The 128,509-nt window shown below is 39.8% G+C and overlaps 2 protein-coding genes and 1 long non-coding RNA gene across 5 annotated transcripts; 1 reads left to right on the top strand and 2 right to left on the bottom strand.

Moving 5' to 3' along the window:
• Positions 1 to 9,960: 9,960 nt before the first annotated feature.
• Positions 9,961 to 23,967, bottom strand: LOC124141066 (RING finger protein 141-like). 3 transcript variants are annotated; one of them, XM_046508961.2, is made up of 7 exons: positions 23,855 to 23,946; positions 23,437 to 23,523; positions 22,946 to 23,097; positions 19,097 to 19,205; positions 17,222 to 17,385; positions 14,667 to 14,786; positions 9,961 to 12,698 (listed from the first exon to the last, which is right to left on the bottom strand). In XM_046508961.2, exons 3-7 carry the CDS (start codon positions 23,080 to 23,082, stop codon positions 12,539 to 12,541), a joined length of 690 nt encoding a protein of 229 aa, XP_046364917.1. In that variant the 5' UTR covers positions 23,083 to 23,097; positions 23,437 to 23,523; positions 23,855 to 23,946; the 3' UTR covers positions 9,961 to 12,538. The 3 variants fall into 3 exon arrangements, with proteins under 3 accessions (XP_046364917.1, XP_046364915.1, XP_046364916.1); XM_046508959.2 differs by having other exon boundaries at positions 22,946 to 23,094; XM_046508960.2 differs by lacking the exon at positions 23,437 to 23,523 and having other exon boundaries at positions 23,855 to 23,967.
• Positions 23,968 to 27,974: 4,007 nt separating this feature from the next.
• Positions 27,975 to 107,475, top strand: LOC124141067 (cingulin-like protein 1). Its single transcript, XM_046508962.2, has 5 exons — positions 27,975 to 28,077; positions 67,472 to 67,558; positions 88,152 to 89,674; positions 99,069 to 99,650; positions 100,235 to 107,475. The coding sequence occupies exons 3-5, from the start codon at positions 88,585 to 88,587 to the stop codon at positions 100,354 to 100,356; spliced, it is 1,794 nt and encodes a 597-aa protein (XP_046364918.2). The 5' UTR covers positions 27,975 to 28,077; positions 67,472 to 67,558; positions 88,152 to 88,584; the 3' UTR covers positions 100,357 to 107,475.
• A 1,698-nt stretch (positions 107,476 to 109,173) lies between these two features.
• On the bottom strand, positions 109,174 to 124,963 carry LOC124141113. The gene is made up of 2 exons (XR_006862008.2): positions 124,757 to 124,963; positions 109,174 to 110,087 (listed from the first exon to the last, which is right to left on the bottom strand). It is a non-coding gene; the product is annotated as an uncharacterized LOC124141113 (long non-coding RNA).
• Positions 124,964 to 128,509: the final 3,546 nt, after the last annotated feature.

The following is a 128,509-nucleotide window of genomic DNA, read 5'->3' as shown; positions in this document are numbered from 1 at the left end:
CAACATTTGACAGGGCTCGTCAGATGGGGGTATCCCTATCAAAAGTGGAGTAGCATAGAAGGTATCAATATCATTAGGGTTTCATGGATGATGATGATTTCACAGAATTGAGACCATGAGTTTGTCCATATAATTTCAATAACAGTGCACCAAGTGTTCTGTTCTGGAATCGAATCTATTCAGGTGCCTGATACAATATCTAGTTTGAATATTTGTCATCATAGTTGATATTACTCTAGCTTATGTCATGTCATACCTTTGCTTTATGATATTGTATATTTGTCCTTGTTACTGTTGTTGACTGTGATACTATAATTCCATCCTGCGCTGCTGTGATAGGCCAAGACCAATAAATGTACATACCAGCTTATAGCAAACAGACCAAATACACTTCAAATATACACTGAATCATGCCTAATGCACTGTAGTGACCTTGTTGCAATGAGTGACCTTGAAGCCAAATTGCTTTTTTCTGCTAGAAAATGTTCTTCAAACAATTTGTAGTTATTTTAATATTATTCTACACAGAAACAAATCAGCTCAAATGCAGATGAAGGATGTGGTTAATGGGGAGACACACTACCCTTGCCTCAAAGTGTACACAACCACACAATTGATTGATGTGGGTCTGAATAAAGGGGTGCACAGTTCAGTGGCAGAAAAAAGGGAGAATGCACACTATACCCAAGAAAGTGAATAAAACCACAGGATTGTGCACCCCTGTCACCCCCCGCTCCTTCATTGCATCTGCCAGTGCAGCTTTAAGTAGGGTAGAAATCTGTGACAAATAAACAAGAGAAACTTGCCGAGGCTGTTTAGATACTGAAACACAGTGAAAACGTATAATCATATTGAACTCGAAGGACGAGAAAACAATATCAGCAGTAAATACGTACTCTCATGATAAGGAATGTCTGTGTGACAAAAAGTCATTGTTGTGTCTGATTATCTCATGCCTAAATTCACAGAACAAATTAATTTTATTTTTGTGGCCATTTTGTCAAATATTACAAACAAATTGAATATGTATTTTCATATATATTATCCTTCTGGAACAATAATGTGAAAAAATGATTTTATATTAAACAAGTGATCAATATTTTGTGGGAGAGTACAAAATTATCTTTAGTGTTTGTATGTTAAGGGTGTTAATTATTAGTCCAATTGAGTTATGTATCGATAGATTGCCAATGCTTTTGTTATGTGATATTTCTTGTATTTAAACATTAGATGTTAACATAGAAGCATTCTGACATTCCGTCCATTACTAGAAATAAATATTTCTTATACTACACCTGGTGGTTGTTCATTATTTGTTTGGGTATTTGTTACTACACATATTGCATCCTGCCACATTTTCTTGAGTACAGTGCACACTTTTTCCCCCCAACACACAGCTCTGTAGAAGGGAGTGCACATAATACACGCCACAGAGAGTTTTGAGTGTGAGTGAGTATGGTTTCATGCCACTTTTAGCAATATTCCAGCAATATCACGACAGGGGACACCAGAAATGGGCTTCACACATTGTACCCATGTTGGGCATCGAACCCATGTCTTTGGCGTGACGAGCGAACTCTTTAACCACTAGGCTACCCGACCACCCCTCAGAGAGTTTTGATGTTTCCTACCGGAAATATTCACACTGAAGTATGCAATATAATCATGTTACTACACTACCTGGGTACTTTTCATACTTTCAACCAAAAATTAGGGATCTAATGACTTGAAAGTACTATCGTTAAGGTGTACATTTACAACACCATGGTGTTTCAACGGAACATCTAATTGCAATGAAATGTCACATCAAGCATGAACGGTCTGTGATGCACATGCACACAGAAGCCAAAGTGTGTGCGCCTATAGGGGAACTCACAATCACTAATACAACTGAGCTGAGCACACGCTTAAAGAATGCCATCGAGACAGTATCTCAATGAACAGACACAATGGTGAATTGTGGGAACGTTAGAGGGGGGAATGTCTAATCCCAACTTCCAATGTTTGGCAAACAAAAAGTGTAATTTCTCAACTGTGGGACGAGTACTGTCAAATGGGTGGGGTTGCAATGAGACCTGGGCGTGGCAGGCCTAAAAAATTGACATAGTCAAGATCGTCTCATTACATTAATTTGAACAACGCAATAGATTCAAATCTGTTCCTGTTAGCAATAGAGAAAACAATGACAATAATGTACAATAACAGGAAGGTGAATTTCAGCATCTCCCATTAAAAACCAGCTCTATGCAGACTGCCTGAAAGCAAGGCATCCTGAGAAGGGTGTGACCTAACAGCTTACCAAAGGAGGCAAAGATTGGGGTGGGCTAGGCAACATCAGGGATGGGCTGTGTGCCAATTGCGCCAATGTTTACAGACGATTCAAGGTTTTTCCTCCAATTCACAGATGGCAGAAAACGGTGATGTAGCAGCGAGCAATATGGCAGGGGAAACAATTCTTGACCATGATCGGAAAAGGATCCGTATCACACATGACAAACTGATTTGGTTATTGTGAATGGACATTTGACTGGCAAGAGATATGTTGACTAAATTTTTCATCCTGTTGTTGATCCATTTTAGAATTATCAGCAGAAATTTTTAACAGCAAGATGACAATACCAGACCACATCATGCCCAGGTCAATGTCGATTATCTCCCTGACGAGAAGGCATACAGACTTTGGACTGGCCCGCTCGTACCCTGACATGTCGCCAATAGAGCATCTGTGGGAGTGTACACCAGCATCCGCCAACGTGGCCCAGCATGGCCTTTGACCCAAGCTGATTTCATAGGAGATATACCAAAAAACATTACAAGAAAAAACAAAAACATTTGTCTTGAGACACGGACTTGCTAAAACATTCAGACTTTCATGTGAATTTCTACACATGCCTTTTTCACTCAATTTACCCATATTTGTGTATTTGATCTTGTCAGAAGTCCAAACCTTGCAAGTGTAAGAAAGAAAACAGCTATGTGAACATGTTATAATATTTTCATACCAATATTTCTGTTTCTTCAAAATTTGACATTTCCAGTGGGACAAAAAGTGCCTATATCCCTCCATGTCCTCATGGCACTTCCTACACGAAAGAAAAAGGATTTTATAGCGTTATCAAAACCATTCAGCTTGTAAACCTGGTATATTCTGCAAACAATCCAATAAAACGTGGAACTCTGAAAGCAAAAGAATATATCTAAAAATGTTTCTGTCGTATCTCAAAGATAAATTCCATAATCATGAATCAGTGTTTAGTTTCTTTATTACTATGAATACAGTTTGTAATGCATAATGATCAACAAAACAACAGTTTAGGATAACAATCATATATCAACAATGGTGACATCACTGATAAGTGATGTCTGTGGGGCCGGGACGGTACTCTGGTACTCTGGTACTCTGGTACTCTGGTACTCTGGTCGGGTGGGTCCTCAGTAGGACCCGGGTACCCACATCACTACCTGGACCCGTGGTTAGTCACGTGACATACTGTTTAATGACATTAACAATCAAACTCAATGGTTACACTGCAAGTTTAGCTAATGTTCACATTTCGTTCTCACTATGCATGCATTCGTTCTGACTTTTATATGTTCGAGTAAGGATAAAGCATCTATCAACTGCAGTGTATGCATGATCAAATGGTTTTATACGTGTATCTAAATAGTTTTTGCCAGGGCTGCGGTAAAACAATTTCCATTCGGACATTTTGTACCCAATTCTTGAGACCTATAGTGGGTATCCGGGTACGGCCGGGTGATAGGGTGTCGGGTACCCGGGTAGTAAATTTGGACTCGTCCCAGCCCCTGATGTCTGGTATAACACAAGCAGTCTTCTACAGCACTGTCTCAACACAACTGATAGTGCAATACAGACTATATTCATGTTACTATCTACCTTATCATTTGACTGATATTGGTACTCAACCAGTTTCAATCCAAACAAACAAAATACAATAAGAAACATAACCAAACAAATTTGGGGCCTGTGATTTTCATCTGGCAGTTTTCTCAGAGAATATTCTTTCCAGAACAGAAAACCAATATATATACGTTTTCGGATGAAACTTCCAGTATCTCAAAAGCTATGCTTAGTCCAGACCAAGTTTGTTTCCAATCTCATTAAAATGAGATCATTTACTCCGATATGATACTTTGATGTGCTAAGATTTTAGAACCCCTCCATAGGCTGCGTCAGATGAACCAGCCCAATCTTAATGAAGACTTCGTGGGTTTGCAATACTTTTTGGGTTTCTTTTTCAAGATGCACAAATGGGATATGCTGGTTTGAATGTTTTGCTCACTCATACCGAGAAATGAGATACCGAGATCTCATCACAGAGGTATAGTATGGGAGTAAAAGATCGGATTTTAATCAGACTGACTTTTTCTTGCTTCAGGAACGAGCTTGCACTAAATTTTGAAAGCGCCAAAATTGTAAAAACAATTTTACAAAAAGAAAATATGCTTACTTTGAACAATTGTCATATTTATGTCAAAGCTTTTATGTCAAGAAATATTTATTTGTTTTGAGGTCGGGTAAAGAGGAGTCCTGTATCGGCAACAAATATATTGCTGCATGTTTGAAACCAAGCTGACAAGATACACTTTCTACCATCTGGGACTTTACGCATTGTCATACTGAGTCAATGCCTGATTCTATCATCACAGCTAGACACATGATTGCAAAGCAGTCTATACAAAGATATGATTGTTCATTTCACAACACCTACATCACAAATACCTCATCTAAACATCTAAGTGTTCTTTAAATGCAAAAAAGTGTCAACATCATATAAATAAGTTTAAAAAGCACTCAGACATAAAAATGTGAACAAATTCCATGAAATGATTTACAAGTTTCATGATACAACGTACAAAGAAAATGGAACCTAGACATTCGTGACAATAATCACAGGAATGTAGCAAAATTCATAACAAAAGTCATTATATGTGAGGGACATTTCGATATTACTGGGACTGAGATTTTTTTGTCTAACAAACTTTGTTCCCAAATTAACTGATAAAAAATACTTGTGCCTCAGGGGTTACACACAAAAGATATTTTTTACTGGATGTGTTGAATTATCCAGAAAATAAATCTTGGGATTTTCATATGTTTGTTTGGCCCCTCTGTTCAAAGAACTTGAAGCAGTGAAAATATTCTATTTCTAATAGAGATCTCCCACTCTCTTCTCCATCTCAACCCAGAGTTCCATGCAACCAGCATTGTACCTCTGCCACAGACATGTGATGATTCGTCACATCTTACACAGTCCATTCAAGATACTGCATATGTTTTTTATCCGTTTCATTTTTGACAACTTTACTCATCTAGATAAACAGATGTCAAAGAAGGGATAACTTTCATTGGCGTTAATATCCTAAAACGTGAAAAACTATTTCCATTTGCGTAGTTATTCTTTGTTTACTTTGGTTGTATGGCTCCATGTGCTGTCATTGAAGCCCTACGGAGAGCTAGAGATACGGTCACTTTGAAGTATAAATATATATTGTCAAGCACCTCTCTGTCACAGTTGTAGTAGCATATCTATATAATTATGCAAAACAACATAAAGTGCCCCAAAGATCTTGCAATAGACTAGTCTGTTCTGATTTCATAATAAGCATGTTTGTTTACAAAAAAAAGAGAAAAGTCTGGTCACATGATACTGTAAATCTTGAAATTAATGCGAGCGTGAATTTTTTAAATGCGAAAAATGAGAGTGGTCTTTGTTCGCATTTATGTCTCCAAAATGACTATCAACAATAAGAAATACCAACTTGAATATAAACACAAACACAGTTTATTGAGCAACAGTTGTAACAAGTATATAACAATGTCATTTAAAGAATAGGAATTACACAAGAGGCATCCGGTGAGTTATCACTGCTTGGGTCAAGAGTTCTACACACTCGTGTCAAACTAGGCATCATTGACCACTCCAATCAGTGAACTGCTGTTCAATTACTTATTGCCTTTGAACTTCCTTAATGGCAGTCAACAGAATAAACATATAAACTGTGAGTTGTTTTTAGGAAAACACTGTTTATAGTTATTTCGGAAGTGCTTTACTCAGTGCTAATAGGCTATGCTATTTGCTGTTTGATTGGATTAAGGTAAGGATATGCATCATTCCACTGGGGATGGGGTTCGGGGAGTCGCATTGATATTGAGTCACATTTTTGGCTAGGGGTCAGCAGTCGTATTAATTTGGAGACGCATTAGTTTCAGGATTTACAGTAGGCAAATCTGCCTGTGGCAGTGGTGTTATGCTAAGACTGTTCAGCCTTTAGTCGGATATTCGTCTATGTATAATGAATTCCAATTTTCACAACAGATTCCTGTGCAATAACTGCATGAGCAACATCAGGTGTTATTAGATGAGTAGGAATGATTAGAATCACATTACGCAGTAGGCCTACATATTCATACACAATAATTAAATAATAATAATGTGCACTTATAATGCGCTAGCCTCCATGTAGCAGTTCATGCTCAAAGCGCTAAACCATTATTACCCTGATCAATGGATCAGCGAGCGCTCGATTTTCATTCTCAGCTCCCTGGGGAGTATACAACCCAAAGCTGCCTGTAAGGTGCTAGAAGATTAACAGCCACATTACCATCTCATCCTACCGGGTACCCATTCACTGCTGAGTGAACAGAGGCACATTTCGAACAAAGTCACAAAGACACCACATGTGGTACATGTGCTTCAGTGTGGGGCAGGACTGAAGCCCTAGAAACTCTCAGGAGTCAAGCTTCCAACTACTCTCTGAGACTGACGTTGCTTAGCTTCACCTGATTTGTGACCTGTGCGCTGTGCGCTGTGCACAGGATCATGTGCCACCAAATACTCCAAACAAAGCCAACTAAGTAAGACTGTGTGGAGCTTCTTCCAAGTGTCAGCACAAGGCCTGTTACATCACTGCAGCTGGTACATTATCAATCTGGACTAGGCAAACCAGTGGTCGACTGCATGAGCAACTATCCACACATGCAGCCATTGTACCCACCCGATCCCCAGTTGTCAGCTCTTACTTTGCTTGTTTGTTTGTTGTTTAACACACTCAGCAACATTCCAGTTATATGACAGTGGTCCTTAGAATCTTCCCCAACACTGCTCAGCCTGAAGCCTTAAATATATCTCAAAATGATTTTTTCCAAAAGAATGTTTGTTAATCAAGGCAGCAACAATTCTTCAACCATCAGCCTGTTAAACATAACACTGGAAGACACACCATGTTATCTTAGCATGCTCATTTATAATTTATGATTCTCTTAAGCTGGTAGGCTAATGGAGAGTACAAACATGGTCTAAACATATAGATATAGTTTGAAACTCCATCTGAAACTTTTAATATTAATAGGATACATATTTCTTGATTATGATGACAAAAACACTCAAATAAATAGGCTTGGCCAAAAAAGGGAAATCTGTTGTTCCAGAATTCCACACCCCTACATTACTTCCAGAATTTAGCTCTTGGTAAGGGCAGGGAACTCTAAACATGGGCAGGTCACTCTTATCACACTTGAAAGTCAGTGAGAGACACTGTTTGGATCATTCCTGCATTCTGTATACAAAAACATCATTTTCTTTTTTTGGCCAACAATCAACAATTACTGTATGCAAGGCATACAGTCACATCAACAACAACACTGTAATACAATACTGTCTAACACTGAAATATCACAGCTCTGTAAGAAAGTATAATATAGTTTGTTTAAACTGTTTAAACATCATCCATGTCAGCTCAGGATTTATAAAACAATCAACAGACATTCAGTACCACCATATCTTCGAAACAAGATGGCTTCTTCAGTAGGATGAACAAAGCCAAAGAAGGCATAATCATAAATGTCAATCTCATTAAAATCAGACCTTAGTACTCACTACCGCTAAACAAAGATCTGAAGACATCACATTAGGGGTCACGTCAGACAACCTTTCATCCGACCAATCAGTGCGTCGCTTACCAGATTATGAAAGTGACAGTCGGAATGTGATTTCTAATCATGCAATCTCGAAAACTTTAACATGGGGTATTCCGAACGATAGTTAGGGGTTTAACGACTGAATCCATACAACCTAGACCATCTATTAGCTATTCCAGAATGTATTTTTGTTCAGGTTTCAAATTTGTAATCGAGAATTTGTCAAAATATGTTTCAAGTGTAGTCGCCACTTTGAAATTTGTGCTGTAAAGCCCGAGAAAGCTTCCTTCTCATTGGTCATTCAATTGGTCAGGCAAAGTTCGCGCAATGTCGGTCTGACGTGACCCGTAATGGGATGTCCTCAGATCTTTGTTTAGCGGTAGCGAGAACTAAGATCTGATTTTAATGAGATTGGGCTACATGTATAATGCTTGGAGTGAACATGTCATTCAGGTCATGGAGCATGTAACACTAAACGGGGCAAGACAGGGAAAACAGTTTGGGATATATTGTTTTGAAGAGACTCATTATCAGGCTGGGGATTGTGGGTGGAAATATTTTAAAAGTAATGAACTAGAATTTATTATTGTTTATTTACATTCCTACATTTTAGGGTTGGGTGATCAGTAACCCGAGCTAAAAACAAATGAAAAGCCTGACAAACCAGGCTAATAGCATGGTGGAATAGATGGGATACCATATCCCCAAATACCACTGCATATCGCACTATACCACTGACAAACCAGACTAATAGCATGGTGGAATAGATGGGATACCATATACCCAAATACCACTGCATATCGCACTATACCACTGACAAACCAGCCTAATAGCATGGTGGAATAGATGGGATACCATATCCCCAAATACCACTGTATATCTCACTATACCACTGACAAACCAGGCTAATAGCATGGTTAAATAGATGGGATACCATATCCCCAAATACCACTGTTTATCGCACTATACCACTGACAAACCAGGCTTATAGCATGGTGGAATAGATGAGATCCCATATCCCCAAATACCATTGTATATTGCACTATACCACTGACAAACCAGGCTAATAGCATGGTGGAATAGATGGGATACCATATCCCCAAATACCACTGTATATCGCACTATACCACTGAATATAGCAAAATATCCAAAAATACCACTGAATATCAATGAATTGAATACCAGTTATTTTTATGGAATATCACAGAATACCATGCAAACCATATCACGATTGGTTTGTTGGACAATTTTACTTTCTAACATACAAAATTCAATCCATTAACTGATTCTGGGAGGGTTGGAGCACCAAGAGTTATGTCCCTTGGAATCCAACCAGGGTCGTACCAGGTTCAACCTACACCCATCCTATAGTCAAGTACAAATCTCATTCATTTTTCAAACAACATAATAACAAAGTACTGATCAATCTATACATACTAAAGAATTTTTCACATTTTTCTATTAATTCTATATAACTCAACGATTTTTATTTCAAGGAATAATAATTGACCTCATTTATAAAATGAAATAAACCAGTTGTGCATCGCAGCATCATTAAATACCAAAACAACATGAACAGTTTGATTTATGCAACTTTAGGACAGCCATAACATAAAAACATTTGATTAATAATGACAGAAACAGGAAGAAAGAAATACTCATATTCTGGCCCGACAGCATATTAATGTTTGAACACATTCGGCACCACTCCCCCCTTTCCATAACCTGCAAGAAGACTCGTCCCCCTATCGATGAACGTTATGTGTGAAAATACGACAAACCAATCAGAATGCGCGTACAATTTCAAGTTCTTCGTCAAAGAATCCCTCAGAAATAATTTCTGTTTTTACATATGTCTTGCATCTAAAACTATACCCAAGACACAGTTAAATGTGTTCAATCATACTGGATAATTTCGCATGTCCTGATGTGCTTTAAATTGCATCTGAAATATATATAATATATGGGGAAATATATGTGAACCATGAGCGCAACGAGTTGACAATTGTTTTAGGTATGCCCGTTTGCGCTAGGACGGAACCCGGTTGCAAAAATGGCCACGAGTCGCTATTCGGCTTGTCCTGGAATAACACGAGTTGGTCACAAATGGTTTGAACACTGCTCAAGGTCAAGGTCACACATGTTGATGCCCAGTACTTGTATTTACTTTTGGTCACTGTCTCTAACTTGGCAATTTTGTAGTGGAGCAAACACTTCAACTGTGCAAAATTCTTTGCGAGATTTTCCATGCACAGAATCAAGCTACCATGACCCTAGCCCAAACACTGCACCCGAAGATTCATGCTGTAAATACGCTCAAAACGAACTACGGTTATAACAAACTAAAATAAGTGGTCCCTTTGAGTTCGTTAAAACTGTAGTTTACTGAATTTCATGTGACATATCTGTCTTTCTATTTCTTATCACCATATATGCCTACTTACAAATACCATGGAAAGTTAACAAACCACTTACACAATATATTTGATGCTTTTCAATATGCAGCATTAAATATTTAAACTACTGTTTTATTTAAAATATATAATGATGTGACCTTGGTACAAGTTCAGAGAATGGAAGTGTGTGAGGGTAGGGCATATGAGCTCTCCAACTGAGTTCTGTATATTACCGGGTATAGAAAGAGTCATTAAGAACAAAATCTAAGGCGGTTGTCCAACACCCTAAACCAAAGTTCTTTGAAAGTATATTGCAGGGACACCGGTCTACTTGTAACAAATGAAAACTGCCATTAAATAATTTCATGTCCGTTGCCTGTATATACAATGTTACACATAAATTGAAATAAATATTATGACAAAACGTTTAATAAAACATTCCAAACCCATACACGTATAGGCCAGGCCAGGCAATGACTCTGACAATCTTCATCCAACCTTGAAATCTGGGCCCCATCCCATAGAAGGTACAGACCAAGTTGAATGATAAATGTATTTACTCTTTTACTAAAGGCCAACCACAACAATTTATATATTTTTTCTCTCTCTTGACCTTTGACCTTTTAATGATGTGTCATAAAAAAGAATTCCCTGGGGCAATTTGGAAGAAGTTCATGGAAGAATACTCTCTAATGCCAATCATATTTTTTTTAGAAGTAGATACTTGAAACATCACTGGCGGCGGTCCAATTCCGACAAAACCGTCAAGCAGTCCAATTTCACAGGGCTGCCAATCAGTCACAACAATGGCACATCTAACACCAACTCTCTCACAGTAACTTCAACAACATGGAAACACTGTCACCGAACTGCTTCTCGCCATTTATCTTCTCCACACATCCAGGCTGTGTTTCCCATTCCGGGGGGTGAAATAACTGTTGGTCCCTTAACCCTTACTCAGCACATTTTGCAGTTGTATGCAGGCTCAGCCGTAATGGCAAACTGATTATCACTATCACATGAACAAAAAGTCAGGTAGAGTATGTACATAATGTCATGACTTTTACATCATCAATTCATGAAACATGATGTTATATTTTCAAACATTCCTAAAGTCTTGATGTGATATCTTAAGATCCCATCTAAGTTAATCGATATGGCAATTAATAATCTTTTTTGGCATTCAAAAGGCAAGAAACACTGAAAGAGGAATACCGGTATCTTATTTGTTCCTACGGCCCTGTGGACTATAGTCCGTCATCCATCATTTTGGCACCCGGTTTTTAACAAATATTTTCCCTTAAACACAAAATCAAGCGATGAAATTTGGTTATTATTGTATAGCCTAACTGAAAATACCAGTTTTGTAAAAATGTCATGCCCAAATAAAAATATTTTCTCAATTATTATCTTGTAATTTTGTGGCCGTTGACAGGGCCTGGTAGTTTGGGGTTAGAAAAGACAATTAAACGTCTCCCAACAATGACATACTGTGTGTCAAACATGCTTGCTGCATGAATATACTTCAACAGACCTTGGAGTGTCAACAGTTGATTGAAATGTTCTTTATCAGAAATATCAAGAAACATATTCCATAGAAAGATAAACCAAGCTGGTGCAAATATTGCATGATTGCTTCAATACCTGCTGGTGTTAGGATCAATCAAATACACAGGGGGAAATGATGACCAATATAATACTGAACCAGGAACTTAAAGATTCCTTTGTGATACTGAAAGATTAAACCAAATCTGGCTTAGGGACTCTAAAATCAGCTTCTCAACAGTCTCCCTGGGATTTATCTAGACCTGCTCAGAGGCTGATATTCCATCCCAAGTATGCAGCAAAATTCCTTAATTGGAATAACAAAAATTCCAATTCATGTCATAGTATATGTTAGTATAATAATGAAATAGCTTTGTATACAACAGAAATATATATACAACCCGGTGCAAATCTTGCATGTGCACTTCAATATCTACAGGTGCTAGGATCAATGAGAGAGCTCTAGAACATGACCAATATGCAATTTGAAAGCGCCAGGAAATACAATATTTCATTGCCAAGTTGAAATGTACATGTAGAACATGGGGCTGCAGGAGTCTAAACAGGAGCTTCCCAAGTTGCACCATCCCAACAGTCTCCACACGTGTCCGGATGCATGATGGTGGGAAGTGATGAGTCAAGGAGTTTTATTGCATCAGTGACGAGGCTCGTGCATCCGATCTGCCAAACCAACCAGGTAGCCCTTGACTTCTGACTCGTAGTCGGAGCTCTGGGGCTTCTCGGCCAGGACCCAGGTGTCATCGGTACTCTCCACTTTACTCCGACATAGTGGACAGGTGTTATGTGCCACGTTCCTGTTGAACAGAAAACATGGGATGTTACGATTCTATGTGAGGAAGGTGTCCGACGTGGCCTTTACTCAACCAATAGTGTGTGTGTGTGAGTGTCTGTGTCTCTGTGTGTGTCTGGCTGTGTGTGTATGTGTGTCTGTCTGTCTCTCAGTCTGTTTGTGTCAGTGTCTGTGTCTGTGTATATGTGTGTGTCTGTGTTTGTGTGTCTGTCTGTCTCTCAGTCTGTTTGTGTCAGTGTCTGTGTATATGTGTGTGTCTGTGTTTGTGTGTCTGTCTGTCTCTCAGTCTGTTTGTGTCAGTGTCTGTGTATATGTGTGTGTCTGTGTTTGTGTGTCTGTCTGTCTCTCAGTCTGTTTGTGTCAGTGTCTGTGTATATGTGTGTGTCTGTGTTTGTGTGTCTGTCTGTCTCTCAGTCTATGTTTGTCTGTGTCAGTGTCTGTGCCATGAATTCCAATCTTACCATGCTGTGTCCCTTAAATTTGGGAGTAAAACGCAAATTATAAACATTTACCACTAACTTCATCCTACAAGCAGTGGTATGGTACTGACAGGGCAAGGATCAGTGGCTCCTGATGTTACCACTGGTAGGGCAGACTGGAGTGTGTGAGGCCACTGTGTCAACTTCCCCCATCAGTTAAATCTGATGAGTCCTGCCATCATGTTGCTGGAATATTGCTAATGTAAAACCATACTCACGCACTCACTCACTCAAATGAAGAATTCACAAACATGTTCTAGTCTTAACCAGAGATGAGTTCTGACCTTGGCCTAAGTTTGTGGCTTGCGTTCTGCTACCTTGTAATACAATGTATATGTTGTCTGCGTCGGGTGGTGTATTCTTTTTCATATTATGGTAAGGATTAATGCAGGATAAGTAAATATCCACATTCCACATATCCACAGCAGATGATCCCCTCACCACAACTATCACACAGACACACCAAAAATATGTGAAAATAAATACTGTATTCAACGTAATATGCGCCCCGCTCTAATAAGCGCCCAGGGCGATATTTGCTGATATATTGGCTAGTGAACAATCCCAATTATCACCCCTTCCGATTGATCAATGTACACAAGACTTATTTATTTGTATATAATGTGCATTCATGTGTTATATGCACCCTTAATTATGGGCAATTAAATTCTTGAAGATATATCTGTCGTGTATAGTACGCACAGACTTTTCTTTTGTATCATTTCAGGCTGTCAGCATAAACCACGAAATTTACGATCTCCCACCTGTTTTTTTCTCTCACCAAATTTATATTCTAATAAGAGCCCCCTATTTCTAATTTTGAGAGCGCCCTGGGCGCTTATTACATCGCATACGGTAAATGAATTTACACTCATGTTCATGCTCATGTCTAAAATGATAAACAGCAAGGAATGATACATGCCAAATGGTGGCTGACTGGCAAATTTTAGTAACTGTACCCTGTCAAAAAAAATTTGTATTTCCCGGTGAGTTAATGATGTGTAAACTTCCAGTATTTCACTTCAGTGTGATTGCATCAGAAAGACCAAATCAAGACTTTTCTGTAACAACAGTGAATGAAACAGGCTGGACCATCAGACTTTTTTATGAATAAATTTCTTTGTCCCATTAATACATGCACTGGTCCAGGTCCTCAGATCTGTGGACTTTTCATCCCCTTCACATAAAACATAAACATTTCAGTATTGCTGAGTAGCAGCAGAAGATCCTGGGTAGAATAGGTCTTCAGCAACCCATGCTTGCCGTAAAAGGTGACTAAGCTTGTCGTAAGAAGTGACTAACGGGATTGGGCGGTCAGGCTCGCTGACTTGGTTGATACATGTCATTGTATCCAAATTGCGTAGATCAGTAGTATGACATCAATCAATGGTCTCTCTGGTCCAGACTTGATTATTTACAGACCGACGTATTCTAGCTGGAATATTGATCAGTGCAACGATAAACAACAAACAAACAAAAGCAGCAGAACTCACCAGGAGTCGATGCAGGTCTCACAGAACTCGTGGTTGCAGGAGAGGATGATCTCGGACTTCCGGTCCATACAAATACAACACTCGTTCTCATCTGCCACGCCCAGGTGAGATGCAGCCACCCTGAAATTAACATTTTTATCAGTAGCCAGCACAGCAGGATCCAGGCTTCCAATGTCAGGTGTTCAGGTTAGCTGTGGTTACCATAGCGCCAGCTGTTCTCTAGGTCACTACTTGGTATAGACTTACACTTAGTCTCTGAAAATATACTGAACAAAAAAAGTTAGGGATCAAGAATGTTTTTATATGTTCCCATAAAATATTCCTGATTCCTAATCTTTTGTTCAGTTTTTACAATTTTGATAGAAACAAGCAACTACATTTAATATTGAAAAGGAGCTTCAGTCAGATCAGAGATTCCTGAACTTGTGGAAAATCTAGACTTGCTTCACTTAGGGCCAAAGCATTACAGTAAGGGCTGAACGGAAGGGAAAATAGTGCTCTATTTTTAATGGACTTGACTAATAAAAAGATTTAACTACAAAAACAGGAAGTAACTGTTCACTTTCTAAAAAGAATTCAATTGTATAGATAATCTCTGGCCACAGTAAACACCTCAGATTGAAACTAAAGCATTCTCTGAGAGAAGTAAATACATAATACTTGTTACCATGGTTACTGTAAAACATAAAACATCCTTACTTTAAATAGAATTAGCACTTATTTATTCCCACTAAGCAGAATAAAAAAAAGATAAATACTAGCTGAAAACCTGTATTTTTATTTTCAATAAGATCTACCTAAATTAAAAATATGGCCCACACTGGTCTTCACACCTTTGACTTCACACATTGTAAATACTTCACGGGTTTGTGAATATATAAAGCAACTAGGTGGTGTATTTTTTTAATTGTTTTTAAAAAGAAGTACTTGTTACATAAAATGTGCTTCGACCCAGGGTAGCAGAAAGCCCATGACATACAGCACTTGTCAGTACATCTTAGGTTTTTTTTACAGAATATAACATACTTCTCACTCACACATTCACTCTAGTAATACAAACATACTGCATATATCAAGTATGCATAAACTATTAAAGTTTATATATCATATTGCAGTGTAGAAAAGTACATGGCCTCAAACATTAAAGTCTTAAGTACAAAACTAAAATTAAATTGAAAACTGCTCTTCATTTTCGAAAAGTTGATGATACAGCATCCAAGCTCCATAGAATTTCTGCTGATTTTTCTGTCTTGAAAGCAATATTTTTTTCAATGTTGTATCATGAAAAAGCTTCCTTTTTATAAACATGAAAATAAGGTTTTGTATTTTGGAATTTGCATCCATGAATATAGAATTTTGCAATTAGTAAAAGTAAATCAAACACTTTATCTGTTTTTATGTTCTCTTTCACTCCAAAAAGTATCAGCTCTGCACAAAATGTCATATCATAAACATGAAAGCACTGGTCTATCCATACTGACACTTCATCCCAAAATATGTGTGACTATATTTAGTCACCAATGAACTGAGGTGGTACATACTGGGAGATGTCCAATGAACTGTACTTTGTGCATGAACGTTGTGCGAAACCCTACCATAGCCCAATATCAAAGTAATGTGTAGTGTTAGTCAAATCGAAATATTTTTTACATTTGTATACTTATCCGGCATTACTCCTTAATGCATCTACTGCTTACCTTACCAAAGAAAGAAAGCGCTTCACGATGGTCCTGGGTGAAGGATTTGGTTTGGTTTCTTGTTTTACGCCGCACTCAGCAATATTCCAGCTATATGACGGCGGTCTGTAAATAATTGAGTCAGGACCAGACAATCCAGTGATTTACATCATGAACATCGATCCATGCAATTGGAATCGATGACATGCATCAACCAAGTCAGCGAGCCTGACCACCCGATCCTGTTAGTCGCCTTTTACGACAAGCATAGTCGCCTATTAAGGCAAGCATGGGTTGCTGAAGACCTATTCTACCCCGGAATCTTCGTGGGTCCCTGGGTGAAGGCGAATGTTTCCATCTTCAGGATACTTTTTGCAGGACAGATCACTGCTGTCATGTGACCGATTGTGATGTCACAACCAATTCACAAGCCTGCCTGTCGTTCTATTGGGAACTTGTGCTTTGTTTTGCTCCTCAAACTTTGGCTTATTTATGTGATTAGCGTTGTGCTACCACGTAACATTTGGTCCGCGACGGATGATGTATTCCTTTTCATATTATGATAAGGAAAAATGCAGGATAAGTAAAACATTACACACTACCTGTTACATGGGAAATATTACCGATGTAATCGGAGCACTGACTGAGCTGAGCTCTCATTGGCCTCCCTCTCACTGCAATCACGCCATTGCTTCAATCGCTCATCCAAGTGTGATGGAGAAATGTCGTGAACACAAACTCGTGAAGTATTGAGAACGCAATGTGGGAATCAAACACAGATGTTGTGCATGACAAGCGGACACATCAACCACAGGACTACATTGTGTCAAGTCACACTTTACGTAAACAAGACTGCTAAACAAACATGTCTCAACTTACTCATCAAATATCTTTGAAGCTGTGAGGTCGAGAGGGGTCGAGCCAAGGGGTGGCTTTATGGCGGACAGGTTGTCCACTTGCTCCGCGATCTCACGATACATGACGATAAACTGACGTAATGACAACAGCCGTGAGGACTCAAACTTATTGGTATGTGTGTTTACCTGAAAATAAATGTGACATTTTGAAGGCCAATATGTGTTTAAAAGATCACAAATTGATTGATACGAGAGCTGGTCAAAAAGTTCTAACAAGCCTAACAAACAAGACCAACAATTGTGAAAGTGTTCTTAATTCTGTTTTTCAACATAATCTCCCTGCTTTCCAATACACTTCTCATATCAGTCGTGAAGCTTTTCAATTCCAATCAGGAAGATGTTTTGTGAAGCCACCCTGAAAAACCCGTTCACGGCAGCTACGAGGTCATCGTTGCCGTCAAATACCTCCATTATCGCACAGCAGCCTTTGCAAGTTGAGAGGTGTTCAAAGAGGCATTGTCATGATGCGGTAGAACTCCTGCAGTTAGCATTCCTCAACTTTTTCTTTGAAAGAATCCCTCAGGCGATGAAGCAAATCAGCAAAGTAGGCACCGGTAATCGTCTTTTGACTTTCTAAGTAATCAACAAGGATCACACCCTTTGCATCCCAGAATACCATTGCCATAACTTTCTTCTCTGATCTTTAGGTCTTGAATATCTTTGGTGACATTTTGATTAGGGATCAAAGTGGTAGACCAATGCTTCATACCCATTACTAATCTCTTTAATTTCAATTAGCTCTAAATTTTCTCTTGCTGTGTCAGTTCTTTTTTCCTTAAGATCAGAATTTGGAAACTATGGCACCCAACGAGCTGATATCTTATTCATCTATAAATGTTCATGAATAATAGTTTAAATGGATCCATGGCTTAGACCTGTGTCTTCCTCAAGTTCTGCAATAGCAAATATATCTATCTGACAGTATGAGTTTTTCTATCTCTTTGATTGAATCATTGATGGAAGTTGAGGGGCATCCAGACCTAGGGTCATCATCAATGCTTGTTCTCCCAGTCTTTAACATAGCTGCCGAACGTTTAACAGTTGAATAGCTAGGGTACTTATCCCCTTTCACTTGTGACAAGCGGTCATGAATTTCTTGGGGAGTACTTTTCTCTTAAGCTTGATGACTGCTCAGTACTCGTTCTTTTCCATTTCTGTGTCCATTTGGACCCCTATTACGTTCAACTTGCTGGCATATACAAATGACCTCAACAGTCCAAATACACTTGCAATAAACTACTCAAACATATAAACTACCCCTCGTATAAAAGAACCCCAATTATATTTTAGAATAGGTCCCCAGTACCCAATGCTAATCTCCCCGTGGCAATTTCAGGCCTAAGTCCCCAGTTTCAAGGATGAACTGGCATCAATGATCAAAGATCTTAAATTCAAACTTGTTTCAGGATTTGTTTAGTCATTGTGATTTGACATTAGACATCCATAAATAACCTTCTTCTATGTACCAGTGAAAAACATCAGTATCTCTATGAATATAAAACCAAGTAGCACAATGTCCACTACTTGTCCTTGAAATCTTTCACACAGTTATCACACACTGCAGTCTGAAATAATATCACATTTGTTTGTTGTTTAACGCCACACTCAGCAATATTCCAGCCCAAATGACAGTGGTTTGTAAATAATCAAGTCTGGACCAAACAATTAAGTGATTGACATCATGAGCATCAATCTACGAAATTTTTCTAAGACTTTGATTTATATGACAGAGATTTGTACAGGAGGGCAAATGGCAGATCAGAAAACAGGATTCTTTAACAAGTAATGACAAATATTTCTATCAGTTATTTTATATGACCTTCAGGCTTTAACTGACCTTCATGCACCTGACCCTGACCGTGGCCTTCCACAGGACAGTCGTGTCCGAGCCCTTCTTCACATGGAACTGTAGCTGTTTCCCGCGGTGGTCAGTGAATGTCTTGGTGCTGTTGATAACAAGTGCTGTTACAGAACAACTTGAATATACAGACTTAAGACTCTTAGCAGCCCCTATTTTCAAAACAGATTTCTTAAATCTAAACAATTTGAGATTTCCTTTTTTCCCCTATTGCAGATTCTGAATGTATAAAAAACTTGGAAACAGAATCTCTATTGTATAACTTTGACAGTCTCAATAACAGGATCTAGGCTCTTAGCTACGACCTTATGTTTCTTGTAAGACAGTTAAAAACGCCTATACATGGGTTGAAACTTTAGATGCAAAAATACAGTACATGGTAATCCCTGAAATGTTTAAGGCCTCACATATTTTTGGTTTGTTTTAGGAGACTGACCGACTAAAGAAACATACTTAAGAAAAAAGGACAAAAAATTCACAAAAACAATTTGGCCTGTTTCTGTTTTAGGATAAGGTGAAATTTAAAAAAAACCACAAGATTTTATCACTGCCGTTTGTAAGAAATGGGGTATAATATGTATAAAAATCTTTATTCTTACAAAAAATACGAACTAATTATCTTTCAGTATCGTTTTGCATTTGTGCTTCCGTGATGGTGTGACCTACAAGTTTGCTTTTCATTCATTAGTAGCTGTACTAATCTGGAAGTTGATTTTTTCAAAATAAACATTTGACCACCTACACTGAATTTTAGGCCAACATTTTGTAAACCAAGTCATCAAAATATAACACCTAACTATCCCCGATTACTTTCTAAACAAGAAATATGCACCAGTCACTTCTGGATGGCCATATTTAATGCCAAGTTTAAAGACATGTAGTGCATTTACATCTTTTATTCAAACAAGTATCTGTCTCTTAAATGATGGTTTAACATCAAATCAAATACTGGACATATACCATTCATATACTGTAAAACAAGATCATGTTTCTACAATATATTTATTTTCTATATGTATTTATTGAAATTGTTCATTGGTCCTTGATTTGTTTGGAGTGCAATGTTGATGGGAAGTCAGAGACTACCGGTATATAAACTGTCTGTGAGTCACATGACCAAACATGACTACACAATGAGGATACAATGACATGCATCAACCAAATCAGTGAAGCTGCTGGCTGCCTCTTACGACAAGCATGGTTGCTGATGGCTAATTTAACCCAGATCTTCACAGGTTGAAGATCTTAAACAAATTTGAAAAATATAACATTAAGAAGCTTAAATTTTTATTTATTTTGACCTACTCATATTATGAGAGCTTAAAAATAAATAAATATTCATTCATTTTATGAGTAGGTCAAAACAGAGACCATACAGACCATATATCGGTATATGGTCTCTGGTCAAAATAAATAAAAATTCATTCATAATTATGACTAGGTCAAAACAAATAAAAATTCATTCATTTTATTAGTAGGTCAAAACAGAGCGAATAAAGACCATATATACCATATATTGGTATACGGTCTCTGGTCAAAATAATAAAAAATTCAAGTTGCACAATATGTTCTATTTTGTTAACCATTGAGATTTTTGGGTCGATCAGTGAAGTGGGGTTACATACTACTCCACTTTTCATAGGAATATTTTTCTTATCTTTCCTTGACACACAACAATTAGTCTCATAATGTCAGGTGAATATTTAAATAGAACGAAATATCTGATTCTCCCTATCAAGTGTGTAATAGTGTGTATATAAATGATGATCATATTCTACTACTTGTACAGTGACATGAACCTGTACTTACTTCTGTCATAGAAAGTTTACTTCTCTTTGTTAGGTGTTGCAGAGACCAGTGTCTAGAATCATTATATATACTACTCAAAAGAAGATAAAGACCACTTTCTTTTAGATTACTTAGGTAATCTGTCACACCAGGTGTTATTTAACGTCTTTTGAGTAGTTTATATATACCGTATATGGATCTGATTAATTATCCTGAAGAATTAATTACACTTTTATAACCAGTCACCGAAATACCAGGACTAACTGGGGTATTCGGTACGGATTTGCTGACATGCTGTTTCTGCTTGCTTTAATGTTTTTCTTTGGATAAAAAGAGCAAAACTCATTGTCTGCATGTATAATATGCATTATCTTCAACACAGTTGTATTTTCAAGCGAAAGAGTGCTTTATACATAAAAAATTATGGTATACTGCTCACACAAAGTAGGGGATATTGAAAAGTTACGACGAAAAGCTTCAGAATTATGTTTAATTTTCATTGGGAAACAATAATAATGTGGAAACAAGGATGTTAAGAAACAGTTTTGAAAGTAATGACCATTAGCAGCCAACCAAGCATTACACCAACGTCTCATACTCCTACTGATGCGACCAATGTGAACTTGGGGAATCCTCTGCCATTCCTCTTGGAGTGCCACGCCCAGTTGTTGCAAGTCTTGACATGGGGGATGCCGCCTCTGCACTCATCTTCCCAGCATATCCCACACATGCTCTATGGGGGAGAGGTCGGGGGACATCGCTGGCCATGGAAGAGTTTCAATTTGGTGCCGCCGCAAATGGCTAAGGACGACGTGCGCACGGTGAGCCCTGACATTATCATCCTGGAAGATGAAACCCTGTCCGTGACGGTGTGCAAATGGCAGGATAGTAAACACCCATAACTCTTCTTTGGCAGATGTGGAGATCTGTTCCGCCTGTCACCGTGATTCCACCCCACACCATAACAGAACCCCTCCCATACCGATCATGTGGAATCATGGCAGCTGGCTGATGGCGCTCACCAGGACGACACCAGACACGATGACGGCCATCATTGAAGTCTAAAGAGAACCTCGACTCATCACTGAACATCACATGGGACCACCGGGCATTGCTCCACCTCTGGTGACGACGACCCCACTCTCGCCGGGCTTGTCTGTGACGGTTTGTTTGGGGTAATGTGATGTAAGGTCGCCTTGCTCGAAGTTCTGCAGCATGGAGCCAGTTTCGTAGCGTCTGTGTGGAGATGAGATTGCCAGTGGCATGTCTGTGAACCTGCTGCAGCTGTGTTGCATTTAAACGTCGATCACGGAGGGTTCCAGTAATTCCGCTGGTCATCACGTCTGGTTGTGCATTTTGGACGACCACTTCGGGGTCTGTCTTGAACCCTTCCATTGGCAATGTAACGTGCCCACAACCGGCTGACTACTGACTGTGAGACATGCAGTTGTGCTGCTGTGTAGGTCTGCGTTTTTCCGGCCTGGATCATCCCAATTGCTCTCAATCTTTCGTCTTCTCGTAACCTTTGCATTGTGGAAAGTGGTGAAGTGATGGATGAACTTGGTCCAAGACCCATTTTAACACCCATTTTCCTGATTGCAAGGGCATCTGGTGGTCATTGTGAGGCATGCTCAGACGGACCTATACTTTTCCTCAATCATACATAAATTATTTGTAGGCCTCTATATTACTGTCTTTGTGCCACTGATTTTAATTTCAATATCCCCTACTTTTTGTGAGCAGTATATTATTGAACAAATTAGATCTTTTTTTTTAATTGAATTTATTCATGTTACAAGAGACAAATGACATTAGTACATTTTCATGATTTTCATCATCTTTTGATCATGTTGATAGGACATTTTTCCATATCTTAAACAAATTTGAAAAAGAAACAGTTTTGGGACAGCCTGGATGTCAATCATTGAATGTGCTAGAAATTGAACAGACCTCAAACCTTGACAGTTGTATTTCAAGTAACTATCTGATTTATGTTGAATTCAGAATTTGAAAGCAGAAATTACAAAGGTATTGCCTTACATTTGATTAAGCTCCATCACGGACTGACAGAACTCCTCATAGGTCAGGTGAGCCACTCGCTTCAACACGTCCAGGTGAGCCTGCAGTGCCCCCACAGGCACCACGGGGGAGTCGGCTTGACTTGAGTTTTGACCCATCACATGGCCCAGCTACTGAAATACACCAGGAGGCACAGCTACTGTATACATGCAAGCTTAACCCATTTAGAATCATTCAAACTTTTAGCATTTTGCAGGAACAAGCAAAGAAATTTAATTGTACTATGCACTTTTATTAACAAATGCAGACCTCGATCAGTACAGTATCACTTATCCAGCGTACTAAAATGAAAACCTTACTTAAAAGTTCATTTCTGTGATCTACAGCTGACACTGTTATCTCACAACACGCTTGTTGCATTGTCGATGTAATGTCATCCCTATTGGGGAGGTTTTATTTAGTTTAATACCATAACTCTTTTGTTAAGAATAGAATATCGGAATGGCAATGACCTTATGAACATGTGTGTGGTCCCAGACTCCTTTCATGAACCATGTACTCCCATATAAGCTTTCATCAGTGTCTTACGTGGAAAACATCTAGACAAGAAAACAAATTAACATGCTATTGTCTGTTTTCACATTTTCTGTTGCCTGGAATGCTTTTACTCGTCGAAACGTACTTTCACATATTTGCAGAAAACAGAATCCGAGAGTTTCTGATAAGTAACAAAAATCATGTCCATATTTGTATTAAAAAAAACATTCATCTGGCTACGAGCTACCTGAGTCAGAATCCGTCACTTTCTTTAGCGATGACTCCGTGAGATATGATATGTGATTTATCAGCTGTTTATAATTATTTACGTCGATCGAATTACTCAATGAATATATGTAACCATGTGGTTGATTTTAATCACAAACTACATACCTTCTGAATATCACCAAAATCCTTTTCGATATTAAAATATCATCAATTGAATCGTATGATGGAATCTACCATCACAAAAACATTTCCTGAAAAACAACAACAAACATTGGGAGTTATCTTCCCTTGAAATAGTATTTTCCTACTGACTAACTTTGACAAAGACAAAACTCCGGCGCCCCTAACGAACGGCGTTTGTCAATTTCTGTAATGTAATGCTGGCCACAGAAAAACCGAGTGTTGAGTTTCAAAGGCGTTTTTTTTAAATCTCGCACCGGGTCCATTAATAATAAATATCAGCCCCGTTACATAATTCTTCTCTGATAACCCGACATCATCCGGTGTGTAAACTATTAATTGATGCCAAATAAACATATACAAAACGAACTCCGTTACATAATCCATGTCTGATAGGAAGATATATCAATTAACATCGCATGAATAAGCAAACTACAGTGGTATGTCATGTGTTGTAATAAAATCCCAATAAACAATCAACAACAATCAACACGTCAACTAGCATCAATCTCCATCACTATCGCCAACAGCAGCCAGTAACCACTACATGCCAGAGAGGCAGACCGACTGATTGTTTAGTATAGTCTCACCTCAATAAAAATACATTGAGTTTACAGTAAAAAAGCCAATCAAATTTGAGTCACTCTTATATGAAGTTATGAAAGACTATTATATAAATGTATAATAAACTAAGATGTTCGTGATATATACATTCAGTTTAATATAAATGTACAGGAAGGCATGTTTAAAGTGATAATAGTTATATAAATAAGATTTTCGCTTTAGAAATATAAAATGGTAGGTTTTGGCAGTAAGAAGGCATTTATCGAGGTGGATAATATATGACTTATTTTGCAGGTAATTATCTTTTTTTAAATGATCACATTCAGTTGTGTTGAGTAAGAGAGATCTTTCTTTGCCAAATAACGGACAGTTTTAAAAATATGACGTTCATCCTCGACAACATTTTTTTACAAAACAGACTCTCTCATTTAAAACAGTCCCATCATTACGCCCCGTTTCAACACGAATAAGGTCTACACCACATCTAACACTGCTAATGCTGTCCTGTGTGATGTGGGTGAGGACGACATCTAAGGGATACGGGTCACTGCACCTTGATACTACCTTCCCACTGTTTGTTTGTTTGTTTGTTTGTTTGTTGTTTAACGCCGCAGTCAGCAATATTCCAGCTACCGCGGCCTATAAACAATCGAGTCTGGACCCGACAATCCAGAAATCGATATTGTGAGCAACGATCCACGCCATCGGGTTACATTGACATTCAATCACGCAGGTCACCGAGCCTAACCACCCGATCCGTTAACTCGCCTCTTACAACCAGCATGGTTTGCTGGGGGCAAATTCTAATGAGGAATCTGCACGAAGACCTTCCGATTGAGTGGGCGGTGCTGTAATAAAATACTATGTTATATATTCTGTAAATGTTAAACAAAACAAAACATAATTATTACATATATAAAAGGACAAATATGTACAATTTTAATATTCAGGTTGTTGTAGACTTATCCTGTTATTATTATGTACAACATTTAACAGTGGAGAAAATACATATTTGATATGTATTTAGTGACGAAACAATACATTTGCTAACAATATAAAATAGATATTTCTTTGTCCTCACATACTCTGCTTCGTACACACATTCGAGCAAAAAATTCATTTGAGTAAAAAATTCTAAAATAAAAGTTGAGTTCGTTGTTATTAGATATCCCTTATCAGCTGTTTGAACTTTTCGGATGTCAAATAATTACCCAGAGGATATTATCATAAACGTTATTTTTAAGAGTAGGGTAATTATATAATCAGGGTGATTTTATATTCATCTATGATGTAGCAAATAAGTTATCAACAATTTTGTCTTGTTATTTTTTTCGTGAAAAAAGAGTTAAAAATGCTTGTAAAAACTTTTGTTTCATGGGTGTACAGGCCAACACCCCTAGCTGGTGGAGGTCGGCCATCTTGTCAGAGCCCACTGATAAACAGTGACGTCATTGCAAAATCGTGAAGGAAACTATATTATGGTTTTATTCACGTTCAAATGCTTTAGAAGACAATGCGTCTCTTGACGCAGAAATGTAACCAAAATATCATTACAGGGAAAGTACTTTTGGAAAGATGACATACTAAGGAAAGGATATCCTGACCACCCGAACCCGTTAGTCGCCTCTTACAAATATTAGACTAACGCTTAGTCTCTGAAAATACATAATTTTGATATTAAAAACATATAACTCCAATTCAATTGAAAAGGAGCCCTAGCGAGATGGGAGATTCCGAGCTTGAACCTGAGGAAATTCTATACTTGCTACATTATTGCATTACTGAAAGGAAAATAATATGGTTCAGGGACTGTAAGACAGACTAGACAAACATTGGTTGCTGAAGACCAGTAATTGTTTCGATAATTGTTTGTTTGTTAGTTTGTTTGCCGCACTCAGCAATATTCCAAACTATATGACGGCGGTCTGTAAATAATCGAGTCTGGAACAGACATCCAGGAATTGACATCATGAGCATCGATCTACTCCAATGGGATACGATGACATGCATCAACCATGACAGCGAGCATTGACCACCCGATCCAGTCAGTCCCCTCTTACGACAAGGACCGCCTCCGTGCATGGGCTAGTGGTAGAGCGTCCGCCCGGAGAACACAAGGTCCGGGGTTCGATACCCGACCGCATAATACCTAAAGACGTTAAAAGATGGTACTTGTTGTACCCTCTCACGCGCTCGGCATTAAGGGACTAAAACAAAGACTGGTTGGCTCGGAGTCAGTATACTGTGAGTGGGGTATTCATGTTAAACTGCCGCATGGTATCTCAGTAGGCTAGTACTGTAAATCTGCATCAGCTCAGACTAGTACAAACACACACACAAACAAACACACGTGTGCATGCACGTCGCTATATAAGTGCAATAATCTTGGACCCCATTTCACCTCATCTAACGACAAGCATGGGTTGCTGAAGACCAACTGTTTGTCTGTTCTGTCTGTTTCTTGTTAAACGCCGCACTCAGCCATATTCCAGCTATATGACGAGGGTCTGCAAATAATCGAGTCTGGACCAGACAATCCAGTGATTGACATCATGAACATCGATCTACACAATTGGGATACAATGACATGAATCAACCAAGTCAGCGAGCCTGACCACCCGATCCCGTTGGTCGCCTCTTACGACAAGCACAGTCGCCTTTTACGGCAAGCATGGGTAGCTGAAGACCTACCCCGGATTTTCACGACACCAGTAGTGGTAGTGGTTATTGTTTTATATATATATATTGGTCCGGTGTTTACAGTAATACACTATCCTCCTTCAGGGGCCCGTGAAGCTCTTAAGGAGCAGGTACAGCGAGTATGTGTGGAGGAAAACACAAAATTGTACAATTCACGTGTCAATATTATTTTGATCTCCACAATGGGTTACCACATTTTGTTTGCGTTTGTCTCAATGGTCTTCATAGGTTTGGTACACATATTTGGTGACCAGTCTCGTCGTTTTCTTGATGCTGAATATCTGGTTAAAATGTCAGCTGTGCACGACTGAGCCGTACTTTGGTGTGCACACAGGTCAGCTTAATGTTATGCGTACGAACCTATTAATGTACTATAACCTACTTAAACCATTTCGGCGCTGACATATTTGAGAAATATAAGTTGTCCTCGTTTTAGAAGACACTGCCATAATGATCTTGGGCTTTTGTAACTAATAAATGTTTTGAAATACCATGAAAAGTCACTTTTCAGGGCTTGTCTTTGAACTCCCACCAGGCTACCGAACTTCGTTTTGGACAGATGGTTTCCTTTTGTTTCTTACAAATTTGATGTTTTTACCTTAGCTCTGCCTCATGCGAGATAAAATTAAATGCGCTTTTAATGACACAGTGATAAAATCTACGACAATCGCACCCAGCTTTCAGCTAGAAATTACAGTAGAAATACGCATCTCACGTCGATATGTCAATATTTTACGTTCGCTTCACGTTGCAAGGCGTACGCGTTTCAGAAATGATAAGTTGTAGACAATCAGTATGAACAGGTGCCCTGCCCTCTTCATCACGGTTATTGAGGCTTACGTCACTGGTATGAGTGTACACATCTCAGCAAGGAACTAAACCAAGTGGGGCAAGGTGGAATACACACTGCTGTCTACAAGTTGCTCTAGGACATATATTTGAAGGTAAGAGAACTGATTTTTGTATCATGTCATCCTGTGGGAGTTACCCGCGATTTGCTTTTATTGGCGATTTAAGACCTGAAAGAAAGTTGACACACCTGTAAATGAACCAGTGACTCGACTGTCGGCTCAAGGCTGGTAGGCGAGGGATGTTGTCATAAATTTCAGGTATTCTACTTTGTGACAAGTCTCACTCGCGTGTGTCTGGATATGTCAAGACACAACCCGGCGTCGCGAGACACAGATGGATACGATTGAATATTAGGTTGATTCACTGTTATTGGGAAATTTGTTCTTATATATGTCGTGTCATCATTTAAATGTTTATGCCTAGCTGTTAATCATTGTGATACATCATACAGTACTTGTAATGTCACTCACGACAACGCCTTGTTGCTGTTTTATGGGAAATTTAATCTGTCAGTCTTTGAAATGTCTTGACAATATGACGAAACATGTTGTTATCCATCAAGAATTGTGCCGCTGTTTGATGTGCAATCCTTCTTACATACACTTCAAAAGCAGTTTTGTCAATCCTTTATAATTTGTAAGCATGACATAAATTCCTGAAGCATCTCTGTTCCAAATTTCCTCACAGAAACGCAAATAATGACTCGATCATGATTTGCCACTTGACAACATAGAGACTGTGCTCAGCAGTTGTGGTCTAGACATTGTTATTAGTGGTATATGTGAAACAATACATTAGGTCTGTGCAATTACTAATTAGGGGAATCATTAGTGCCAGATTGAAAACATTTGAAAAATCAGACACAGTTATTTGAGAAAGTTGAATAATAGCTAGCCTGCCATTTGCACTAAATAAAGCCCCCTTTTAAAACAGAATAACTATTGTGTTGTCAGGAATATATCTTGAATGTTGAACGATCAACTGAAGTTAAATATGTTATTTGAATTATCTAATAAGATGCTGAGTTAAACAAAATTAATTGTCGTGATTAATACAGTGGATGAAAGTGATCAATTAACTTTCTTGTTCTTTTATTTCGTTATTATCATTATACCATTGCATACCTTTCCATGAGGTGGTGGGGTAGCCTAGTTAAACCGTTAACTCATGCCAAATGCCCAGGTTCGATTCCCCACTTGGGTACAGGGCGGTCGGGTAGCCTAGTGGTTAAAGCATTCGCTCGTCACGCTGAAGACCCGGGTTCGATTCCCGACATGGGTACAATGTGTGAAGCCCATTTCTGGTGTCCCCCGCCGTGATATTGCTGGAATATTGCTAAAAGCGGCGTAAAACCATTATCACTCACTTGGGTACAATGTGTGAAGCCCATTTCTGTTTTCCCCCACTTGATGTTCAGGGAATATTGCTATAATTCAGCCTAAAACCTAACTGACACACTCCAACAATAACACTTGTACTCATATTTTCCATTTAAGTCTTGCATGTTGTATAGTTTATGACTGGAATTAACCTTACATTTGGCTTACTGAATAATATTTTTGACACGTTAGTGGACACAAACCATTGCTTTCATGTATCCTGCTCAAAATATCAAATAAGTGTGTTTTTCTTATACTTCATAATACAAAATACAAGGACTTAACAGTACACCTGAGTTTTGAAGGTTTGCAATATGATCTATCACAATGTCTATCGCGGTATGTTTTTACCAGTATTGCTATTTGGTAGTCCATACACAGCTACATAGGTTTGCAGTAGGGCTGTTACGATTCACTCGCATATTCAGTGAATCAAAACGTATCCATTCATGAATTGATTTCGTTATTTGTTGCCACTAGAATCGAAAATATTTATAATTATGCAATCATGTGCATTTACATACCCTGTACCTAAAAATATCCATAAGAACATTATGTGCATAGATTTCTTCAAAGACAACACTCTTATAATATTAATTTGACAGTATTGTGGTCACTGGTTATTGTCGCATTTGAGCAGATACTTGTACCTGGATAAGTGCGTTATATAAATGTATAACAATTAATAATTAACAAACCATTTCAATAATTTATGTTGTTATTTTTTCAATGAATATAACAAATAATAAATCAACTGCAGACTTGTTATTGTATTCGTAATTTAATATTCTTATTCGTTACCGTATATTCATGATACAAATTGTAATCGCCTCATAGTGTATTCGTTGCAGCCCTAGTTTCCAGTGTCTTCTTGTTATACCCTCTGGCTTTTAGGTTGAGGGTATGTAGTTATACAAAGGTTCCGTCCGTCCGTCAGTCCGAAAACCTTGTCCGCGCGATTTCTCTTAAACTATTCAGTGGATTCATCTCAAACTTAGTACATATAATCTGTGTCATATGGAGGGGTGCAGTCAAAAGAAAAAAAATTGTTTTTATTAATTTTCCATTTTTTTATGAATTTTTCAAACCCTAACCCTATCCATTATTTAATTTGAAACAACTGACACACTAGGCGGGTCAAGGGTATTAGTGAGCCACGCTCACTTTTGCCCTTGTTAAGACCATTTGTTTCCTCATTAAGTGAACCATTTGATAAAACTTTTTCACATGTCACCTAATATTGTTGAATGCATGGCTGTGTGAGTGAATGCTCTTTGGCAGTACATGTGGTGGTGTTATATCTGTATTTACGTCTTTTTATGTTTGGCAATGAATTCCAAACATATGACTGCCTCCGTGGCCTAGTGGATAGTGTGTCTGCCTGGAGAGTGTAAGGTCAGTGGTTTGATCCCTGGCCAAGCCATACCAAAAGACCAGTGAAGATCCGGGGTAGAATAGATCTTCAGTAACCCATACTTGCCGTAAACGGCGACTATGCTTGTCGTAAGAGGCGACTAACGAGATCGAGTGGTCAGGCTCGCTGACTTGGTTGAAGCATGTCGTCGATCCCAATTGGGTGGATCGATGCTCATGATGTCAATCACTGAATTGTCTAGTCCAGACTCGATTATTACAGACCGCCGTCATATAGCTGGTATATTGCTGAGTACGGCATTAAACAACAAATAAACAAACAAACAAACCATACCAAAAGATGTTATAAGATCGTACTTGTTGTTAACCTGTGTGGTGCTCGAGATTTCGGGAATAAAACAAGGACTGGTAGGCTTAGAGTCAGTATACTGTGTCTGAGTTGGGTATCCATACTAAACTGTGGCATTGCATCTCGGTGTGCTCGCACTGGAAAACTAGTCTGGGTTAGTACAAGCCTAAGTCTCTAGTAAATGTCATTAAGAAAATCCCAATTCATGTTTCAAAGTTAAAACTAATCGTAAGGCTTTACAGCCGTGACTTTTATATAACAGACACGAGTAAATGAGTAGGGTTTTATGCCGCTTTTAGCAATATGCCATATATATCATGGTGGGGGACACTAGAAATGGGCTTCACACATTGTACCAATGTAGAGAATTGAACCTGGGTCTTTGACATGACAAGTGAATGCTTGAAACACTATGCCACCCTACCACCCTCAGCTGATATTAAAGGATAATGAATATGATGAAGAGGCTGAAATGATTTGTTTTACATTATTACATTGAATTCAATTCGAAGATTTAGTATTTTAGAAAATATTAACTCCATTTATGGAAAACATTTTTTGGCACAAAATACAATTGTAACAAATGAATGTTTTTTTTCCCAAGTTGCCTGCCAAAGGCACTTAGTTTGGAATCCAAGATAACTCCCTGCAGGGCTGTCCATGTTAAACTGTTGTGTTGGTTTACAACTGATCATGCTGATGACCACCAGTGTCCCCTCAGAACTCAATGTTGAGTTTGTAGTTGTTCACACCTCTCTAAGCGCTGGTTCCCCCAAATCAGCGCAGTTTGACACTGTGAGGATAACTGCTTCTCTTTGTCCACTGTCAAAGCAAGAGTTGACTCAGCCTTGTGTAAGGTCAGAGGTCAGAGGTTTTGGAACCCTCATAACAGGGAGTCCTGGCTCTCTGCAGCAATGCTGAAGGTCGGCTCTGAGCATCACTTGTACACGGTGAGAGACCTACCTCCCTGTGTAAATCAAAGGATGCTAAGTCGAACATGCTGATCATGCAAAGACAAGAAAATAGAGAAAAACTGAAGACGATGTTTGTTGCTGTTAGTTGCTGTTGGTCTCAAAGGAAGAGTTTCTGTCAATGTATAGAATTAGATGATGTAGGAAGTCATTCATCCTTCTACAGATGTAAATATATTATCTTTGTTTTATAAGTCTTGTAGCTTAGACATTTGTAGACATACACATTTGTAGACTTACATTAAGTCTCTGAAATGAAAATAGTTATGGTTTTGAAGTGTTAAATTATGTTTTAGTATGTAATAGAAATGAGCCAAGAGAATTTCTTTATGTTCAGATAGTGATGAAACTATTATTGTGACAAACTTGAAACTAGACCTGCTTGAGAATCTTTGAATAACTTTTTTACAGGGTTTAGTTTTAACATGTTTGTTGTCTGAATGAACAATGGGATTGAGCAAAACACATTTATGTGGCTCTCATTTACATTTTTGTATAATATTTGAGTATTTTTAACATAAACAACCTATAATAAGCTTATATAAATACAACATATGAACATAATTTGCAAAGAAAAATGGGATTGTACAAGAATCTAGTTGGTGAAATACTGACAAGAAGAAGGGATAAATTTAACAGGGAGTTAAGTAAAGATGGCAGATGATATGTATTTTATGCAACACGTTTTTAAAGGTAAGGTGAGGCTTAACGTCCCATTCAAGATATTTTTACACTTACATAGCTGCTAAGCAGCGTGCGAGCATGCATGCATACAAGTCAGGACAAATAGTGGCTTTATAGTGCTAACCCACTGAAATACCATGCTGCAGTTTAACATGGATATCCCACTCAGATATCCTTTTCCGAGCCAAAAAGTCAATCCATTTTTCCACTAATGTTGAGCACCAGGCAGGGTAACAAGAAGTATCATCTTTTAACGTCTTTTGGTAGGATGCGTATGTACATGCATGTATACACTGGGGTTATGTACACTGCATTTGGGAGTGAGTTACATTGAAACTTAAACATGTAATACACATTTCTAATACACGAAAACATGTCAATGAACAACTGTATATGGTATAATAATCAGTAATATATATATATTTAAACTAGTTGAAGACAGGTATGGAAAAGGACATGAAGGTGTAACCTGGTAACAGTTGATGAAACTTTTGATGCATTATGATTGTCAACTATATTAATGACAAGTTAAGACATTATATTTGACACTGATGCCAACCTATTCTATCTGTAGTATTGATAAGACTTGAAAAATTTGATAAATTTTGATAATTAATAACTGCTGTTGGAACTAGTTATTCTTTATGTTTCTTAAATACATAAAATGAAAAAGACAAATTTGTGTCCTTTCAGAGCACCTTAATAATAATTTTTGATAGATAATAATAATCAGAGCTTGTTAAGCCATGAAGAATAAATGAAAGGCCATGAAATCACCATTGTTGCAGTGTAAAGATTTGCCAAATTTTATTGGGCCACAAAAGTCGCCCTCACTGATTAATGCATGAATTTAACAGTTCCAAGAAGAGGTTTAAGACTAGCCATTGCATCCCACACCATATCAGGAAAGAGAGTGAGAGAGTTTGGTTTTACGCCGCTTTTAGCAATATTCCAGCAATATCACGGCAGGGGACACCAGAAAATATATATATTGCATCCCACACCATATCAGGAAAGAGAGTGAGAGAGTTTGGTTTTACGCCGCTTTTAGCAATATTCCAGCAATATCACGGCAGGGGACACCAGAAAATATATATAAGGAAAGATGGTGTTAAGATGGAGCCCCCTTGATAACAATATTTAGGCTCAATATTAGGGTAGTTGTACCATCCAGATACACTTCCTTCATTAATAGTGTTCAAAATTGAAGTCAAGGTTTTCCGTCCTAACATTGGTAAATAGCTGAAGGTATTGGGGTCCCTAGATTAAAAAACTATATAATCAAGGATCCGTCTCTGTTCCATGTGCTGTTGATATTTGATATGTTATCACATGTAAATACTTCGTAAGTCAATTCTATCCTTGTACATATTTATTTGGGTCTAAAAGTCCATACATTTGATGAGGATCTTCACTATGTAATATTCAGAACTTGAAGTGCTGTGTAGACGTACGTTAGGCGGGAAGTACACGGAGATGCTGTTGGCATGTTGGGTCACGTCTCCAGCACATCGCTGTTGAACCCTCCCACTGATGAACGCTGCTAATTGCATGCCAATCTATTACTGTATTCACGTGGAACAGCCACGCCTCGCTGATCCGCTGGGGAGTGGGTTGGGATCAGTCGGGATAATCGCCTGATCAGCACTCTGTCTGACTAGCCTTAACATGTTGTAATTGTATTGATGTAGGTAGGGATATATTTGAAGTAATCCTTCCCAATAACATTACATGGTATGTTATATTAAGAACTCATTAGCTTATGTCTGACAGACTCATCTCATAGAACCCATAGAATAGGACAACTTTGTGCATTTGATGGGAAGATGACAGATTAATTCTTTTTGCTTTTGTTTAGCAGTCTGTTATCAGATGTTTCTTTTCAGAATAGATATTGTTTATTTTTAAGAGACGTTTACATACAAAGTGTCCTATTATCCAGCCTTAATAGACTTAAACACTGAGAACAAAATACACGATGTAGATAGCCATTTGTAGACATGCTGAAAGGAAAAATAAAATAAATCTTTGATAAATGATACAGCTAATACAAAGTCGGCGCCTGCTACACATTTCGCTTACGGTAAATTAACAATGTTAGTGTCTGATGATAACGTGACTTTAGTATATATCATGATATATTATGAGGCCATACTGTAATCTATATTAGATGAAAGAGCAATTAAGTCTCCATGTATAGTGTGCATGATATTGTCAGGTCAGATCGGGATGATTTTATTATCTTCCAGTTACCTGTAATATGAAATATAATTATGAATAGTTCCAGAAAGTTATGTGCTAGAAGTGGAACTGGCATGGGTAACTCAGGTACTTGTGTCTGGTGGGTCCTTGTGTCTTGTGTCTGGTAGCCCATAGGGCTACCTGGACCCATGGTTAGCTATGTGATGTTTTGTTTAATGACAATACCGTATTCGACGTAACAAGAGCCCTGCTCTAATAAGCGATATTTGTTAATATATTGGCTAGTGAACAAACCTAATTAGCACCCCTTCCGATTGATCAATGTACACAAGACTTATTTATTCGCATATAATACGCACCCTTAATTATGGGCAAAGAAATTCTGGAAAAATATATCTGTCGTATATAAACATTTCAGGCTATCAGCATAAACCACGAAATTTATCTTTTTATCTTTTTTTTCACCAAAATAATATTCTAATAAGAGCCCCCTATTTCTAATTTTGAGAGCACCCTGGGCGCTTATTACGTCGAATATGGTAACAATAAAATTCCATGGTTACACTGCAAGTCACTAATGTTTGCATTTTTTTCTGACTAATGCATATATTCCTTCTTTTTTTTATATGTTTGAGTAAAGATAAAGCTTCAGTCAAATTCAGTGTATTCATGACCAGATCGGTTATCTGTATCAGAATGGTTTTTGCCAGGGCACTGGTAAGACAGTTCCCAATCGGACATTTTCTACCCAACTTTTGAGAATTACAGCAGGTACCCAGGGTGGGTCTGGTGATAGGGGTTTGGGTACCAACACTTGCTGGATAGTTATCATTGGCTGCAGATCAAACATTTTGGACAAAGAGCATATTCCAACTGTACTTTTAATCTTGTCTCTGAATGTGATTCAACTTTGGCACAGTTCCGTGAATGATATCCGAACAGTTAACTTGTCTGTAGAAGACATCAGGTCTTTTCGTTCAATGGTTCGAGTCCATTGTCACTTCTGTATGTTAGGCAAATTTGTCGTAACGAGATATTTGCATACATCCCCTGTGATTGAAGGAGAATTACTTGTGTCAATATGTTTAGCCTCTGCAGCCATCTTCTTATAATACCTCCATTTAACGAGAGCTCCAGTCATGCCCTGGACATGATGACATTTGTTACACATGGGTAGAGAGCTGTTCTCTGCAACAAATTACACTCTGCAGGCTCCCTGTACTACAGTGATGTACTGCTGACCAGTTTAGCCAATGATTGACAGGCCACACTGTACATATACAATAATTGTACATGCCCATGTTTAACTGTGTAGAAAAAGTGCTTTTCATACAAAGTTTTAATTTAGAATGTTCAGCCTTTCCTTGGATCTGTAAATAATTCGACATTTTAGTTTCATTGACCTTTGGACTAAGTTTGTTCACTACCATTTGATCTCTGAAAACAAATTGTCTTGTTGTTATGGTTTTAATAAGCGTCCCCTTTGTGAAATTTCTAAGCACCCATGCTGCTTGTCTGTGAATACAGTAACGTTGCTCCTAATTGTTATAAAGAAGTTGTTCATCCATATACATGATATATCTTATCCTTACTTAATTTAACCAGTTTTTTTTCTATGAAAATATTTTCATTTTTTAAAACTATATATGTTTGTCTAATGATGTGTCAGCGTTAGATTTTGCCTGAAACATTTGTACCTGTCACTAATTCAACTTATTACCAGATACTCTGCGTTACGTTTGTGCCATAGCTATACACATTATACAGATCTTCCACTCTAAACTTGCTCAACTTGTTGTGACAAACAAACTAATTTATTAGTATAACTTACCATGAGTCATGGACTTACAGAGCGTCAGTTATTTTTTAACAGTCTCACAAATACCTAGTCACAAATAGATCTTGTTTCCTTTGAGAAATCTCAGCATCTCCTTGAAGGCGGATCACGCTGCGTCTGTTTGGAATGTAGGGGCTCTGAAAATATTCCTGTATTTTCTTACATGTTTTTGATGTTTTTAAAAGGGAACTAAAAATTTATATGAACTTCTATTCATTTAGTTTATGTTTAATCTTTATATCTGTATGGCTTAAACAAGTAAAACATGTTTGGAGAATATTGTTTTTCATGTGAAGATATCTGGCTATGTTAAAGGTATTCTGCTATAATGGTAACTGCTATGTGTATTAGAGGAGAAACATTTGGCACAAATACTGAACAAATGCTTGGAGAATTTACATAATCATTAGCATTGGCCTTCTATGTTTATGAGATGTTTCAAAACCTTTGCACATTTTTTCTTATTTTCTTGACATTTGAAGTGCATCCAATATGTTTGAAGTGTTTTTCAGTGTCTTGAAGACACAATTATTGAAATGCATCTACAACTTAGGCTGTGTACGCAAGATAATGTGATCTGTCACCAAACAGTTGTTAGGAGAGTATGGTTTTTACATAACCATATTTTTAATAATTACATTTTCGTTGTGTTCATTGTAATTCCTACATTCTGATTAGCTGAATGTGTTTTTGCATTCATTTCCCAATGAATAAAAAAATTAAGCCGCACCAACTGAAGCGCTACTTTTACTACGCTACACAGATTCATACAGTTTGCACATCGGTTTTTCGATTCATACCTCAATGAACCGAAAAAATACACACAGTCAATCCTTGAGTTTCTTGTTTTCTGTGAATGGCCAAATTATGAAACTGGATACTGCTGTTTCATTTGTCAAAGGAAGCAAGTACTCCCACTGCTGTTTCATATGTGAAAGGATCGAAGTACTCCTTCCACTGTGTATCATATGTCAAAGGATCCAAGTACTCCTTCTACTGCTGTTTCATATGTCAAAGGATCCAACTACTCCCTTTACTGCTGTTTCATATGTCAAATGATCCAAGTACTCCTTCCACTGTGTATCATATGTCAAAGGATCCAAGTACTCCCTTTACTGCTGTTTCATATGTCAAATGATCCAAGTACTCCTTCTACTGCTGTTTCATATGTCAAAGGATCCAAGTACTCCTTCTACTGCTGTTTCATATGTCAAAGGATCCAAGTACTCCTTCTACTGCTGTTTCATATGTCAAAGGATCCAAGTACTCCTTCTACTGCTGTTTCATATGTCAAAGGATCCAAGTATTCCTTCTACTGCTGTTTCAACAATGTTCAGTTGCTTAACTTACATAGGAATTACTAAAATGTTGAAGGTTTTCCAAAAGATAAATGAAACAGCAACCTTCGAAATTCATGCTAGTCCACTAGCCCTAGACTACTAAATTGTGCTGAGGACAAGTAAGAATGCAATAATGGTAGACCTCATTGACTAGTAGCATCAGAGGGCTCTAACTCAGAACCTGTTCTTAATGCTACTAATTGGAACTGAATATAACTGAAATAAATATAAACATAGTAGACAATTTTGTCTTGTTCCAGATTGAGATGGTGACATCACTACCTAAATTAAGCTATGATGGAGAAAAGGTCAAGGTAGAATGGAGATATGATACACTTGATACTCTCCCGATATATGTTCAACGATTGATTGATTGATTGATTGATTGATTGATTGATCAATGTGCTGAGGACAAGTAAGAATCCAATGATGGTATACCTCATGGACTAGTAGCAGCAGAGTGCTCTAACTCAGAACCTGTTCTCAAAGCTCCAATTTTGATACAAACTGGAACTGAATAAAACTGACAGAAAATGTAAACATTTGTATCTTGTTGAAGCAGGACTTGCTACAAACTCTGAGAACTAGTGAAATAGTTATTCCACTAGTCGTCTGTGCTAGTCGAAGAACCCTCTGAATTTCTTTCTTTCTTTGTTGTTTAACGCCGCACTCAGCAATATTCCAGCTGTATGAAGGCAGTCTGTAAATAATGACATTTAGCAATATTACAGCAATATCATGAATGGGGACACCAGAAATGGGTTTCACACATTGTACCCATGTCGGGAATTGAACTTGGGTCTTCGGCGTGACAAGTGAACGCTTTAACCACTAGGCTACCCGACCGCCCCCAGAAGAACGTATCACAAAAAGGAAATGGTTATATGAAGTTTTTGTGTATTGGCCTGTTTATATTATTTTTTTTACAGTTTCAATTGGTTTGCCAAGCTAGCCTCTTTCTCTCTGACTTCACAATCTGTGACTCTTCATAAGGAACTTGACTTTTATCAAATGTGATTTCTAGGTGTTTACTTAAAGTACAGGGTGCTTATTTAGCAGTGACATTATGATTTTAGCCATGCGATAGGCAAGGAATTTTGTGCCCTGCTGGTGCAGTGTGGAAGGTGTGTGTGTGTGTAAAGTATTGAAATGTTCAACAGTTCATTCACGTGACCCGTGGAGATTCTGGGTTAGAATAGGTCCCCAGCAACCTTTGCTGGCTGTAAACGGTGACCAAATTGTGGTGACTTAGTTGGTAGCAAGTCATCATGACCCCATGGCTTGGATTGTTGCTTGCAATATCAATCACTGGTTTATCTGACCTAGACTTGGTTATTTGCAGTCTTCCGTCATATAGGTGGAATATTGCTGAGTGCAGCATTAAACAACAAACACATAAACAAAAATCAGTCACATTAAAAACCAATTGGGAGTCTGTTATGCTCTTTTTTTGTATCATTAATTGATACAGCAATATTCCGTGATATCTTTCCATCAATATTCACCTGATAAAAGTGTTGATATTTCAAATCAAAGACAGCTGGTTTGTATTGGTGTTTATATTAACAAATAGTTCTTAATTTTTACATTTTATTTGATGCTGTTTTAATTGCAGTTGAGTTGCCTAACTGTTATGATTAACTTGGTACTGACATGATGTAGTTGTCATGTGTTCACTATTGACATGACGTGACGATCACAGCATGACATACCCCAGTGTAGGGGCATCTCTGTTGACATGACAGCTTCCAGGAATTTATTGTCGATGTTGCATAGTTTGGTTATGTGGCATTTTTGTCAATCTCAACAAACATTATAAAATGTCTAGTGTTTGCGTTACAGTGGAAACTCTCAACACGCCAACTCGGTGAAGAAGATATCGCCAGGGGCGCTTGATTCTATGCACTTAATTTGAACTGGCGTATTTTGAGTTTGGAGATTAACTTTCAATATTTATTGTTTATCCCATTATAATGTTTTAACAGCATGATCATGACAGTAACTACTGTTTCATTGCGACAGATTTGTGCATCATTGTGCATGAATGGGAATGTTGTTATTATGTCATGGGTAGCAATACTTTAGTTGTTTCGCACAGCTTGTCAATATAAAATCTGGATGGGGTTAACTAGTGATTGATAAGATGAGCAACAATGACACAAAATCACCCAAATCACTTATTTATGACCTGCCAATCGTCAAGAAATAGCCTTTATGGGGTACTAGGGACCCATAGAACAGATCCCCAGCACCCTATGCTTGTAGTAACAGCCTAAATAGTGTATAATAGATCCCCAGCACCCTATGCTTGTAGTAACTGCCTTAATAGTGTATAATAGATCCCCAGCACCCTATGCTTGTAGAAACAGCCTAAATAGTGTATAATAGATACCCAGCACCCTATGCTTGTAGTAACAGCCTAAATAGTGTATAATAGATCCCCAGCACCCTATGCTTGTAGTAACAGCCTAAATAGTGTATAATAGATCCCCAGCACCCTATGCTTGTAGTAACAGCCTAAATAGTGTATAATAGATCCCCAGCACCCTATGCTTGTAGTAACAGCCTAAATAGTGTATAATAGATCCCCAGCACCCTATGCTTGTAGTAACAGCCTAAATAGTGTATAATAGATCCCCAGCTCCCTATGCTTGTAGTAACAGCCTAAATAGGGTAGAATAGGTCCCCAGAAGCCTATGCTTGTAGTAACAGCCTAAATAGTGTATGATAGATCCCCAGCTCCCTATGCTTGTAGTAACAGCCTAAATAGTGTATAATAGGTCCCCAGAAGGCTATGCTTGTCGTAACAGCCTAAATAGTGTATAATAGATCCCCAGCACCCTATGCTTGTAGTAACAGCCTAAATAGTGTATAATAGGTCCCCAGAAGCCTATGCTTGTAGTAACAGCCTAAATAGTGTATAATAGATCCCCAGCACCCTATGCTTGTAGTAACAGCCTAAATAGTGTATAATAGATCCCCAGCTCCCTATGCTTGTAGTAACAGCCTAAATAGGGTAGAAAAGGTCCCCAGAAGCCTATGCTTGTAGTAACAGCCTAAATAGTGTATAATAGATCCCCAGCTCCCTATGCTTGTAGTAACAGCCTAAATAGTGTATAATAGATCCCCAGCTCCCTATGCTTGTAGTAACAGCCTAAATAGGGTAGAATAGGTCCCCAGAAGCCTATGCTTGTAGTAACAGCCTAAATAGTGTATAATAGATCCCCAGCTCCCTATGCTTGTAGTAACAGCCTAAATAGTGTATAATAGATCCCCAGCTCCCTATGCTTGTAGTAACAGCCTAAATAGTGTATAATAGGTCCCCAGAAGGCTATGCTTGTCGTAACAGCCTAAATAGTGTATAATAGATCCCCAGCTCCCTATGCTTGTAGTAACAGCCTAAATAGTGTATAATAGATCCCCAGCTCCCTATGCTTGTAGTAACAGCCTAAATAGTGTATAATAGATCCCCAGCTCCCTATGCTTGTAGTAACAGCCTAAATAGTGTATAATAGGTCCCCAGAAGGCTATGCTTGTCGTAACAGCCTAAATAGTGTATAATAGATCCCCAGCTCCCTATGCTTGTAGTAACAGCCTAAATAGTGTATAATAGATCCCCAGCTCCCTATGCTTGTAGTAACAGCCTAAATAGTGTATAATAGGTCCCCAGAAGGCTATGCTTGTCGTAACAGCCTAAATAGTGTATAATAGATCCCCAGCTCCCTATGCTTGTAGTAACAGCCTAAATAGTGTATAATAGGTCCCCAGAAGGCTATGCTTGTAGTAACAGCCTAAATAGTGTATAATAGATCCCCAGCTCCCTATGCTTGTAGTAACAGCCTAAATAGTGTATAATAGGTCCCCAGAAGGCTATGCTTGTCGTAACAGCCTAAATAGTGTATAATAGATCCCCAGCTCCCTATGCTTGTCGTAACAGCCTAAATAGTGTATAATAGATCCCCAGCACCCTATGCTTGTAGTAACAGCCTAAATAGTGTATAATAGATCCCCAGCTCCCTATGCTTGTAGTAACAGCCTAAATAGTGTATAATAGGTCCCCAGCACCCTATGCTTGTAGTAACAACCTAAATAGTGTATAATAGATCCCCAGCTCCCTATGCTTGTAGTAACAGCCTAAATAGTGTATAATAGATCCCCAGCTCCCTATGCTTGTAGTAACAGCCTAAATAGTGTATAATAGATCCCCAGCTCCCTATGCTTGTAGTAACAGCCTAAATAGTGTATAATAGATCCCCAGCTCCCTATGCTTGTAGTAACAACCTAAATAGTGTATAATAGATCCCCAGCTCCCTATGCTTGTCGTAACAGCCTAAATAGTGTATAATAGATCCCCAGCTCCCTATGCTTGTCGTAACAACCTAAATAGTGTATAATAGATCCCCAGCTCCCTATGCTTGTCGTAACAGCCTAAATAGTGTATAATAGATCCCCAGCACCCTATGCTTGTAGTAACAGCCTAAATAGTGTATAATAGATCCCCAGCTCCCTATGCTTGTCGTAACAGCCTAAATAGTGTATAATAGGTCCCCAGAAGGCTATGCTTGTCGTAAGAGCCAAAATAGGGTGCTGGGGACCTATTCTACCCTATTTTGGCTGTTCCTGTAAGCATTATGAGGGTGTTGGGGGGACCTATTCTACCCTAGAAACCCCTTGTAGCATCATTATGATGTGTAGTCTTGTACATCCTCAAATGTAAACTCTATGAGCAGAAGGTGGCAGACATTAATGATCTTGAATAAGTTACTCAGTTTGTGAGTGTGCTTCCTGGAAATCAATCCTCGTCCATTGTTGCTTCCCTCGGTGATGTCAATGCAGCTCGAACATGAACAGACACGATAATTGTTGTATTAGAAGTATATGTAGAATTCATTTTTAAGGAGGTGCGGCAATGTACGTAGAATGGTTATTGAATTTACCGTATTCGCCATGTAAACAACAGTGCACACAAACACATCTCAACATTTGATTCTGCCGCATTAAATTTGTATGAGAATGCTGACAGTAAAGCATTTTTCCCTATATGTTTTTCATTGTTCCCGTATTCGTTTCCATCAGTATATATGAACATGCTTAATGAACTGATTTGATAAGTTTTCATTTCTCCTTGAGTGAGTGAGTATGGTTTTACTGCACGAATTGCAATATTTCAGCAATGACATGGAGGGGTACTCCAGAAATGGCCTTCACACATTGTACACATGTGGGGAATCAAACCCGACCTTCAGTGTGACGAGACTGAACGCTTTAACCACTAGGCTCCCCCACCACCCCTTATTTCTTCTGTTTGGCACACTAAAGTTCCAAATGACACACCTTCCACCTGCCAAAGGAAACATCTTTATCTGTGCCCTGTGCACACTTAAAAGACACAACTTTACTATTCCTTGATCAATAGAATATTAAGGATAAAGTTATGGGGGTTTAAAAATAGATGACCATTTTTGCATATTCATAATAGTTGAAAATTAAAAGTTAGCATAAATTTGTTATTTTCTTGAAACTCTTTTTTAATGAAAATATACTCAAATGTAAGTTGTTGATGATTGTATGAGGTAATTGTAAGGTTAAAAATGAAAAAAAAGGGTAGGTAATAGGAGTTAGACAATATTGTATTGGCCAATGCAAATCATCATCAGTATTCACTTCTGACAATGTCAGTGTGATGCTACACGGCCGTCTTCTCCGGGATATTTGAGGAAGTCAAACATACTCATTGTCCTGATTGCACAATCTGCCATTGAAACGACATGCTCGGAATTCATTCAACAGGAATGTGTGTTTGACAGCGCTAGCCTATTTCTAGCCGGCCACAAATACCATAGGTAAATCTTGGCAGCATGCCTGGCTAGTGGGACACCTACTGTCTTCCACTGCAGCTAAACAAGGCTGTGTCTGTATATAGCACGTAGTTGTTATTACTGTCAGCCATCAACTTAGAGACAGTGTTTACTTAAGTTTTTTTATTGGTGTAAGTATTTGACACATTAAACTTTAATGTATAAGATTATTCATAAAGCTGAACTGAATGATGTGGTATTTATGAAGTATAAGAGTTTTGACGTGGTGTGATTGGGGTGTATTCTTGTATGGTGTGGAGGAGCGATACAGGGAGTGTTTTGTGGGAGTGAGTTTTTCCGGTGTTTTTTCTTTGTTAATCTTTGTTAATGACAGATATGTATGCACACGAGAATGTCATACGTTTTGAATACATGTTTGTCACGGTGCAGTCCCATTAAGGTAGGTTCAGGCATGTCTGTAATCGGAACAGAAATGTCACTGATGTGTGTCTGTGAATTACTACAAATGTGGGATTTCATTTTAAGTAAGCATGACAAAGGTTAATTGATGCAGAAATGCTAGTTTGTCCTTTGCACAAGCAGATCTATTTGAACCCATGACAGAAGCATGCTGCTTGCAGGTTTTGAGATTTCATTTGTACACACAGATAAGACTGCAGAATTACTGCAGTCCCACACACTGACCAGTGAATATCTGCCTGTCCCAGACCCTACAGACACCTGCCTGGCTCAGACCCTACAGACACCTGCCTGTCCCAGACCCTACAGACACCTGCCTGTCCCAGACCCTACAGACACCTGCCTGTCCCAGACCCTACAGACACCTGCTTGTATCAGACCCTGTTGACACCTGCCTGTCCCAGACCCTACAGAAATCTGCTGTCTCAGACCCTACAGACACCTGCCTGCCCCAGACCCTGCAGACACCTGCCTGTCTCAGACCCTGTAGACACCTGCCTGTCCCAGACCCTACAGAAATCTGCTTGTCTCAGACCCTACAGACACCTACCTGTCTCAGACCCAACAGACACCTGCCTGTCCCAGACCCTACAGACGCCTGCCTGTCTCAGACCCTGTGGACACCTGCCTGTCCCAGACCCTACAGAAATCTGCTTGTCTCTGACCCTACAGACACCTTCCTGTCTCAGACCCTACAGACACCTGCCTGTCTCAGACCCTACAGACACCTTCCTGTCTCAGACCCTACAGACACCTACCTGTCTCAGACCCTACAGACACCTGCCTGTCCCAGACCCTACAGACGCCTGCCTGTCTCAGACCCTGTAGACACCTGCCTGTCCCAGACCCTACAGAAATCTGCTTGTCTCAGACCCTACAGACACCTACCTGTCTCAGACCCTACAGACACCTGCCTGTCTCAGACCCTACAGACACCTGCCTGTCTCAGACCCTGTAGACACCTGCCTGTCCCAGACCCTACAGAAATCTGCTTGTCTCTGACCCTACAGACACCTTCCTGTCTCAGACCCTACAGACACCTGCCTGTCTCAGACCCTACAGACACCTGCCTGTCTCAGACCCTACAGACACCTGCCTGTCTCAGACCCTACAGACACCTACCTGTCTCAGACCCTACAGACACCTGCCTGTCCCAGACACTACAGACGCCTGCCTGTCTCAGACCCTGTAGACACCTGCCTGTCCCAGACCCTACAGAAATCTGCTTGTCTCAGACCCTACAAACACCTACCTGTCTCAGACCCTACAGACACCTGCCTGTCTCAGACCCTACAGACACCTGCCTGTCTCAGACCCTGCAGACACCTGCCTGTCCCAGACCCTACAGACACCTGCCTGTCTCAGACCCTGTAGACACCTGCCTGTCCCAGACCCTACAGAAATCTGCTTGTCTCTGACCCTACAGACACCTACCTGTCTCAGACCCTGCAGACACCTGCCTGTCCCAGACCCTACAGACACCTGCCTGTCTCAGACCCTGTAGACACCTGCCTGTCCCAGACCCTACAGAAATCTGCTTGTCTCAGACCCTACAGACGCCTGCCTGTCTCAGACCCTACAGACACCTGCCTGTCTCAGACCCGACAGACGCCTGCCTGTCTCAGACCCTACAGACACCTGCCTGTCCCAGACCCTACAGACACCTGCCTGTTCCAGACCCTACAGACGCCTGCCTGTCTCAGACCCTGCAGACACCTGCCTGTCTCAGACCCTACAGACGCCTGCCTGTCTCAGACCCTACAGACACCTCCCTGTCTCAGACCCTACAGACGCCTGCCTGTCTCAGACCCTACAGACACCTGCCTGTCTCAGACCCTACAGACACCTGCCTGTCCCAGACCCTACAGAAACCTGCCTGCCCCAGACCCTGCAGACACCTGCCTGTCTCAGACCCTGTAGACACCTGCCTGTCCCAGACCCTACAGAAATCTGCTTGTCTCTGACCCTACAGACACCTACCTGTCTCAGACCCTGCAGACACCTACCTGTCCCAGACCCTACAGACACCTGCCTGTCTCAGACCCTACAGACGCCTGCCTGTCTCAGACCCTGCAGACATCTGCCTGTCCCAGACCCTACAGACGCCTGCCTGTCTCAGACCCTACAGACACCTGCCTGTCTCAGACCCTACAGACGCCTGCCTGTCCCAGACCCTACAGACGCCTGCCTTTCCCAGACCCTACAGACGCCTGCCTTTCCCAGACCCTACAGACACCTGCCTGTCCCAGACCCTCCAGACACCTGCCTGTCCTAGACCCTACAGACACCTGCCTGTCCTAGACCCTATACAGACACCTGCCTGTTGGTCTACTTTCATTATTTTCTATTGCTGAATTTTGATTTTGATACATTCCACATTTGTTAAATTTGAGGCAGCAGTGAACTAAGTAATCTATAAACGAACGCTGCACATTGCAGTGTAGAGTGGTGCCCTGCTTCACAGTGCAGTGCTGCTGACCCAGCTGTGTAAAGTCTAGGTATAGCAGGCTTGGAAGACTGTAGCCTGATGCCCTGTTTAAGCGATGTGATGCTGGTGTCTATCATACTCTATGTGCATATGTAGGAGGTGTGACAACTGCGATGTGAACATTGCTTTGTGGAATACATCTGTTGCTCTAAATCTGTATTTACCACAGTGGCCGGGTAATACAGGGCTGAGATCTCACAACTGTGTTTCACAAAGTGATGAAATCCTCATCCACAAGTGATCTTGGTGCAGTAACAGTTGTAACTTCCTATCTTTAACATAGACTTAACACTGGCAGACCAGAGGAGGTGTGTAGCTCCCAACGCTTCCCCCTATTTTTACTAACACCTTACCTGTTAACTGTGCTCATGGCCAAGTCACCTTTACAAGATCCTGGATCCACCACTGCTTATGATGGGTGGAAGGTTAGCCAAGTGGTTACGGCATTCAACATGAATGTTTGGGTTTGATTCCCATATGGATACACTGCTAATGGATAGTATGTATTGCTGTGACGGTATGGGAACATGGCTAAAAGCAGCGTAAGACCCTCTAACTAGATATTTAGGTGGCCATGTTGTGTATCTTTGTGTCAGTGTCATCTATATTCATCCTGGCATCAGGATTTGGGAGGAGATGCAGATCCGCAGGAATATTGCATAAGTGGCTTTAAACTCAATTTACTCTCTCTACAAAGCAGTCTCCATGCTTCCATTCTGTCGTAACTCCATGTTGAAGTAAGGAAGTTGGATACAATGTAATTTTTTTCAGGCGGAAGACAAACACAGTTTTATTACAAATGTAGGGATTATGCATGTGCTGGTGACATGCTTCATTCCGATTCGCTTTATAGACGGGGTATACAATTTAGCATCGATTTTGAAGGCTTGTACGGGGGGGTCGCCTTATACGTGGGGTCGCTTTATAGACGGCGATATGCAGTATCATACGCTTTTCATTGAGTGTTGGTATAAGATAAAAAGTTTTGAATATCTTTAAGGAAACTTGTACCAGGAACAGTGTCTTTGTTTCAGGGAAGCTACAACAGAAACGTAAAATACTTCCTTTTATTGTACGTACAGATTGAAAAGGTCATCAAGTTGCTTGGAATATTTTGTAATTTGTTGTTAATGATTTTTGGCTCCAAAGTGAAAAATGTTCGGTTCAGTATGCCCCAAATGACCTAAGGAGTCGACCAGCCAAGTCTGAGACTCCTACCATGATATGACCTTTTTGGTCAAAAATGCTGTAAAAAGGCTATAAGTCTAACACCTAGCACTCCAATGACACCAAAAATTCAAAATTCTCGCAGCGCATTGAAACTTTGCATGCGGGTAGACCTTGATCTGGAGGTCACGTTTTCACCGTCCTTGACCCCCGCTCACCCCTGGGAGTGGAGCTATGGGCGATCAAAGACGATCTCAACATTGGCTCCAAAGTGAAAAATGTTCGGTTCAGTATGCCCCAAATGACCTAAGGAGTCGACCAGCCAAGTCTGAGACTCCTACCATGATATGACCTTTTTGGTCAAAAATGCTGTAAAAAGGCTATAAGTCTAACACCTAGCACTCCAATGACACCAAAAATTCAAAATTCTCGCAGCGCATTGAAACTTTGCATGCGGGTAGACCTTGATCTGGAGGTCACGTTTTCACCGTCCTTGACCCCCGCTCACCCCTGGGAGTGGAGCTATGGGCGATCAAAGACGATCTCAACATTGGCTCCAAAGTGAAAAATGTTCGGTTCAGTATGCCCCAAATGACCTAAGGAGTCGACCAGCCAAGTCTGAGACTCCTACCATGATATGACCTTTTTGGTCAAAAATGCTGTAAAAAGGCTATAAGTCTAACACCTAGCACTCCAATGACACCAAAAATGTAAAAAAACATATGTTAATCCCATTCAAAGAGCTTCTAACTTCATCTTTGTTTTTACTTTGCAAGTAGCGGACAGGTAGCCTCATGTTTAAAAAACTTGCTTATCAAGACTTACCAAGGCTGGGTTTGATTCCTTACATAGGTGTGTGAAGCCCATTTCTGGTGTCCCCCGCCCCAATATTGCTGGAATATTGCTAAAAGCGGCGTAAAACCATACTCACTCACTCATGGGTACAATGTGTAAAGCCGACTGTTGATGTCCATGCCTTGATTTGGCTGGAGTAATGCTACAAGTGGCCACTCATTTTCACCTTCTCTCAGTAAATATGTATGAACATTTAGGATTTGGGACTAATACAACTATTTATTTTGTCTAGCAGCAATGACACGTTAACTTCACCTAGTTTTCAACACCACAGTACTTTAACTTATATCAACACTTCACTTTCACATGGCAGCGTGCATTACGATATTTATAGCCCAGTCAGCCATGCTGGTGCAGGCTCCCAGGTAAACACTAACACAATATCAACTAGGTTATAAAGATACTTATCACTCAATGCATGTAACACCCCACTATTTGGCATACACCAAGCCCTGTGCCATTGTGCCCCTGTACCTATACTTAAACAGTCAGGTGTATTTATATTAGTCATACTTTCCCACGATTGAGCTTCTGTGGGTATACCGTAAGTAGTGTAATAGTGTTGGGTTTGGTGTTTTGGTTTGTCTTTTAAATCAACACTGCACCTGTATCAACCTGTAGATAAGTGGAGTCTGGACTAGACGAACTAGTGATTGATGTAAGGCACGTTCCACGCAGTTACAGAAGGATGACATACAATCAGTCAAGTCACCATGCCTGACCATGCACTCAATCCAATAAGTCGCCCTGAATGACAAACATCGTCAACTGGGGATGAAATCCCCTGGCAGATATAGAGGAGCATGCAGGGGTGCTTACCCTTCTTTTTTCATACATCTTACTTGTTATTTGCGCACTTGGCCCAGTCATTTCGTGACTTGGGTATTGTGTGCACCCCACCATTTTCAAAATCCTTGATCTGACTCTGAACTCAATGTTAGAATCCCCATGGAGGCATGGCTTTGATATAAAGTGGTAATGATGTGAATACATAACACACAGGTAAGGCCTTTGGTTTCATCTTGATTCGAGGTGCCTTGGTTCCAGATAACTAGCGTAACTTGTGACTCAAACTTTGATATTGTTAAAGTCTTCATTTTATGGAATGATAAAGCCAGATGCTTTTCTAAGACTCTCCAAAAGTAAGACTCTGCAACTCATTGTGCAGAGTTATGTCCCTTAGATCTCAAATTCACACTGATCATGATCCTTGTCCTGTCAAAACGAAATGTGCGATCGTTGATTCCACCAAGAAGTAAATGTTTATAACTTGTGTAACTTTGTGCCTTCTCACACATTAATCTGTTGCCATGTCATAAATCCAATAATTGTCGCAGTGAAAACCACCCAGCTCATTTTGAAATCATATTAAATTTTTTGTGTATTTTTATGCTCTATGGAAATTAGATATCCTTTCCCTGATGAATTTCTTCGTAAAAGTAGTTTCTATTTTCATGTAATTTTGTGGGGTACCAACATTTTCACAGCCGAAACCTATTATTCACCTGTTTGTATTATAGGATAATTACAGTATAGCGAGCCTTTCATCTCACCTGATCTGAACAACCTAACTCAGGTTCTCATGACAAGTGGCCAGTTGTTTCACCTGACATGACCCGACCTCATCCGACTCTGACATGTAATCTGGGTCAACACACAGTTGGCAAAAAGCAGGTGCTCTGACTTAAAACCAGGGTGAAGACGGGAGATTGTCTGTCTTGCTGTGCTCGTCAGATTGAGGCAATTCCTCACTGGAGATTGACCACTTTCACTTCTAATATTGTTATAGCAATGTATTTCCAACTGGGCAGAATTCATGAGGATTTGTAAGGGTTATTTCTTTGGCACTGTCGGGGTTCTTTAAGCGTCATTGATCCTCTCCTGAAAAAGATATCGCTTTTTTATTGCCAATTGAGAGGCCTTACAGGTTTTTATTATAAGCAAGTGTCGGCCACCTTATGTGATAGTGACTAGGTGATTAACAAGATCTTCATGCACCAGTATTTTTAACCAAAACAATAAATTTTGATACAATCTTGCATACATTTCCTCATTGACTTTTTAATTTAAACATTCCTCTGATGTCGTTTTACGTGTTATTCTTACTGGCTTGTGCCTTGCACTGAATATGAACTCAGTAGATCAAATTATGAGATAGTGCTAACATGTTGTATTTACTGTATTAAGTGTTCTGGGTCCTTAACAAATTGACATAATAAAAACCATACACAACAGAGAGTAGGTGCTTATTATGGTGACTATGGTATTTGAAAGTTTGTTTTATGCCATAGAGAGTATATATCAGGTATTTTCCTAGCCTGAAGTGACGTCATCTGGTTACCCACACATGGAAACTTAAATCCTTTGGTGCCCGGACTTTTCAAGTAACTGCTGCAAAAAATGGAAAGCTCTTCCACTTGTCCTCAGAAGAACCCCATCACTTGATAAAAAACGTTTTCTTTGATAACTCAAGTAACTCTTGTTTACACATTTATATGTGTTGTCAGCACTTTCAGCATATTTTGTTGTGTGGAAGTTAGCGCATTATAAAGAATTCTTCTTATTATTATTAATTGATCTACAGTCCTCTAAATAGAATGTTGAATTTGTTTTGCTCTCTAACAATTCATTGGTGTGAATAATTATACTATTCCCTCTGTGGACCTATTGTTCCAAATTCATTCTAGCAAAGAAGTGTATCTATATACGTCTTTGATTCTAGACATAAATGTGATGTTGGTCATTCTTTCAACACATATTTTAAGGTCAATCAAGACAGAAATTTAATTCTTTTCATCCAAGACACGCACAGATTTTCTGAAAATGTATTTCGTCTTAATCTAAAATGCTTCCTTCTCTACAAGATTAATGGCTGACCCACACTGTGGCCTTACAAGTAACATTGTCCAGTGGCTAGAGTCAGCCATTCTCACCCTGTGTAGATCTCGGTGATTGATAAGTGTGTAATCACCAGTTATATATGGATGTGATAAAATGTTGATACTCTCACGTTCCCAGGTGTGACCCTGACCTTTGACCTGCTTTTAGAGTTATGCTGCTTGATATTGTCATTCAAAATCTCTTGGCCACTGCTAGCCAAGTCACACGATATGTCATGTTTAAATTTCAGGGGAGTACATTGATCCGGCACTGACTCAATGGGCTCTGAATCAGACGTTTCAAATTTGTATGTTATTATGTATTGTAAATGTGATTTTTATGGAAGATACAGACTTTTTCCCTCACGAAAGAGGAAGCCAGTTACCTGTAGTTGAACAAGTGATATATACACTATATACACCAGATATATATGATATGTACTAATAGGGAGTTTAACATGTTTAATGTCCTCTTGCTGGTGGGAATGTTGGCTACATTTTCAGAAACTATTTGGATAACCTTATCAATTATTGTTGTTGGAGAATATGAATTTGTTGCACAATGTAATTGGTTGAAAAACTTTGTAAAACACTGTTAAATAGGATTTGATTGAAGATCGGAACTTTTCATTGCATTGAATAATTTTCTTTATTTATATATGTGTCATTTTTTTCTTTGTCCCAAATTTGAAAAATAGGGCATTCTGCATGACAATGTTAATATTATAGTCAGTAAATATTGAGTTTAATAGTATATAACAGAACAACAGTCAGTGTGTTTGGGTTGCTATTAGGAATGTACTGTGGATGTACCAGCTGGTGGCTGTTTCCTGGGACATGGACACTATGTGTGCTTGGATAGCGCAGTGGTCCACATTGAGGAGAGTATTCTCAGGCCACAACAAGCTGATTATTTGTTTGTCTGATGATTTGTCGAAGTTTAGGAGCTGTTAGCAATTATTTGTCTTGTCTGGAATCGAATAACCACTATTTGTTGTATGAGGGGATTTCTATGATGATGTTTGGAATCGAGTAACCACTGTTTGTTGTAAGAGGGGATTTCTATGATGATGTCTGGAATCGAATAACCACTATTTGTTGTAAGAGGGGATTTCTATGATGATGATGATGATGATGATGATGATGATGGTCTTGTCTGGAATCACAGTACCTACTACTTGCATAAGAGGGGATGACGATTATGTTATGCTGGTGTTGCTGCTGCTGCTGCTGCTGCTGCTGCTGCTGATGATGATGATGATGATGATGATGATGATGATTTGTCTTGTCTGGAGTCAAAGTACCTGCTACTTATGCAATTGGGGTACAATGACATGCATCAGCGAGAGTCTGACCACCCATCCCATTAGTTGCCTCTTGCTACAAGCATAGTCACCTTTTACGGCAAGTATGGGTTGCTGAAGATGTATTCTTTGTTGTGTCTGCAGTGCATCCTAAAGTTGAGGTGATGAATCCTACTTTGACTGGTCATGCACCTTGTGTGGTGATCTTGTTAGTTACAGGATGCCATTTTCTTATTTTGTTTGGGACACAGGTAGCCTCCCACTATACACCGACTTGCTGTGATAGAAGGGAAATACTTTTTAAGATCCTTGGTAGAATAGGTCTTCAGCAACCCATGCTTGTCGTAATAGGCGACAAACGGGATCGGGTTGTTGATGCATGTCATGGTATCCCAATTGCTTGTATCGCTATTCATGGTGTCAATCACTGGATTGTCTGGTCCAGATTCAGCTATTTAAAGACCACCATCATATAGCTGGAATATTGCCGAGTGCAGTGTTAAACTACAAACAAACAAACAAAATACCGTTTAAAGCGGCGTTATACCAAACTCATTCACTCATTGTTGTAGACAACAGAGAGCTGTACACTCACTCTTGTTTTCTCTTGCCCAGGTCTGACATGTCTAAGCAGTGTAGATTAAAATTTGCTATAGAACACCAACTGTAAGTAACCTATTACAGTGGTAAGCTTTAACTGCAAATAGTTGCCTGATGGTGTTACACATGATCTAGTCAGTTCTGGATGGCTGATATTCGGTAACCATGGACAAGAGGCTGTTTATTCCACCAACATCTGGCACTCCATCAACATACAAGATAACACGTTCAGCAATATAGTTCATACTTTGACTTAGTATGCTTGGCCCCCATTAAGCATTTGATGCAGTGGTTGACAGATCAAGGGCCCCTTTCACGAACAATAACAGCTCCACGTCTATCGAAGTCCTATGTTAAACTATGGGATTCTGACTGACGTAGTGCATCAGTTGCTTCATGAAAAGGGACCCCAGATCTCTCAACCATTGCATTGTGGCACATGGTTAATGGGAGTCAAGCACGTGACCCAGGACAGCTGACAATACTGACCTTAGAATTTCATCATTTATATTGGATGTTTTTTATGACCTGAATATGACACATACATGGATGTTAATTTAACTAGATTGCCAAGATTGTAAAGAGCTAGAGCCATTGCTGTTCACATCGGCCATACACAAGAGCCATGGGGTAGTTTTCATATAATTTTATGTATCATCCTTAAATGTACTTGTGGAACCTCTTCTGAGCTGGAATCTCCCTGTGGGTCTCCACACTTGAAGGAACCTGCTTAATAATACCTGTAAATCAACCTCCATGGTATGTGGATAGAGCGTCTGCCCAGTACAGTCTCTGGTTGCGTCATACCAAAACACATTAGAAGGGTAACCTGTCTGTAGCATGGCATTATAGGGTTAAAACAAGGACTGGTTGGTCCGGAGTTGGTTCGGACTGCATGGTATCTCAGTGGACTAGCATAAATCTGGACTAGTACAAGCAGCCACACACCCACTTAGAAGTGCAGTACAAGGCAGTAATGTTGAGCATGATCGTGATGATGTTAAACCCCGTTTCAACTCACCTTCTGCCTGTAGACAGTGAGTGAGTGAGTGAGTTGGGTTTAACGCCGCTTTTAACAGTATTCCAGTTATATCACGGCGTGTCAGCTTAATGTGGGAGGAAATCCCAAAGTGATGCAGGTCTCAGACGTTTACCACTTCGGTGAAACCCACGAGCATGGGTATGGTGCTGACAAACCTAGAAACATTATCGGGGTGAACCGGGATTCGAACCCACAATCATAGGTTTCTGGCGTGCTCAAGGGACGCAACTCTGCACAGCGAATCGCGGCGCCTCAGACGACTGGGCCACCGGTGCCCCCCTGTAGACAGTGCATTGACAGATCTTCAATCAAAGTTTATATGGAGGAGGATTTGTTTTCCAACTGCTCAAGACTTGGGTCATCACATGTCATCATTCTTGAACGCTTTGCCCCCCATGATGGAGCCTTTCGAGATCTGAGGCTGACAAATTTCCTTCTTGATTACGGATGGTTCTGTTACATCTGCCACCTGGCCATTAGAAATAGACAGTAAGTGGTTGTGTTACTTGCAACTGGTCCTGCTACAACAGAGACCATCTTGAACGCTATCCAGTCTTCACATGGTTGGCCAAATGTTTTACAACATGTGAATGGTTCATCATCACTTACAGTTAAATATAGTTCTCTGATAGGTGCACAGGTCTGTCACAATTGCCTCAGTTTACATGCATTGTCGCCATATTGCTAGACTAACGTTTAGTCCCAGAAATAATTCATCTTATTTGAAAATATTTGTCTACAAAATAAAAAGTGAAATCCAAATGGATCCCAGAACAATGCTAAATTTCTGAGCTGAGGCCTTCTAGACTTGGCAATTAATTCTAGATTTGAGTCCTATTCAGTTTCATTCATTCTCTCGTGTCTGGGAGAAAGTGCACCAAATAGTCTACTGCTACCGATCGTTGCTGATGAAGGTGATCTTAATAACAAACAAGCAACAACAAGTTCCCTACAGTTGGCTGCCTAGTTGTTTAGTGGTCTTGTATATGTTTTCACAATCATCATCACAAGACTGTTGCAATTTAGGGTTTTACATTGAGCAATATTTCAGTTGTATCATTGACGTTAAGAACATTTTTTTTAAGATGGCACTGACAAACCAAGAATAATAATCTGAACCAAATTGGGATTCAAACCCATGATCAGCAGGTACTGGCATGGCTAAGGGGTGCAACTCTGCACAGTGAATGTTACTATAAAGGTTGATTTATTGCACTATTAGTGAAAGGGTTGATAATTCTTGAGAGCGGAAGGACGGTGGTTTGATCACCAGTCTCATTAAGATGTTTAATGATGGTACTTGTTGTTACTCTGCCTATTGCTTAGCATAGCATACACACACGTCGCTAAATAAGCGCTACATTAAACCCAATTTCACCTCCACTGACATCAAGTGCACGTACAGATTAAGTACATGGAGAAACTCCTGCCTCAGCCATGACTTAGTAGATCTGGGATGAGCGTGACGGTGGCACACTGAGTGAACTCCACACACTGAAGCACCAACACAAATCCAACTTTATGATCAATTTGTCTTTCACTGGCTACAATAGGGCACACGGCTTATGCACTTTGTGATGATATGCTTGGATGAATGGATGGTACTGGGAGGCTGATGTTGTTTGTGCTTGGCTTGATTCTTTGTGGCTTTGATTTCTGTTAGTACACGAAACTGTTGCAAGGCAAAGGATGCCATGTCACATTAGGAATGATCAGCTGTAAGTATATTTGTTTAGATATTATTAATATTAGTATGAAAGGAAGTAATGGATTTTCTTTCTTACTGGTTTTGAATAAGTATATTTGCATCTAGGTAGCAATATAAGAACTGTAATGGTCTTTAGTGATTACATCCTTTTAAATATTGTTGAATTAATTTGTATGTATTATTTAAATAATCAGTTTACACGCTGACAATATAACCATGATAACACACAAGCATTTGCACAGGGATGACCATTTACATCCATTAATGTATTGCCTTTCAAAGAGGCTAGTTTGCCATTAGGAACAATTTCTTGTTGACAGAATTTCTTTGTCCGTATGCTGATGGACTAGCAACAGAATATCAATGTTAAAATGTGTTGTCCAGGCGGATTTAAGCATGATGAGGTTAACTTCCTGCAACAATTCATATAATAGACGTTATATTATATTAATTGTTTCAGGAAGTTAACCTCATCATACTTAAATCCGTCTGGACAACACATCATAACTTGTAATTCAATTGCTTAAACATGTGAAAACAAAAAAATTATTATTGTAAATTAATTAACTTTAAGCTTTTTAATATTGTGTTTCCTTGTTTGCAGGAAAATATAAGAAATAATATTGGCCTGACCTCGTTGACAAAGAATATTGTATGCTTATTTCAAAACTTGATATTTCATAACTGTAAAGAAACATTTCCTGTAACAGCAGATGTCAGCCAACAGTATACAACCGACTATGTATGTTGTGCTGAAAGAGTAGTACAAAACCAAATCTGCAGACTTGACAACTGTTCAGTCAGCCATGTGTAGCTTGTAGCATACCAGGACATTCAACTCTGGATGCAAAATTCCTTCTATGTGTTAACTTACATTGAGCTCAGAATGTTTTGGTAACAATTTGAAGAGTAATGAACTGTTTATCTTATATGAAGTATGAATGTTGTGTGTAAGGTATCATGGACATTCTTGGGACAGTTTCATGACTGAGTTCATGATTCTTGACACTGAAAAACTGTGTGAAGAATATGGTAGACAAACATAGTGTGCTGTTGTCTTGTGATTTGGATTCTTGGATAGCATTGGTCCCCCGTGAGTAACATATACATGATATAGTAGTTACTCGTAAGAGGCAAATATGTGGATTGGTGTTCAGGCTCGGTGACTTGGTTGATTGTGTGACATCATTTGCTGGCAAAGGATGCTGCTTGTAATCACTGGTTTGTCTGGTCCATCCTCAATTATTTACAGACTGATGTTGTTTGTTTGTCGTTTAACGCCGAACTCAGCAATATTCCAGTTATATGACGGCGGTCTGTAAATAATTGAGTCTGGATCAGACAATCCAGTGATTGACATGAGCATTGATCCATGCATTTATGGGATCGATGACATGCATCAACTAAGTCAGCGAGCCTGACCACCCGATCCCGTTAGTCTCCTCTTACGACAAGCATTATAGTCACCTTTTATGGCAAGCATGGGTTTCTGAAGACCTATTCTACCCTGGATCTTCACGGGTCTAAAGACTTACGTGATATACTTAGAATATTGATGATTTTGGCAATAAACAACAAACAAAGAAGTTGGGGTTTTGAGTCCCGATTGGTCCTCAAGTTGAGGATTGTGTGGTAACAATGTCTGCTGAGCATGAGAATATTTATTATGAGAGGATGCCTGCTAGGTGAGACCAACACTCACTGTACCGTGGCTTGTTACATAAACTGTACCCTGGCTCATAGCCAATAGAACATTCATATCTATATTTTTATTATGGAAATTGGTATTGTATTCAGTGCATTTGTTAATGGATGGAACTTTGCTGAGTACACTGTCAATGTACTGCGTCACCTGAATAGGACTTACTACACAGTGGAAAATTGGTGAACAAGGTGGAATCGATTGTCAGTGTCAGCAGATTTCCTGAGGATGTCTGTGGTTGCAATTATATCCTTGAGTATAGAGCAGTTCAACATGTACCAACTTCCTGTTCCAAAAATCAATGGCAGTGTTGTACGAAGCCACAAGTCTCTGAACATGATTCTTACGACAACTAACGGGATCAAGTAGTCAGACTGACTTGGCTGATGCATGGCATCGTATCCCAAGTGTGTGGATCAATGCTCATGGTGTCAATCACTGGATTGTCTGGTCCAGATTCAATTATTTACAGACTGCAATCTCATTAAAATCAGATCTTAGTTCTCGCTATTGCTAAACAAAGATCTGAGGACATCCCATTACGGGTCACGTCAGAACGACCTTTCATCCAACCAATCAGAACGTCACTTACCAGATCATGAAAGTGACAGTCTGAATGTGTTTTCTAATCATCCAACCACAATATATTTAACACGGGGTATTCCAAACGACAGTTACGGGTTTTATGATTATATCCATACAATCTAGCATCTACAAGCATGATAAGCCATTCCAGAATGTTCTTCTTATCAGTTTTAAATTTTTTAATCGAGAATACGTCAAAATATGTTTCGAAGCGTAGTCGCCAGTTTGAAACTAGTTTTGTAAAGCTCGAGAAAGCTGCCTTCTGATTGGCCAATGTCGATTTCTTGTCAGTCATTTCATTGGTCAGTCAAAATTTGCAAAAGGTCGTTCTGACGTGACCCGTAATGGGATGTCCTCAGATCTTTGTTTAGCGTTAGCGAAAACTAAGATCTAATTTTAATGAGATTGTTACAGACCGCTTCATATAGTTGTAATATTGCTGAGTGTGGATCTAACAGCAGACAGACAGACAGTAAGTTTGTTTATACTGAGTCAGATTCAATTCACCATGTGAATGCTCAAAGCATGACATTTTTATTACCAAACTTACTAAGGATGTGGTTTAAGTAAACTAGGAAAAATAGTTCACAATAAGTTAATAATCGCATGCTAGCAGAGATTCCTAATGTATGACATACACATTTTCTGTCATTCCTCATTTCTGAAATAGCATGAAAATGATAACATGAATAGAAAATATATAATTCTAAAGTTGTTGTTCCCCTGTAGTCAGCTCAAAGTATTGGCCTCAGCACTTATCCTTATGTTAACTACAGGATGTAGGAACATACCTACTTCAGCATTCTCTACTAGCCCAAACTTGGCTCTTAGCATCTATATACAGTAGAGTTTAGTGTTATGATGTGGACTTTTATTAGCTGACCTTGTGAGACCGAACAGAATTTTACCAGACTCAGGCATTCGTCTAGCCTGTCTTACACCCTGATACAAATATATATCAAATACAGCCCATGCAAGTCTATAATGTTTGGCAAGTCTAGATTACTGCAGTATCTGAAAATGAAGGGAGTCACTGGGCTCCCTTTTATTATATTTTTATTAAGATAACTGAACAACTGTTTTTTTCTGTACGATATGTTCATTTCAGAGACTAGATGTTAGTCTAGCATTGGTCTAATGGCTTAAGTCACAGATTGCTATTGTATGTTAGCTCCTAGTTTCAAGACTGTCATCCGTGACAGGGAAACAAGGAAGTAGCAATGAATAGCCTGCTGACAGTTGATGGCCAGTTCCATACGAACAGCGACAGGTGGGAGGGGCAATTAATGCTACAGGATTACCTATTGATTCCCCAGCAAGACACTGCATGGTGCTCGTGTCACATTGCTTTTGGCGTAGCAGATGTCGTACGTAGATTCAGTAGGAGTTGCTGCCATTGATTCTGGGGAACACAGACTGTGAAGAAGTGTGGCCTTGCTTGGATCATGTTTGTTCAGGGGTGACTTTGGGTATTTACTAAACATTTGCGACTTGGGACTGGTTGAAGTTCATTGAACGATGCATTTAGGTATCTGCACACTACAGTGCACAGCAAGGTATTTCAGTGTGTAGACTAGTGATCGAAAGGAACCAGCCTGAGATTGATCCTTGTATGTGTAGACTAACATCTAGTCTCTGAAATGAACATATCGTACAGAAAAAGACACTTGTTCAATTATCTTAATAAAAATATAATAAAAGGGACCCCAGAGTCTCTCTTCATCCTGATACTGCAGTAATCAAGACTTGCCAAACATTATAGACTTGCATGGGCTGTATTTGATATATTTGTATCAGGGTCTGTAAGACAGGCTAGTGTAGATTGTGTGGAGTTATATCCATGTGATGAAGGACCTGATAAGCCTGAAACCTGATCTCAGATCTTTATTAACAATAACAATAAACACATGTTTGATCACAGACCTAAAAGGTTATTTATGACTGTGGTTTGATATTTTCAAAAAACTTATGTTCAAAACATTTTTTTCAACTGACTTTTCTGTGAAACCCAACAAATATGATTCTTACATTGATCCCAAAGACTGTGAATTCCTATGTTCAATATTAATGTTCATATCACCAAATTAAAGTTATGTTGTATACTGTGTTCACTAACTTGCCAAGCAGTCTCCAGTTATTCAAAATTTGCTTCCAACACTGTTCCTGTTATGGCTGTTCCCTTATTTGTTTCCTTCAGTATATAACTCACAGTGGGTCTGTATCCCTTCATAATTGACCAGTCAGTTGAACACGCAGGACATATTATGTTAGCTAGTTACAGCTTCCGTAAAGGAACAAATGTATCTGTCGATATATTGACGGCCTGTACACGAAATGGATTCCTTGTTGTGGCCATGATTGATTGGTTATGGATATAATAACCTGGATAATGTAGAGAGCAAGCTGTCAGAAGACCAATCATTGATTGGGGAAGCATCAGCGATGGGTGTGGGAGTTGATGCTAGTCAGTGGTGCAGCGGTGCAGCGGTGCAGTGGTGCACAAGGCTTGTGATGGAATTACCTTTACTCTGCGGTGTTTCAGTTTTTGCTATGACAACTGTTGACTGCATATTGTTTCGGAAGTCATGAGCAGTGCGTGAAATATAGTCTCAAAATAATGCTGGCCAGGTGGGTTATCTAACCTTAAAAGTTAATATCCAGTTTCAAATTTCACTAGCTTAAATAAGCGAGTGCTTATTTTTTCAGAAATTTCATTCTGTGAAGTCATCAATAAAGTAAACCAAAATAGCAAATCCTGAGTCAAATATTGTGAAGGGGTGTAACTCATAACCTTGTAACCTTGATTTATTACAGATATAAATTTGTTTTTTGTTTTTTTATGCTTTTATTGATCTACAGAAATGGGAGAACTGTGCATGGAGACCGCTGCTAAAATTCCAGTAGCCTGTCAGTCATTTCATCACCTGATAAAGGAGTAAGCCTATACTCCAAAACAATATGTTCCTCATAATAAAGAAATGGACATCCAGAAATTCTCTGCCTTATGAGAAATATATTGTATCATAAAAGATTTCATTGACTTTATGTTAGTCTAGAGTGTTTTCTGCTGGTGATGTAAGAGATGGGAGTGTGTAAAATCTAAATCCATGATGTGGCCAGACGTTGGCTAAACTCATGGGTCTGTCAGCGGTCTAGACATGGCTCAGACAAGGCTGAGTACAAAACCCAGTTCATTCCAAGTCTTTTTCTGGAGACAAGCTGTTACAAAAATCACCCCATATGTTTTACGACTACAAAGCTGTGTTTATGAATATATTTTTGAAAGAGATAACAAAATGGCTCTTGTCCTCTGTGTGGCATCTGCTTTAGATAATATTTGGAGTCTGAGATTTGCCATGATTATGATTATTCATTTGTCAACAGCAACCCCATGAATGTTGGTTCACCGGAGTGTGCCACTGGGCTTGCTTCCCACAGTAAACTGATGTATAACTGAAATACTGTTCCAAGAGACATTAACCTCAATTCACTCACTCACTCCTCCCATCTTAAGCTGTGTTGTGACGTAGCTGGTATACTAATCAAAGCTTTATTAAACCAACTCTAATTCACTGATATTTCATGATACAGTTCATTTTAACCAATAGAACTACTTCAAAGGTATCTACCAAGTTGAATGTTTAACAAATGAAATAACTTCAAAGGTATCTGCCAAGTGGATTGTTGAACAAATGAAATTACGGCAAGGGCATTTCCCAAGTGGATTGTTAAACAAATGAAACTACTGCAAGGGCAGCAGCCAAGTGGTTGCCTGTGTTTGGCTGTCATCCTACCTGATGGACTTTGTAATGTCTACATTTAGACTTTGAGTCCATTAGTGAGGTATGTAGACAACAATGTAAGCTGAGAGGCCAGGGTGAAGTGATGTCCTCGCTGTGTGAATAATGTGTATGTGAGGATACAGTGATTACAGTGTGTAATAGGATACACTAGGGTACAGATAAAAGTGAGCACTGAGACTTATTAATTAAGTATCGCTATTCATAAATTTATCGGGGGTGGTGGGGTAACCTAGTGATTAAAGCGTTCACTCGTCATGCTGAAGACCCGGGTTCGATTCCCGACATGGGTACAATGTGTGAAGCCTATATCTAGTGTCCCCAGTGGTGATATTGCTGGAATATTGCTAAAAGTGGTGTAAAACCATACTCAGTCCCTCATAAATTAATTGAATTTCTTTCTCATCATGGATTTGCATAGTGATAATGAGATTCTGAATTGTTTACATTAATTACCCTTTGAAGTTCTTTACATCAACATGAACAATTAGCTGCTAGACATTGCTGAACTATGTAGCTTTAAATATCTCTCATGAACGATACCAGATATCCTGTAACTGAATACATCAGTAGTCATTGATACCACTTATGTATGTGACAATGAAATGAGGTCCCAACGATTTAGTTTGTGTTAATAATTATGCATTTGTCTGTCATCCCACAACAAAACTCTTGTGGTGTACACATGGTATATGAACAACGCTGGTGTTAACTGAGACAGTTGTGCTCCAATCATGCCAATACAGATCTTCTTCATCACCATGATTACCTTAACCAAATTTACTCTGAAGTATCCCAGTATCAGATGAGGCCTTTAGGGTTCACCTCAACCTCAGGGGTATCAGCGGAAGATAAGGAAAGTCACATCCAGTGGTAACCTGATCCCCTGGGATCTGGCAGACCCTTCCCAGTGTCAGTCACAACCCTCATTGTCTCATTGGAAGTGATTGAATCACTGTGGTGAAGTCTTGTCAGTCTCAGAGTGTATGGGACTGTTACATGCAGGGGAGAAGTGTGAGGTAGAAGACCACTGTGATGCACATGTACCCTTAGCTTTACTTGGGGTGGACTGGGTTCAGATCAAAGAAAATATTCAGACTGAAGTGTGAGATGTTAACCTCAAGGTAAGAGCAAGTAGTTCAGCAGACTGCATATAGCTGTGAAATTATTATTTAGCCTTATTCAGTTCATTACATCAAAATGGCACCACCTGTTGTTACACTTGGATCGTGCCATGTTGACATTGATTTATAGCCATAAACAAGGATTCCAAATGTTGCAGATGACATGCAATCTGCCAGGTCAGACATTAAGACCAACCAATCCCCTTAGTTGACAAGCATGAAGTCCTTGGAACTAATTGGCCTCAGAATCCTCACAGGGTAAATAAAGGATGGCTGACACTGTTTATCATATTCTTAAGATCAGAAACAGACTACTTTCTTGAATCCTCAACTGCTGGAATAAGATTCAGAAGCCACACAATGATAAATCAGTTGAGAATGGACCTCAAAACCATTTTAATATGCCTTAGTATGAAATTTCTCGAAGACAGATTCATTGCTCAACTGTGGTTTGGTAGGAGTGAATGACCTTCTTCAGCTAATTTAATGTCTTTTGTTCATTCATACATGGCTTTTAAATGAAAGACACTTAATGTTTTCGTATCCAACTATTCCACTTCAGAAATGGTGAGACGGTCTCTTGCAGTCAGCTATGTTGCCTTATGCTTTCTACTATCGCTGTACCTCCCTCAGGAAGTGTGTGCAGTGATGCGGTCATCACACATAGAGGTGTTTTGTTGCCTCCATATGGAATGTTATTAAATACCCTTAGGGGACTCACTTGACCCAGATTCAGGCTGGCAATGACCAAGTGAGCTAATGTTAGGGTAACCCTTGTGGTGGTTAGGGCAGGATCAGCGTGGTGAAGGGGCTTGTACCTGGAGGTGGATGGTACTGTTTGAGTTAATGCTGTGGGATATGCTGTGGGTGGAGTTTGTTCATGGAGTCATCACCAGAACGTACTGGTGGGACAAGGTTAGTCAGTGCCTCAACGTCAGTCTTGATCGGTGATTTGTATCACAGTGTAGGAAGTATTATAATTTCTTGTGAAAGCCAATTGTCCAGTTGGTCTTTTGAAAACCTGTGCAAGTATGCTGGTCACTCTCAATGGTGGATGAAACAAAAGTATCACGACACATATTGTTGACTTCTGTGTATTGTGTTAAGCATTAGAAGTGGTGCTGATAGATGGTTTAACCAGTAGTTACTATTGTGACCATCATCTGACATCGTCTGGTACGATGACACACAATCAAGCAAGTCACTAAGCCTGACCACCAGATCCAACTGAGTTGTTGCCTCTTAAGGTCCAGGGAAGAATAGGTCTTCAGTAATCCATGCTTGCCATAACAGGCTTGTCATAAGAGGTGACTAATGTGATTGGGTGGCCAGACTTGCTGACTTGGTTGATGCATGTCATCGTATCCAAATTGATCAATGCTCATGATGTCAATCACTGGATTGTCTGGTCCAGACTCAATTATTTACGGACCGCCGTCATATAGCTGGAATATTGCTGAGTGCGGCGATAAACAACAAACAAATAAACAACAAAGCCTCTTATAACAAATGCTGAGGATTGATTGTAACCCAGGTCCCCACAGGATCTGTAATGATTTTAATACACAGGGCGTGTATGGGTATGCTCCTATGTTTACTGAATCGCTCTAGGTAATGTGATTAATGGTCCCTGATGTAGGAGGCAGTGTCTCTCTGATCATCTGAAAACAATGAGCATGGCAGCAGGTACCAGGTTACTAAATGGTTCACGGATTTTAGATACTTCTTCATGTTATCAATGACTGAAATCATGTACAGAGGGGTTTCAGTATACATGTATTGTCATACCTGTGATACTGTCATTGTTACTGATGCTGTGTGTGAGCATTAGTAGAAGGCATTACGTTTACAACTTTGCCATATATACATCAAGTTAATATTAATATTGATATTGATAACACACCAAGATAACCTGAAGCAGGATGTAACAGATCGAATGAAATGATTGATGTCTCAATTACTGGAGATCAACTCCCTGACATCCACAGTTGTAATTTGTGTGGAACAGGTCATATTTGCCATTGATATCAAACTGATAGCATGTAGGAAATGGGTGCACCCAGATTATGTTTCTAGTTTTGTGAGTGCTATACCCATGCTTTGGATTTTACTAAAGTGATGAACGTTTGAGACTTGCATAACTTCGGTCTTGCCTCCAACATCATTTTGACATGCAGTGATGTAACTGGAATACTGTTCAAATCTGTGTTAAGCTCAACTCACTCTCTAAGAGCTGACGCCTGGGTGGTGGAGAGCAGCATTCGTTGCCTGGGTGACTGCAGTTTAGATAGATGATGGCGAGTGTCTTCATTAGCATACTGACACCTACATATGTAGGAGCAGTAGTCTGTTTGACCTTGCATCACTTTAATGACACATATCAGGAAGTGGTGTATTTAGAGTATAATCTGTGAGCTTCAGGGAATTTCTGTTTATTTGACCTGAGTGATCAAATTTTGTAATCAAGTCGAACATAAGTTCAAAGCCTTCCTGAGGTACACATAATCCATAACTCCCAATTTTGAGTTGGTTATTCTTTATATTACCCATTATCTTTAAGACATATCAACGTTGTAAAAATGTGTTTCCTGATCACCAATGTAGACATGAGTATACATTAAACCTTTTGAACAATGGAGGACTTCAGCTTCAATTATTTGTGAAAATATGTTCATATAATGTATCATTACTATTGGCCTGTTTGAAAACACTGAGAACATTGGAACAATTAGAAGAAACTCACCACCCAGCATGAAGCAAAAATTGTGATGTGATACTGACATTTTCTGAAAATATTTCACCCATATCAGTTTCCTATCATGCCTGTGGGTAATATTACTTCCATATTATTTCCCTGTCACACTGAAGTCCAAGGCTCAAAATTCACTAATGTGTACAATGCTAATCCCATTCTTAAGGTGTCCTCCATAGCATAGCCTTTCTCCAAGGCTGTACTGAATATTAAGTCCATGAAGGTATACAGGTAGTAATTTTATCCTTATGTTAGACAGGTCTAAATAAGTGGATCGTACATCACGGATGCCAGTCTTTTATTAGGAAAACCAGGAATTATTATGTAAACTAATAATAATTTCCTAAGAGACTTATGCAAGTCTACCCTTAGCAGGGCTGCAACTTATCCTGAAACTTTTAATTATACTAGCCTACATAGTTATGACATATACTACTCAAAAAAGCTAAGGATTGCCCAATTTACATCCCTGTTTATGCTGCTGTGGGGCTGAAAAGGGGAATATCTCCTCACCCACACTCTTGATCATGCAGGAATGTCTGTGAGTGTCCATGAATTTCTGTGAGTGTGGAGGGACGCACATAGAGGCATGGCAAGGTCGTGTAAGAAGTTGGTTAGAACATATTAATAATTAGAACCCTTTTCTTTTCAATGACAGACATCTTTGTTGGTTGTTGTAGCACAGTGTCACATAATTCCAGCACCTCTGACAAGAATGTGAAGTCCATTTTCCTTTGTCTTTCTCGGGCATGGGTGGTCCACTTGCCTGAGACTGTGCAGAGTTGTGTCCCTTGGGTGTGCTCCTTACCCATAACCATGGTTCAAATCCCAGATTTACTCAGATTTCTCAGCACCAGCTCGCATTTCCCATCCCTTCCCATGCTTTCTCTCCAGCACTACGACTTCTCATTTAGCTTGTTTTACCCTTCAGCTAGAGTCCCTGACTTCTCCCAGCATGTTGCCCGAGGGAGATATTTCACACCAACTGATGTAGGTAATTGTACCCTTTGTTACTTCCTTCAATGATTTTATGTCCCTGTGGTAATTGATTTTCTTTTTGTTGCAGATCATTGAGTCAAAGGAATACAGATACTTGGAGTGTTACCATGGATACCAAATGATGTCATATATAACCTGGATACAAGAAATATAGGTAACAAAAGTTTGACCATTATACCATGTGTACTAAATCCTGATATACTTGCCTGAATATCCCTTGTTTATTACATTGTTTACATATTATAGTTTATTAAATAAGTGACGTGAAAATGCAAAAATCTCTATGTTTCATAGAGCCCAATTAAATGTATGGATGTTAGGATGAAATAAATAGATGGGTAGTGAAAGAAATGTGCTTCTGAGAATGTTTCCTTGAATGGGAAGTAAAAAGACTGCCCCATCTACTCAGAAGGGCTTCTTATTATGGAAGTATGCTAACAGATTTAGCAGGAAGAAAATTGAAGGCTGTTCTAAAATGTTATTTTATTCCCCAACAGTGTGCAAAATAACTGCTTGCCTGTCTGCCTGTGGCTGGTAACTTTTCTGTCGGGCTGCATGAAATTTTCCTCCACCTGTCTATCGGTCTGGCAGATAATTTATAGACTACTTATGTATTCAGTTTTGTTATCATTCCTCTTAGATTCTCAAGGAATTGTTTGCATTATTTCAACTGAATCAAGATGTGATTTGTCTCTTAGTTTCTGCGATTTTTTAATTTTTATAATGCCTGAATGTGGGAAGGTAACTTTGAAGACGGGCAGGAGACACTTAATGGTCACCTGCCCGACTGTCTTGTTGAGTTTTAAAATTATTTCAAACACTGTTCCCCAGTGATTAAATTTTGGAGTGATAGATTTGTAAACAAGTAACAATAAGGCATGCTCAGCTCTTGGTTTGATGGAGCCAAGAGCGAACTGTCTTCCTGAGGTAAACAAGATGTATTTGTGGAGGACGAGTTGCGGGAGGGGATTGGGAAGGGGAGGGGGAGGAGGTGGTGGAGGAGTTGTGTGGATGGACGGGGATTGGGAAAGGGAGGCTTGAGCCAGGGAGAGAGGAGCCGTGTGGATGCATGGCTTGGGGCAGATAAACACCAGGCTTCCGGGAGTTATGTAACTTCATCAAACACCAGCCAGACTTCACAAGGATTTGACATATGCTTCACACAACCACTGTAATTACTGGACAGGATTAAATGTTGCTTGTGTACTTTACAGATAGTTTTCAAAATATTGTTTGCAGAAAAGACATGATATATTGTAGTTAAGTTGTGTTGAAGTGTGCTGCCCTTCAGAATGTTAACAGATGTCCGTGAACAGGATGTGGAATTCTGCAGGAGACAACACTTTTGATGTACATATCTGTTGACCTTTATTTACAAAAATGAAATCAATAGAAACTTAAAAGAATTATTTTATTCTGCCACACACAGCATTTTGGTGAAAACAGTTATTGAGTGAAAAAAATATTTTTATCAAAACAGAATGTATTTATAGCCTTATTATTTACGTCAGATTGTTAAATGAGGGACTGTAGATAGCTCAGTGGTTCCAGTGTTGGTTAGACTCACTGAAGACCATTGAGTCTCAATGGGGGTTCAGTGAAGCACATTCTTGGAGTACCCTATGATGATATGACTGGAATATTGCTAAAACACCTTAAAACACAACCTAGTTATATCACAAAAGACAAATAAATATTGTATCATGCTACAGACATTTATTCCTAAAATGAGAATCAGCAAACCTAGAATAATAAAAGCCTGACCTTAAGATCTTCTTTTAGAAACCAGCCAATCCAGTGTTAGTATTTATTCCTTAGAATATACCATTCTCCTAATACATGTATGTGATATAGAGAATCAAGAATTATATTGTACAAAAATGCCCACTTGAGACCGGGTCTTGTTTCCTTAATTCCACAGAACATACAGAAGAGGAAAGGTTCTTTCGAAGAAAAAAATTTAAAATATTTTAAAGAAATGTTTTCATTGACTAAGTGTTAGTCTAGTATGAACACTCTTATGAAGATAGGTGCACTGGTCTAGAGGGCACAAGTGTTGTGTATAGCTTGTGTACAGATTTACATTGATCTTTCCAGCAAATATCATGGGAATCATGTGTGTTATTGTATGGAACTGTGATCAGCCCAGGACAGATTAAGATGGTCGTGATACTATACCTGGAGACCTTCATCTACTTATGTTGTTTTGTTTGTTGTTTAATGCCCACACTCAGCAATATTCAAGATATGTAACAATTATGTCTGAACCAGACAGACCATGTTACCATGGTTAATCTGCCATGTCATGAAATCATAAATGGTAAATTCATAACTGTGAACTCAATTGTTTCTGGACGATAATCCTGTACTTTGATATGATCGTGGATGTACAAGTATTACTGAATAGACTGTTCCTTGGCAGAATTATATCTATTTTCATCAGGATTGGTCTCCATTTCCAGATGATGAAGCAGGAGAGCCTTTCTCTGTCAAATAATTAATAATTAACGTCAGGTAATTGGCCAGGTGTGCACCTATAAATGTTGGATGACAGAATGGACATTCATGTTTTAGCTTGAAATAAGTACTCAGGGTTAACAATGTTTTGGGTCAAGTTGAAAAGGGGACTGATCTACAATATGTAAACGCTGAGTGGTTTATTATTTGTGCACATATCATCAGCATATCATCCCATGCAAAAACTAATTTCAGTGTATGTCCCAAAGGTTCCAAATGCCATGTTTGACTTAAAATTAGTCAAGTAATGCTCTCTCTCTCTCTGATATATAAACCATGTTTCATTTAATTTGAACAAAGAAAAGTTAGGGATGATGAATATTTGGAGATTTTTCGGAAATTGTGAGCTTAGTCTTCACTCTTCACAACAAGAAATATCCCTAAAAATATTCAGGCCACACCATTTTTTATTTTTAGTTTCATGGGTCAGCCATCCCTACTGAAACATTTGAAAAGCGGCTGTAAAAGAAATAAATTAAACATTAAAATAATTATTGTTATTATGTCTCTCGCTAGTAATATAGATTTTCTTATACAATATAAAATGTTATACATAAATTTCAGGTCCAGCTGCAGTTTTAACCCCATGGCAGAACGACTTTCTTATAAATAAATATATGATTGACATAGCTATTAATTTTTTTTTTTAATTCTTCCGACCTAGTGTGGAAAAGCTGGAATAAATGTGTGAAACATAAAATTTAAAAAGTGTGGCCTCCTGATCCATAACTTTTTTGTTCAGTTTATAACAAGCAACATAACTCTTAAAAATGTAGTTAGCTTTCAGGAAGAATTTTGTTCGTACATTCAAGAGCCCAAAACAGTGTCCTTTGTCAACAAAGTATTCTTCAGATGAGTACATATTCCTTGTGGGTTTCACAAAAAAGGTAATGCCTAAGACCTGCTTCACTTTGCACTTCCCTCACATTTAATTACCACATGCCAGGATATGCCTGACTCTCTCACTCACTCATCACTGCCTTGTGATGTCCAGCTGACCTGAAGCCAGTAATCCCTGAAAATCCTCATCCATGCCAGCAGGTGCCCCCTACAGCTCTTGGTCACTCACGGCTGACCTAAGGACTTGTACCTCAGCCACCACACATTTATCACAGCTTAGTATGTGCCCAGTGGGCATTTTGTCACTGACCATCAGCCCAGAAGATGACCACATGACTAATACCAGGAAATTCCTGCCTTCCACCAGCCCAAGACCATCCACATGAACAAGCACCTGTTAATCTGTCCCTCCTCAGTCCCAGCATTGGATGTCTAGGTGACCACTGGGGCAATCACACCATCACTTATTGCTGTGGGTTATTTATCTCTTCGGCTCAGTGGAAGTGTTGATTTATTGAAAGACACTAATCACATATACCTCGAGATCTCCATTCAACCTCAAGGAAACCCTTTTGCCAGGCCAAGGTCCACACACACACCTGTGGTAGATTTTATTGGTTTCTTTGGATTGTACAAAAAGTTGATTGGAATGTTTATGGGTTAGCTTTCAGAGATATTGATATTATAAGAAACTGAAAGGAAATAGGGATTGACTGTTGTATTTTCTGGTAGCAGCCTTGGATTTTTTTGTAACAAAATGTTTTGTTCCCAAATTGTTTTTGAAGATAATCTGTTTGCTTTAGGTTTTACAAACAAAATATAATTGTTCACTGGGCCTGCTGGATGTTCTGAATGGAATGTACCAACAAAAATACTTTGTTTTGCTCCTCCTTTCAGATAAAAACAATTGTATGTCTTGAAGCAATGCTCTGTCCCTAACCTTTTTTTCTCGTTTTTTGTTTGTTTAACACCACACTCATCAATATTCCAGCTATTTGATGGCAGTCTGTAAATAATCAAGCCTGGATCAGACAATCCAGTAATTGATATCATGAGCTTCGGACCATGCAATTGAGATAATATCCTGCATCCAGGCATTATTTCCCAATTTTAATAGGAACGCAGCGGAGGCGATATTATATGTTATACTAGGTGATATTATGTGTATATTCCGTTGTTTATGAGGCATGAAACATTATAAGTGAATCCTGACATGAACAGTATGCTAGGAGGGATTGTTCCTGTCACATTTCAAGTAGGACAACTGATGTAGGATAAACATATCAGGTTTCTAGACTTGCTTGTTCTGATGGTGTGTACAAGTTGCATCCTAACACCGCTAACACAAGGGAGGTGATACCAAGGAGTTGATACAATAGAGGGGATTCAAGAGGAGATACAAGGTTAGTAATACAAGGGAGGTGATACGAAGGAGTTGATACAATAGAGGGGATTCAAGAGGAGATACAAGGTTAGTAATACAAGGGAGGTGATACCAAGGAGTTGATACAATAGAGGGGATTCAAGAGGAGATACGAGGTTAGTAATACAAGGGAGGTGATACGAATGAGTTGATTCAATAGAGGTGATTCAAGAGGAGATATGAGGTAAGTTATACAAGGGAGGTGATACCAAGGAGTTGATACAATAGAGGTGATTCAAGAGGAGATACAAGGTTAGTAAGACAAGGGAGGTGATACGAATGAGTTGATTCAATAGAGGTGATTCAAGAGGAGATATGAGGTAAGTTATACAAGGGAGGTGATACCAAGGAGTTGATACAATAGAGGTGATTCAAGAGGAGATACAAGGTTAGTAAGACAAGGGAGGTGATACGAATGAGTTGATTCAATAGAGGTGATTCAAGAGGAGATATGAGGTAAGTTATACAAGGGAGGTGATACCAAGGAGTTGATACAATAGAGGTGATTCAAGAGGAGATACAAGGTTAGTAATACAAGGGAGGTGATACGAATGAGTTGATTCAATAGAGGTGATTCAAGAGGAGATATGAGGTAAGTTATACAAGGGAGGTGATACCAAGGAGTTGATACAATAGAGGGGATTCAAGAGGAGATACAAGGTTAGTAATACAAGGGAGGTGATACGAATGAGTTGATTCAATAGAGGTGATTCAAGAGGAGATATGAGGTAAGTTATACAAGGGAGGTGATACGAAGGAGTTGATACAATAGAGGGGATTCAAGAGGAGATACAAGGTTAGTAATACAAGGGAGGTGATACAAGGAAGATGATATGAGGGACATTCTGGGTGACAATCAGTCAGTGTCTTAGAAAATGAACTGATCTGAAAGCCTGGGTTGGTGATTCCAAGGAGGTGATATTGGGGAAGTGGTACAAGTAAGGTGATACGAGTTAGGTGATGCAAGAAGATGATACGAGGGAGGTCATACAAAATGGAAGGTTATGCAATGAAGAAGGTGATACAACATGTACAAGGGAGGCGATACAGAGAATTTAATATGAGGTTGGTGATACAATGGAGGTGATACAAGAAAGGGCATACTAGAAGATGATATGGGAAGTCATACCAGGTAGATGATACAAGGAAGATGGTGCCCGAAAATAATACAAGGGTGGTGATACTATGCACTGATATGAGGGAGGGGATGCGAGTGAGGTGACATTGGTTGAAGGACAAAATTATCTGAAGCCGTTTCTACACTAGCTTTTGTTCAGGAATGCATGGAATCTGGATGATAATCTCGCACACTGTCGCGTGAATACATTGTCCGACAAGTGTTTACAATAGCATTGTGTCACAGCTGGCTTGTTCCCTTCACCTGTTTCCACGCATTTTATATAAAGTATTTGTATCAGAAACATGGAAAAGTATACAAATGTGCTGTCCCTTTGGTAGAGGAAATCTCAGTGGCTCATGTAGACACCAGTAGGTGTAAAGACACATAATTTATGTCCCTATTTGTGCAACTGACTTCTCATTTCAAATAATAGTCCAGACTGGCATAAAGCTTACAGGTCTGCCTATCATGATCCAAAGTTCCTTTCCCCATACAGACTATCAGGTGGAACTGTAACTACCATTATCATGATAATGCTTAGTATATCTAGCTCCCTTCCTTGTACAGACGTATCAGGTGGAACTGTAACTACCATTATCATGATAATGCTTAGTATATCTAGCTCCCTTCCTTGTGCAGACATATCAGGTGGAGACTTGGTCCAAAATAAACTGATGTGTTGTGAGAAAGGTATATAGACCCTCTAGCTCTAACCCCGGTTTGATACAACTAAATGCAAAAGACAGGTGAAAAGAATTGTCTCTAAGATCTGGACATTAAGCATCATCTCTGGACTAGAATGGCCACTTGCAGGAGGAGCTTTGTGTTAATTACTGACTTACTTACTTTTGGAGATTTAACATGCCCTTGCCAAGGAGGGTGTGTCCAAAAGGTGAGGCAACCTGGGGGGCGTTAGGGTTGCTTATTTTAATTTTAAATTCAAATTGCTTATTTGTGTTAATTTATCGTGACTTGTGTTTATACTTTCCCTCATCTATCAGATGTAGCTGTATATCACAATCTGACACTCCACTATTTGTTACACAATTCCCTATCTGCTATTGTGAAAGCTGTGCAGAATTTAACCTTTCCATGCTGAATTGGATGAGATTCACCTTTGATACCCCACATGTTTGTACTAAGTAGATTGCCATGACCCTCCCCTCATCTAGATAATGCCACACTTAGACAATAGGAGGGTGGGGGCATGCGAGAGGGTGTCAAGGAGTGAGAGTGAGGGTGGGGGCGGAGTAGGGCTGGGGGTGAAGTAGGGTTGGGGGCAGACTAGGGGTTTGATCTACTCAGGGCCACATGTCACTGAAGCTTGTTGCAGGAGAGAGACATGTTTGTTTCACCACTTAAACTTGACAGCAAAGGGCATCTGGACCCTGACAATGGATGTAGCAGGGATGAAGAGAGAAAGATGGTGTTGTTTTAGCCGAAATTAGAGATACCTGTGACATATGGACAGTGTGATAGAACGTCTCCTGGAGATGCGAGATAAGAGAGGGATGGTTGAGTTCATGGACCCTCTCCAGCTGTGTGCTGGTTGGTACACAGTGGGAAAGTGGGTGGACATTGTCCTTGCTGCATGGTGCTTTGATATCTCTAGGTGAAGGGGAGAAATAGAACTTTAGATGTAAGTATAAGGTACCAAACATATTCGGTTGCTCAAGAGAGTAGGATGGAAATATTTTTAAAGGTTTCTTTGATGGAATCTCAGACTTACGAACTTTTCATCTGATATCTGATGTTTATTGGAATTTTCTTTACATATGTGAAAGAATTTCTTGTATCATGATGCAGACCTTGCACAGAGGCAACTTGCATCAATAGCCTCATATTGAGATATGATACTAAAGAACTGCCACATCCTTACCATGGAACTTAGGATGATACAGGTACAGTGTTGATGGGTCTGAAACCTTTTCTTCCGTTGTGTCCGTGTTTATGGGGTGAGTGTTGTTTGTGATGTGTTTTGTTTTCCATGATCTTGTAGGGGGTCAGAGAACAGTCATGCTTATGCAATGGCTACCTTCCTGTGTCTGTCATGCTGTCTGAAGAACTGAAAATAAATTTTGTGTGGCCTTGTGGTATTTTCAGTGCTGAAAGAATTAGAAGTGGTATTTTACCCAATTCTCTGTTCTCTGTTTTTTGTATCAATGAAGCTGTGTGTGTCCTGACTGCAGATGGCCTATCTTGAGGTTTTTTCCTCCTGCTACTCACTGCTTGAGAAGACCTACGTCATCTAGCAGTGGGATACTTCCTTGATTGCCCTCTTTGTGTCAAGTTAACATCAATGTGTTCTTCTTTTTAAAGGCAGATGGTTTTATTTCCTTATTTGATGAATTGATAGCTGTGTTTTACATAGCATCTGTTCTTTAATGAAATGTGTAGCAATAAATATTATCTTATCTTATATTTGCCTCTTTAAATGTCATGAATGTTTTTTGATGAAGTCAGCTTGATGAATGGTTGATGTCTGATAAACAATAAGTGTGTTTTATGACTTGCTTGGGGCACTGGTGGTCCGGTTGTGCCACAGTTTTCTGTGTAGAGTTGCATCCCTTGGGCACACCACAAATGGTTCTAGGTTTATCAGCACCATACCTGCATCGTGGGTTTCACCAAAGTGGTAAATGTCTGAGGCCTGCATCACTTCAGGCTTTCCCCCCCACAACGTGATATAACCTGAACACTCCCTCCCTCCCTCCTCCCTCCCTCCTCTCTCCCTCACTTGTCATTTATCTGTATTTTTATGGATGATTATTGTGAACCTTTCCAAAATTGCAAAAAATTATCACAATGCAGATTTACTGGCTATAGGATGAAACCATTTTCAAGGTTAGCAATTGGGCTATGTAACACCATCAACCAACTGACACCAAAGTCACCTCTTACGACCAGTTGCTGGGGACCAATTCTACCCCAGGATGCCCACGGGGAACCATGACTTTATATCAGACAATAATCAGAGCTGCTGGTGGCTGGATTGTCTGGTCCGGACTTGAGTATTTTCTGCACGATGTTATCACGATGGTTATGTAACTGGAATATTTTATTACTTAGGCATAAAACAACATTCAGTCATCCTAAATTGCATTCACTATTACTCTGCTGTTGAAAGATAGCTTCCGTGCTAAAGAGCATGCGGCTCGATATGAATAGAGCATGTGCCTGGAGAGCAGAAGGTTGGTGTTTCGATCCCCCAAGACGTTTAATATGGTACTTGTTGGTACCCCTACCTATCACTCTGCAGAAAGGTGATAAAACAAGGACAGGTCGCTTTTGACTCTGTATAATGTATAGTGAGTGGGGTATTCATGTTAAACTTCGGAATGGTATCTCAGTGGGATAGTATTCTATGACTGGCACAAATCCAGACTAGTACAAGCAGCCACACACATACGCACACGCGCACACGCACATGCACACGCACACGCACACGCACATGCACACGCACACGCACACGCACACGCACACGCACATCACAATGTAAGTGCAATAATTTTGAGCCAGACGTTGAACCTCATTTCACCTCTCCTTGACCACACAGGTTTGCCTGGACCAGACTTGATTGTTTAGAGGCTACATAACAGTGATACAGCAAGTTAATTGCTGACTGGCTTAAAACAACAGTCACCCGCCCTCATCATACAAGCATCCTATCAAGGAAAGTCTAGTTGTATCCTAACCCTGCCTAGATACATTATCATCTAATTCGAGGTTTATGTGGATGACAACCCAATAAATACACATTGTCTAACCAATAACCAATGGATTGTTGCTATAAGGTGTAGATACTCCAAGCTTTGAAGGCAAGGCAGTTGACAGTTAAGTGTGTATTAGTATCATGGCTGGTTGATCAGAATGACTGACGATGAGTCATGAACAAAAGTTGTCACATCATGCGGTGGTTCAACCTAGTGTTGATAGATGGGTCCTGACCCTACTTCTGTCAAGGCTATGGGTACATTTGTTATTGTTGATGGTTCACATATACAATGTAAAGTCTGTCCACCTTGTCAGAGTCCAACAGAACAGATTCTGACTGTCAGTCTGAAAAGCAGATGTAAACTCATCGGAGTGAGTGAGTGAGTGAGTGAGTGAGTGGTTTTACGCCGCTTTTAGCAATAATCCAACAATGTCGCGAGGGGGGACACCAGAAATAGGCTTCACACATTGTACCCATGTCAGGAATCGAACCTGGGTCTTTGGTGACGAGCAAACGCTTTAACCTCTAGGCTACCCGACCGCCCCCAAACTCGTTGGAGAAGTGTTAATGTACTAGGGTTTGGACGGGTAACTTGGGTACTCGGGTAAGGTGGATCCTGAGTAGGGCCCGGGTACCCACAGTTACTACCCAGACCCATAGATATAGGACCCATGGTTAGTCATGTCATATAGGACCCATGGTTAGTCATGTCATAACAACAAAAGCTCACTATAGCTCACTGGTTACACCATGTACACTACAAGTCACTAATGTTCCCATTTCTTTCTGACGATGCGCACATTCCTTTTGACTTGTATATGTTTGAGTAAAGATACAGCTTCAGTCAACTTCAGTGTAAGCATGATCTGATTGTTTGATACATGTACATGTATCTCAATAGTTTTTGCCAGGGCTGTGGTAATACAATTCCCAATCAGACATTTTGTCCCAACTCTTGAGACCTGCAGTGGGTACCTTAGACTAACATTTAGTCTCTGAAATCTTATGTTTCACAATATCCTTCTTGACTCTAAAAATAAAAAAAATTCCAGAGACTGTGGGATAGAGCTAGCTTGAGCTGGCTAGACTTGCTTTTGTATGCCCTTCACGATTTTATATTTTTTCATAAAATAAATATATTCCACGGTCATACAGGCCACTGCCATTATAGCTGGAAGATTGTGGAGTGCAGTATTAAACAAAAAACAAGCAAACATGGGGAAGATGTTTGAAAAAATGAGGCAATCTGTGATTTAACTGAAATTCTTTTCAAAACGATGTTAAACCTAAGTCGCTTAATCGCTTGCTGATCATGCTGATGCAAATGTATAGTAGAAGTAGTATTCTTTGATAGCTTTGTTAAAACAATCTCTTGCATCATTTTCAACTGATTAACTTGTTGAGTTATGGAATATTATATACAGTATCAGCAAGTTTACAAGCATACTATGAAGTTTAAGTTTGCTTGTCAGAGAAGATTGTAAAGTCTTTTCACATCGTGGTCTATTAACCAAACCATTAACAGTGGGTATGCAAATATTGACACAGTGTGGCCACATTGTTCTTGTCATAACAATGCTATTACCCATCCGCACACACAACACAACAGTGCGTTTGTCAACACAATGATGTAATCTGCCTGCTATATAACAGTAATAACAATCCTATTATTACACAAGCGGCCATTTTGTTGCTGGCAATTAAGTCATTGTTATGTCTGCTTGCTCTCTCCCTGAGCTGTTGTTGCAATGGTAAGTCTCTCATTATACCTGCCCGGCTAGCACTGCTGAGTGTAACCCAACTTGGGGAGGGTATGAGTTGCTGTAATCCTACCTGTTCCTTATCAGTGTTGTGACAAGATCCCTTGTCCCAGGTGATCCATGACTCCTTGCAGGGTCAGGTGTTAGGTGACAGTGTTTGGAGTTTTGGAGGGTTAGTCATAGGTATCTATCGGATACTCAAGTGGTTTGATGGGAAATGTCACAGGTAATGTTGATTATTTATTAAATTTATTATTTTGTGTGAGTTAGTCTTGTTGGGTAATTGGAATAATCTTACCACTCGAAAAACATTCTAGTTTCATCTAATGGAAACATATATTTGAAGTTTGTAGTTTGATGGTATAAATGTTCGAAAACATGTTTTGATGAGAAAGGATTGGCTGCTTGCGAAAGTTTTGCTGATTATGTACAAACATGCCATACATCATGATGTGAAGATGTGACGGCATCATTGTCCCACATCAGGTAAACCTGGGGTTGATAGTGTGAACACTGACCAGTGTGGCCAGGATATGATGACACACACACAGTTTCTTCCAGAGGCGGTCGGATAGCCTAGTGGTTAAAGCGTTCGCTTGTGACGCCGAAGACCTGGGTTCGATTCCCAACATGGGTACACTGTGTGAAGCCCATATCTGGTGTCCCCGGCCGCGATATTGCTGGAATATTGCTAAAAGCGGTGTAAAACCATACTTACTCACTCACTCTAGTGTATCCATGACTATAAGATACTGAATAACTTGACATCATGGGTAACGTCCGTGTGCGATTCCAGGTTAGAATTGGTCCCCAGCAACCCATGCTGGTTGTTAGAGGAGATCAAGTGGATCTTCTGGTCAGGCTTGTTGGCTTGGTAGAGGCCCGTTTCTGGTGACCCCCGCCGTGATATTGCTGGAATATTGCTAAAATCGGCGTAAAACCATACTCACTCGCTCACTCATATGAAAAGGTTTGGCTGTAATATTGTTATATTGTGTCATTATGAGACTTGGCTGGTATTTTAATATGGCGTGATGGAGAGGTTGGGCTGTCATTTTGGCATTAAAAAGAGGATTTAGCTATTAATCAAAACCCCTGTAGGTCATTGTCAGGTAGCAATATAAAAAGATTTGGCTGTAAATGTCATATGACATTTTAAAGAGGTTTAGCCATGTTAACTGTAAGTTACATGTGACATGTTCAGAAAGTTTGGCTATAATTGTCACTGTGTGTTCAGGAGTGATGCTCTATGACGTAATGGTTTGTCCTGGAAGACCTGTATTACTGGAGCTATGGAACATGGTGTGAATGTGTCAGTCGGAGGAAGCGCCCTCACTGCACTGATCTCGTGGTGTAGTATTGCCTTGGAGAGTTGAGGGTACCTCAAGTGTCACCCGCTGTCAGAAACTGATCTCCCAATATGGGAAACTTCTCATCGTGGTGTTTTTCCGTGTAAGAAAATCTGATGGTCTGCATTCTGAAGACAAAGTTTCTAACAATGAGAATATCAATTGGTAAGACCATTCATGTATGTTATCCAGGAGCAAGACAGGCTTGTGTTAAACTGCTGTTTTAGATCTACATGATTTCATCTTTCACCTAAATTCTTTTCAGGTTAGGGAGCAGTGTGTGGCCCGGTTGTCTAAGGTGCTGCAATTCGCTCTGCAGGAACCTATGATTGTGGGTTTTAATCCCAGTTTGCTCCGATGATGTTTCTGTGTTTGTCATCATCATACCCGTCCTGAGTCCAGCATCACTTCAGGCTTTCCTCCAACATTGAGCTGACATGCCGTGGTATAACTGGAATACTGTTCAAAGCAGCATTAAACCGAACTCACTCACTTAACAGGTCATTGAGGTTTAACTTTGTGTCAATGAAGAATAAAACAAACATGTATTTGTTTCTGTAAGTAAAAATTATTGATTGTCAACAGGGAACGCAAGATAAAAACAGGCACCAAAAAAAATGTGCATAGTTACAGTGTCCCTGGCTCAGACTAACTTTCTGAGAGAGACCCTTGACACTTCACAGGAGTTGCTGCCTTTGTGTGTCAACACCTACAAGTGTCGGTGCTCTAATGTATGTGAGAATCACACTGCTACCAACAAGCAGGAGGTGACCTCCCTCGGGAAGAATCCATCAATGTCCAATATATGCCCCTGGAGAAGAATTAAACACAGGCCTCTCACTCAGCATAGGTGATCCTGACTCAAGGCAGTCCTGCCCAATCAGTCAGAACCACCTATGTTCCTGATCATGCTTCAGTGCACCTGTGATCTGTTTGTTCAGCACATGGCTTACTGATACTTGAACTGTTCTCGATTAAGGTGTCAAGGTTCATTAGATCATCTACACATGGAGGAGAGGTTGCTTGTGTAGGTTTAAGCTTCCATGCTGATCACTGTGTGGGGTAGGGACAGGTGTATGTGTAGGGGTAGGGACAGGAGGAGGGGTTGGGGCAGGGGTATGTGTAGGGGTAGGGACAGGATGAGGGGTATGTGTAGGGGTGGGGACAGGAGGAGGGGTATGGGGCAGGGGCAGAAGGAGGGGTATGTGAAGGGGTAGGGGCAGGGGCAAGAGGGTTAATGGGGCAGGTAGAAATGATGTCATTGCTGTCCATGATTGCCATATTCGACATACTTCTAGTTTGTGCACAGTAACTAAGGAATTTGAAGTTTGATGTCAATGATCCTGTTACGCCTGGGAAGGGTGACTCGGGTAATGAGAAGGACGTAGGTACCCACAGAACTACCTGGATCCGTGGTTTGTCACGTGATATGTTGTTTAATGACACCCAATATCTAGAACTATATGGTTACACTACAAGTCACTGATGTTCACATTTCTTTCTGACTATCCACCCATTACTCCTGACCTTTATAGGTTTGAATAACGATAAAACTTCAGTCAACTTCAGTGTTTGCATGACCAGATCATTTTTTATTTGTATCTAAATACATTTCGTAATGGCTACAGTCAAACTATTCCCAATTGGACTATTTGTACCCATCTCTTAAGACCTACTGTGAGTACCCAGGTAGGGTCAGGTAATCGGGGGATCGGGTACCTGGGTAGTAAATTTGGACTTGTCCCAGCCCTAGATCCTGTCATTGGTTCAGGAAAATGGCTTTAGTGGCCTAGTTAATCTAATGCACAATAATTCACTGAGTTGCATCCCTTTGTTGTGCCAGGATTCCAAAGTCACACCAATAATTATGCTTATATGTCTCAGCACCACACCCATGCTCAGGGCTTTCAAGTTGACCATGGAGGACCTGCATCACAAACTGTAGACTAGCGTCTGAAAATATCTGGTTTTGATAGAATCACACAACTATATTGAAATTGAAAAGGAGCCCCAGTGAGATGGGAGATTCTGAACAAGTGGAACATCTAGACTTCCTTCATTTAGGGCTACAGCATTACAGTAAGGGCTGGACAGAAGGGAAATTAATATGGTTAAGGGAATGTGAGACTGACTAAACTTGAGACTGTCCTCCCACACTGGGCTTTAAACACTGATACATCTGCAAACTGTTCAAAGTGTCCTTGCAATTAATCATGGCTCCCACATCATAGGATGAGTCAGAGTTAGGTTAATCAGAGACCATATACCGGTATATGGTCTCTGGGTTAATAAATTGCATTTAGAACTGCCAGTTAATTTTCCAAAATGATATAAATAAATTGGAAGTGAGTGCTTTCATGACATTTTTGATTGGTTTTTCAGCAATTCTTTTTCATTTATGTTTCCATATGTTTTCACAAGAAGAATTAGGACACACCTACTAACTGACTGCTGTTTCATGATTGGCTGGCTTATAGAATGGGCGAGGCTTGTGTTGCATTATTGCGCTGATCGTTGACAATCACATGGTATTGTTGCCTACAGTTATTTTGTGTAACTGATTATGTAAACAGCCTGGAAAGTTATTCTTGTTGAATATTTATCTATAGGAATTGACTTCAATATTTTTTTGCATTTATGGAGATAAAAACATGAAAATGGTTGTGCACACATTTGATACACTGACAGGGTTTTGCGCGACGCACAAATGTAGGGAATGGACGCAGAACAAAATTATACTGTGTTCTGAGGGACACACAAAAACATTCATTGTAACCTACATTTCATCAAGAGCAGTTATGGGTGTCAGTTGCTTCACCCTTCAACCATGACCACTGTCCACATGATCATTGATTCATTCCAGACTCTAAAGTAATTATCTAAACGTACAGTACAAGACAACATTTCATTAATTTACACGACCCTCATGTTGCCTGCAAGGACAATTAAAATTAATTATTGGAGGTCCCTAGTCTGTGTTACAAATATATCAAATACAGCCCATGCAGGTCTATAATGTTTGGCAAGTCTAGATTACTGCAGTATCTGAAAATGAAGAGAGTCTCAGGCCTCCTTTTTATTATATTTATATTAAGATAATCTAACAACTGTTTTTTTTCTGTACGATATGTTCATTTCAGATACTAGATGTTAGTCTAGGAGGTCCCCTCAACCTCCACTTTTGTAAGTCAAAGTACAACCCTGCTAAGAATATTCAGTGTAGATTAGTGCAGACTTTGAAAATAGTCCCCTGATTGACAATGAAGAGAAAACCATTTGGGGACATGTATGTACCTGCAGAATGTCATGCTTGGTTCATTTGCAGAAATTGTTGTTTCCAGCATCCTATAATTAGCCAGTTCCGTAGGAGTTGGGTACGCTACCTGTATAATTCTTCAGGTACTGTTTACTTCATCCCACCCCCGTGTCCTGGGGGATGCTTTATAGGTATTGATCTTGTATTTCATTAGTAGTGTGTTGATGAATATAATCACTCTTAATGATGCTCGATGTCTGTATGTTGGAGGATGTGGAATTGTTTGATGTACTGGAATGATGTGTATGTTGGTCAGGTGAAGGCATTCTAGTCTATACAAAGCAGGATGAACGTTCAGGACCATCTTATGGTTGTGTTAAATCCAATATGGGAGTTAATGAGTAAGTATGATTTTATGTCAGTAAAGATATCTTGCTTCTCTCAAGGCAAGATTAATGTTCAAAAACATTGTGTTAGTGGTGTTGAAACAATATTGGTGTCAGTTAGTGAGGATGAATTTAAGTCGGTGAAGGTGTTCTCGCCTTTGCAAGACAACAAGAAGGTTCAAAAACACCATTGTGATAAGAGAATATGATTTTAGCAGCAGGGGATTATGTGCAGTATAGATGCTCAGTGCCCAACACCTGTGGGAATATGCGACTAAAATGTGATCAGGGGGTTACACTGTAGCTGGGGGGCCACGGGTGGCCCAGTCGTCTAAGGCGCTGCGATTCGCTGTGCAGAGTTGCGACCCTAGAGCATGCCAGAAGCCTATGATTGTGGGCTGAACCTGGTTCGCCCCGATTATGTTTCTAGGTTTGTCAGCACAATACCCATGCTCGTGGGTTTCACTGAACTGGTAAACGTCTGAGACCTGCATGACTTCAGGCTTTCCTCCCACAATAAGCTGACACGCCGTGATTTAACTGGAATACTGTTAAAAGCGGCGTTAAACCCAACTCAGACAAACATTGTAGCTTGCTCTATCAGCTACTGGTGTTTCTGTTCCAGATTTAACTACTCACAGGCCCTCATGATAGCCAGTTCACCAACTACTTGCCTACTAACATCAAACTTTAACAACAGTGAATTGGCCGAAGTAATAACCTAAGCGCTAAAAGCACATTTCTTGTAAGACATGAATGAACAGGTATTTAAACCCTCTCCAAGCCAACCCCACAAATCATTCTTCTTCAGTGGTCATTACTGTTACATATTCTATCTTCCCAATTTAGAGGAACTGTGGTACACCACAAGGTGGCCATGACAGCTGTGTTGTTGACACCCTGGCGGAAACCCTACTTGTTTCAAGAGCCATGCCGACCACTGGGAAGACAGCTTTGTCTACAGCTTGGTGACAAAGTAGTCCTCAACCCACAATTAGCTGGCCTCCAGACAGATATATGGGTCTACCCATAATTAGTCCTTTATCTCATGACCCTGAGTCTGATAAGCACTGGTGTGTCTTCAAAGTGTCCAGTGTGGTGTGTCTGCCTGGTGGGTCCATGAGTCTTGCCTTGGGTCTCCAGTGGCTGTGTGTTGTCTGATCCATTGTCTTCATGTGACTGTCTGTTGTCTGATCCATTGTCTCCATGTGGCTGTCTGTTGTCTGATCCATTGTCTCCATGTGGCTGTCTGTTGTCTGATCCATTGTCTCCATGTGGCTCCAGTGGCTGTCTGTTGTCTGATGTCTAGGAATGATTTAGACACTGAAGTAGCCCCCTCACATTAATTTATGTGCATCATTGATCTATGGCAATTGCGATTGATCTGAAAGAAAAGAATCTTTTTAAATAGTTATTCTGAGAATTGATCTATTTTTAGAAAGTACATATATTCTGAATGTTCTTTTGTTTAATAACCAGTATCTACTCTCAGTGTAATCAAGGTAATAAATGTCATATATTTGTCCCCCGCTGCGCGAAAGCGCGAAGCGGGGGATATAGTATTCACGTCCGTCCGTACGTCCGTCCGTACGTCCGTCCGTACGTCCCACCTGTTTATTGCCGCGATATCTCAAGAACTAAACACTGGATTGTCTTCATATTTTGAACTATGGTGTATATACAGACTCCGCAGACACCAGTCGGTTTTGGTGACCTTGACCCCATTTTCAAGGTCACAGCAGGCATATCTGCTTTTGGAGTTGGAAAACGGTGTTGCCGCGATATCTCAAGAACTAATCTCTGGATTGTCTTCCTATTTGGTACTTGGGTGTATATACAGACTCCGCAGACACCAGTTGGTTTTGGTGACCTTGAGCCCATTTTCAAGGTCACAGCAGGTAAATCTGCTTTTGGAGTTGGAAAACGGTGTTGCCGCGATATCTCAAGAACTAATCGCAGGATTGTCTTAATATTTGGAACTATGGTGTATATACAGACACCGCAGACACCAGTCGGTTTTGGTGACCTTGACCCTATTTTCAAGGTCACCGCAGGCAAATCTGCTTTTGGAGTTGGAAAACGGTGTTGCCGCGATATCTCAAGAACTAATCGCTGGATTGTCTTCATATTTGGTATTTTGGTGTATATACAGGCGGGGGACATTTCGTCACTTCTGTGACAAATACTTGTTGGATTTGCTTTTCCATATCAAGTTTAGTTGATGTTTAAATAAAGACAAAACTGATGACCTTGCACTTCACTGTTCTCAAGTTTACTTTCAATGTACCTTACAGGAATGTAAATGTGTCTATTCAACAGGGTTAGATCTTTTTAAAGTCCAATTGTTTTTCGATTGCTTAGAGTTAAAAGACTGATAAAGCCTAGAACCTGCCTCATTATTACAGCTCTGTCAACAGGTTCCGTATGTATACACCACATTCAACAAATATTGCATTCAACATAGTAACAAATGGAGATTTCACTTTTCCGTGTTTAATTGGTATTTGTATCAAAATAATTCTTTTAGAAAGATTACCCCAGTTGAAATAAGTAGTTTTTGAGACCTTGAAACTTTTTATGTACTCTAGATTGTGGGTTTGAAGCCAAGATTCCCCAAAGTTATAAACGTGGAGACCTACGTCACTTCATGCTTTCCACCAACATTAGACTCATAGCTATGATGTGACTGAAATATTTTTAAAGTGGCGTTAAACCCACTCACTAATCAAGTTTTTTGGTTGCCAACATTTCAAGTGTTTCCTTTCTTTTGGAGTTTATAAGTTATAAAATTATAAGCTAAGATTATTTTTGACCAAATAAGTTCATGGCAGAAATAAGGTTGATTTAGAATAGGAGATAGACTTGAAGATAGACACAGAAACATCTTTTCTGAGCAGGACATCCCCAGGTTTGTGTGTTTCTATCGACACTGGCATGCAGGGGTTGACTTCCCTCCCATGTGTGATGCCCGTGCAACATGGCCGCCTCCTCATCTATCACACGTCTGCTCCGGGGCTGTGGGTTCATCTGGAATGTAAGGTCATTATTATCAATGTCACCCCAGGCTGATGGAGGGAACAAGTTTGATATAGTTTCATTCCTCTTGTCTTTGTTCTCATTTTTTTTTCCTGGAATGTTCCTGACGATCATGTTTCAAATATCTAACAATCAAGTGGTGTGACTTTTCCCTTCTTCAAAGTATTTCTTTTTAATGCAGCTCCAAATATTTTGTCCAGAAATGTAAAAAGAGCTGAGCTTTTTATACCTATATCAGATCAAATATTACTTCTTCTACAGCTTGGACGGGTAACTCGGGTACTCGGGTCAGGTGGGTGCTGAGTAAGAAGTGCCCACAGACTACTCGGACCTGTGGTTAGTCACGTGACATATTGTTTAATAACAAAACTCCATGATTACACTACAAGTTACTAATGTTAGCATTTCTTTCTTACTATGCACACATTCCTTCTGACTTTCATATGTTTGAATGATGATAAAACTTCTGTCAACTTCAGTGTATGCATGACTAGATCGTTATGTAGTGTACCTAAATACTTTATGCAAGGGCTCTGGTCAAACAATTCTCATTTGGACATTTTGTCCCCATCTCCTGAGACCTACAGTGGGTACCCGGGTAGGGTCGGGTAATAGGGGGATGGGTACCCGGGTAGTAAATTTGGACTCGTCCCAGCCCTAACTTCTTCATTGTTTTGGAATGGCATACTGATGGTATTAGGATTGCATGGAAAGCTGTTTGTGTACAGGGACATCTCATATTTATCCCAACTAATTCACAACTCAATTCAGGCTATTCGTTTACTTTGTTATGTTTTAGAAAACAACAACTAGTACTACTTCTATGGGAGATGATCAGATAGGAATCTATACTGAACAAGAAAAGTGATCTTTGATTTTTAGGGGATATTGGTTTGAAGTGAAGAATGAGCACACAATTTCATAAAAATATCACCAAAATTATTCATGATCCATAACTATTTTGGTTTAGGTTCAGTATAGCCTGTTCATCAGTCCTCCATATGAAAATATGCAGTGTGGATACTGGGGTCCTAGGGACCCCCTAAATTTTGAGCTTTTAACATTTTCGAAAATGACAAGGACCCCTTGATATTCATGCTTAATTTCAGACACAGAAATTGAATAAATATTATTTCAGCTGTAGTCCAAGTTTTTGGACTTGCAGACTTGATTGTGTCTATCCCTGGCTTACTGTAGTCATCTTGTTGATGTGCTTCTAACCTCTCAGAGAGTGTTCAACTGTGTGAGGAATGAGACAGTGGTCCTAAGCTGGACACATGCCCCATGTTAAGTTGTATAACATCTGCTAACATATACCTATATATTTGCTTGTGCTATATTTCAGATGTGACATTGACAGGTGGGTGTGATGTTTCCAACGGTGAATGCTTGATCTATGTCACAAGACCTGCTGGAGGAAGTACACACAGATCACATGACTTGCCTGTCGTAGGAGGGCGATGACAGCATTATGACAGTAACAGGCCTGAGAGCTAAGACGGTATGACAGTTGAAGTCTGTGCAGGAAGATGATACGTGTCTTGTGCCTCCCACTGCTAGTGAATAAAGGATTTATACACTTCACTTTCGTCCCATGACCTAGTGCCACAGTGATTGGTGTTTTTCTCAGAAGGAGGATTTGCTACAAAAAGGGGATTGTTTCCTTGTGTTTTCTTGTTGGATAGTTTGAATAGTGGACTCTGTGTGTTAAATATCCATTTTACAATGTTTGATGCTTGTGAGGTGTCATGTGATTTAAGTATGGTTGCTAGGAGACAATGATGGAGTTAAAAGTTTGGGTGGACGGGATCCAGCGAGTGGTGTGCGGAGTTACTGCAGATACCACTTGCCAGGATGTCGTCATAGCACTTGCTCATTCTATGGGCCGCACCGGTCGATTTACTCTTATCGAGAAGTGGCGTGATGTGGAAAGACCTTTGACCCCTGGAGAGCACCCTTTAAAGGTGTTGCACAAATGGGGAGAATATTCATCAGAGGTGAAACTATTTTTGTGTCAGTCTGAAACGGAAAAACTTAAACAGAGAGATCGACATAAACAACCGGACAGATTCTCACACAACTTCTCCCCGCCAAAAACACATTCGGAAAATGTCGTCAAACGCAATCTGACATTCAGTGGTGCCCACAATACTTCATCCAGTCGTTGCAGCCTTAGCCCTGCAAACTTGAAACGAGGAACTTTGTTAGAGAATGGCATCAGTCCTCGGTCATCATCTCATTCTTCAACCTCATCAACGAGGTCGTCGCCCCACCCTGTGCCAGCACCAAGACAGAACTCCCCCGGAAACCTACCGAGACCAGCACCCAGGCACTCCCCACTTCTCAATGGTCAAATACCAGCCCTACCAAGCAAACCAAGTGTTGTTCGTCAGCTACCATCCAGGTCTATAAATAACCTGTCGCCAGCCAATCACCAATTATCAGTGTCAACTTTTGACCAAAACAGGGGAAGATCACCCTCTCCAAACACATATAGACGCAATTCACCATCGCCCAATTCCTATGGGAGAGATTCCCCAATACACCATAAGCTGGATTCTTCACCCACTCGATATAGCACTTATAGTAACTTGAACACAATAACAGCAGAGGAACATACCTTAGATAGCCCAAGACATTCCCACCAGGGGAGTACAGATCTAGAGGAGTATGACTTAGACGTTAATTTTCCTGATATTTTACGGGATTCAAAGTGTCCAGAGAGGACGGCAGTGCACACGGAGTACCGACTAGATGACCCACAAAGCAATCAACCAGAACCAGAGAAGGCACGACTCTTACGTCTTGTGTCGATGCAGAAGGAAAGGTTAAAAGTACAAGAATCTCAACTGGATGTCATAGAAACTGGTGAGTAGTCTCCCCTTGAGGAAATATCAAAGCAACAAAGAACTAGATGTTGCGCATGTGTTCCATTTTTGTAAGTGGTACTTAATATTCATTCCAATTTGCCTGAAGATCTAACAGTAAGCAACAAGATGGGAGCTGCTATTTGGCATGATTTATAATTATGACAATTAGTTTCCTGGGCCCCGTTTCTCAAAGCAATCTTAGCCTTAAGGTGATCGTAAGTCCCATACTTTAACATAGGCTTACGATCATCTTAGTGCTAAGATCGCTTTGAGGAACGGGGCCCTGTAGGTTTGTTCAAAGTGTCATTTAGCAATAAATTTCAGGTTTTGTAGACAATGGTGCTGAAGCGCTATCTTCTACTTGTCGTCTGATTATTCAAAATGGTTCTAAATGGAATAAAGAATAAATTACAGATATTTAACAATCTCCTCAGTAACTTTGAGGCCACACATGTGAACTTTATATGCATGATAATGACAAAGAGAACTAAAGTAGGGAGGACAGATAGTCAACAACTGTAAAATATGCTGGAACACTTGTGATAGTACCAGGACATTCCTTCCCCAACATGAAAATATTGTTTTGAGCTAGGTGAGTTACAGAGCCCTTGTTTCTGACTTCTCGTAGCAGCTCGTAGTTAACTTTGAGTTCATTCGATTCTAATGTTATGAGGAATTGACAGTCCTTACAGACCAAACAGCTTCAGATGAATTTAATTCTAATGATGCTAATTTCATTTAGTGGACCTCAGAGACCTAGGATTAAACCCTGTGGGGATGCTGGGTTAGAATTAATCTCCAGCAAACTATTCTGGTCATAGGAGGAGACCACATGGATCAAGTGGTCAGGCTTGGGGACAATTTCAGTCCGTCCCCCCACACAATCTAATCAATGCCTGGGATAGGCCTTTGTATATCATATAAATGGCTTGAGGCGGGCTATATACATTTCTGAAATATTTGTTTTACAAGAAACCATCTTTATCAATGTCTGTGTTTACTTCTTTTGCCAAAAGCAAACAGCAAAGATGACCAGCTATTTGAGGAGAATGGTTCTGTTCATTGATTGGACAGTACAGTATGTAGAGATGTATATGGTCCCGAAATTGATCAATATTCTATTGATGTGGATGATTGATGAGCCCAATTCTCACAAAGAGGACACTTTGTGAATATAAACAAATGTGATGTGCATAAGTAAATACAACACAAAAAAACACAATAGTTGTGCCAGGCTTGAGGGTAGTGTGTGTGAACAGGAGTTGAGTGGGAGTTGTTCCGGAGCTATTAGTGGCTGGACAGGGAGTGTAGACTAGCTGTGGTACTTGACAGGGTGATGGGACTTGGTCGGGCAGTAGGATGTAGATAAACACTTGAGAAGGAATCGTTGAAGGAGATGATCATGTTTTTTCAATTTGGTCCATTGGTGTTTGAATGCTGTGGTATCAGTGTTCTTTATAATTTGCATCCTGATTAACCAGTGCTTATAGCCCTATTCTATTGTGATGTATTGTTATCTGTAACTGCCCATGGAAATCTGAGCACTTTGTTTTCATATAATAATGTTAATTTCTCGTAATTTAAAATTGTTGGTGTTTGTCAAAGCTTTTCCTCAACATATACTACTCAAAAGAAGTTAAAGAACAACCAATTCTTTCATATTACTATAGTTGGTCTGTCATGGCATGAACTGAAAGGAAGCTAAGGTGACACTTTCTTTATTTTATGTTTCACAGATTTATTCCAGCTTTTTCACACGAAAATAAAAATAAAAATAAATAGCCATGTCAATCATTTATTTATTTATATGAAAGTCATTCTGCTGTGGAGTAACTGCAGCTGGCTTCTTGAATCACTGATAGTGATGTAGACATGGAATTTATTTTTAACATTTTTTATTCTATGAGAGGGTTATATTATTATCAGGAGATATAGAAAAATTAGTAATTTTTATATATATATTACTTTTCCAGCTGCTTTTCATTAGGGGTGGTGGGCCTGTGAAACAAAAACAAAAAATATGTGGCCTAAAGAACACAGTTCTTTTGCATAACTAAAGTTAATCAGTCATGGCATGAACTGAAAAGAAGTTAAAGAACAGCTGATTCTTTCGTATTACTATAGATAATCTGTCATGGCAGGAACTGTCACAGTTGTGCAAATGTGGATGAAAGAGCATTAATAAATTTATTTCGTATTTCACTTGGATTGTCGCGACTGAAAGGAATTTCACGACAATACACATATAAGGTGTGAAGTGGTTCTGTTCATATGTGTATAACAGCATCATCCACAGCAAACATGGTAATCTGGTAGTCCTATTGGAGGAAGGGGGGAATACTTCATGATTTGTCAACTTGGCAAATATTGGCAGTTATTAGGATCAGTTGAAAAGGAAATGTACATAAGGCAGGTTGACATTATCTATTGAAATATTCCAAACTAAATAGGTAAAAAGTAGTTCCAAAATCAATATTGTAGTATTCATGTAAAGTTTGAAGAATTATTGGCACATGGACGAGATTAGATTATGGTTGTTCATAGATGTTGCAGTTGACGCAATCATAACTTACTTCATGTTGTTTGTTGTTATTTTCCAGACCAGACTTATCATAATTTTTACAAATATAAACAAAATATGTGTAAATTAAGTGCAATGTAAATTTGAAAATATGTAGTTTAACTTTATTTTTGTTGAAAACACATTTCAAGAGCATTCTTTTTGGCACACTTGCCTTAAGAAATCTGCAGAACAATCTATTAAATTGGTATGATCTTTCAATAGAACTGTGATGACTTTGGCAGCTACAACAAACACTCGGCTTTCCGGGGAAAGGTTGTATTCTCTTATTACATGTCAATACACTCAGTCAAGTGTAGTCGGCAGCCATGTGGTCTGCTAGCGCACAACACACACTTCCGGCGCTGTTACACGTGCGCACTCATTTATATAGAGACATCGTATGGATAAAGCGAGTGACTGGTTATATGATACTAAAACGCTACAAGAACACTTGACAGTTTAGGGTAACTATTTAGGCAAATAGAATACCTGACACTTTTATTGGATTATTATTCATGCAACTAATAATACTGGTCAGGTTGTTGTTACCCATGTGGAAGGTATCGATAAAAGTAATTGATTTGCCATAAATCAACTACTGTCTCTATGGTCCTACACAGACACACACAGACACACACACAGGCACACACGCAGGCACACACACACAGAGAGACAGACAGACACCGAACACAGACACATTGTAAGCTTAAAAAAGAGAAAAAAATGTTTCTCGGGCATTGGCATCACTTTAAATCTTATGCATCAATCATTTTTATTGCGTATAAAGATAGTATTTTGCTCATTTCCTTGTCATTTGGAGCTTACTCTGTTATCCATAAAATGACATGCTTGACAACTGACATCATATGTAGCATTGTTTAAGGGCCAAGTTGCATGTGTGCCCAGTTGTGTATGGGCCGTATTCTTGGTGGGAAAGAAGTAAGAAGTGTTAAAGGGCTGAGACAAGTCCAAATTTTCTACCCGGATACCCACCCATCCATTACCAGACCCTACCCAGGTACCTGTTGTAGGTTTCAAGAAATAGGTACAAAATGTCTGATTGGGAATTGTTTTAAATACACATGCAAAACGATCTGGTCATGCATACACTGAAGTTGACTGAAGCTTTATCATTATAGAAACATATGAAAGCCGGAGGGAATGTGTGCCTAGTCAGAAAGAAATGCGAACATTAGTGACTTGTAGTGTAACCATGGAGTTCTAGATAAATTTTGTCATGAAACAATATATCACATGACTAACTATGGGTCCGGGTAGTCTGGTGGGTACCCGGGTCCTACTCAGAACCCACCCCACCCAAGTTACCCGTCCCTGCCATAGAAGTGTGCATCACTTTTGTTTTCACTGAGCCATTGAAATAAAGTCCTACAACCCTCTTCAGTTTTGAGAAAAATTGGTAGCCCAAGAAGAATTTAAAAAATGTATGCTGCCTTACCTAGTTTAACAACTTTTGATATATAAACGTTTTACATGAACATATTTATTTTCAATTTTATCAATTCTGGATAGAATTTAAAATATGAAAGAATGAAAATCATCCAATTCATCAATGTTGAGGATAAGTCACAATCTCTTTTCCTCTTCAGCTTGATAATGCCAACTTTATGCAAATTTTAACAGTATAACCTTCACATGTGATTTGATATTCTGTTGGGGATGGTATTACTGTAATTTAAGACTACACTGACACAGCCCATTGAGGCATACATGCTACGACCATTGTCATATTTTGTCTGAACAATTCGTTCAATTATTCAGTTGTTAATCCAATTGGATGTTAAAGGCAATGGTTACTCGACCTTGGCAGTGATGTTTCATGTTTGATGAGAGGCCGTGATCAGGTTTGAGACATGTTAGTTCATGTTATTACGGCTGTATGAAGAATACCTAGTCTGTCTCACAGTCCCTGAACCACAGTAGTTTCCCTTCCGCCGATCCCTTACTGTAATGCTATAGCCCTAAATAAAGCAAGTCTACATTTTCCACAGGTTCTGAATCTCACTGGGGCTCCTTCCTAATTTAAATGAAGTTGTTTGGTTCTGTCTAAGTTTTATATTTCCTTTTAAACCAGACCCATTCATTTTCTAGTTAAGCTGCCTTTCCTGGTCAATATGTGAAGGTGTAGGAGGCAATAGTACGACAAAGGTTAAGTTTAACATTCATTCCTCCAACTAATGTTAAAAATAAATTTTAAGAAAATAGAATCAAAGGTTTGTGAAAAAAGTCACATATTATTGTATTTATCTATACAACACAACAATTATAAATTGTAACTTTTTTTTCAAGAATTAACGAAAGATAGCCTAAATATGTTCAAACATGAAATTATAGTCAAACATCTAGTCTCTGAAATGAAAATATTTTACAGAAAAAAGGCAGTTGTTAAATTATCTTTATTATATGTAATAAAAGAAGCTCAGAGACTTTCTTCATTTTCAGAGCCTGCAGTAATGTAGACTTGCCAACTATTATAGACTTGCATGGGATGTATGACAGATTGATGAAATTGTGTTGGTCTGGCTAGGTAGATCATGTTGATGAACAAGGCCTATATGTAGCAGCTCTTGGGGGAACAAGCTGGAACAGATGGGTATCAGTGAGCTCTCATACATTCTTCATGTCCCTATCTGAAGCCTTTATCTATTATACATTCTTATTCCCAGCTTTGTCACATGAACTATGAATAATTCATTTCCTGGGGAAGAAACAGAATAGTCAATCTGTGAATGGGTTTTGTTATTAGAGGTTTCCTCCGTGTACAATGCATGGTTGATCGTAAAGGTCTTAATGTCAGCCAAGATTTTGTAACATTTTATGTTATATTTCTAATTATTGGTGATTTTATTGTTCGAGGACAATCTATTGAGAGGTTCTACTGAGGTTCAGAAGTGTTCACACTAGGGGTCTGTGGCAGGCATTTTGTTCAAAACACACATCTTGAATTAAATGCTTTCGTAAGTGATTTATAATCTATAATTACCAAAGTTATTCAAGATGTTCAAGATGCAATGTCTTTGTTTGAAGTCCTAAGTCACCTCTATACCAGTGCCTGTTAGCTTCACCAAAGAGGTAAACATCTGAGACCTGCATCACTCCAGGTTTTTCTCCAGTGTATAACAACTGAAATACCATGACTAATGTTCAAAGTGGCGTTAAACTAAACCGACACACTCACTCATGACAAGGATATCAAATATTCATGATATGCTTTCAGAAAGTATTGATAAGAATACTGTCAGTATTTCTTCCTTCAAATTTAACTCCAATATACTGCCAGAAACACTCTTTTAAGGACGTTCAAAGTATACAAAATTAACTAAATGTCACACATTTTTGGGGTGAGTTTATACCAGGTAACATTGTGTTGACCTGGTAGAGTTACTGTATGAAGCCAGGGTTGGGCTGGTTTAGGTTGCAGTGACTGAAAGTGTGTGAGTGAGTGAGTTGGGTTTAGCGCCGCTTTTAACAGTATTCCAGTTATATCATGGTGTGTCAGTTTAATGTAGGAGGAAAGCCCGAAGTGATGCAGGTCTCAGACGTTTACCACTTCGGTGAAACCCACGAGCATGGGTATGGTGCTGACAAACCTAGAAACATATTCAGGGCGAACCGGGATTCGAACCCACAATCATAGGTTTCTGGCGTGTCCAAGGGACGCAACTCTGCACACCGATTCACAGCTCCTTAGACGACTGGGCAACCCGTGCCCCTGAAAGTGTAATGCCACTTACCGGGGTAGGCCTTACGTAGATTTTTGCTTGGTTTGCGGATCCATCATCCCTAAAAATCCAAATTAATTCCCTCTGACAATAATAATTATCCAAGGGATTTTTATATGACTGATAAAGAATATTTTCCAAAAAGGAATCGCCAATACAATTTTAGATTTATGACATTTAAAAGGACCCCAAGATAAAAAAACAAACATTATCACCGAAGAATCCAAATCAGACTTTAGATGATTAAAAAAATTCTGTACTGTGCATTTTATTTTAGTTTGGTTTTTTTCTGACCTACCAACCCAATTTTTTACTCTCAAAATCTGTTTATAGACCAAGAAAAAGGTCTGGCCTCATGTACGGAAACATACCTCCTCCCTGATACAATGGCAGTTCCATTCCGTGTAGTTACACCTGTATTCACCATGATCAGCTTCAGATTCATTGCCCCTTTTCATGATGTCCTTGTTGCTGTCAGTCAAGGTGACATAGCACAACAATACAACCGTTTGTATTGAAACAATGTTGACCTTTCATTACCATCAAGATTGGCACAACTAATTATAGGGCTTTGACTGTTAGGGGCCTAAAATGACTGAGTGACATTTCGTTGATGTTAAATTGGGCAAAGTAGTTAGCAGTGATGTTTGGACTTCACTGTGTTGATTTGATAATTGTGTGTGTGACTGAGCATTGTAATAACTAGGATTTGAATTGCTGTTAGTTAGGTGTGAAACATGTGGATGAACTCTCAGTGCATAGCAGTTGCCCATGACCTAATTGTTGATGACATTACAAGTTATACATTGATGAAAAATTTGAATGTCAATATACAACACTTATTCAGCACTGGAGTCACTATCTATAGTTTCTCTGAATATAATAGTCTTTCACGCAGACCTATGGACAAAATTACAAAATAAATCCAACTCAAGTCTAGAAAGATTTGGTAAGTCTAGATTGCCATACAGTCTAAGCATTGATCTGGGCTCCATTTGGATTATATGCTTTTACATAACATATCTTTACTTCGAGGACTAAATGTTAGTCTGTGTATGTAATGAAACACAAGCAATGTCACAAGTTAATGCCTGCAGTCTGGGACTTGCGGCAGGAGTCCTGTGTCTAGTAAACTTGTTTACAGGATCGGAAACAAAGCTATTAATACGGGTGTTATGATCTGCCGACTTCATGTATCAATATGTATCATGATACTTAAGTTTTGATATGATACATATCGCATTACTTAATTTGCAACGATTGTGTGTGACATTCTTCTCCATTCAGACGAGCTAGCAAGGTCGTTCAAACAGTTTGTGTTCTCACATGACAAGTTAATAAATCACTCATCCCCTACGCCCCCCATGAATTCGAAGTGGGCAGTAGGGATGGGTGCTGCCAGTCAGTCCCTCCATGTGCTCCATTTTTCAGTCTCATTGATGAAACTCTGCATCTCGTATGAATCAAACACATGCTGAACTGGTGCCTTTTCATGTTTAGGTGACATTGGTACAATGTGGGAAGCCCATTATTGGTGTCTCCCACCATTGCTGGAATATTGCTAAAAGCGGTGTAAAACCATACTCATTCACACATGTTGAGTTATTTCTGAAAAAAAATATTTTTGTGTTTCCGTGGCAACAAACCAAGTACAGGTTACTTTTATTACCAGAGTGTAGCTTGACAACCAGAAGGGTTGTAGTGTTCATTTCTGGATAATATATTCACGAGAACGGAACTGTCATGCTATTTGGGACTTTCTACAGATAGAAACTGTGAACCATGTCTGAGAACCGTTAGCCTAATTACCTCATTATGACATTTGACAAAGGAACTTGAACAAGATATATGGTAAATGGTGAAAAATACCACAAACCACAATTTACAAGTGGCACCAGAACCAGCCTACTTCCTTGCCGTTAGTTCAATAAATCTTTCAGTGACTGCATTCAGGCCAAATTTCCAGTGAACTTGTTCTGGAGTTACCTCCCTTTCTCCATGTATAACTTTTTGAAAGTCGTTACAGGAATGTGCCAGATTGAATAAAATTACAACTGCTTATTATCAAGCTTATGGGGAAGTGACATTCACCAATTTCAGTGATGGCTCAAAAGTATTCTCTTGTTGGCACACTTAAATTCCAAAGTGCACGTGATGGTCTCACACAGCGACCCCCCCCCCCCCCAGGAATCTGTACTTTACTTAGAAAGTGTAATCCCAAATATAACATTTGTTACATTTGACCACTTTCTAAATGGCATTGTGTGTTCATGCACACCTGAACACCTTAATGAGTGCCTGCAGTTCACTTGAATACAAAACCATTTCTATCCCTGTTCGCCTCCTCCCCTGTCTCCCCCTGCATCATCACCTAACATCAGTAGGCTTGTGAAGACATTATTGTGCAGAATGAGACAAACGTTTCATTGTTAAATAAGGAGACTTTAGTTCAGTCCAGTGTATGTAACAGTTTTCATGATCTGCCAACACCATTGTAGTTTTTTCATGATTAAAACATTGCATGTTGACATCAGTTCTTTATTGTATTTCAAGGAATTCAGTGCATTCATGACCACATGGCATGTTTCATGAATGTTTTACAGATGAATTTAAGAAATGTAATCAATATACTAGCCACGTACACATAGCAGATATTTTTGTTTGTTTGTTATTTTGTTTTGTTTGATGTTTGAGTTTTAAGAGATGTGGCACGCAATATGTGAAGTGCAAAGATTATATGTTTGGGATATGTTTTAGGGAAAATAGTATATGTTTACATTGATTGTCCTGTCTGTCGAATACATGTACACCTCTGAGTTACATGAGAACCTCTTCTTAAGTATATTAATTGCCTTGAAACAAAGGAATTAATGAAATATTGTTTGGTGGATTCAGATGTGGAACTAATCGCCCATCGTTCTCATGCCTTGTAAAGACCTTTTTCACAAGAATATATGTTCAAGCTTTCATGGAAAATATATGAATATTTTTTAAGCCAATTCTTGAAAAGTTGTATCCATAAAAACACTCACTCACTCATATGTAAATTCCTCACTGTCTGAAATGTGACCTGATTAATCTGTTTACAGAGATTGTGTCGCTGGAAGAGAAGGAGAGCGAGTATGAGAATGACTTTCATAAGTTGACAAATGACCTTGTTCAGTTGGAGCAGAGGGAACATGAAGATGAAGTCGAATTAACTGAGATTTCATCAATTCAGTGGATAGATGTTCTTGATGTTGCACAGAAAACTGAAAAGCGTCTTCATGGTGAGATGAGCGATCTCAAAGTGAGACTGGCTGAGCTAGAGACTCAGCTGTCATCGCAGCAGGCACGATTGACGGAGTTGGATGGAGAGGTTGTGACAGCGCAGAAAGCAAGAGAAGAACGAGAGAAAGAAGCAGAACGATTGAGACAGGCAAAAGAGACCCAGTGTAAGTCAGACATGGAAGGAGTGAACAAGGAACTTCAGAAGGTGGAGGACGAACAGGAGAAGGGAAAGAAGGAACTGGAGGAGTTGGAAGGAGAGATTGCCAAAGTGGAAAAGTTGCTCAAAGTGAAAGAGACCGAGTTTGAAGATCTTGAGGGAGATCTGAAACAGGTCAACTTGCAAGAGTTTGGTACTCAGTCTCTATCCCCAACTCATGGCAAGTCAGCAGACAGTGGAGAGAGTAAGTTGAATCTCAGGTGCTGGACACTGAGTAAAGATGGTCTTAGCGGGAAGCTTAAGGAACAGTTAGGTAGCCTCATGGTTAATGTGACTTGTAATGCCATAGTCTTGAGTTTGATTCCCCACATGGCCTTGATTTGGTGGGAATATTGAATATAGCAATCCAACTCACTTATGAGTGAGAAGCATGTGGCACAGTCTATGCCCTAAAACCCGACCTCATGTCTGTTTCATGACTTAGTTTGAACTCACTATGTTCATAAGAGGAGCTAGTACGAATGCAAATACATACACATATCTAATGTAGACTAACATTTAGTTCCAGATATACAGTTATATGTGAGGTTAAGTTCTGGTATAAATAATTTGATAAAGAAATTGTCAAGTATAAAGGCCTTGTCAAGTCCTCTTGATTTCAAGAGCTGAAAAGGGCACGTGTCTTGACTAAGTGCTGAGATGGGATTAGTATATGCTGCTGGAGCTGAAAATGGGATGAGAATGGGATGGGGGTGATTCTTTATTAAATGAATGCTCTGGGATCTGTAAGAGAGACCCATATCTAATATTGCCTGTTTCTCCTTCCAGCTGTGTTGAAGATCCTGGAGGGGCGCCTCTCCCCCCGCCCGTCCATCAGCCCCAGCACCCCCACACAGCAGGCCTTCATCAACGCCCTGGCCAGCAAGAACCCCAACGGAGTCTGGGTGTAGTAGTCCCTGGAACTCACAAGGGATGCAATACCACTACTGCTTGGTATGAGTGTTGCCTCTAGCATTGCATGCACTGCTACACATGCAGGAGTCAAGCATGGGAGTCCCTGTTGTCATGCACGGGAGTCCCTGTTGTCAAGCATGGGAGTCCCTGTTATCATGCATGGGAGTCCCTGTTGTCAAGCATGGGAGTCCCTGTTGTCATGCACTGATAACAAGGAAGTGCAGTTCCTCACAAGTCTAGTGCTAAGGGTTTATTCTAAGTTACCAAGTGTACATTGCATTCCCATGGGCGCCATACAAACATTGCAGTACTTGCTGTGAAGTGCTGAACCTATGGCAGCACCATGCCTGCAATAGGACCTGTAGATGTACAGGTTCCACAATGTGATCATAGCTGTAGGAGTGATGGGAGCCTGGTACTATACATGAACTGATGATAGTCGGAGCAGATGCGTTGTGGATTGGGCTGTCATCACGACTCTTCCAGTCCCTCCCTGATGTGGGGGATAAACAACTGGTGGAGGCTGCGGTTGTTGTTGCTCATTCATCAGTGACAATGAGCTCAATCATCAGAGATCATCATCAGAGATCAACAGAGATCATCATCAGAGATCAACAGAGATTATTCAGTAGTGATTCTTTAAAGAACATTCAGAGGAGATTCAATGCAAATCATCAACAGAGATTACTCATAAGAGGTTCTACTGAGATCCTTCAAAGAGATTCAACAGAGATCATTTAATTAGAGTTCCTTAGAAATAATTCATCAGTGATTCACAAAATACCCAAGAGAGTGTACAGACTTACCTTTCTGTGCGGAGGTAATGGGACCCTAACACATACTTCAGTATCTTCTTCATCACTGTCATACAATCTTACCCAAGACTTGCGTTTGTCTATTTTACCTATATCTGCTCCTGCCTCAAGTGGGGAACATGGTTGCCTGCCCTTCGACCCGGCCTCTAAGCATGATGGGTAAAAGTTTTACCGTAAAACTATCTTACAACTGGTTGTGAACTATACCTACGCTCATTAACAATATGTTACACCTGGGATACATCTGTATGAATTGTTATCCACTATGTGACTAACACAGAGGGGCCTATTTTTGTATCTTGTTGCAGATGAAGTGATATATATGGAGTATGAGTGGTGTGAAAAGGAGCCATTTGTTGGAGATACCATTGAATATGACTTAAAAGCATTTATTTTCAATTTTGTGTCTTCATATGAGCAAGGTAGGATGGGTGTCGACATTTTCAGCATGTAATTAGTATGCATCATACAGTAAGAGATAGTGGAAGCCTTTGCACAAACTGCTATTGGTGCTAACGCTATTATAAGTTTTTGTCTTATGAAAGGAGATACTTTGTAGTTTGGGCATTTATGGACTGTGATTGCAAACTTTGACTTTTTTGTTAATATGAACATTTGAAAAATAGCCTATTGTTTCAGTGCATATAGCGAGTGGAATTGAAAATCTTCAAAATATCATTCTGAGAATTGTCTTGTATCATTTAAGCAAGTCAAATTTGACCAATTATTACAACTATTTTTCTTTTGATTATGGTTTAATAATCAAATTATAAATCATTAATATATCATCAGAAAAATGTAAAGGTTTACATTTTGAATTTTGCACAAGAAATTAAAGGAGTTAATTATTTTTGGGTAGTTGATGAGAACAGCATAGTTATTGTATCATGAAGTTGTGAATGGAAGGCTTACCCTCACAGATGACTTGATTTGGCTACTGCAGCCAAGGGCAGCTTTTCTTAGTTTACCTAAATCTTTCTTCAACTTGTTTCCAAAGTGCTAACAGTTTATGAAATATTCAGATTGTTTTGCATCATAACGACAGGACGCTGAACTTTTATATGACTTGCCCATATTATTATCATGTCCCCTGTGCCAGATATATCAATGTCAAAGAAAACACTGCATTTCAATTCATTCAACTTCTAAACATTCCTATTGAATGAGCCTCGTGTCAAATATGATATATTCCATCAGAACACGTGTTGACCAAAAAACATCATCGCAGATTACTTTTCTCCATTAACTGGTACCATTTCCAGCCTTATTGCTAAAAGTGGTGTAAAACCATACTCACTCACCCACCCACAGTCGGAAGTTGGCTGTTTTGATCAAAGCCAATTTTGTTGTCATCTATGTACAAATACAGTGAAATCCTGCATGTTTTCACTGTTTGGTTTGAAACCGAACTTTCGAGATTATCAATGTTTGCAATGTCTACCTGATACAAAGGGGCATAACTCCAAACAGTGGTTTGTTGAGGCCAGACTATTTTTTCAGATTTTCATCCCCATGCCTCACTAAGAGTTTCTTGTCCCCTGTGTTCTTTCCCTTGCCCATTTCTTGATGAAATACACCATATGTACGTAGTTCTACCAAACATCCCTGCCTAATATGAATCACATCTATCTACAGTTAATATGTACACAATAGCCTTGTAAAATGTAAAATATCATTCAAAGAAAGTAAATAAACCTACATATGGGATGGTGTGAAATAGGAGAGGACATAATTTGGGGAGACCAACTCCATTTGTAATTGTATTTACATCAAATATTTTATTTTTTTTTTGTCTCAAAGATTTAATTCAATAATTTATTTCAAGTCGCAAGAGAAGTCAAGAATCTCGACTAATGAATCTGGTGATTCTGAGAATGTTTGTTTGTTTGTTTGTAATGTCAATGACCATGCATTCTTTGCTGATGGGGTTAGGTACTGCACCGGCACCAATGTTGACTTAACAGGTTTCTATTTCTGTTGTAAACTGAATTGTCTTTCTTGATGACCTTGACCTGTGACACTCTTGTCATGCACACTAAATGACCAAGTTAAGGGGGATTGTGTTAGAATTCATAAGTAGTGTAGACTTATCGCTAGCTTCTGACGAAAAATGTTATTTGAATATTGACATAATAGCCGAAAATATGATCTCACGTTAAATAGTTAAAAATATTATGATGTGGATATTTGTGATAAATTTGTTATTTATCAAATTCTGGAAACCTTAAAAATTCAGTGCTTATGAAGATATATGTTTTTATATCAATAGCAGATGAAACATGTGATGTAGCAGTATAAAGCGAGTTCAATTCAAGGAGTGTATTTGTAGCGACAGATCGGTCAAAGGGGGGTAACTCATGTAGTTGTTTGAGTAAAACTTTTAAACAGCTTTATTGACCATTAATGAGAGTTTCTTTGAAACCAGCATCATTACTGTCAGTTTAGACTAGAAACCAGTCCTGTTTTGCTGACATGCATTTTGTATCCTTAGCTCAATTTAAATTGTTTTAATCTTTTTAATAAGTTTCCAATGTCCATGATCCTATTGTGACAAATAAGCAAGTCATTTTATAGCATTTTACTTAATTGTACATAAAACAAATCTTTGCTGTTTACATGATATTGTTATCTCTACTTAGGAATAAAAAGTGTCTCAGATGTAAAACAAGGGTTGACATGTTGGAGTTTATACTCCCGTGTGTACATACACTCCACATGTTTCTGTATATGGTTGAGCTACTCCCCCAAACCGTGATAATCAAAGCTGAACTTTGTATACCCTAATCTCTTAAATTTGTGAATAAAAGTCTCATGGTTCGATGGAAAGTAGTCAACACAAAACTTCTAAATCTTTTAAGAAAAATCTCTGTAGTTGCACAAATAGCTTACTTTATTTACGCCAAAGTTTACATTTTGGAAATTTAATTTTGATAGTGCTAAGATTTTATGAACATAAGGAATCAAGTGTGTCTGTTTATTAACATAACTTCTTCAGGGCCCTATTCAAGAAAGAAATCTTAGCGCGAAGACTATCATAGAGCCATACTGTAAGATAGACATATGCCAATCGTAGCACTAAGATCGCTCTGTGGAAAGTGGCTCAGCATTATATTCACTATTTGTCTGTCAACTCTGTATTTGCCCGTTCTAACTATCAGCTGTTTTTACAGGATTACTTCAATGTTTTATATATTTGTAGCTTCCAGTGAAAATTATTTTGTCTATAGAGATGATTTTTTTATATTTTATTTGTTTACGTGTGCATTTGTATTGATATTACCAGCTTGGCCAAGATCAAACCTATTTATCATATATTTATGTCATCATCAAGACAACTTGTACAAGGGATTCTCCAAACTGACATCTAATACTCTCCCATACTCACCAGTACTTTTCACTGTGTGCTATAGATACGCTAGCTGAGAAACATATTGACAAACATTTAGCAGAAGGGACATTCTATGAGGCAGGACCAGTTTATTTTGTTTAGTGGATGAGGTTTACTGCAAAGATAAAGACCCAATTAATTTACAAATGTAGTGTTTGCTTGAAAAATAGGACTTTTAACAACTTTTTAACTTTGCTCAAGTTGGCATTTTGACCAGAAAAATCACCTAAACAAGAAATTGTATCAATCTGGCCTATTTATTAAAATATAGTTCGTGATTCATGAATGGGATCTTTGTACAGGTTGTCATTCCTTGGTTGTGTTTCTAGTCGAGACCTCTGCTCTTTAGATTAGTACCTCCCCTAGTGAGAAATGTGATACTTGTTTGTTTCAACACGGAGAAATAGGTTGTAGTGTATGATGCTTGGCACTGGTGTTGAGCCTGTCGTGATCAGTGTGACGAGGATGCTGTTTCCAGTAAGAGATACCCTGTTTAGGGTGGTGGGGAGGATGGACCTGTGATCCCCGATGGCACTTCTCACTGACCCTGTACCTGCTGGTCCTAGGTACAAATCCCAAATTGAACCCGATTATGTTCCTTGGTCTGTCAGCACCGATTCCTTGCTTGTGGATTTCACCATTGTGGTAAATGGCCTGCTGTATTTTGGGCTCTCCTTTCACTTCAAGCTTCGACCAGCTTCAGCAGCATTCACTCATGCTATTGTGCATCATTGTCAGTGCTTGTTGAATACTAAGTTGTTGAAAGAATGAGGGAATTAGGATGTGTTCATCATGACAAGCTCGAATCAGCCAAACACCAGCAACATCGATCTCAATCTGTTCAACATTCATCAGACCAAAGAAACAGATTTCATATTCCAGAATAAGGTGAATGTTTTGTGAAATTATCACCAGGTACATGTATCAACTGTCCATATATACACAATTGTTTTCACATTTTGATCATTGGCTCTGATTTTGTATGTAATTTGTACCCAGATTTAACTTATAACAAATACTACACAGAATGTCGTTAAGAGAAAAGGGGCAGCTATACTTGGGAACCTATAGGGTTGCTTCACTTGCCTGTTCCATGCCAGAGAGGACAGTGAATGCTGTGAGATATTTTATGAGTGTTTCAATGAATGTTGCATTGTCATGAAAGTTTGTTTCAGCAAGGAATATTTGTTCAGCAAGGTTTGTATCAGTAGAAAAAGGATTTTAAACAGCATCAGTGTCTTACAGCAACCCCAAAGTGCCTAATGTAGATAGTCTGTGTTAACTTATATTCTTTCAACAAGATGAACCTATGCTATGTGCAGGATATTGTAGATAACACTGATAGAGCTACTGACTCTGTATATATGCTTAGGACAAATTTATGGCTACAGTGATGTGCTAAACATTTGGTATTTGGGTTTGGATTCATTTACCCTTAAGACTGCATGCTGCAATGGAAAAAGATTTTTGTTTTGAGTAATAAATGTGTATGGGTTTTTAGAATATCAAAACCAACAATTTGAGTACCTTTCTTGAAACATTCAAATCGAAATCCTATGTTTACCAATCTAGAATAAAGATTTTGTATAAATTTAAAAAAACTTGAAAAAATATACTTTTGTTTTAGAAAAAATAAGTTATGTTGTTTATATAGAAGGTTGTTCCTTACATATCAGGATGTACATCCCCATTCAATAAATATTCCTTAGTGAGGAGGCTACTTCAGTTTTAGGAGCATTTGCAGTCTTAGGGTAGTATCTTCTGTTGAAATGGTAAACATTTAAAAATATTCTATTGTATTTCCTTTGTTAAACTGCATTGAAAGGAGATGAAATTTTGGCTCAGACAAATATTGACTGTACTGTAGGAAGCAGAGTATTGACCATGTTGTACAGTCATGTAATTGTGAGGTAACTTGTACCAGATTAAGACAGGCTTTGAAAAAACAATGTTGTCTTTGAGAAAGTAGTTTGAGAATGATAATCTGTGATAACAAATTACTGCTTGAGAAAATACAAGAATTCTAATGATGGAGTTAGGATTGTTAACTCTTGCGTTATTGGTACTTAAGGAACAATGTAGACATGCCACCTTCAAGATGTAAGTTTGTTTGTCTTTTGTACTAAATGGACTTATATCAGTATATTAGAATATGGTGTGGGTTTGAATCACAGTTCGCCCCGATTATGTTTCTAGGTTTGTCAGCACCATACATACTCTTGCTTGTGGGTTTCACCAAAGTGGTTAAGTCTTAGACATGCATCACTTGGGGCTTTCCTCCCACAGTAAGCTGACATGCCCTGTTGTAACTGGAATACTGTTTACAGCAGCATTAAAATCTACTCACTCATAGGAGGCTGCAGTCAGGGCTGTTTCTAGGAGGGGGAGGGTTTTTCCACAGGATGGAGGCAATTATGACACAAAATCCTCCTAATCTTGACAAATGGTATCACGTTCCTGTGACAAAAGCATGTATTAAAGCACTGGGCCTTACCACAATTGAACTAGAGAATGTGTATACAGCAAAACCTTATTCAATCTCAATTATTCCTGGTACTCCTTTTTTCAGCAAAATCATCCAGACTATATAAGTTCTGTATGCATTTTAATATCACTTTGGTTAGAACTAGACCTTCCAATTGTCCAGAAAGCAGAGTTTCACTGTTCCAGATGTGTGAAGCTGGGGGCATGCATATTGGCTGTCTTGTAGATTGATCAGTTAGGTTGTTGTGAAGGGTGGACAGTTCCAGTGTTTAATGTTATGAAGCAGATGATGTTGAGATGGATTTTCCTGTGTAAATATGGTGACTATAAGGGGCTGTCCACTAAACAGAGGGTTTGTGCAATGTAGCTATGCGCTCACAGACCATTGTCAATATGATTTCATTGTAATAAAAATCCCTTCTTTGTTACAAATGGACTTGTCTTAGTTTTTTACAATTTTAAATCTTTGGAGAAATCTGTTTTGCATTGCCAGGGAATGGGTTGCCCTATGGCCTGGTGCTGCAATCACTGTGTAGAGTTGTGTCCCTTAGTCATGCCAGGAACTGATTATGATTAGGTTTGAGTATGTGACCTTTTGATTATCAACACCCATGTGAGTGAGTGGGCTTTTAACAAAGTTCTAAAGCTTTATCACCTTTGGGACGACTCCCCCATTAACTTTTCTGTGATGTAATTGAAATAAATATCCCCTTGAGTAGTGAGTGACAGGAGCTGATGAATGTTGATGATTTTTGGTTGGTTGGTTGGTTTGTTGTTGTACGCCGCACTCAGCAATATTCCAGCTATATGACGGCGGTCTGTAAATAATCCAGTCTGGACCAGACAGTCCAGGGACTGATATCATGAGCATCGATCCATGCAATTGGGATCGATGACATGCATCAACCAAGTCATCGAGCCTGACCACCAAATCCTGTTAGTTGCCTTTACGACAAGTATAGTCGCCTTTTAACAAAATAACAATTGTTGAAGGTATGATGGATAGCCTCCTGTAAGCATTCACATATTTAAGCCATATCAAACTGAGATGAACCTCAAGAGTCTTGACCAGGCACACCACGTCGACTGAATGCATCAGCAAGGATCTAAGGCATCTCTCATGATGCCACTTTTCAATCACTCAATTGCAAGTCCCGAGCCTGAGCCTGTTCTTTCCACAGCTATTGGACCCAGTTAAATATTCTGACCCAGACCTTTGGGTGGTCACTCACATGACATAAACATTGTCTTTCCTGTTATCTCTGTTCTTCTATGTGTAAATTAGATCAATAGAGAGAAAGCTGTTGATTGTAAACTCCGTCATCTTTACCTCCGCCACAGAGAGAATTATTTGGCGGACGAGCCGAATGTTGTCAGGGCATCTTAAAATCTTAGGTTTCAGGAAGCGTCGTAAAATATAAACGTTTGCCGCTCCGAATTCAGGTAGAGCGGATCATGTGTTAAATGTCTCGTGGATAAACGAATAATTAAACCGTCAAAATAAACGTGGACAGAGTGAGGGCGTGCTTGATTTCAAAATGATCTAGTTTTTAAGATTGATCTGCAGTACTGAAGTGTGGGTGAGGTGAGGTGAAATAGGGTTTAACGTCGCATTCAAAATTATTTAGCGACGGTCACGCTTGTTTGTGCACTAGATGGTGCTAGCCAACTGAGATAACATGCCACGGTTTGATACAACATTGTTTTATTATTGCCGAGCGCCAGGCATGGTAGCAACAAGTACCATCTTTTAACGTATTCGTGAGTTAGTGAGTATGGTTTTACGCCGCTTTTAGCAATATTCCAGCAATATCACGGCGGGGGACACCAGAAATTGTACCCATGTAGGGAATCGAACCCGGGTCTTCGGCGTGACGAGCTTACGCTTTAACCACTAGGCTACCCGACCGCCCCTTTAACGTATTTCTATTTTGGTATGACGCGGCCGGAGATCGCACCACCGACCTTCCGCTCTCCGGGCAGAGGCTCTATCCACTACACCACGGAGGCGGTCAGTCGGCAAATGTACGTGGCTATATTCAAAGACGTATATACGTCTTTGCTTTAATATACCTATAGTATTTGCAATATCGAGGCGGAAGAAAAAGCATAGTCAGCAAAACTGATTCAACAAAAAATCTGAACATTTATTCGGAAAGATCATTACGAACATATTTACAAGAAAACTGTATATAAAAACCCACTGACATCATAATATCATAATTTGTGTGTCTTCGCTGATCTAGCGATGTCGTCCACAACAACATTTCCTTATTATTGATCTTTCGGTAGGTCTTCTTGCTTTGCTTCAATCGAGACGTTCTATATGACCATGTTTTGTTACTGTGACACGCACAAGAAATCATTTCTTCTTCTTGTATCGTGACACAGCAACAGACATGCGACATTTGTTAACAGTAACTTCACATCTCGTCTCCTCTGACGTCCGCGTGATGAACCAATATTTATCAATTTCTGGTCCAAATTGCCTTCGATGATGTCAGCGCGGGGTTTCCAAATTAATAAACAAGAGTCATCAGGAGATGACATATCCCCCGGTCTGGTGCAATTCAGATAAGAGTTTGGCTAGTCATTTGGTTCATTGCCATTGAATACCTTCAGTTAGTAAAGAAGAAAGTATTTATCGTTGGTTGGTTGGTTTGTTGTTTAACGCCGCACTCAGCAATATTCCAGCTATATGACGGCGGTCTGTAAATAATCGACTCTGGACCAGACAATCCAGTGATTAATATCATGAGCATCGATCCTCGCAATAGGTATTTATCAACACTTTTCAAAATCCCAAATCATCTAAAGGCACTAGTTCCCCACTCGACCGATCTGTATAGCAAGTTTCAACGAGAAATATTCAACAGTTTTGGAGTTCTGCTTATTTTCAGTAAAGTCCACCAACTGATGTTGTCAGAATAAAATATATCTCATTTCATTCGTTCAATGAGTGAAGCCATTTAATTTTGGACAGTGTCCAGTAGTCAAGCGTCGATGCACCCTTCGCCATCCAATATCACCAGAACTGCATCTGAAACAAACAAAAAACGATTTCGGATTATCACTCAATATGCGCTTTCGAAAGGACCTTATCAAAAGAAATGTAAGCATAACGAATTTCCCCTTGAAACACAGCTGGTCCGTAAAGAGACGGTGGCGTAGCACTTGCCATCCTTTTCACTATTAAATACAAAGTTGTATTCAATAACTATTCTCGTCGCATCCTTCAAAACTGATCCTACAAAATGTAACCCAAAGCGTATTTTTCTTTAATCAAACAGATAAATGTCAAGGTTGCCGTAATTGCTGAGTCAGTTCAAAACTATATCTGGAACCTAATTTGATTTGATCATATCAAAGAAACAGCAGTTTCACCCAAATATCTCAGTGTGATCTGATGTGATCTCCGCTGGTGACGACAGCGCCGATCCAGCTGCGACCCTGGAAGGGGTGGGGGAGTGGGAAGTGCCTTGTGAAGAGATAAAACACAACCTTGTACGTGTCACCAAACATGGCTTCAGTTTTTCTGGCATCATCGGCGACTCATGAAATACGCCATGTCACTCAAGAGTGATAGTTCATCGCATAATGCCGCGATAACGAGGACAAAAATAACCTTTTGCAGTGCTAGTTATTGTTCGACCTTCTAGCCCTGGACTAAGGTGACGCGATAGCGAGCGTTTTATCCACTAGGCTACCCCATCGCCCCAAGTGCAAATAGGTTGCAGAATTCGAATGAAAGAGCAATGCTTACCATGCTAAGTGTTAGATCACGTCAAAGTCTTCTACTACCACGACTGTACCTAAGGCTACTATTACAAGGATTTCGACAGTTTCAAGAATACTATTTTCTGACAGTCTATGTTAATGCTGCTAATTTTAATTCTACGATTAAAACGTTCGGTATAGATCATATTAATTTTGGAAGAGTGTGTAGGTACGGTTTTAAGCCGCTTTAAGCAATAAAAAGAGTCCATACGGGCGATAATGACTAGCGAAACGACTCAAAACAAATACAGTATGTTAACGTGGGTCGGAATTGTATTTTGTGAAACGATGGAACACTTGACGTAAATGAAATTCTTATCCTGCTCATCGTAACAGCTGAAGAACGACAAGAGACCATCATAGATTCCGTGTTGTTCCAACCGGGTTGATACCCATTATTGTTATTAACAACATACGACCAAAGCTAGAGGGCTCTAAGAGGTAAAATACATGAAAGGGAGTGACTGGTTTTCCGCCATGTTTAAATTTCTTTCCGCGTGTGGAATCGAACCCGGGCCTCTGGCGTGCCGAGCGAGTGAGTTAAAATTTAGCGTCGTGTCGGCATTAATTATATAGCAACTCTGGCGTGCCGATCGCTTTTGCATCTAGACAACCCAATGGTCCCATCATACATCAAAACACCGAAATCAGGATAAGCACCGATAGTTTTCAACAATTTATTGACTAAATAAGACCACCCCAACCAAACCCCCGTAAAGACTATCTCCCAGACCCTTGAGAAAAAAATTAAAAAGTAGATCCAACTCCATAGATTGCCTCTAGCTCCTTACATTAAGCATTGTTCTAGGCTCCATTTGGATTTCACTCTTATTTTGTAGACATATATTTTGAAATAAGATAACAATATTTCTGGAACTAAATCTCAGTCTACCCTCCTATTAATAACAGGACTACCACCGCCACAAAAAACACAACTTTCAACTACTGCGGTAACGTCATCATCTCAAATGATGGACGAGTCGCGCCGAAATTAATAATACAACCATCTATATGTACAAGGCTAACCAAAAACGTTGTACCTGTGATAACACTTTCACTAAGAGAATCATTCCAGCAGCAAGAGGGGTATTTACATTTGTTTGGAACAATTTAACACTTGTGAACGGAGCGAATGCAACATCTGTGTAACCTTATCTGGTGGACTGCCCTTGCACGTGCGGGTTATGTAGAAGGTCATTGTCAGTAACTCTTGACGTCATTGCGGCGTTGCATATGTTCAAGGAGAAAGAACTCGTTTAGGTTCAGTCGAACTCATCTGTTTTCTCAAAAGTATTCCACAAAAAAACATATGGATGAGGAGTAGGAGAAAGTGTTTCAACGCCTGGTGACTGCAAATCATGGAATCTAGGACACGTAAAAGGTATCGGGAAGCTAGGGCTGGGACGAGTCCAAATTTAATACCCGGGTACCCACCCCTCTATTACCCGACCCTACTCGGGTACCCACTGTAGGTCTCAGGAGATAGTCTTCACTTCATAAGTACACATAGGCGCGTCACAAAGCCTGATCACCCATCACTGTTAGTCTTCACTTCATAAGTACACATAGCCGCGTCACGAAGCCTGATCACCCATCACTGTTAGTCTTCACTTCATAAGTACACATAGCCGCGTCACGAAGCCTGATCACCCATCACTGTTAGTCTTCACTTCATAAGTACACATAGGCGCGTCACAAAGCCTGATCACCCATCACTGTTAGTCTTCACTTCATAAGTACACATAGCCGCGTCACGAAGCCTGATCACCCATCACTGTTAGTCTTCACTTCATAAGTACACATAGCCGCGTCACGAAGCCTGATCACCCATCACTGTTAGTCTTCACTTCATAAGTACACATAGGCGCGTCACAAAGCCTGATCACCCATCACTGTTAGTCTTCACTTCATAAGTACACATAGCCGCGTCACGAAGCCTGATCACCCATCACTGTTAGTCTTCACTTCATAAGTACACATAGCCGCGTCACGAAGCCTGATCACCCATCCCTGTTAGTCGATGCATCGGATGCAGAAACCACCCACCATCTAATAAGCCAGCAGTCGTCTGCTACAAGCATTGGCTACGCAGAGAGAAATGGTATCGGAGTAAAGTTTGTTGATTATGATGTTCAATTAGAGCGAGTGTGGGAGCTGGTGAGATTTTACGTCTCCGTTATCCATGGACGGTGGACACCGGAGGGGGGTTGGGAGAGAAAGCACGGGGCAAGGGCCATAACTCTGTAAAAAATGATTTTACGACACCAATTTTCGAACTCATTTGAGATCATGACCAGTAACATCAGTGTATAAAATTTTATTTCTCCGACTTTAAAATCTGTCCACTTTGAGAAGCAAACGGATGGGCGGACGGACGAACTCCATTTCTATATCCCCCGCACCACTTCGTGGCTAGTGATAAGAACATAATCAAAAGCATATCGAAGAGTGTCAACGGACGTACCCGCGCTGAAAACTCCGGGATGACAACTTGAAATGGTTGATGTCGAGATAATACTGAAATATCACTGATTGGCATATCGGCATATTCTTTTTTTGTTACTGCCTAAACTCGACTATTTACAGGTTGCCGTGATCGCTGGTAAAGAGCGACTGCAGTGTAAAACAAGATTTACTTTAATTCACCACACCCAACGATTGGGGCAAGTTTCCAACTGTACGACGCACATATTGCCCAGGAATGACAGTGGTTCATTGCATAACAAATGTCCACGACTTCCTGGTGCGACGACTAACGATAAGCGATGCAGGAACACACGTACATCGAACGTACATTGACACAACCCCATATCCGTGAAAGTAGGCACATGCGTCAGGGAAAACACACATTCTGATTCTCGGGAATTAGATTAACTTTACTTCCTGAATATGTAAGGTCATGAGTCCTCTATCTCACCAAAACATCAGCCAACTAACACCTGGTGCATGTACAGCACGTGCTGCACGTGCAGCAATGCACGCGGTGTTCTGTCAACGTGATCCCTTCCAGTTCCACCAACAAACACCTGGTGCAGGAAATGCACGTGCAGCACACAATTCTATAAAAATTAATTCTCTATGGGTACAATTATGGATGGCAAAGTATTCACGTGATCAAATGGCAATCATTGTGAAGACAAGCGTTTGAGTTCAACTGAAAGAAATATGCGCGGTTTAAGAACGAAAACCAGTGACTAAAGACCGGGTTTCATAAAACCACAACACAAACGTTCACTTTCCCCTCGACACTTCAGTTCGCATACCATCCTTCTGTGCGACGCTCTGTGGACGTCATCTCAAGCTATTCATTGTTTCAGCGCTCACGTCAAACATTAAACATCCTGCCTTTATCTGAATCCCGATAAGGGGCTCTCCAGGGTGAGATCTCCAAGGGAGTTACATAAATAGTGTTTCTATAACATGTTTGTGGCTCAACTGTCCCATACGTCCTCAAATGTGGATTATAATACACTTTTCAACTCTCTATTCTACGCCGAGATTTGAATGATTCTAAATGTATGCTATAATTATATATCGCGGGTAGCCCAATACAGACGGTAACTCTTGTCAGTCAAAGCAACAATTCAAACCGCACATTTCTTTCGTTTAATTTTCATAATATTTCACCCGACAAATACTTCCTTACATCATTGCTATTTTTTAATCCAACTCTACAGCAAATCTAGACTAACATCTAGTCTCTGAAATCAAGTATTTTACATAAAAAGACAGACGTTAGATTTCCTTAAACAGACAAAGGTACATCTTCCCGAGGCAAGAGAGTTAACTGACTATAAAAGCCCAGTTTCCACCCTTGCCGAACTAGGATGGTATTATGGAGTTACATTTTGGCTGGACTAACGAGTCTATGCATAGTCCAATCAAAATCGCGCACCTAAATTGAAATCCGGTTCGCAAACTGTCGTGCAGATTTCGGTCGATTGCAGGATTTGCAAAGCATGTGCACCACCAACTCGTTGTCAGCAGATATTTTCAAAATCTTCTCATGTTTTTAATCAAGGTGCTCACGTGATTTGATGCTTTTCGCGATGTAAGACCCCTTTTATCACAATATAGATATTGATTATCGATCAGATCATCAGATCAGATCATCCGGGCGCAACCATTTTGTGTGAAGCAAACGCAAGTGATACGAGAGGTGGAATCTGATTGGTCCTTAGAAGAGGCTTAGAACGGACATAATTGGTAATAGCCACTGGTGGCGCTACGATCGAGCCCAGTAATTCCAGCCTAGTTCGGCAAGGGTGGAAACTGGACTTTTAAAGTCAGTTTACTCTCTTGCCTCGGGAAGATGACAAAGGTAATGAGAACAGAGGCTCTTCATTTCTCTTAAACCGTACTAATTATGACTGCCATCTATAGACTTGCATGGGCTGTATTGGATATAACTGTTTAGTCTGCGTGTGACAAACCACATCATATAATAATTTTGTTTGTTTGTTGTTTAACACCGCACTCAGCAACATTCCAGCTATATGACGGCGGTTTGTAAATAATCGAGTCTGGACCAGAAAATCCAGTGATTGATAACATGAGCATCGATCCACACAGTTGGGACGCGATGACATGCATCAACCAAGTCAACGAGCCTGACCACCCTGATCTCCGTTTTTCAAAGGGATGTTATTGCAAAGACGATAGTAACTCCCACACTTTAATACCATGTAATTAAAACGACACATCTAATGACTTTTACTTGTTTTAAGTGAAAAGGTTGATGAATGAATGCAAATAACCACTTCGGAATGTTAAAGTGTCCAGATGTTCTCGGTATGACGGTGCCATCTTCACGGCTTACATCGCACGGACCTCAGAGTAAACAACCTTAGCGATTCCGGCATCTGATTGGCTTCAAGGAGTAGGCTGAGAACATTTGAATGTAGTGTATATGCAAAACTGACAGTGATGGGTGTGAGGTTAGCGGAAGGATGAGTGACGAACGCCAGAGAGGGTTTCCGGGGCAAATGGGGTATCTCATGGGGGCTCAACACTAACATATCTTGATAACTGCATTTGGAGGTCAGTGTGGGTCTTCAGAATTGTTATCATGTTACCATTAAGTGTTGATCACTCACACACGGCTCGTATCATCAAGAATACCAGGAGGCAACATTTGCAATCAAGGAATGTATGAAACCATCACACAAACCATCGGACAAAATATACTATAAAAAGATATTCTTATTTGCTCGAGCTCTTCATCTTTGATGGATTAAACAATGTGACACGAAAATATGGAAAATAGGGTAAGTGTTGCGTTCTGAATACTAACTGATCAAATGCATGGCACCAGACTCTGTAAATGGAAGCGCCAAAAGACATTTCCAAAATAATGACATTTCTGCTGAACAACTGTCCATTGTACGATTCCGACTATATCAAACAAGCAAACAAACAAAGTCTTCTCGGAAAAAAATTACATGCAGGGTACTGGAAAGACACTAAATATCCAGCACTAGTTATAGTTTACCACCAAACCAACCAAGCCAGCCTAACAAGATGATACCAAATGAATGAACAACAACTTGGCTACACATGCATCCCTTCATTATTATTTCATTTGTTTGTTGTTTAAAGCTGCACTCAGCAATATTCCAGCTATATGACGGCGGTCTGTAAATAATCGAGTCTGGACCAGACAATCCATTGATTGATATCATGAGCATCGATCTACACAATTGGGATCGATGACTTGTATCAACCAAGTCAGCGAGCCTGACCACACGATCCCGTTAGTCGCCTCTAAACAAGCATAGCCCGCCCTTTACGACAAGCATGGGTTGCTGAAGACCTATTCTACCCCGGATCTTCACAGGCCAATTATTATTTTAAGCTGTGGTTAAACAAAACAACTCCATATATACACACCCTTAAAACAGGTCTATCAAGTTTCGCGTAGCTTCGTCATATAGAATCTACACTAAACAATTTCTATGTCGAGAAAATCACACAGTGAACTTTTGTAACAATACAAAGCAGGTATACTCATTTTGCTAATGCGGCAACTACAGACGACAAATATTACCCCTCTTACCCCCTGGGCTCTATGCCCCGAGATGGGTACAATGTGTGAAGCCAGTTGTTGACGCTCACCACAGCAATATGACCACGTCTCCCGGGTTAATGATAGAAGGGATGTAGTTACTTCCGCAACGAAGCAATGGCGGTGAATCCAGGGAGATATTGCACTGGGTGTATCATGGCAGAAATGAATAAATCGTTAAAAGAATCGAAATCGCGTCTGGGATCATCAGAGTGCGTTAGATGTTGATCAAATCTACGGCGTTGGGGTCCCTAGTTTCGAAAGTCATGGGTTCGATTCGATATTGGTGTAGTGTGTCAAGCCTATTCCTGGTGTCCTCCGTCTCTGGAATATGTTGGCAAAAGAGACTTATAACAGATCACCAACTCCCACCCTCGCTCACAGTGTACGTCACCAACAAACGTACTAATATTTCCTCAACAAACTAGGGCTTGGACGAGACCAAATTTACTACCCGGGTACCCATCCTCTATTACCCGACCCTACCCAGGTACCCAATATAGGTCTCAAGCCATACAAAATGTCCGATTTGGAAAAAAAAAATTACCACAGCACTTGCAAGATGTATTCAGATAAATGTATCAAACGACCTGGTCATGAATACACTGAAGTTGACTTAAGATATATCTTTATTCAACCATATGAAAAGTAAGAAGGAATGGGTGCATCAGAAGGAAATGCGAACATTAGTGAATTGTAGTGTAATCATAGAGTTCTAGATATGTTTTGTCATTAAACTATATATCACATGACTTACCACGGGTCCGGGTAGTCTTGTGGGTACCCGGGTCCTACTAAGTACCCACCCGACCCAGGTACCCGAGTTACCCGTCCCAGCCCAACAACAAACAATCACGGAAATACTTCGATTATATGGCCTGGGTGACGTGAGAAAGCTGACCGAATGTTAACAACAATTATGCCAAGTTAGACATACGTATGTTAACACTGGTTCTGTAGGTTTGACATTAAAACCAGCTGTCGCAATGTCATCACCCAAATAAACGTGCTTGCGTCCGCTGAAACGGGGAGTTTTATAGCATTAGAAGTAAACCGGTATTAGTTGTACTTCATAGCGCGAGCCAATCATCTACATCAATCTCATTCAGATCTTTTACTTCGGTGCCTCTTTGAGTGAGGTTCTGTGGACATCTCCATAGGAAGTGGCGTCAGGTGAACTTTGAGTTAAATTCCCACATAAATTGGGATCAAACGGGATAGAATTTAGTGAGGTGCGGTAAAATGGGCATTCAAGATAATTTTGTGTGTGCGTGTGTGTGTGTGTACTCGTCAGGACTTATGACGGTTTTATAGTGCCAGCCCAATGAGATATCATGCCGCAACTTAACATGGATACCACACTCAGACATAGTACACTGACTCCCAGCTGACCAGTCCTTGTTATTTTGACGCATTATTTATTATGATGCTTTTTAGGCAGACGCTTTATCCACCAGGACACGGAGGCAGTCGCTGGTCCTATGAAAATCAAGTCCTTACAATATGTTGCCTGTCTGTCATGGTACTCCCACGGCGTTAATGGTTGTTCAAACGATCAGCCACAGGTATGCCTGGCGGCTATTAATTATAGGCCATTGTCAAATGGAGCTGAAATGTTGCCGACTGCGGCGTTAAACAGCATTGTTTACCTCTGTCCTTGTGCAAGGATTTCCATTGTTGGCCTTCATGCATCGTTTATGCATACAGGACTCAATTCGTCAGGGTTTCTGGAAATCGATCGGGTCGAACATGAGAGACGTCAGCATTAATACTCAGCAATGATCAGATCAAATCTAGCCACAGTGAGGTAGTAAGATTGCATCGATTCGAGTCCCATTTTGGGAGAGATCGTGTTTACAGCCTATTCAAGATACACACCGACACTAAAATGTCTTTGTGGTGCGGCTATCGGAATTGTACAAGAAACTAGTTATCCCGAAGATAAAAAAAACATTTCTGATCGGCGTAATACAGCGTTGATTAAAAAGGTATAACCCCAGGTCTCCATAGCGGAAAGAGTGAGCCTATTTATACGCCGCCTCATGTAATCCTCCATCCATATGAACTTTGTACCTAGGAGTGGTATCGAACCCAGGTTGTCGACGTGACCAGGCAACGCTTTAAGTACTAAGCCACCCTACCCACCCATAGTATAAAGTAGGCCACCCCACCCACCCACCCATATTATAAAATAGGCCGGTCCACCCACCCATAGTATAAAGTTGGCCACCCCACCCACCCACCCATAGTATAAAATAGGCCGGTCCACCCACCCATAGTATAAAGTTGGCCACCCCACCCACCCATAGTGTAAAGTAGGCCACCCCACCCTACCATAGTATAAAGTAGGCCACCCCACCCACCCATAGTGTAAAGTAGGCCACCCCACCCACCCATAGTGTAAAGTAGGCCACCCCACCCACCCATAGTATAAAGTAGGCCACCCCACCCACCCATAGTATAAAGTAGGCCACCCCACCCACCCATAGTATAAAGTAGGCCACCCCACCCACCCACCCATAGCATAAAGTAGGTCACCCCACCCACCCACCCATAGTATAAAGTAGGCCACCCCACCCACCCATAGTATAAAGTAGGCCACCCCACCCACCCACCCATAGTATAAAGTAGGCCACCCCACCCACCCATAGTATAAAATAGGCCGGTCCACCCACCCATAGTATAAAGTAGGCCACCCCACCCACCCATAGTATAAAGTAGGCCACCCCGCCCACCCATAGTATAAAGTAGGCCACCCCACCCACCCACCCATAGTATAAAGTAGGCCACCCCACCCACCCATAGTGTAAAGAAGGAGCATAACTCCATGGTGTTATGACAAAAGAGAGGCTAGAGATAAGTCCTAATATGAAGAGGCGTTCTGTTTGGCTTCTCTGAACTTCAGACTCTCGTCCCTCAACTCTGGTCCCTCTCTAGGGGAGTAAATCTGTATGTCACCCTTCACCTGTTAAGTCAGTATGTTTGATAACAGTGTTTGTATATCGCATTGACATCAGAAAAAAAAGTTTTGAATTCCTGAGATACGGCAATGAGTGGAGTGCCGACACGTACACAACCGGCTTTGAGCGTCAGACACGCAGTGCAGACATGGGCCAGTTAAAGGACAGACTATCTTCACGGGTAGATTTCTATGGAGAGTTTGACATGTACGCATGAGGGATACTGCGCCCGACATGAGATTGTGGTGTCAAGACCTGGTCATGGGACACTTACAGACAGGACAGACATGCAGGTGTCTGTAACATAGATATGGACATGCCAGACAGTCATGACGTAAACTGTTAATACACCAGATCCTGTTACGAGACAGACCGTGAATACACCAGATCCTGTCATGAGACAGACCGTTCATACACCAGATCCTGTCACGAGACAGACCGTTAATACACCAGATCCTGTCACGAGACAGACCGTTAATAAACCAGATCCTGTCGCGAGACAGACCGTTAATACACCAGATCCTGTCATGAGACAGACCGTTAATACACCAGATCCTGTCACGAGACAGGCCGTTAATACACCAGATCCTGTCACGAGACAGACCGTTAATACACCAGATCCTGTCACGAGACAGACCGTTAATACACCAGATCCTGTCATGAGACAGACCGTTCATACACCAGATCCTGTCACGAGACAGACCGTTAATACACCAGATCCTGTCATGAGACAGACCGTTAATATACCAGGTCCTGTCACGAGACAGACCGTTAATACACCAGATCCTGTCATGAGACAGACCGTTAATACACCAGATCCTGTCACGAGACAGACCGTTAATACACCAGATCCTGTCACGAGACAGACCGTTAATACACCAGATCCTGTCATGAGACAAACCATTTTCAGCAGAGGAGATAGCGTAGTGGTCAAAGCGTTCGCTTGTCATCTCCAAAGTCCTGGTTCTATTCCAACGCAGGTACATTGTGAAGCTCTTTTCGTGTCTCCGCCATGACATTGGTGGAATATTGCCAAAAAGCGGCGTTACACCACACTTTCTCACTCACTATAGATTCAGAATTTAAAGATGGGGGGATCGGGGACTTCCCTAATTCCCATCGTTTCGCATCGTAGCACGACATCGCTTTGAGGAAATGGTTCGGAACTTCCAGAACAACGCAACGTAGATGCGCATTCGAATGGAGCTTAAACGAAACAACACAATACCAGCATGTCTTGAGATCGCCGGAATTGATGAAATATAAGATTCACTGGCCCTCTAGTCCAATCAGGCCTACCAACCATATAAAAGACATATGCATCATCTGAAAACAACTGATAGCATCATCAAACTCGCTGACATCATCTAAATATTTCGATGTCAGATTGCCATTACGCACGTACATGGCCCGGAGATGTATTAGAAAGGTGATTGTTGATAAATGTGCTACACCCGTGTCCTGGGCTAATGGTGTATATTGGGGCGGCGAGATACTGAGTCACTAGATAACTAATGACTACATATGGGGTCATTTCCCTACGCGTATTAACCCAGAAACAGACCAGAGAAAGGTATGGCAAGCACTCACACAGGAAACCGTCTTCACATCCGACAACCTCTTAACATTTCTGTCTTCAAAAAAATCAACTGGAATATTTTCAGTGAAGCCGGGCTAGTGTGGCTCAGTAATAAACGTGTTCGATTATCGCGCATATGTTCGTGGTTTGAATCTCCACGCACTGCAATTAATGTTCCTTAATCATGCGAGAACAGACATTCATACCACTAACAAGCGGTGAAGAGTGAGTGAGTGAGTGAGTGAGTATGGTTTTACACCACTTTAGCAATATTCCAGCAATATCACGGCGGGGACACCAGAAATGGGCTTCACACATTGTACCCATGTCGGGAATCTAACCCGGGTCTTTGGTGTGACGAGCGAACGCTTTAACCACTAGGCTACCCAACCGCCCCCAAGCGGACCGCGATCTCTCTGAAAGAGAGGTGCAGTCTCGTGACCGTGTTCATAATCATCATCATCATCATTCGTCGTACCTTACATAAAAGGGGATACAACATAGGAGAATAACTGTCAGATCATCACGATTATCGATTCTCAACATGGCCACAAAACCAACTCACCAGCGAACCTTAAATACTATTGCTCCGTGATTGTCACAGTTGCATTTACCATCATTCGTGTGTTTGAAGTCTGTTGTTATAAATTCTGAATTTAAAGTTATAATTTGTTTACCTGTCATTGATCCATATACCTGGCACATTACATACCTGAGAGTACGTGCAGTAGTTTAACTGTATGGATCTATCTGAATCGCACCTGCCCTACCTGTAATCAGCATTCCCCGCCGTCTACCTGGCTGTGGTCACGTAGGCGACAAGGTGAGACCATAACGTTAAATTCAAATCTGAGACTTACGGTATTCGTGTATTCATTCCAACTCACTTATTTACAAAACTAAAATGGACGATTTTTGACATACGTCAAAAAACGACATCCATACGGAAGTATATGTCGATCAAAAATAACATAATTGTAACAGAACATTAGGTCATACTTATTTTATTGTATGGTTTAGGGCATTTTTGCAACACAGATCTAGGAATGATTAAAACATTTATGTATGTAAATATTTTGTAATTTATTTGGCAAAAATGACAGATGTTTGGGTCGGTCTGTTCAGTGAGAAACTTGAAAGTCAATTCTATTAACAGTCTGATTTAATGTTTAATATGTTTACAGTACTAGATACTAGGTATTTTCTTCTAAGAAGCCTTCGTTCTCTTAATAAAGGGTGTTTAGGGACAATGTGCCATGAGACTACATGAAATGCATTTAATCAATTATTATTTGTAATTTAATTTGGCATTTTTATGTTATCATATTTTTGTAGTCGTAGTCTTCTTATCCACCAAGGATGAAGAATTTCCCAACATTTTTTATTGTGATATCTGATTCAGATTGTGGCCTTCATCTCCGGTTTCTCGAATTCTTTAATCTAATTGTTTTTATATTGTTGCCTTGTCTGTATTCGGCGTAAACATCCGGGCAATAGGTCACGCAACTCTTGAACTATGCAGGTGTTAAACATGGGAATCCCGTACAAAACATGGCTTTGTGAGGGGGTTCATTCAAGATGTACAGGTGCGCACTGCGATATGAAAAGTTGTTTTGTGTGTGGATGCGCGCAGAACTGAATAACTTAGTGACTAGCCTTGTCTGATATTATTCTGAAAAATATAATTTAAAAAATGGCACTGACTTTACTTGTGCGCATGCCTGGAGTTGTCAGATACTAGCTGTCTAACAACAGGATCACGGCGGATTTATATCCTGTTGGCAGACCTGTGATTTTGTGAATGATACTTAGTCGTATTTAGAGCAGCTGCGACAACACTTTCTCTGTGCTGTTCCCTATAAACGATTTTGATATTGACTTGTCCGCGTAGCCACAAGTAAAAAAAAAAATAGTTGATAAGGAGCAGCACTCTGGAATTTGACAATTTGACAACGATACAGTTGTCGCAGGTGTGTCAATAATTGCCTCGAATCTGTATCAGAAAAGTATAATGTTGTTCTTACAATTGATAGCAGTTACGAAAGTAGCACATATTATATCGCATATATTTGTTTCATTATTTTCTTAAGGAATAAATGGGGAGGCATGGCAATCAATTTCCTAAAACTTTCCTTTACAAGAATTGCAACTTCGTAATGGTATATACTGTTAATGAATGAATGTTTGGTCTAACGACCTCGAAAATAGGGTTTCGGGAAGAATACTCGTAGACATAGATACCACGAGATTGGATATGACAAAGTCTAAATCAAGTTGAATCTGGGATTCGAACCCATGATCAGCGGATCTTCAGCGTGTCAGAAAATGTTTCAAACGTGACCTTTAATAGCCTTCAGGAGAAATTCAGCCTAACATAGCCTGTGAACACCAGTTCGCATGGCGTTGCCATGTGTGGTCACTAAACACGTCTAACACTTGGATAGCATTAGATTAGATTAATATACACTGATTTCATGAGCCATCCAACTCGCCTCAACTATAATCTGATAACACCCGATATCTGTCACCCGCTTCTCCTAGATAGATTACTTACATTAATACCACTGATAATATAACCTATTCTATTCCCAGGCTCCCCATCACACTGATGACGTCATCACTCGGAATCTCCCAGTTGTACAGGGAGTTCCACTTCCGCTTGGTCTGAGCGTTACGTGATGCGAGGCAGAGGGAAGTTATTCTATAGTTAGCGTTATTCATACTTGTACAATGCCTTCATTACAAAATGTGAGCGTTAATGTATTGACAGTGAAAACCAAGGATCCTTTTGCATATTTACGGATCGCCATAGGACCAGCTCCAAGGACCATAGGACCAGCTTCAAGCCATTCTATGATTCTAAAATGCCTGCATTCTGCCAGGGCGGGAGAAGTAGGGGTGAGGTTAATGGGATGTGTATGGGGAGAGGGGTGGGTTCGAGGATGGGTAAAGCTAAACTTGAGGTTAAGGATGCTCTATCATTCATTTTTACTGGTTCACCTTCACCTTAATCAAACCACTTTGACAAAAGTTGGTTATTTAAATGATTAAGTTTCCATTTGTTTGTTTGTTTGCGGTTTAACGCCGCGCTCAGAAATTGATATTCCAGCTATATGACGGCGGCCCATAAGTAATCAAGTATGATTGATGCATTGAGCAACGATCGAACTAAAACTGGTGATTAACATTCATTAACATGAACATTAACATTTAACATATAAATACATACATGGTATGCCAAATTATCTGCCTTTGGAACCTATGAGAACAAAAACAACTAATATTAAAAAAATAACTATTATCATTTAGGTAAGATTTAACGAACTTACCATTTCGTTGTCGTCGCTCACTGACCACTCCGTCGCATCAACCGATGTCAATGCCATCACCGTACTTCCTTCTCTGTTGTCAAGGTTACTTCTCCCACACTCGCTTCATGAATGAAGTTCAAACTAAAAACATTAAAAAAATTCAAAGTGGTTGCATGTGGTCAAACACAACCGTCCTTCTCGCTGGACTTGCTACTGTGCCGCAAGCCCGCTCCCCGCCCTCCCGTCAAGACCTGCGCTCAAGGGAGAGAGGCAGTGAAACACGCGTGGGGTGAGAGCTGCGTGAAGGTCTGCACGTCTGCCACTGTGACGTCACTCAGGAATTCCCCTAAGTGGGATTCCTCGTACGGGTCTATATTTACATTAACCGTCGACACCAGCGACACTTGTAAACGGATGTAAAAAATATATTATGAAATGAGTAAAGTTATAAAGGTGTATTAATATGTCGACTCTCAACAGCAACTGTCATCATATGCATTTATTGATATTTACATTCAAGCCACATTGTAAAACATTTTAAAATTAAAAAAAATATCAATATTTCAAATATAATTATGACGATATGTGATACATTTACGTTTACTCTCTAGTCAAGTCACACACTAAACATAAATTTTAATATCATATTTGAACAATAATTATGATAGTAATGCTCATAACGATATAAACTCAGTGACTTAATTACAGAATAGGTTTTCAGTAACCCATGCTGGCCACATGAGGCGACTAATGTTTGTTTGTGTGTTGTTTAACGCCGCACTCAGCAATATTCAAGCTATGCGGTCTTTAAATAATCGAATGTCCAGATAATCCAGTGATTGACATCATGAGCATCGATCCACGCAATTGGGATACCATGATATGCATCAACCAAGTCAGCGAGCCTGACCACCCGATCCCGTTAGTCGCCTCTTACGACAAGCATAGTCGCCTTTCAGGGCAAGCATGGGTTTGCTGAAAACCTATTCTACCCTGGATCTCCACGGGTAAGGCGACTAACGGATGACTCGCTGACTTGGTTGATCCCATTTGCGTGGATCGGTGCTCATGGTGTCAATCACTGGATTGGCTGGTCCAGACTCGACTATTTACAGACCGCCGTCATAAAGCTTGAACATTGCTGTGTGGCGTTAAACAACAAACAAACAAATAATACCATGAGTGTACATTATTTGCACTGTGCAAGCAAACCTTTAATCGTTATCATATCTACATTTAAGTTGTAATTATAAATAAAATTGAACAGTTTCTTGCATATATAACCGGGAATGCAAGTGATCAGTTGAAATATTTACTCAGTGTTATATTGGGTTTTTGTTTCAATGTTTTCCTATAACATTAATATCCCTGTGTACTTTAGATATCATTTATCACTGGCAGTGAACCTAATATTTCTAAGAATTATTTCCCTGTAGAAATTAACAATACACCAAGGAGCAAAAGAAACTACACCTCTCAGGTGAATTGATTTTCCATTTTTTGGCTAAATTTACAATATTTAAAAAATGGTAGGGGTCATGTGGTTTCAAATGTATTTCTTACCCCGGTCTTTATTGAACCCCTATATTTTAATACAACATTACCCAGCTACGGATTACTTTACCTAAACAGTTCTTTCACTTTTCAATTACATTTTCAAAACCAAAACTCGGTGTACTTTCTTTAGCCCCTCAGTTTATATCACCATGGCATTACCCTCTATGTTGAAATATGTTTTCATGTGTAATGTGCATGTATGTGCATTCATTACATATTGCACACTGCCCAAGCGTCGCCACTGACCAAATATAGCAGAAAACGTCGTCCCAATGCTATATAGACTTCAGATAGGCGCATGATAAGATTGCTGTGTGCAAGTGGGCCCAGGTGGCTGTAAGTGAGAGTCATACATCTTCCATCTGTCAACTGGCCGAGGATGCAGCGGATATTTGTGGACTTTATCTGAGTTTAGAGGGATAGGAATGTTTGATGGGTTCCCAACGCTTTTTCCAGTACACTTGTACCACTATTAATTCCTATCATCGACCTACTCTATAATTACTCCTAACTCTAAAATGTTGTATATAGGTGCGCGGTGAAATTTCTGTCGATTACCGTTACATTTTTTACATCTCCTGAAATATTTCATGGGTGATGAAGCAATGTATATAAAACATGTGATACAGAATGCACTGACTTGGTTGATGCATGTCATCGTATTACAATTGCGTGGATCGATGCTCATGATGTCAATCACTGGATTGTTTGGTTCAGACTCGATTATCTACAGACAGCCGTTATCCAACTGGAATATTGCTGAGTGCGGCGTTAACCAACAAACAAACAAAGCTTACAGAATTAAATTTACACATTCCTCAGCATTTTATTTATCCAATTCTCTTTAATTTAGTAAGTATTGAGGTCATTGATGTTTTCCATGTTAGTGAGTGTGTTCGACGTAGCGCCACTTTGAACAGTATTGCAGTTATATAACGGCGTGTCAGCTTGATGTAAGAGAAAAGCCAGAAGTGAACCAAGTTGTATACGTTAACCATTTATTTGAAACACAGGTCTGCACTGACAAACCTAAATCATAATTGGGGCAAATATTGGAATTCGAATTAGCCTGACACTCTGAAATAACTCACTCACTCACTCCATCAGAAACATGCCTACGAAATATATGACGCACATCACATTATGAACGACCTTGGAGCGTGTATTTGACCAGACAACCTCTCTCTCTCTCTCTCTCTCTCTCTCTCTCTCTCTCTCTCTCTCTCTCTCTCTCTCTAGGCTGAAATCTATTTGTGGCCGCATCCATTTGCTTCAAATCAGGTAGTAACGGTGTTTTCACAACGAAGTAGTATTATAAGTCTCGCAAACGCCAGTCAAAGAATAGCTAAGCTACGTTTCTGTATGAACGTTCCGTACATTTAAACGGAACACGCCCTCGAATGTATTCACGACAACTCCCAGTGTTAGCGCTGACGATCAGGTACCCTTGCAAGGTACGTGTATCAGCTCATGCGACGACTGCGGGGTGAACGGGGACTGTTTCATGGTTTGGTTCGATGGTGCAATCGGTCAGCTTTGTTGCAGTGCTAGATTAGTTCTGTAGTTCTGTAGATATGTGACGCCGAGAATGCTTGTAGGATAACGATAGACTTACAAAAAATCTTTTATCAGCATGATGTAGGGGGAAAACCAGATGTGATGAAACCAACGACCACGGATAGAGTGCTGATAAGTCTAGAAACACAATCAGGGCGAACATGGATTCGTATACACGATCATAGGCTTCTGGCACACCTAAGGGACGCAACTTGAACTGTGGCGCAAAAAGGCCTCCCTGTGGCCCCAATTCACCTTTAGACCTATGGTGATGATGCCAATCACTGGCTTGTCTGGTCTAGACTCGTTTATTTACAGACCGCTGTCGTATAGCTGGAGTAATTCTGAGGGCGGCGATAAACAACAAACAACAACACAACTACTGCTACTTTCATGCACCCGTGTCCCAAAAAGCTGTTGAAGTTGCCGTTAATGTTAAGGATACTGAGGGTGCTGTAACAGATGCTGCAGTGCCGGCAGCCTCATTCGAAGTCGGCGTTGCTGACGTTGGAACATAATTAACGTTCACAAATGAATCACTCTGATATATATTAGAGAAGGGGGGGGGGGGGGGGGGGGGGGGGGGGGAGTTAGGCTGTACATGACAGCTGGGGAGATGAAGGGGGTTGGGTCGGCGGAGGGGGACAAGTCCGGTCT

The sequence above is a fragment of the Haliotis rufescens genome, unplaced genomic scaffold (genome assembly GCF_023055435.1).
Source record: "Haliotis rufescens isolate VD_foot unplaced genomic scaffold, xgHalRufe1.0.p SCAF_6, whole genome shotgun sequence".
In the NCBI taxonomy this organism is placed as follows: Eukaryota; Metazoa; Mollusca; class Gastropoda; order Lepetellida; family Haliotidae; genus Haliotis; species Haliotis rufescens.
The sequence above is the reverse complement of the archived record's forward strand: the minus strand, read 5'-3'. Positions and strand labels throughout refer to the sequence as shown.

Coding starts and splice junctions, on each gene's coding strand:
- LOC124141066 (XM_046508959.2), bottom strand. CDS start 23,472: ATGAAAGGAGTCTGGGACCACACACATGTTCATAAG. Junction 23,095..23,436: donor ACCACACACATGTTCATAAG/GTCATTGCCATT, acceptor GTATTTCAGTAG/CTGGGCCATGTGATGGGTCA. Junction 14,787..17,221: donor GCTTCAAAGATATTTGATGA/GTAAGTTGAGAC, acceptor TGTTAATTTCAG/GGTGGCTGCATCTCACCTGG.
- LOC124141067 (XM_046508962.2), top strand. CDS start 88,585: ATGATGGAGTTAAAAGTTTGGGTGGACGGGATCCAGCGAGTGGTGTGC. Junction 89,675..99,068: donor ACTGGATGTCATAGAAACTG/GTGAGTAGTCTC, acceptor ATCTGTTTACAG/AGATTGTGTCGCTGGAAGAG. Junction 99,651..100,234: donor GTCAGCAGACAGTGGAGAGA/GTAAGTTGAATC, acceptor TTCTCCTTCCAG/CTGTGTTGAAGATCCTGGAG.